This window comes from Heliconius melpomene, chromosome 5, assembly GCF_056956725.1.
Source record: "Heliconius melpomene rosina isolate 202511_hmr_F chromosome 5, ASM5695672v1, whole genome shotgun sequence".
In the NCBI taxonomy this organism is placed as follows: Eukaryota; Metazoa; Arthropoda; class Insecta; order Lepidoptera; family Nymphalidae; genus Heliconius; species Heliconius melpomene.
In genome coordinates this window covers 6,391,860-6,536,038 of record NC_140393.1, presented here as the reverse complement: position 1 = coordinate 6,536,038, position 144,179 = coordinate 6,391,860, and the positions used below count along the sequence as shown (strand labels likewise).

Genomic DNA, 144,179 nt, shown 5'->3' with positions numbered 1-144,179 from the left:
ACTTCAATTCACAAATGGCTGACTTTCAGCAAAATTTGAGTTCTGCGATTCCTGCGGCAAGCCCCACTTCCCACATTGCAGCTCAATTTAGTGCATTCCGATCTTTTGTGTTGAGTGCACTGGAGGGTCTTCAGCTGCAGGTAAATATACTGTCAAAACAGTACGACCTTCTTGACTTGAGGACCAGAAAGAAGATACTGTTGGTGCATGGTGTGCCCGAGGAGAGAAATACAGCTGATTCTGCTATTGCGGTGAAGGTCCTGTCCAAACATCTGAAGTTGCCTGATCTGGAGCTGGGTGACATTAGCAGATGTCAGCGCCTGGGTACCGTAACACCTGATAAGCCAAGACCCATACTTGTGAAATTCCGAGAGTTATCTATGCGAAATCAAATATGGTATGCTAAAACCCATTTGAAAAACACAGGCATTACTTTATCGGAATTCCTCACCAAATCCAGGCACGAGACTTTCATGGCAGCCCGAAAACGTTTTGGCATAAATAAATGTTGGACGAAGGAGGGCTATATCATTGTTATTGGGCCAAATGGGAAGCGCCATACTATTTCCACATGCAGTGAGTTAGACAATATCCACGACGCGGCTGGGGTTCAACCTCTTAAAGCACCTATGGCGAGCTCAAGTGCTGGTGATTCTAAAATAAAGCCAGTTCCTCAGGTTACACGAATGAAGAGGATCGTAAACTCGAAGAAGTAAACAACCTCCTTTAATGCATTAGTTTGTTCAATTAATATTGATAGAATACTTTTAACCTTATATCTAATAACTTATGAGCTAGTATCCTATAAATCACTAATATGTTCACTAAAATATACAATTTACCCACAACTTAAATCATTAATATATCCACTAAACTATATAATTTACCCACAATTTTAAAACGTAATATTAAATGTTGTAATGTTTACTTCTTGATGCTGATATTTTGACAGGCTTATTGACATTTGATCCGTCAATGGCCGGAGCTGTGTGAAACGTTTCTTTTCACGATAACTCCTAGATTACGGACTTTGTTGTATTTATTGTTTTAAATTTTTTACTTTTTATTGTAAGTGATTATTTATCTATTTTATTTTCTTTTACTTTTCTGTAAAAGTGAATGCTGGCAGGCGTGCCTTGCAAGCTTATTAATTTTATTATTATTTTGCTAAGTTTTAATATAATATATTACATAACTAGCTTTATCACGAATATTTTGCTTATTTATTTATTTATTTGGACATAAATATATTATATAGCTCGTATTATTATTATCATTAACATTCTGCATATTCATATATTTTATTTTAATTTTACTTTTATTTATTATACATATTTATTATTTTATTTATTTTTACTTGATTATTATATTTTTGTACTGCACTATGTTCAACAACGCTAATTCAAACAGTGACACCTCCGATAATGATATATTTTGTCAGTCTACATCGTTATCATCAGATTCTAGTTTCCATAGCACTTCCGCGCCGCTAAGCACTGTTTTGGACACGACTTTTGCGAACTCTGCCAAGCACTTCAACGTGGTGCATATCAACGCACAAAGTGTTCCCGCTCATTATCTCGATCTCCTAGCTTCCTTTGATGCCAAAAACGTTCACGCGATCCTAGTTTCCGAAACTTTCCTAAAGCCTTCCTTACCATCCACATCCTATGCTTTACCCGGCTTCCATCTTATTCGTAATGACCGTACAGGGAAAGGCGGTGGTGGAGTTGCTATCTACTTACGCAGCCACATCCCCTTTTCTATTCTCGACAAATCTCCTACACTATACTCAAATACTTCTGAGCATATTTTTATTGAAGTGTTATTTGGCACATTAAAACTATTACTTGGTGTCCTATACAGCCCTTCACTTCATATAAATTATTTTGACACATTTGAAACTTTGCTAGACAGGTATGTTCCAGGTGTTGATCACACCATCATAATGGGAGATTTTAATACTTGTCTAATTAAAAATGACTGGCGTGCTAGTCGATTACAAAATATTATTAAAAGTGCTAATCTTAATCTTCTACCCACTAACGCTACCCACTTCTTTCCTAATACCACTCCGTCACAATTAGACTTAATGATCGTTTCGTCGAATGAGCAAGTCGCTACTTATGGTCAGTTGTGTGCAGAAGCGTTCTCATATCACGACCTTATATATATGAGTTATAAAATTCGTACACCCAAAATTAAACCTACTATAATCATGCGTAGAAGCTTTAAAAACTTTAACAATGAAGCTTTCTTACAAGATCTAAATAATATAGATTGGGAGAGTGTATTAAATGCTCCAACTGTTAATGAAAAAATTATTATATTTAACTCCCTTTTAATTGAGCTTTTTGACTTGCACGCTCCACTTCGACCAATAAAACTCAAGCACCTTCCTGCCCCCTGGCTAACGGAAGATATTAAAGAACTTATGGTAAAACGTAACTCGGCTAAATCGAAGTACAAAAGAAATCCTACTGAGGAAAACCTTAACAGTTTCAAAATACTACGGAACCGATGTAACAAAACTTGCAGGGATGCACAACGCACTTTTATTTATAACTCTATCGAAAATTGCAATTCTGCTAGTGTTTGGAAATTCCTCGACTCAATGGGTATAGGACGCTCACGAAAAACTGCTGCGTTAGGCGATAGAACGGATATCAACGAAATGAATCAGCACTTCGCGAATGTCAACTTATTAAGTCAAGATATTAAAATCAATACTATTAAGTCTATCCCTTCAATTTCTGGTCCTTATCCCTTTCATTTCACTTCTATTTCTCCCGACGAAGTGAAGAAGCATGTTCTTGCCATTAAGTCCGATGCTATTGGCAGTGACCGAATCAGTCGGAAAATGATTCTTTTAACCATGAAGACTGTACTTCCGATCCTGTGCCATATTTTCAACTATTCCCTTTTCTCAAACACTTTCCCTGATATCTGGTGCAAGGCGATAGTTGTTCCTATACCTAAAGTGTCTAGCCCCACTTCCTTTACAGACTATCGCCCGATCTCTATCCTTCCGTTCCTGTCCAAAATACTAGAACGTATAGTCCATGAACAACTCTCCTCCTTCCTTACCAAAAATCATATCTTATCTCCCTTCCAGTCTGGTTTCCGCCCTGGTCACAGCACTGTCACTGCGCTCAATAAGGTCAATGATGATATAAGATATGGAATCGACAATCGACAAGTAACTATTCTCGCTCTCTTAGACTTTTCTAACGCTTTTAATACAGTAGATTTCGAAATCCTCTTAGCTGTTCTAAAGTCTATTAATATTTCATCAGAGGCTATTGAATGGTTTTATTCCTATCTACATGATCGAGAGCAGTACATTCGTTTAAATGAAAAACTGTCATCTGTTTGCCGCCTTAATGCTGGTGTTCCCCAGGGTGGAGTACTTTCTCCTTTACTTTTCTCCATCTTCATAAATTCCGTCACCAAACTTTTATCCTTGCCTTTTCACTTATACGCTGATGACTTACAGATTTATACAACCACGGACGTACAAGACATTGCGAGGGCTATTAGTCTAATTAATTCCAACCTGCTAACAATTAGTACCTGGAGCAAGTCTTACGGTTTATCTATAAATCCTAAAAAGTCTCAAGTGTGTATTCTCGGCAATCCTAGACAACTATCCAAGATCAATTTTCCCACCCTTCCTCCTACAGTCTTCGACACCTGTAATTTGGAATACTGTTGCACTGTCAAAAATTTAGGTATCATGGTGGACAGCAGTCTCTCCTGGGCTCCTCAAGTTTCTAAGTTGAGCCGCAAGTTGTACTGCGCTATAGGTAGGTTAAAAAGATGGAAAAATATTCTGCCAATCAAAACTAAAATAACCCTAGCCCACACACTTTTGCTACCTATCCTAGATTATGCTGACACCTGTTACCTGGATTTATCGCAGCAACTGCTTAACAAGTTGGAACGCCTCCAAAACCTGGTTATTAGATTCATTTTCGGACTGAAGAAGTTCGATCATGTCAGTGAGTATCGTACTCGACTTGGCTGGCTTCCTATTAAAGACCGTCGAAATCTGCACACTCTTTCTCTTCTCTACTCTATCCTGTTCCACCCTGAAACTCCAACCTACCTTAAGCAGCGTTTTTCCTTTCTCGGTTCCAACTCCCGTCTTCCACTAAGTCTCCGCTCCCAAAAAGATAATGTGCTGGAGATACCTTTGTGCCATACTCGTTGTTACAGTGAATCGTTCACGGTACAAGCAGCGAAACTATGGAATGCCCTTCCACGTACTATAAGGCAGTCTAAGTCTATAAGAGCGTTTAAATATAAAGTAAAAAACTATTATCTACAACTGTAGTGTATCATTATTGTATATTTATGAATATTTATGTATATGATTTATTATATTTATGCATTATATGTATTATACTCTATTTTTATATATTTCTAGTATATATATTTATATATATATATATAGTTTTTATTTTCGTGTACTGTCATAATTATTTTTCCCACGCACTATGCCCGCACCCCTCTATCTATTCCTACAATTCGGTTGCCTGGAAGAGATCACTTTTAGTGATAAGGCCGCCTTTTTCACATTTTATTATTTTATAAGCTATTGTTAATTTTAAGTTATGCTATGTATTATGGTGTGAAATAAAGAGTTTTATTATTATTATTATTATTATTATTATTATCTATGAAGGTTATTTATTAACCGGATCCTTTTTTAACATGCATTCTCCTGTTATCAAAAATATTGATATAGTATTTTAATGTTAGAAAATTACTAATACTGAAACCAATTGTTACGCAAACCTCGTTACTTGATAAATAATTAAAAGCTCAAATAAAAAAATATTGGCCATATTATATCTAAAAAAATATATATTAGTTTTTTTTTTTTGGAAAACTTTATAAAGACATAGTTAGTTAAACTGTATCGAAAAAAGCGCAGCCTCTTATATATAATTAAATCAAATCAGTATTGACCGAATGCAAATAAAACCCTGTTATCCGGTGTTTGAACAATGTTCGACGAGAGCCCGCGGCCCCTAATCAAAAAATTGAACTTTCAATAAAGGGAATCATTAATTCTACTTAGGGAGGGCCGAAGGAACCTAACGAACTCCGCAAGAATCCCGGCCTGTTTTGTCGGATAATTATTTGAAAGAAATACTTAGGTGCCCGGGGGATTTTTACAAGACTATTAGGTTCTTAGTAGCTACCAACTTCTTATTTAACTGCCTACAAATCAACTTTATAATCGGATTTTTCAAGGTAAGGTTCGTTTCTTGTGTTTATAACGATGTTTTTTGGTAGGTACTCTAAGATGAACAAAACTTTTAATTGACTGTTTAAACATTAAATTATTACACTGCGTTAATAATATTTGCTAGGTATTTTTAAATAATACTTATTGAATACATAATGAATCGAGCTTTTAAATTAGATTCATAGTATAAATATATAATAGAATATAACTTATTATTCTCTGCTTCACGCTGTAACACGCCCACCGCAGAGTAGACAGACGGAGCCTAATGTTAATACACTATTCCCCATTTTTCACGCGAACTCTAAAGAAAGATTTTATTTCCTCCAGTAGGAATCGAACAAACAATAACTAATAACTACACAAAAAACACTTTCAACGATCTACAAACACAACAAACACAAACAATTTCCATACATCCAACATAAACAATACATATCCCATAAAAACACAAATCCAAGCTCAATCAAAGCAGATCCACGACCACAACAGACGCGGCTCCATACCCCGGATATTGATCCGTTATTTTTCTGAGAAGCTATTAGAGTAATGCAGGCAATCCCCCGGCGAGGCCGGCGAGAATTAATGATGTCCCTTATTGGAAGCACAATTTTTTTGATCTCACCCATCTCCATCTCCATCTCCCTCTATGTCTTTGTCATAGATTATATGATGTTGTATGAGATTTGAATTGTACTAAATTTGTGGTTTTTTTTCTAAACTTTGCGTTTATTTTGGTTTAAGTTTTGCGTGTTTTGTTGGAAAACGAAGATATTAATATTTATGTAGTGTATATCTGATAGGTACCTACTTTTTTTAGCGCTATATCCCGCACACAGCTGGACAGGCAGAGAGAATGTAATGTTAAGAAACGTTTACCGTTGCCGTTTGAGTGGCGGTACTTAAGGTGAAGAAATGATAATATTAATTATTTAATTTCCTCGAATGGGAATCGAACTCACAATCTGTCACATTTACAGTCATACTTTGTGCCCCTGCGCCACAAATGGTCTCAACCTACCCTTTTTTTATTTAAACTAGTTGTATAAATTTTAAGCACTCATTTCCAAATGGCTTTTTTCGCTTTCTTTTTTCGCTTAGAATAAGGCAAGAAAGTCTAAAAAAAAAACAAGAATATCTATAACATCTATACTCTTTGCTTCGCCGATGGCACAGGAAGCCAGCGACAGCGTTGTTTACACGAAGTCGACTCACATTAAAACGAACCCTACCCGCTTCGAGGCATTTCGTCTTTGTCGAACGTTTTATAGCAACTGATTGAGCAAACTTAATACCCCACCTGGTACAACTTCACGGTTATTACGGATAACGTAATGTCTAATTATTCCGCTTCGTGAATTTGAGACATTCCGCGTTGTGTGGCGTAACTCCACGCCGCACTCCTGTCCCGCCTAGAGCCGCCGCCGCTTTAAAATTTAATTAGAATAAAAAAAAAACACTTGTTATTTTGTAACGAAGTTGTAATAACCATTTCCTAGCATAGTTGAGAATTTCCTACAATAATATCTATACTGATATATGTAATAGTATTTATTCGTAAAAGTGTTTTTATTTCTTTAATTATACTTATGTACGATTATTTATACCGAAAAATATATTTATTTCTTTATTTATAAGTTTTTCGTTTGCTGCGTTTACATTTACAAGACAGGTTAAGTTTTTCAATAAATTAAATCCCGTATAATAAAGTTTTTCCGGCTGACATTTATTTTCACAATTTAGATGAATAACACCCCCACAGAATTTTAGATGTATCATCATTAATTATTATTTTTTCGGCTTCTGATGCTTCTTTAATTCATTACCCCGAATGATAATCGAACCCACTGCCATCACACCATCATTATCATGACATCACACCCTCGTGCCTTTAACTCTTCAAGGAATATCTCACAAATACATAATCTAAGTTTAACTTTACCTAAATCCAGTGAAACATATTAATCTCATAGCAAACAATGTAGCGACAAGGCGCCGTACATTTCAATTAGTTGGGATGTCGACATTTCACGCCACTATCTTCGTAATCGGGTTAATTACCTCCCCGGTAATCGAACTCTGGCACCTCCCCCCATGCTTTTTAAATGGAATTAGTATTAAATGCTTTAGTAATCATATTTAATATTGAGTTTGTGTGATTTTTTAATAACAATAATTATATTGATAATAATAAAAATTAAAAAATTAAATCAAATTAAATCAGCTTCATGCTGTATCCCGCACATAGTAAATTAGACAGAAGGAACCTGGGAACCTAATGTTAGGACGCTTCGTTCTTCGCTCTGGCGTCGAGACAAACCTCGGCATTGGATTCCGCACAACACGCAATGCCTCGAGAATCCAGCAGAAATTGGGGAACGGATTGTCCTAACACTAGGTTCCCTCTGCGTACCATGCTACCAGTATGTACGGATTTGATACAAATAACAAACTTTAACACAATTTATTTTAGAAATACCCAAATTAGCTAACACTAATGAACATTTCGGTAGTAAAGTGTTATTTAACCTGCCTCTACTTTTTACCTGTCACAGGATCCCGATTAGGAATGTAAAAAGCGACGTGCCTAGTCGCAGCTAGAAATTGCATGTCCATTTCAATCAATCTCGTTTGTCTACAATTAACGGGACTGCGCTCGCTGGCTGTTCAAAGTTCAACGGGAAAAGTTTTCATGTGCCTATTCTATGATTTAGAACTACAGAAATTATATTGAAGTACAATGATTCTAGGTTTTTTTTGTATGTTATATAGATTTTATTTAATGTGAAATATAGAATGGGTGGGTGGGTTAACCGTATCCACTGAGGCTTTAATAATAAAATTGATTAGAAATTTAGGGGATAAAATTGAACACCTATGCGTACATATAAAAAAAATATTTGTTTGTTTTACGCTACTTATTAAATTTTGTCAGTCGTTGTGCAGGGGTTCAAACTATTGAGTGAGAACGCAACAGTTTTTGGGTTCGATTCCCACTCAAATATTAAATATTATCTTCCACCACTCAACAATGCAATGCCGCCAGAATTCCGCGAAAAATGGAGGGAGGAATGTCTTAACACTATTCTCTGCCTATCCTGCTACATGCGGGATACAGCGTGAAACTAAAAAAAAAGAAAAAAATACACAATAAAGGTAAAATCCAGAATAAGTGCACGCGTTGCATCATGATTGCGATTGCAGGCGGACCCCCGGACGCGGACGCAGTTGACGCACAGTTTTCTGCCCGCGGTTTTCTAATCCGAGACCGAAATTTGTTCACGTTACAGTCGCTGAGAGCGGTTTATTTTATTTACTATGCCAATAGAGTCAACCAATTCTAAAAATATATTTCGTATTTTTTTTTTACTATTATGGCAAATTATTATTTGTTTAGTTTATAAGAAGTATTCTGTCATTAAATCCAGGAAAAATCATATTTCTCAAACACACACAAACACACAAACTTACAATATTAGTACTTTCCACATATTTATGGTTTTTCTGTATGGTTCTTTATACTGAAAAAAAATATGACTCAAAGAAAAAGAAAAAGACAATTTAAATAAAAATTACCAAATTATATATTCAGTTAGAATTTAGTGTGTGTAGCATTCTCTATCTTAAAGAAGAGTGAAAATAGTCAAAAATACAGAACCACGTCGATTTTTAATTTACTAAGTACATTTCAATATTAAATATTGACAAATTTTATCTATAACCCCAATCCTCATAATTAATCTACTAAAAAGTATACATATATATAAACATTTGTCATTCCACTGTCAATTAATACCTCACCATTGAAACCAACGCGTTAGATAAATTTCAGTAACTATATTAGTACAGTTATAAATAAATTCTTTGTAAAATTTAACATCACTTATATACAAATAACTTTTTAAATATATTAAAATATATATTAAAGTATATTAATCCTAATAATATGGAGTGTGTGGAACCACAGCACGTTGCTAGTGTTTTTAAGAAAACAGATAATGGGGATTTTACAGAAAAACCAAAAAAGACTGATAGCTGTACACAGTGTAAATTACTTCGTCGAAAGAAAGGTTTGCCAAATTTAAGTATGTAATGATTAAGTATTTGATAATAACAGTTTCACGCTTTATTCCGTACATAGCAGGCTAGGCAGGGGTAATTTAGGAACATAGTGTTAAGGCACTCTCTTAAGACACTTTCCGCCGAATTCTAGAGGCATGAGTGGTAAGTGGCAGAAATCAACGCCGTGCTTTGCCCATTCCTAGTGAAAAATATGAAAAAAATTAAAAATTTAATTTTCTCGAGACCTATCGCGCTTGCAGTCCACGCTTGTGCCCTTATGCCAGGACAGGCCTCTCTCTATCTTCTCTTTCTTCCTTTTCTTAAAAATAAAAATCTCAAATCATATATTACTGTAACTCTTTTGTATTAACACAGGCAAAAATAATACAAAAACGACTTCACTTATACCAAGAAGCTTTGGTAAAATAATAACTCCAACAGAAAAACCAAAGATAAATAGAAGTAAGTTTTGTAATCAATTTGATTAATAAAATTGTTGTATAATTTAGGAACCTAGTGTTAAGATACTCCATTCCCCACTTTCTGCCAAATTCTGGAGGCAGAGCGAAGAAATGGAAATACAAACGTAAATAAATATTTCACTACCTCGAGTGGGGATCGAACCCACACCCATCGCGTTACAGTCACACCCTTGTGCCGCTGCGCCACGATGGCCTCGATTGATTAAATTGTATTTATTGCAAAGGTTGATGCAAAATATTAGCAGCTTCACTTCTTTTTCAACGTGGAATGGCTTTTCCGTGAAGACAGAGAGATCTCCCCCATTTCTGAAATTTCTGGGAAGGGTCCTAGGGCGAAGAAATAAAAATATTAAATGTTTCATCGATCCTACAACCTTTCGCGCTTAAGTCATACTTTGTGTCCATACGGCACGACTGAATTAATCTGAATATAAATTTAGATGACATAAAATAATTTTTAAATAATATTTTATTAAATACATATATCTCATATTCTAAATAACAAATTTTCAATATTAGCAGGATACACTTCATTTATGGTAATGGATTGGAAAAGGTTTCACAAACTCAACGTAATAAACTCGTTCATGGACGAATTGGAGAGAGACTTTCCGGCTATTTGCACTGTATCCGTTATTGGTAAATCTGTGGAGGGAAGAAATATCAAGGTATTACACAAAAATAAGGAGTACACAAACACTATTCCAATTTCTCCTTATTATATAATATTTTACTTTAAATCAGATGCTGAAGATATCCAACAGCAATGCGAGCAACGCCGCGGTGTGGCTTGATGCGGGCATCCATTCGCGGGAGTGGATCAGCACGGCGGTCGTCACGTACCTGGCCGACTACATTGTGAGAAACTTCAAAAATTTGGCTTCGTCTCTAACTAATAAGGACTGGTAATATTATTTTCTTTTAATAATTTTTAAAGTATTATTTCCAGTTTAAAGAGAGAAGAGAAAAGTTTTTTTTAGTAAATACTGTAAGAGTAGTGATAGTTTATAATATGTCTCGTGGCCGCTTTCTGAACTTTGCATTGTACACCGAGATAAAATATATAAACAAATGTAAGAAAAAAATATTGAATTGAATTCTACAGCTATTTTCGAGACATTGCGTGTTGCGTAACTCAACACCGAACCATTACCTTCATAACATAACGAAGAAATGAAAATATTAATAAATTATAGTTCATACTCCCGAGTGGGTATCGAACCCACAATCGTCGCGTTACAGCCACACGCTGGTTCCCTTGCACCACGAAGGCCTTTTAGGGTCTTTATTAATTTTGATTTTAGGTATATAGTGCCAGTTTTGAATCCCGACGGCTACGAGTACACGCATACGCGGGACCGTATGTGGAGGAAGAACCGAGCGTGTCATGAAGGAGAGTGTGCTGGTGTCGACCTTAATAGAAATTTCAGGTGACTTCATTTTATTAATATTCTTTTATAATTAATCCCAAAAAATATATATAGCCGTCTTAGAGAAGGTACCTGTCTCTATAGCCTATTAAGCAAATTATCAGGAGAGAAAAGAAAGGTCTTTAAAAACTAAGAGTAATATTTATTATCAGAAGGGTTTTACAATTTCGATAATTAATTTATATTCTATACTTCATGAAATATAAAATAAACGTCAATTTTGTATTCTTTTTACACTTTCGAATGGTACCTAAAGGTAACACACACACTAATTATATAGGAAGTCATGTCTTAAACACTTTTATAACATTTATCTTAATTACCATAGAAACCATCAACTGAGGCCGTGGAACAGCGGCACAGCGGTTGACGGAAAATGCGACAGTTATAGGTTCGATTCTGACTCGAGTGAATGAATTATATTAATTTCCTCACTGTTGTAACAACAGAAAGCGTGGCGTTGAGTTCACCACACGACCCAAAATATCTCTAAAATTGAGTGGCGCCTTGGAAACGAAGTGTCTCAACACTAGGTTCTCTCTTCTTACCCTGCTATACGTTGAATTGCTAAGTGGCTGTTATCACTAGCAATACTGTTTTATTCGTAGTTACGCGTGGGGCCATAATGAAGAAGAAGGTTCTTCGGGACAACCCAATAACGCATTTTACAGAGGCACTGCACCATTTTCAGAGCCAGAAGCAACTGCAGTGAGGGTAATATCCTTATTCTATTTTATTTTGTAATCTCTATCTATTTTATATCTAAGATTAAATTTAACGAGAGGCCAGTCCTTGCCGGGGGGGGGACACACTAACGTGTGTCTATAAGCACGACAGGTTGTAGTTTCGATTCCCGTTCGAAGAAATATTTAATATTTTCATTTCTTCGCTCTGATATGGAGGCAAAGCGCGGCGTTGAGTTCCGCCAAATTCAGTGGGGTATAGTGTTTTAACACTAGATTCTTATTACCTATCCTGCTGTCTAAAAAAATAAATTTAATATGTAATTCAATGTTAGACTTAAAGCATCTTAAAAATAAAAGAAAACGTCAAATTAAAATGAATTTCCAAATATTTTTACAGGATACAATACTAGGATCAGTGACGCCATTCAAAGTGTTCCTTTCATTTCATAGCTATTATGAATTGATTATATTTCCGTGGGGTTTCAAAGCGGATCCTTGTCCAGATTACTTACGGTTGCTGGAAGGTGGTGCGGTGATGGCCAGGGTAACATGTCCACGTAAGAATCTAGTAGAATAGTTTTTTTTGGATGTGTATTTAATTTTTTTGCTAATATATGACGCAATTAGGAATTGTGATAGTCGTTGTGGATTCGATTCCCAATCAAGGGAATTTGACATAAATATAAAATGTTCTCTAAATTGAGCAGAAAGTGGAGAACGTTACATAACTCTGTCTTGGTCTACGCCGCAAAACTTCTATTTGGTTCGATTCTCGCTCAGGTAAATTAATATTTATTGTCCTCGCTCTGGTAACAAGACAAAATTCCGGCGTTAAGTTCCGGAAATGAAGTATTACACCAGGTTCCCTTTTTGGTTCACTAGGTTCCATATATTTATCTTAGTCAAAATTATAATAAATTTTATGAGAAAAAAATATGCAGGCTATATATAACAGCAGCGGAGTCATATACAAAGTGGGGACTACTAGAGACTTGACTTACGTCGCATGCGGCACGAGCACAGACTGGAGTTATGCTATAGCAAAAATTCCTTATTCGTACATGATTGAACTAAGGAGTAAGAAATACAGGTTCAGGCTACCAACGGAACAGATCTTGGAGACGTGCAATGAGATATGGGATGCTGTAAGGAGTTTAATGGATTTCGTTGATAAGCCATAGCTAGTCATTGATTAATATATTAGTTTTTATGATTTTTCTTTTTTATGAATCATGGTTGAACTATTTCTTGAAAAATTCGTGAAATGCTCACCTTTCTTGAAATTGTATATTTTGGTTAACTAAAGAAATAAAAATAAAATGTTTAGTTTTAATAGCAAATGTAATTTTTATACGTTATGTAAACTGTTACAGATAAATCTTATCAAGTTGTCGACGATTTGTTTCCGTTTTTATATAATAAAAAATATTATAAAAAATCACATATTTTTATTAAAAAATATGTTACAATTTAAACATTTCTTTTTATCTACAAAGTCCGCTAACGCTTCAACACCGTTGAATATTTCTTTGCAGCAATCCAGTATTTCGTCTCGAGGTAATATAAACTTATGTTCTCTACCTCTCAGCTCTATTAAGTAAGAAAACGGTATTCGAGCTGTTCCATAACTCCAGTCAATGCTGGTACCGGCCGCCGCATACATGAGATCCTTGAAATTTCCAACTTTGTACATGCGACCGTTAGCCTCGTAAATAGCCTATTAAAATATTTTTTTATTTTATATTAAAATGGTCACGTTATATACGTTATATAAGTAATGATTTTAAGAAGAAAACCTCACAGATTTATACGAAATTATTGTAAAAAAAAAGCATTTTTTTAGAAGACATGAAAAGAATTGAATAATATAATTTATCAGCTTCACACTGTATCTCGCACACAGCTGGGTAGGCAGAGGGAACCTAGTGTTAAGACACTCCGTTCCCTACTTTCTGCCGAAAGAAATTGAATAATATCATTTGATGCCAATCTTAGCGTAGGGAAAGATGGAATTTCAATCTGCTCTCCACATTATACTCACCTTCGCCATAGTAGTAGCGCCTTCCAGTAAGTTAACGTAATCAGCACAAGGATCCGCAGTGAAACACCATGGAAACGTTATAACTTCACTATACGCGTGAAATGTTAGGAAAATTTTAAATGGTGTACCGGAATATAAAATAAAATCCTGCAAGGAATTTTTTTAATAAATAATAATTTGAAATTGAAATGTAAAAATTAATATTATCAAATTATACCTTAATTGCTGCACTTTCTGGCTCTGAAAATGGCTCTGACCCTCGATAGTTGTTGTGAGATGGTTCTGCGTGAGAGACTTCGTCAGTTCGTCCCCAATTAAATCTAGTAATGTTTATTATTTTTAATATCATAAAACTTAACTTAGTTTCACGTTCAGTTCAGTCAGAGAGAACAGAGTGCCAAACGTTACAATATCATAAAAAATATATAGAAATTTATAATAGTTGTCATTACCCAAAATTTCTATTAAGATCCACTCCATAAATAATATTTCCAACTCTGGCTCTATTTTTTCGCCACATACGATCAGTAGTGTGCGAGTGATGATATCCATCTGGATTGACTATAGGGAGAAAATACCTGAAATGGACATGAAAAAGAAAATTCTGTAATATCCGAGCTTCAGTTCTTCAGCTTCAGTTTCCCAGTAGCAAGAATGTTAAAGTAAAACATTTTAGTCTAAATGCACTTACCAATCTTTGTTAGTTATACTTTCTGGAAGATTGTCTAAATTTCTCGAAAGTTGATCTGCTATGTAAATTACAACTGAAATAGAGATCCACTCTCGCGCATGTATACCCCCATCAATCCACGCGCCAGTGTTACTAGCATTACTATTAGAAATTCTCAACACCTGGAAAATTTTTGTTATGTTTGATTGTTTTACAAGTACCTACTTAAAATTGCTAAGATGTTATTTTTACGAACCTTTATGTCCCTTCCTTCTACAGTTTGGCCGATAGATGATACTGTACAAGTTGAAGGATATTTCACTTCCAGATTGTCCATAAAATTGTATATTATATCAAGAGGATAAAAGTCTTTCCAATCCGGAACACTTTCTAAAAATAACCACAAACCAAAATAATAAGCATAGTTTATATTTATTTGGATTGCCAAAAGAGCGCGGCTATAGTAAATTCGAACTCAAGCCACATTTAAATGTTAAATATGCTAGAGGCTAGATCTGACGCAGCCTTGATTCTGCACACCTTTCTGACATTGTCTTTAAATGAAAAACAAAGTTACATAGGTCTCTTTAGAGATTACCTACCAGAAATTTCTCAATCAATATATCTGACATGTATTAAGGTAAACCAAAAATAACTACTAAAGAAAAATATTTAGATGTAACATGAAAATTTAAGACCAGAATGTTTATTCGACGATTATAAATCTTTAAGTCGACAGGGTATTTCGTGTTTCGCGTATAACCGCCTTACTTGGAGATCTTGGTCTTGGGCCAAGGATGTTGATGGGGCTTTTATTGCGTGATCCATTTAGTTTGGTGCTTGTAACATCAAAATGAATATCTCTATCTCGTAGAAGCTTCTCCACCTGCATTTTTCGGTCAGCTCCCACCATTACATCCATAGTGCTCGATCGTTTTTTGCTAATGCTGATTGCTGAAAACATATCAGGATTAAATTAAAATTTATCACTAAAATATAAGTCTTCATAACATTTAATTCGTTTACTTACAGCCCTTGTCATGTAAACTCTGTAAGAATATTTTTTGACCTTCTCTTATGCACTTTACGTCCCATATTTGATATTTTATATCTTTTCGAGCCACCGTTTTTATAATCCAGACAGAGATTTGGGAAATGCTTAAATATTGATTTTATTGAAAAAGAATCACGATAGATTTTTTATTAGCTTGGTAACATTTGACATAACTGACTTAAAAACGTAAATGACGTGTCTATTGACACCTAAAAATATAAACGATTTTTTAATGTACCATATAAGTATATTCTATACAACCTTATTCTATAATTATTGAATTCTACCGTACGTTTGTACTTGCAATTGGAAAACTGAACTGTAAACTTTAAAATAAACAATAGGCGTGTAATCAAGACGGCTCAAAGAGCTAAGGCGCTAAGAGCCGCGCCACCCGCTCGATAATTAGATGTAATCAGATATTTTCAGTAAACGCCTCGCCGACCCTCGCTATGCACTCCCCTTTAATGAAACTGAATTACTATGGATTGTATTGTGTATCTCACTTTATACTCACTTTTGTAGTTTTGTTAGTTTTAGTACTTCCATTGGTGGGCTGGAAGAGATTTCTTTTCTCTAACCCGACATTATAAAATATCTTTATTGTTTCTTATGTGTTTATATTACATGTAGAAAATAAAGAGAAATTTCAAAAATATAAATTTCAGCTTCACGGTGTATCTCGCAAAGGGAACCCTAATATTAAGACATGTCATTTCCAAATTTCCGCCGAATTTTTCGAGACATTGCCTGTTCAGTGACAGAACTCAACTAATATTGGCCTTGCGCCTTAACAGCCTTTAAACGACCGGCGCCCGGAAAAATAATATAATCTATATATATAAAATCGAAAGGTCACTCACTCATCACGAAATCTCAGAAACTACATGTGCTAGGAATCTGAAATTTTGCATAGGAGTTACTTCTAGGACGTAGGTGCTCGCTAAGACGGGAATTTGCAATATTCGATTTCTAAGGGGTTGTTTTTGGAATCGAAAGTTTGTATGAAACTTCGTTACTACAAATGCTAGGAGTCACAAATTTTGCATAGACGTCGCTAGGACGTAGCCATGGAGACAGAAATTAATAATAACATAGTTCACGCGGGTGAAACCGCGAGCGGGCCGCTAGTTTAATATAAATTTTAAAAGCTTCCTATAGTAAGAACAGGTCTCATGGTATCCCGCTAACCAGACGGCGGGCGCGGCGGTCCCTGGGCGCCCCCCCCCAAATGTCGCCTCGACTTCGTCTTACACACGTTTATCTTTTTAATTGCGCCTCCAGCCCCCCTCTTGTTACTCGCTTGTTAGATTTATCGAGATCCCTTTTGAGTTCTTTTATTTTTACACTAAAATTGACATTTAGAAGATATTTCCTAATTTATTTGTAATAATTAAATATGTATTGCACTAAGACTAGTCGGATTATTTGATTGTTTGTGAGTATGGATGATTGTTCCAATTTCATACTAAAACTACTGAATGGATTTCGATGAAACTTTATAGTAAGTTAGGTTACATATCAGATACATATCAGAACAAGCTACAATTTATGCCAAGAAATTAAAGTCCGTTTTAATTTTTTACGAGAAATTAAAACTTTCACATTTATAATATTAATTGGACAGGATATCTTCCTATAATAAAAACATAGTTTAAAATATAGATTTCCCTTAACAAACTAATAATGATATCAGTATGTAATGACATTGTAAAAGTGCATTACACTACATCTAGTAGGTACCTAGTAGTGTAGTTATATGGGCGGCAGGGCGGGCGGGCGGCGCACCCCTGCTTTGTTTTTCATTAGAATCTGCTTTCATCCCGTCACGGCCACTTGCCAATTTTACTGTGTTAATTTCGAAACTGTTTTGCTTAAATTTGTCATGTATGATTAATATAAGTGTATATTTAGATGTTATATTATTATAATTATATTTATATGCTACATCCCCCATTTCTTTCATATGGGTCGGCAAAAGGAACCTATTGCTAAGAGTTAAGACACTCCGTTCTCCATGTACCAAATAATTTTCGAGACACTGCATGTTGTGTGGTGGAACTTAGGAACTGGTTAGGAAAATAACATTAACATCATTCACTAAAAAATTAAGTAAACATTACTTAAAATAAATATGAAACATCGATGTCCCGTAACTCCTTTATTTGTTTTTTTTTTAAATAATTTTTATTAAAAAATATACTTTAAGCAAACACGTATATTTCGCATATTCTGTGGTATGGATTAATATTCTGCTAACAGCTTTTGTCATTCAAAATGTCTCTTCTTTAATTTAATTTCAATCTAAATTTTAACAAAATCATAATGTTTTTCAAAATAATTTCACAAGTGTTCATAAGAATGAACACCTCATCCACAAATTCGGATAAAAATATGAAAAATAAAAAGTAAACATGAATTCAAATTAATTAAGAATAAAAATTCTATTGTTCAATAATATTCATCTGAACTAAAAAAAGAAAAAATATAGAATATAATGACGTAAATAAATTATATATATTCGTATATAAATCATAATGAATAAGTACAAGATAGTTCGTGATTTAGAAAAAGCTATAAGCGAGCATGATTTAAAAGAATTAAATACAGATGTTTCAGGTATATAAATTACTTACAAAATTCTTAATATATAAGTAACAGACTTGACTGTAAACGCAATTGTTGTGGGTTCGATCCCCTCTTGAAGAATGGAAAACGCGGCGTTAAGTACCGCCATTTAATGTCTCGATAATTTGTCATTGATTGAGAACCGTGAACTGTACTAAGTACTAGGTTCCTTATGTTACCTTGCTATAGCTTATGAGAAATATGTGAAGCTTTTTTAATATTTTCAGTTTATTCGGAAATAGTAAAAATTGTCATAGAATTAATATTTTATAAATTTAAATATAATTTTCTTCCAGATGACAAAAATGATGAACGTGAACATATGAACTGGAATGAATTCCATCGCTTAGATGTCATTCACTCGTTTTTGGATGAACTTGAATATAACTACCCGTCTATATGTACAGTTGGAGTTATCGGGTCTTCTCTAGAAGGGAGAGATTTAAAGGTTCATATTAGAAAATATATTATATAAATATATGGAATTTAACCATATTCAGTTATTTCGTATATCTTTGTTCAATTGGTTATTGTATTATTGGATTCTATAATCCAATAAGAACTCAAGAACATTTGACTTAAATACAAGAAACCTTCTTGTCATTGTTTCTTAGAACTACTCTTAGAACTTACAATATTATATAAGAAATACGATATGTATGTCTTGTATGAAATTGTATTTGCTTAAAATATTATTTCTATTATTTATTATCCTCTTATTAAAATGACATCAAAATAATGAGCACAAAAGAAATATTTGTTAATTTTCTTAATTATATCTGTGTATATACCTTAGTGCACACAAATTTCAGAAACGGATTACCTAAATGAAAAAAAAAGCATATCCCCATCTTTCACATTCGTGGCTAGTTTTGTTATAAAAACCTCAACTTAGTCTAACTTCAATAATACCTACAGGTACTCAAGGTCTCAAACAGTAACGCCAACAATCCCGCAGTATGGATGGACGCGGGCATCCACGCGCGGGAATGGATCGCGCCCGCCGTAGCCACTTACATACTAGACCACATTGTACGGAACTTCGACTCGCTGCCTTCTAGCATCACTAATAAGGATTGGTAAGGATTATATAGGATTTTATATAGTTAGCATATCTTCTTAGCCTAAGTGTAGAATAACACTTTAAAAGTGTTTCAAAGTCCTAATCCTAGAAAACGTTATTTGTATACAAGTATACTGGCTTTGGTTTGGCTATCCCAATATCTCTGAAAGACAAGAGATGATAAGTAGAGAATGATAAGTTACCACTGTTTCCAAGAGACTGAACCATTTGAAGAAAAAATAGATCCTATCATCATTTATCATGAGCTTCAGAATTACCATCGCCTATTGGCCAAAATAGATTTTAGGCATGGGGAACGTAGTGTCTTATTTGCCAACCCTACTGTGTGCGGGGTACACCGTGAACTAAAGGTAAAAAAATAAACAACTAATTAATATTTTCTGCATTTTACTATTTACACATGTATCTATCTATCTATATTATTTAATTTATTTCAATTATTCAGATAAGCAGAGCTCACATAATAATAATCAGTTCGTGTAATTACAATATTTCAATTTGCAGGTATTTCCATCCGGTCGTTAATCCCGACGGCTATGAATATTCACATACCGTTGACCGTATGTGGCGCAAAAATAGAGCCTGGTATGGCAGACGGTGTGTTGGTGTAGACTTGAACAGGAACTTTAGGTATTAAGTACATAAATGATAATATAATAATCTTCATAAATAATAATTATCTTATAATCATTAACGCTGTCTGTTTTAAAATAATTAATTTGAATCTTTTATACTTTAAAAAGTTTACCATACTAGCTTTAGCTAATTTCTCGTTTCAGCTATGGCTGGGGAGGTAAAGGTTCATCAGACAACCCGACAAACGCTTTCTATAGAGGTCCCAAACCATTTTCTGAGCCCGAATCGTGCGCTATGCGGGTGCGTTTTTTAATATTCTAGATAATTCTTCTTCTTCTTCTTCTTCTTCCTGGCATTACCAGGGTCTGCCTTCCTACTCAACCTACTCCACTTTGCACGATCTTTTGCGTAGAATATTCTAGATAATTATGATTATAAATCCAAAATCATGAAATTGACATCAGTTGCGACACAAGTGAGTGACTTAACCGCAACAGACTCAACACGCAAAGCCTCAAAAAAATTAGCGGAAAGTGGGGAACGGAGTGTCTCAACACTAGCTTCCCCCTGCCTGCTACTACATTCAAGATACAGGGTGAATCTGATTACATAATTACCAAACAAAAGCAAACACAAAAATGATGTATCAGCACAGCACATACACCTGGTATGTAAATCCAACGTCATTTAGCTGTAATGTGCCGTTGATACCGGAATCGTGTCATCGGCGCTGGACGCAGAGATTAAACGGCAAACAGGTTTTAGTCGTAAATCAATTTCAGTGCGACAGTTTTATATCATTCTGTTGCATTTAATTAATGTACCAACTTGCAATTGTTCGCGTTTTACATTCTACGTTCTGTTCCACTTATTATAGTTGTTCGTGTGAACGCGTCTGTGACGTGAACTGTCATGTAAGAGGCATGAAAGGGTTGTAAATAGTCTTCAAGTAAATATAATGATAGGGGCCAGTCGTGGCTCAGGGACTGTAAAACGACTGGTTGTAAGTTCCATTCTCTCGAGGATGAAATATTTAGTAGAATTTTCTTTTCTTCACTCTGATGTTGATGCAACACGCAATGTCTCCAGAATTCGGCGGAAAACGGGAAAAAGAGTATCTTACCACTAGTTCTGTCATAGTTTTCTGTCATATTCTTTTAGGATATCCTAGTTTCTGAGATTCCTTACAAAGTGTACATCACCCTGCACAGTTTCGGACAAATCATTTTATTTCCCTTCGCGTTTAGAGATGACCTATGTCCTGATTACGTACGCTTACTGGAAGGATCTACTGTTATGTCGAAGGTTAAAATTATTCTATTTTGACTAATTTATTATTTATTTGATTATTTAATAAATAAATAAACATTATTAGATAATATCTTAACGTCCTTAGAAAATCTCATAACATGTTATTTTTTTTATTTTCACATTTTACGGCCCGTCGTGGGACAAGAGCGACAAGTTGAGAGTTCGATTACTATTAAATTATATATTTTTTTTTCATTTCCTTGCCCTGCTGCTGAGAAAAAGCGTGACGTTAATCCCACCACTCAATACGCAATGCCTCCATAATTTGGCAGAAAGTGAGAAACGGAAGTATCTTAAGGGGAACAGGTTCCCTGTACCTACACTGCTATATGTGGGATACAGCGTGAAGTTATAAAAAAATATATTTTTATTAACTAATGCTTTACCAATTAAATAAATAATAATTAAGTATAATTTACATATAAATTTAAAAAATCCACTTTATCACACCTAGGCTATTTATGACACCAGCGGCAAAACCTATAAAGTTGGAATTTCAAGAGACGTCATGTACGGGGCTGCCGGTACCAGCAATGACTTCAGCTATGGGCAAGCTGGTATACCATTCTGCTATCTAATAGAACTTAGAAGTAAGCAGCACAAGTTTAAATTGCCAGAAGAAGAAATAGAAGATACTGGTGTTGAAATATTGAATGCTGTTAAAGCATTAATGGAGTTCGTTGATAAATGTGACAAGGTAGAGTAAGTATCTGTTCTCTGTTTTCTTTGACTTTAAGATGCAAAATAGATATTCTCCTCTTTGCGTGTTTTGTATGAATTTTGAGAATTCTTCTCCTAATGTAACCCTATATTTACTAATTTAGAACCATGAGAAATTTCAAATTGGAGGAAGTGTAGCTTCTTCTGTTAATTACTGAGTAACGGGGGAGTTTTATATAATAGATATATTTTATATTAAAAAAGTTGTGTGATTTTTATAATTTCATCGAATAGCTGTAAAAGTTATACATACGAATAAAAATTTCAAAATGATTACAAGAAAACATTGCAATCATTACAATTATCGTACTTTGGCGATAAAATACTTACAAAGATTTTTTTTATTACACAATATATTATTTGAAATATTAAATTTATCTTATATTAGGCTTATCACTCTTTTACTCGTGCCTTAATATTGAAATAACAATGTGAATATAGCAATGTAATTTAAAAAGTATTTACGTCACTGTCACAATATCATTCTTAGTTCAATGCAAGTTTTCAAAATTTTCCGTGTTTGTAAAATATAAAGAAAATTCATAATTTTATAAAATAAAACAAAACAAAATTCATATTTTTATTGATATAACAATACAATATATTTACAAACTAAAATCAAAGTGGCAACCATATACCAGAAATCCCAAGTTTGGGAAATTAGGTTTAGTAATGAAGGACAAAGATATTTTATTAAATCGTTAAATACAGTTGGAGGTAAGTTTTCTTTCTAAGCATAGCATAAAAAAATTTAACTCATATTATGGTACTATTTTTTTCAGCTCACGCTGTTTCTCGCATTAAGCAGGGTAGGCAGAGAAAGAAGACCCTTAAGTCACTCCCCTTCCACTTTCCACCGAAATCTGGAGACGTGATGAGTGGCGCCACGTTTCGCCTCATTACCTATTAAATAATTCATCAAAAGAAATATTCGCAATCCACAACAGTCGAACGTTTGTGCCCCTGCAGCCTAAAATTTATTGTTAAAAAAATGTTCTGTATTTTAAAACCTACTTAGATTTCTAGAAACTGAGCTCATTTCTACTTATTTCTCCAAAAATTACAAACAAATTCAACACAAACCAACTATAATTAATTTGGTAATTCATTCAATAATTTCCATAATATTCTATACATACACAGCAATTAACATCTGGAAAGAAGGACGAAGCACGATGGACATCATGGTGGAGGGCCCCAGGTCCGTGCAGCTGGCTGATATGCTGCAGGAGAGGGAAATACCGTATGCCGTGGCCATAGCCGATATAGGTGTAATTTTAGACAAGCAACAAGGAAATTCGATCAAAAAAACTAAATCTTACGATAATACTGGTAAATAGAACAATTTTTTTTATTATATATAAGACTCTCTGCTCACTACTTTCCAAATTTTCCCAATTTTCGAGACATTGTTTGTTCAATGGCGGAATTCAACGTCACGCTTCGTCTACGTAATAGAGCTTGAAAACGATAATAATTAAAATATTATCCTAGCGCAGTTACACAAGCATATGGCTGTAAATGCGACCAGGGTGGGTTAGAAAAAGGGGAACACTAGGTTCCCTCTTCTCCTACCCTCCATTATGCGGGATACAGCGTGAAATCTCCGAATCCACCATCGCCTTTATTATTTGACACCCAATAACTAAATAATTGTTATCAACAAGTTTTCAATAATAAATTATCAGTTTCTAGAGTCAATCACTTAACCGAATACCATTTTAATGGTTATCAATCAACTAATTGTTACCGGATCGACACTTATACCTGTATAATAATGATACCAATTACAATTAAGTAATAATCGATTATAATCGAATAATAATTGCTTATAAATAATAAATATCGATTTTTTTATATCATTTTCTTCTGGTTTCGATCGTAGCCGCTATGGATTGGAAAAGCTATCATCGTCTCGGGGTTATATACGCCTTCATGGACGACTTGGCGGCGCAGTACCCGTATTTATGTTCAGTTAACGTTATTGGCAAGTCGGTGGAGGGAAGAGATTTACGGGTAACTATTATTATGTGTTAGTTAGTATGGCTGTTTATTGTTAGTGTGGATTTGTTTGTTTCTTTATATTACTTACTTTTCCTATATATGAAGTGAATTAATTATTGTGTTATATTATAATTTTAAAATAAAATTAAATCAGCTTCGAAGGAACCTAGTGTTAAAGACATTCCGTTCCCCATTTTCCGCCGAACTTTGGATGCGTTGCGTGTTAAATAACGAAACTTAACGACGCCCTTTGTCTGGACAACAAAGCGGAGAAATGGAAATCTAAATTTAAATAAATATTTCATTTCCTCGAGTAGTGACCGAACTCACAACTAGTCGCGTTACCAATAACACTTTGTGTCGCTTTGCCACAACGGACCTTCTTTTTCTTGTATTTTAGTACTTATTACTTACCTACTTAGATATGCAACCAACTCAATAATATTTCTATTTTTCGTATATTATTTATTAAAAAAATTGGCAGCTATTTTTTCCTTTACAATTGATTATATAACTGCAATATAGCGTTTTCTTTGACTAGACCGGAAAAACTTACACAATTTAGATTTTTTGTAACTCATTTCTTTAACTAGGTTCTGAAGATATCTAACGGAAACACCGGTAACCCTGGAGTATGGATAGATGCAGCAATTCACCCGCGGGAATGGATCAGCACGGCGGTGGTCACGTATTTGGCAAACCATATTGTTACAACATTTAATGAACAACCTGACAGCGTGACTAATAAAGATTGGTAAAGAAAAAACACCTAATATTTATATTTTTTTCTTTCAGTTATTTTTAAAAAAAATAAACAGGTTTTAGAATAAAGCACTCTCTCACTATTTTTTTTTGAAAACGACGTTGAGTTTCACCGCCAAACAAGCAATACCTTCAGGATTCAGCGGATAGTACGCAACGGAAGTGCCTTAACATTAGGTGCCAAGGTTCCCTCTGCCTACCTTGCTATGCGTGGGATACAAGTTACCACAACTTTTACATACATTTCTAGGTATTTCCTACCAGTACTGAACCCAGACGGCTACGAGTACACGCACACGCACGACCGCATGTGGCGCAAGAATAGGGCGCGCTACGGAGAATGCGTCGGGGTTGACCTTAATAGAAACTTTAGGTTAGACATCTTCATTTACACTTCAATTTTAATATGTCTTCATTGTAATCTTGATTGAGTTCCAATCACGCTGTATCACGCACACAGAAGGGTACGCGGAGGGAACCTATTTAAGATACTCCATTCTCCATTTTCCACCAAATTCCAGGCATTGCCTCTTGAGTGGTTCAACTCGACGCCGCGCTTTGCCTCGCACACCACAGCGAAGACATTGGAAATATTACATATTTCATTTCATCGCGTGGGAATCGAACTCACAACCTGTCGCCTTTACAGTCACACTGTGCACCACGACGATTGGTTACTCTTTCAATTGCGAAATTTTATTTTTTTTAACAACATACTATATGCACAAACCTAAGTAAAAATGAAATTCAGAACCGTCGGGTAATATTCTTCAATAATATTCTGACTTGTCCATCGTAAAAGATGATAGCAAAAAGAAATATTTTATGATTTCAGCTATGGCTGGGGTGAAAAAGGGGAAGAGGGCTCGTCTGAAGATCCGGGTAACATATTCTTCAGAGGTCCAAAACCATTTTCTGAACCGGAAACAGCTGCTGTCAAAGTAATTTAATTATAGTTTTTTTTAAATGAAATTATATAATTTGTTTAATTATAGAAGAAGTTTATCTAAAAAAAAATTATATTGTATAAGTAAACCTTTAAGCCATGTTTGTTTAATTGTTTATCTAATTTGTTACTGAAAATTTCTCCGTTTTCTAAGTTAAGCTAGTGACAGCTGATTCTGTACAGGTACTCTACAACATACAATATTCGATGCTTTTAATTTTCTTAGGGAACTTACTGTTAAATCCGATTCTCATTTTACGCCTAACTCTGGAGGCATTGCATGTTGAGTAGCGAAACTAAACGCCACGTTTAGCCTCATCATCAGAGCGAAGAAGTGAACGAGTGGGAATCGAACCTACAACCTATCGCGTTTACAGTCGTACTTGTGCCCATACGCCTGCAAATTTCATCTTGGATGGACAAAAATATCTTAATCTAGGTTCTCCCAGCCTTACCTACCTTATCATATATTGAAGCTAAAAAAACTGAGAATCTATACTTTTTTACAGCACGCCATTTTAGATTCAGAAACCAATTTCAAAGTGTTTCTATCGTTTCATAGTTACGGTGAAGTTATAATTTTCCCTTGGGGTTACACGGCGGATCCATGTCCGGATTACGTAGAAATGCTAGAAGGAGGCACTGTAATGGCAAAGGTTTGTTTTTCTTTTATTTATTTTTTTAGGGTCTAGGTCCTCTCTATCTCTCTATGCGACATTGTGAACCTATAATTCGTTCTCAATTTTTGATTAAATATATTCCGGTTTTTATATTCTGTAATATAAACATTTCCCAAAGTGGGATTTGCACTCATGGCTTTTGTGCCCCATCACCAATTAAGAATTTATTTATAAAATGATTTTGTTTAATGGATTGGTTATACATTATTTTTCATTTACAAGAGAACTCTAAAAGATCCACTTTTATATTTATTGTCTGTCAACGAGAAGATTCATATATATCTCTATTAAACAGGCTATATTCGAAACTAGCGGTCACACATATAAAGTGGGTAGCACAAAAGACCTCATGTACTTTGCGTCCGGCAACAGCACAGACTGGAGTTACGGGGTTGCCAACATCCCATACTCCTACATGGTGGAACTTAGAGGAAAAACTCATAGATTCTTATTACCTAAAGAACAAATCCTGTCATCAGCTCAAGAAGTTACGAATGGAGTGTTACGGCTTATGGACTTTGTAGATAAGAAGAGTTCCAGTACAGCGTCTTGTGCATGCAGCAATTTATAATATTCGGTGTAATAGTAAGGAAAAATTTTAATGTTTTTAATAAGTGTGCTATTTTGTACTTGCGGTGCTAAACAACGAAAATAAAAAAGTAATTTATATTTTTTACAATTTTTTCTATATCTCTATACCTAAGAGGCCAGTCGTGGCGCAGGAACAATGCCTCCAGAATTCAGTGGGAAGTGGGGAGAAGAGTGTCTTAACACTAGGCACTTACAGGCTACCCCGCTATATGCGGGATACAGCGTGAAGCTGAAAAGGAAACTACCTACTTATATACGATCATATGTTATGTTGTACAATAAATTTAATAAGCCATTATGATTTGCTAAATTCCACCCAGTTTTTAATATACTATTTCAATTTATACAAAATTAATGAAAACGCCCGAACAGCAATAAAAATATACATCGTATATTTTGTTCATTATGAACGTAAAGGCCATACGTTTCGCTGCGGTCACGAATAATATGGATGCAATCCAAAAATGTATCCTCACACCGCGCCATCAAACGAGCTCCAATATGCTGGTTTATTGTTTCACATCACCGGTTGCCAAAACTTTAATTTCGATAATATTTATTTAACATTATATGAATATAACATTTTTAAATTAATAACAAATGTTAAAAATTTCGAATAACTTTATTTACAGACCTTCATTTATTTATAATACAATCAACAATAATGTAAACATTACAATTTGGAATTCACATTCATTTATCTAACGTAAAAACACCTATCGACAATTATCACTATCCGGATTCGTATCAAACTCTGTTCTACGGAACACTACGTCGAAGTTCACACCGGACGGTTATCCAACACTTCCTTAGTTCCATGACAATTTGGCTCCAAGTATCTCTAATAGGGTCGCCACACATCAACCGGTCGTCTTTCGGAAGTTATCAACGATTTGCTGCGAGTCCTGACTCCTTGGTCCGACCACTCTGGTGACGCGGGTCTCTTCTTTGTGGAACTGGATGCAGTGGAACCAGCTTCTTCTCTGTCTCTGTCGGGACTAGAACTTGAATCTTCTTGAGGGGGTGGAGGTCGTAGCCACCAATCATAACCACCATACAACTGAGAGTATAACCAAGCGGGAGGCGTTGGTAAAAGTGGAGAATTCAAAAATAGTTGCGCTGCTAGAGCACTGTGGAAAAGACTAGAAGGCGGTGGCAGTGGCTGTAGAGGTTTTCTCGATCTAACCGAAGTAAATGCCCCCGGACGTTCATCAGGAGGTGGACTACTTGAAGCAGTAACGGATATATCATCATCATCTTGGGGTGAACTTGGTCTTGAAGTGGCCGGACTCGTTGTGCTGTGAGGGTGCATAGTTGTTTGATTTTCTGATGTTAAATCTGTAACAATTTTTGTTATTTATAATTACTGTATTGTTTTTTCATACTTATGTATGTAATTCGTAATTTGTAGTCATTTCATTATTATCTAAGATAACAGTATAAGATTAGAAGAGACTCTTTTGGCTATCTCTTTATCCTCTTTTTTTTCTACTATCTCCAAATATTTACTTATACATATGAACAAAAGCATATAGCACATAACAAAGTAGCCAGAGTGAACCCAGTGTTAAAACACTCCGTTACCATTAAGTCACTTGGACCTCACAATGCCAATTAACCAATAAAATACCTGTCTCGTGACCCGGCGGCGGCACCGCGTGATGCGGGCCGTGCGCTGGCAGCACGTGCGGCGTGAAGTGCGCGTGCGAGGGCAGCAGCGGCGGCGGGTAGTGTCGCGCGAGCGCGCCCCATTCGCCGCCAGGCAGACCCGCTAGCTGATGGGCTATACCTGGAACAATGGAAATTTTAAAGAAAACATATAAAAGGTTTCAATGTCTCCCGAATTCGTCTGCTGTATCCGGAATGAAGCGTAAAGCTGTATTTACTTATATTTTATTTAAAAAACTATAAAAATTTGAACGTAGCAGGATTTGAAGCCGCACCTTTTAGAAACCATCCGAGCGCTCTGACCAATTTTATAGAAAACATACAAAATATATAAAGCATTTTTTATAAGAATATTCAACAATGTTGTATATTATATGATATATTTGATGACCTAATGAGAGCCTAAAGGTATAAGACTCCGCTCCTATGTATCAATTTTCGAGACAATGCATGTTGAGTAATGGAATCTTTTTCTATCGAACGGGGATATGGAAATAATTTAAATATATTTATTTCCCGGAGTAGGAATCGAACTCATAACCATCCCAGTTACAGTCACACTGCGCCACGAGGCCCCTAAGAAGAGATTTTTTACATTTTTCCGTTTCCGTAATTCAATTACATAATTACTAATACAGCAATATGGTATTACTTTGCGAATACTTCAGGCTACGTAGAGGAAAGATAACGCGACCACTAGCGCGGCCTGAACACTGCCGACCGCAACCGCAATGGTCTACGAGCTAGCGTTTACTCTTCAAAAGTCATTCAGATTTTAAGAAGTCATTTGTTTTTTAGTTGATAATATGCTTAAGTGTGGATGTAGATTAGGCTAATAAGTGAAAAATAAGGAAAATCGTATTAAATTGTAGTTTTTCCTATAAAATAAATTTATATTAGTATCTTCTAGTTGTGAGCCCGAGAGGTGGCAAAGGGGCGCCAAGTGTGACTGACATGACAGGATGTGGGTTTGGTTTCCACTCGAGCAAATAAATTATTCAATACCTCCGGCGGAAAATGGACAACGGAGTGTCTTATCACTAGGTTCCCTCTGCCTACCCTGCTGTGTGCCGGATACAGCGTGAGCTAAAAACCATAAACAAAAGAAAGTTATATCTGACAAAATTTAATTTTTATCTACTAAAATTTGATGAGACTAAAACAGTAACCTATTTTCTACTAAAACGGTATACGTAGTAACTTATTTTAATATTCATTAAATGTTAACTGTTAAGCGCTAGAAAGTTCAAATAATGAGTCTCCCTCAAAGCACTCCAATCCGCGCCTTATCTCCGCCGCGGCACTCCTCAATTGTTACCACCTTAATTGATATCGGGTTCAAAATACTCTGGAATTATTTGAGCCGTGAGCGTCTTGCATGGAAATAATTATATTATTAAAGAGAGAGAGAGAGAGAGAGAGAGAAATTGACTTTACTTAAAATGTGGTAAGAAAAAAATCTTAAGACGTTTCTGCTAACAATCGAAAACTTCAATGAATTCTAATATCGCTGTACATTCATCTTTTATGCTACTTCGGTGAAAATGAGAAATATTGATAATTTAAACAATTATACAGCAAAATTATTGTCTAATAATTATAATTTGTATTTCCATTTCACCCTATCAGTTAAAGTATTATTAGAGCCCATATCAGCACAGTAACATCAATCATTAATAACGGTACCAAATTTTTTGTTGTTTTTTACATTTTTACATGTAAATATAAAACAACAACAACAACATATCATAAACACATTAATATAATAGGAAATGTGTTCCAGCGTCATAATTTCCAGTTGACATTTTTAAGCGCATAAATTAACAAAGTTCGCCGGCGCGACCCCGTACATTCGGCTTAACCCTTTAGCACCCACCTTGGGTAATTCCCACCCGCCGTCCCGACCCTTTCAGCAATAGAATAAATTACAGGCCGTTTTATGTCGTTGATACCGTCGCAACGAAAATGTGAAACACATTATTTTGAATCCGACCGCTTAGCCTTTATAGGTAGTAGGTAGTAGCGGTAGGTAGGTAGTGCCTCATAAGTTGAGTGCAATTAGACAAAAGCCGCTTTTTGAGGATTACCGGTTTAATCATGCCTCAAAGCTGAGTAGCTTTTACGATAACGGTTTGAGATATCGAATCTACGAACGGATTGGATGGAATTTTAAAACTGTAAGGGCATGTCGTTAGTCAAATTGCCGTTTTAGATAACGGGAAGCCATGACTTAAGCCTCAAGTTTATTTATTTTACTGAAAATATATTTTTTAAGATATATGTTAATAATATTTTAAATTAAAAGAAATTGAAGGACACTAAAAAGTTCTGTGGTAAATATTCATTTTAGTGAAGTTGGCTTTGAGAAGTAATATGCACTAAATAAAAAAAATGTTTCAAATAAAAAAGAACATTTTAAACAATTAATCACAATTATAGCTAAGTACTTATATCAAAAATCTTAGGCGAGTTACGTGATCTACATAAACATTTTCTTTCTTCTTTCTGTTTGTTTATTATTCATTTACATTTAGTTTCTTCTAATCTATGTTGGATCATATGATGATGTAGAGTTAAAGCCATTCCTCCTAAAAAAACTAAGAACTTGCAGATCCACTACCGTGTTTTTTTAAATATTGCATTCTGCCAAATCCAATAGGATACCTTGACTTCCCAGACTAGAAAAAAAAGGCCCCACGCAGTTTTTAAATCTACAAATACTATGAAAAACAAATACAAATAAATTGACCTATAACACCATTTTTAAACTAAAATAAACCTACTTGTAAATGTTTAAGCATTTTAATCTATTTAAATATACAAATACGCTATGTAAAGTATAAACCTATCTAAATCTAAAACTAAAGGGCATTGTTTCATTTTGTATTCGTTGTTCAAAGTTGCAGAAGAAAGGGTAGCTCCAGACCATTTGCATTCGTTAAAAATGCTGGAATTCTTCGCTTTGTGTTTACTGTGTGTAATCGGCGTGTAGCACACTCACTCCTATACGGTAGTGAATGCTAATTTTGTTAAAATTATTATTTATTTATTATACGATGTCTATACGCTGATATTTATATATTAATACTAATAATATTATTATTAAAATTTATGTAAAACAATTATAATTATATAATCAGTAATTTTTTGCTTAAAAGGAGGAGGAGGATTACGGGAGTGAAAACAAATAAAATGTCCATATAAGAAAATTTAAAGCGATACTGGCAATAATCATCATTAGAACGTACATTATTATGGAAGAAGAAAATTTAAAAATCCACTTCGATTGACATTAAAATCATAAATATATTGTTATTTGTATTGTTGCTTATTGGTACCTATAGTAGTCATGTAAGTCATGGAAGTTCATAAGAACAATCCGGAGATGGTGGTGGTAAAAAGAGGTTTATTGATAGCAATGCATAATGCAAAAGAATTATACCATTGATGTAGTGGTCAACCGTGGATGCTCTGTATTTTTCTACCTCACTAGAAATAAAGAGTGAAATGAAAAAGAAGAAATCATTTATGTACCTAAAAGAAATCATAAATGTTTGAAACTAAATAAATCTTTAAAATCCGAATAAATGAAATTATCTTAACAAAATAACATGTCAAATTCAAAAAAAATATCAAGACCTCTCGTTCGCATCACAGTACGTCCCGAGCGCCTCCGAAGACGTGCCGGTCCGCTACATTACTCCTTTCGAAGGGATTTTTTTTCAGTTTGAAAAATAGCCGCGACGCGAGAGGGTTGAACCAAAACATTTTAATGCCATTTCCTAGATTGCCTCTTGCATTTTTCCTGCCGTTTCCTCCATCGCTAATCCGCGAAGACGATTCAGATTACCCGGATAAAAGTATTATCGTTTTTAGTGTGATTCCGATGTCCCGGGATTAGGGGAATTTTTAACGACTGAGACCCTCGGCGGTGTTTAGAAAGGGTTGGGCAGAACACTTTTAAGTAATTATTTTACATCTCTTCAAGCCGTGTTATTACTTGATGGATTTCCCTTTCTCTATATCGTACGCCGTCCATGTTGTACAGAATATCCCAAATGTAACTTATATAAAGTATTTCTATTTCACATGAGATTCATCTATAGGTACTTATAATAAAATCGTAAGAGGGTCGGTGTCTTTACATGGAAGATATTTAAAAAAAAAAGTTATTGGGCACCTTCATTAACCTTATAGAACCCAAAACAATGTTTTTTTTTCTCTTTTTGTCTGTGCGTTTGTTACACAGAATTTTTTAGTTTGTTAGAATCGACTTAACCGATTTAGATACGGTTTTCACTATCGGATTCTGGCAAGCTTCCGAAAACATATAGGGTATTTTATTACAATCGGTTCATAAACAAAAAAGTTATGTCAATTTAAAATATTTAGTTCGACAAATTTGCTAATTGCCGTAACAGTTATTATATACAACTGTTTTACTGAATTGAGTGAATCTTTAGTTTTCAATTTCTTTATGAATATTTCTTTCAAGCAGGCGTAACCCCGCACGGGTCCACTAGTAATAAATATGTCTGTATAAATAAACATTGATTTAAATATGAATAAAAACCTAACCTACGACAATTCCTTTTATATTATAACTAGATAATTAAGGTCAAATGGTTGTGATGCCAATATAGCTACGTACTATATCAATTACAATTAATAATGTATCGCCGATTATAATTTCTATCTCTATTTGATTTTAATGACAGTTTCCAATACCATAATAATTAGATAATTATTACACCTATAGTAATATTTTAGTTATTTGTATTATTTATATAATTTATTGATATTTTTTTTAGCTTCACGCTGTATGCAGACATAGCAGGTAGTCAGAACAAACTTGATAACTGTTTCTCAAATTCCGTCGAATTTTGGAGCTTTCTGTGTCGAGTTGCAGAGCTCAACGCCGTGCTTTTATCTCGTTAACAGAGCGTTTCCTTGAATGAGAATTGAACCCACAAGCTCTCGCTTTTACAGTCACACGCCTGTCTCTGCGCCATGATGGGCATCCATTGACATATTAAAAACTAATTTGGCCTACTGGTGTATTTAAACTATTTAAATACTTACTTTAACTTTAATATTGTATAATAAATAACGTTACGACACAATATAAAACCATTATATTTTATGTTTAGGGTAAAACCCGGATAGTTGCCACACTTTTTGAAAAAGCTCTTTTATTAGAAATGTATACCACTACAATACCTATTCAAAGTGTATTCTTAAACATAGTATATTAATCTTCTAACTTAGCCAATTTTTTCAAATATAAATATTATTAATTTTGAGTACAGCCTGTTTTAAGTGGCCTCCAAAAAAGAGGATAGTTGCCTACTATGGCGGATACTAGCCTCACGTTAAAAATGGTTCGGGGGATACTTGCCTCTCTATTTTTTTTTCAAATAAAAACAAACTTATATTAATTTAAGTAATCACTTTTTGTTATTGAACACAATCTTTCATTAAGTATTAATCAAAGTCAATATAATTATAAAATTACAACAAAATAGAATCCAAAATAATAATTAAATATTACTATTTATTTTAAAGATAGAACAACAAAAAAAAAAAGAATTAACTTTGGCATAGCATCTATTAAATAAGTATTCAGTCCTAATTATTTACTGAGATCCTTTATTGAGTACTAAATTCTAAGAGAAGTTAAATTATTACCCAAACAATACTTAAAAGTACTAAGGTTTTAAAATTTTAAATTTGAACATGTAATTTTTTAATTTAAAAAAATAATTAAATATTAGTATTTATGTTAAATATTAAAAAATAATTATGGGAATAACTTTGGCATTAGTATTGATTATTACCAGAAGCCAAGGTTTTCAATTTGCCACATCTCATGCAATGGTTTTTGAATGTTGTACAAGTTTCATGCAACCACATTCGACACATCTCACATTGTATCCAATCTGATTTTGATTTAGTTAAATTATAATTTTCAAAACATTCTACACAATAATTATCAACTTTAACTTCGTTGTTGGTATTTTCTTTTATCGAATTTGCTATTTGAATTTGCTATTTTGAATTTCTTAAGGTTCGAGAGGTTATGCCATAAATCCGGGATATTTCGTTGATACTTTTTTGTTTTTTATTTAGATCTTCGAGCGCAAGTACTAAGCTAAGTCGTTGTGGCGCGCCCCCACGCCTGGCTTTCGTTTATACTTGCAAGGCATTTTGCTGTTGATAATTTATTTTATTTAAGATAAACTATAATAAAACCCAATAAAAATATCATCAAGAAAAAAAGGTAAAACCAAATGAAAAAAATAACTAAGAAAAAACCTGTTTGCTCGTTAAAATGTGTAGTTACGGATAGTTGCCCCAGGGCAACAATCCGCAAAAGACAGTAGGGCAGCTATCCTTTTTGATACGGATACTTGCCCTTTTTATTTACAAAATAAATAAAACATATTTAACAACAAAACGTTTATTACAGTGCAATTTAAACTCTAATGCAATCAAAGAAATAATTATTTTACTGAAACCACAATTATTTATAATTATATTTAACGGAGATTACTTGCCAATATAATTCTGACGCTCGTCAAAGTATCGTCGCGGAAGATTTTTACTCACACGGACAAAACTCGTGCACCTACATCGACAGCTGATGCGGCACCGAGTCCTACGCGGGGGACGCTTCTTATTATGATCAAAAAGAAACACTGTCAACACGTCTAACATAGAGCATTTGAAACTGAGGCATGTATCCGTCCGAGGCAACTATCCGGGTTTTACCCTATAATACGTTTTAATCTACAAAAAAAAACACGCTTTTTGGTAAACCATTTTAAAAGCTTATAACTATAAAACCAACTTACTACTAAAGCTTGCAAGTTTTTCTCACACAAGATATACCGTAGGAAGCTCAAAAATAGAGCAATTTATAGCATAGTTTAAGCAAAACCATGGGATGCTAGCGTTAGCCAAGACGGATGCCTCCCGTACATCATAAGGTTAATAAGAGGGCTCGCGAACTAACGACGGCGCTTTGTCAACGCGCCTTAACCCGCCGCCATCTTGCCCGCCATGTTGGATTTCAATCTGCTTAGCACTTAATGAATTTGCCTCTATTGATTTTGTTTTACCCCTTTTTGTTTAGCTTAATTAACCTTTCTGTGTCAAATTGCAAGGTTGGATGTTGAGATTGTTTGTTTTATATTGTCATTAATTATTAGATATGGTTATCATTAATTTTGTGTTTCTAGTTTGTTAATTACTTGGTGATTGGCATAGAAAATGGCAAAGTTTCTAAAGTAGTGAAACTTTAAAACAAAATCAATACACGAATGTGATAGCGCATGAAAAAGATTGAAAAGTTGAATTAAATGACTACTTATACGTCTGTAAAATTGAAAATAGAGTAATTTAAAAGTATCCACGTAAAATTTTAAGCAGATATATAATAATATATTACGAAAATCGTTCACATTTAGAGTTAATCGAGCTCGCGTCATCATCATGTGAATTCATTTCAAAGCGTTTAAAGGCTCGGTAAAAGCGCGAATCACGCTACAAAAGGCTACATGAAGTGGGTGGGACATTTAAAATTTACAAATGCGTAATTATGCACCCGCATTGTCGCGCAGTGGGAGGAAGGGTTATGCCCCTCTTTCTTCCCCCTTTCCCCCCCTCAATCCCGGGCTTCCGGGCCTAATGCTATATTTAATTTTCTCTAAGGCTCCCTCATTAATAATGCGAAGGCTGCGACTTTAAGTGGCGCTCACACGGCGATGTGACGCGGAACTCCTGGATGTACTAAACGTAGAGTTGTTTGTCTCTTGCTCGAGTGTAGTTAGAATTCATTTTCTAAATAACTTTCTGGAGTAAAGATGAAATAGTAGCTAGAGAATATTTTAAACTTTGACGGTTATATTATAAAGTTATATTTTTTATTAGTTGACGTAGAAATTTATAGAATATTCGGAGAAAAATAATAAAATTAAACATTTAATTTCTATAAAAAAAACAACATATACATATAATTTCAGAATAAACTTACTATATAATATCAGTAATTAATTAAATACTGTATGATGTTTTCGTAACTCCATGTCAAGACAGAACTCCGTGCGTAAACGTGAGTGTGGATAATTTATCATGATTTCGGAAGGGTTATTGGTGCAGGGCAGCGGCATATTTATCTGCATGTTTCAAAATATCCCTATACATTATTGTATCACTATAAAATAAAATAGTAAATAACTCTCTGTTTTATTTCAAATTCCTTAGTACACTTGCCCTGAGAGACTATTGTTGGCAGATTTATGACATCATCAAAAAATATGGGAAATTTCATACTTGCTATGCTATTTGTAATTTAAAATGTTGCTAGGCTATAAAATAAAATCAATTAATTTTTTTGTCTATAATATATAATATATTATAGATACTAAAATACAGTTAACAAAAAGGCTTACATTATATATCGAATATACAGCTTAAGCAAAAAATAAAAAATATTCTACAAAAACGAATACAGTCTTAAAACAGCAATCTATTTTTCTAAACTAATTTTCTAAATATCAGTATTTATATGAAACAAAATTAAATTCTAAACAAACTTTAGCCTATGCCATATAATACTTCCATCTTTGCGTAGTACGTAAGAGTAAGGTGTATAATTGAGTTAAGGGCCTCTGACGCCCGCCCTAACGAGGTTTCTGCGTAGCTTCCACTATTCGATACAATGAAGGTGACAACACCCCACACCTATAGATTCTGTTAAGGAAAGTTTAGTCTTGCGTGTAGAAATTTCAAGTAAATTTTGTTGATTATTTACATTTATATAGATATATGGGTATGTAGGAATTTGATTTAAGGTTGTGTTATATTATGTACCTATAGTATAGATAATTGTTTAGATAATCTCAAGAGAAGATGCTAGTTATATCTATTAAAATTTTATAGATAAAACCTTCCTTCCAATAATATTTTAAATGAAATAATTTATTTTACTACGATAATAAAAGGTCTAACAAAAGCTGACTCGAGACCAGTCGCGCAGGGGCACGTTAAAGTGACAGATTCGACACCCAATCGAGGAAATTAAAAACTCAAAACTTCCACTTTCTACGGTCTGGTGTCGAGTCAAAGCATGGCGTTAAGTTCCGCCACTCATCGCGCAATGCTTCCAGAATAATAAAAAATAGAGGACTACAATAGTTATAGTATATAAATAATAATTTATTTATGGTAAAAGTTTAAACTAAAATGATATTTATTTATTTATGCTAATAACTATAAATACCAAGTAAATTATTATTCCACTAATAACTTATAAATCGATTAAAAGCTTATTTTGCTACTAAATTAAAACAGTTTGATATTTTCATTTTAACTATAGATACTTGCTAAGAACCTAATAAACTTATATATAAGGTGCGAAAAGGGGAATGCTAGGCAACGTGGACGCTAGGCGACGAATGGAGTTCAAAATGATACGGATCCCTAATAATGGTTACTTTGATTTTAGATTTTAAATGCAAGCAATCATGTCATCTTTAATCATACTTATTTAATTGAATTTCTATATTTAATTTTAACATAGTAACTTTTTAAGCCATTACAAAGCTCAAACATAAATTTCGTCACACGGCACGTCCTATCTCAAATTCGGGCGGACAGAGAACGGAGTGTTTTCACACTAGGATCTCGTTTGCTATTTGCAAGATATATCGTGAAGATAAAAAAATTGAGCCGGCGACAATCACATTCAACAAGAAACGTAACTATTAATATTATTAACAAAATCCAAACCCAAACAAATCACTAAACAAAAATTATTTACAACGTCTGTTTCTTACAGGTGTCAAAAGAGGGTTAAGGAAGTAGATAATTAATAGCGGCGTCCAACTTTCGGGTCAAATGTCCCCTTTTGAGGCGTCGGGCGAGTGACAGAGGTCGGTGACAATTTAATATCCAACAGAATTCGACTCTCGAGAGGCCTGAGATATTAACTATTTATCGTTATATCATTTTCATATGTTGTATATGATCTCGTGGCGTAGTGGCGTTACGTTTGACTGTAAAAGTGATAGATGTGGGTTCTATTCCCATCTACGTAGTATCTGCTATAAGACAACCAGACGGTGTTGAGTTTTGTCACTCATCGTGCAGTCACATCCTGTACCACTATTTCTAGATGGTCTCAAAAAAAAAATTAAAAGAAAATATATGTTATAAACAATCTTAAGACAACAATAACAAATAGTATTTAAACTTACAATTTTTAAGTAAAAACAACACTTACCTGATAATTTAAACGGTAGTGAACCCATCAGTGGATCTGGAGCGAATCTTGGTCCAAAATGGAAGGGATGGAAGCCGTGGTGTCTCGTCTTAGACCGTGGCTCCCTGGGTCCGTCCACGGTCACCTTTATCGCCTTCTGATACGTCGCGACTTGAGGCGGGGACGTTGCTAGCATTATCGTTAATGTAAACGATTTACCTGTTAATAGAAATAAAAGTTAAACAAGTGTTTTTTTATGTAGAATAAACTTATGTAAGCTATTTTTGTTAATTTAAATAACAAAACAATATAAATTTTGATGCCAGTCGTGGCATGGGGGCGTCTGAATGTAAATATGAAGGTTGGGGGTTCGATTTCCAATCGGTTTCAATTCCAAAAATATAATTTTTTTGCTCTGGTAATAAAATTAAGCAATTATTTTTTCTATACCCAATTTTATAATAAAATAAAATACATGTTATTACTGTATAAAAATATCTAAAGGATATTAAGAGAAAATCAAGAATTCAGGACCTGGAGAATCTGTTGAGATTTGTGGCAAATTGTCACAGTTACGAACGTGCTGGCATTCGCTGTGTTCCTTTTAAATTTACGTCAAATAATAGGATAGAAATTTACGCACGTCTGTAATGCTAAAGCTAATATTATTTTCACTAAGCTAGTATATAATTATAATGACTTCCTAAAATAACTTTGATAAGTAATAGTTAATAATTTATAATATTTTTATATGAATTTTAATATCAATGTCGCTTTAAAAATAGGGAAAATGAAAATTTTACACATGAAACGATTAAAATTAAATTAAACAGCCCGTGGTGTGCTAAGACAAGACCTAGTGCTAAGACACTCCCTTCTTCAGGTTCTGCTTAAGTTTAGAGACATCGCTTGTTGAAAGGTGGATCTCAACACTGGGCCTTATTTTATTACCATACCAAGGAAATGGAAATAATTAATTCCCAAGTACTAATAGAACCTACAACCGTGATGTTAAACAACTGTGCCACAACGTCCTCTAAAACAACCATATAAACGATTCACCAAAACCAACTCTTGTATCATCAGAACACAATCTATACGAAACCCAGCCGATGCGGTGGTATCCTATCACTTAACAAGTGTTTAGAAACTACAAACGACATCAACATAATGTTGACTAACCCTCAAACCTATTGAACATCCATTGCCACTCCAAAACTGCCGAAAACAACACAAACAGTACACAAGCAGTAATGTAGACCACCATATGAATTATGTTCCTAAAATTAAGGCAATAAGTATAGGGAACGGGAACATTGACGCAGTGGAATTGCCATCGTAACACATCCACCGCAGAACAGCCGCAAACACGGCGGCAAGCGTTTGAACAATCGCTGCCATATCGACACATACCTAATGGTGATTCTGGTGAAATTCATGGTCGCAATCTAGGCTTCATAAGCGGTAAACAGATACTGGCTATGCCATTCATTTAGCACGTAAAGTTTGCGGTAATTACATACTATTCATGGTTGATTCGGATTTGGCTTATTGGTTATGGGTTTGTATGTTCAAATATTATTAATTCAAAAACTAGGGTAAGCAAAGGGAACCTAGTGTTATGACACTCTGTTTCCCATTTTCCGCTGCAATTTTCGAAGTATTGGCGTGTTGACTGGCGAAATTTGACGCCGGACTTTAGCCTTGGTGCCAGAGCGAAGAAATGAAAATATAAATTTACATAAATATTTAATTTTCTTAAGTGGGGATCGAACACACAACCTCAGAACCTTCTGCCCCTGTGCCACGACTGGTCTCAATAATTTAAAAATGATATAGAGTATTATGTTATAAGGTGATATATAAGCAATAATTCCAGAATATTCTATTTCCACAGGTCTTATATTTCAATTTTAATAACGAAATACCCACATTTCTAAATACTTCCTTGACTTTGACTAAACTGTCACTTACGAGGTGAATTTGGGTGTACCAATTCACTGTGAATGAAAAAGAAATTGGCAAGCTGCTATGACAAACAAAAGTTAGCATTACATCTGGATGAGAGCCAAAAGCTGAAACAAGTTCCTTTCGGTTCCTTGGCGTACGTGAACGTGCCTTTCGCGTTGTTATACGCACTGATATAACTTACTCCCTAGTAATTATTAATATATGTGTTCTTTGAAAACTTACTAAATACGTTAGTACACATATATGTGTGTGTGTGTGACGCGTCACTTAGGGTTCTGTATCTCAAAAGGATAAAACGGAACCCTTATAGGATTACTTTATTGTCCGTCTTTTCGTCTGTCAAGATCTCTCTCGATTTATCTCGAGATCTCGTGAAGGTATCCGGCTGAAATTAATATAAATATTCAAGACTGGTGTGCCTTGGAACGTAGAAAGTATTCTGAAGATATTAGCATTTCTGTATCGTTTTTGCTGCTTTTTATCCAAAATTTACCACGTAATCAAAACATATAGAATACTTCCCCGGAACCTACAGTTATGACATTTGCTAAGTGTGGCTGTACGTTTACTATATAAATGAAGGAAAAAAATGAAAAAAGGTGAAAATTTATATGTATATTGTAGAAAAAATAATAATTATATTACTTCAGTGTATCAACTTTTATAAGTTTTTTCAATTTGTTATTCCATACAAAAAAAATAGATTTCCCACTTAAAAAAGAATCAAAAAAAAAGCGCAAGGAGAAACGCGTAACGCGTACACTTAATAAATCATCGAAGTTATTCATAAAAAGACTTCCGTCTCCCCGGCGGACATATTGCAGGCTGCACGTGCGACACTTCATAAACTGCGGATATTGATCCCGAGGGGCGCCACTCTCTGCTCTTCATAAAAATATGTATGTTTGCATGTTACATACAATAGCGGGAAATCGAATATGTTTTAAGCAAATATATGGTGGGTGTATTCAATATTTGGATATTAGTGTGTTTATTTTTTTTTTTATTTTAGAATTTATGGTGAAAATTTGGATTGGAATAATATTTAGTTTTTATAAAGTACGAGATAACGTAACGACCATCAGCTACGTCAAGATAGCCAGCCTTAGATATTTAACGTAAAGGCAATGTGATTTTATTTGATGTTTATATATAAAAGAAACTAATTCATAAGTGGTTGTAAAAACTAATAAAAGGTAATTTTATTTACAAAAATAGAACCTTAAACAAATAAATTGTCTAAATTGCATAAAAAGTACAGTTTACATTTGAATTTTTCACTAATTTGATAGTTTCCATGAATTTTAAATATATATTAACTATATTTTATATTTTAAATATATATTAGATATATATTAACTACTAAACAAAAAAAAACACAATTACCTTACAAAAAAAAAACAGAGATTGAAATACAATAGAAAATGCAATTTTCCCGCACAGTTAGATTAAAAATCAGCTTTATAACGTCATAAAGTAGGCGGGGGCGTTAAGATAAGAGTTCTACGGCGGCTAAATAAAAAATGAGCCACAATCGTGATGCTCCACGAAGCTCCTTTGATCTCGGTTTCATGGCTTACTGGGGATTTTCAGCTTAGAGTGAAGCAATTTGGATATAAAATACTCGTTCGTAATGCCCACCGATAGGTTTAGGGACATTAGCGAATTGGCTGCGGGATACTTCCCTCAGGTACCCTCAGGTGTGTAGTCAACGTTACCTTTGTGATATTTGTGTAGGCTAGATTAGTTAATTAATTATTTTGATTGAGTTATATATGTAATTTAATTATTTATATTTCTTTATTTTATGTTAAACTAGCGGCCCGCCCGCGGTTACACCCGCGTGAACTATGTTATTATTAATTTCTGTCTCCATGACTACGTCCTAGTGACGTCTATGCAAAATTTGGGACTTCTAGCATTTGTAGTAACGAAGTTGCATACAAACTTTCGACCCCAAAAACAACCCCTCAGAAGTCGAATATTGCAAATTCCCGTCTTAGCGAGCACCTACGTCCTATAAGTAACTCCTATGCAAAATTTGAGATTCCTAGCACATGTAGTTTCTAAGATTTCGTGATGAGTGAGTGACCTTTCGATTTTATATATATAGATAAGAAATTTTATGATTTGAGCATAAATAGAACAAATAACGAACCCCCAGTAGGTAATAAAAGTACGAACATCTACAAGCGAGACACCGTAAAATTTGAGTTTATTGAAGCGTCTCAAAAGAACAAGAGTGAAGTCAAAAGCGTGTACAATTAAAAAACCTCCCCCGACGCACCTCAAGCCGAGCGGTCAATATTACTTCGAGACCCTCAAATGTTCACCACTCCCCAATGCTAATAATAATAATTAGGAATGAGTGGTTCAATAATTAAAAACGGAAAGGAGAACTTGCAAAAGACGGGCAAAAGAAATCTGACCTTCCCTCTCTTTTATAGAGGACCCTACGTAACGAACCGTCACTCTCTCTCATCACCGCGCTTATGAATTCCTCCCATTTAGCAGCGTCTCGTTTAAATTAATAAAAATTGAAATAAATGCCTTTTTTAATGTGGGGTAAGTTTGCGCTTATAGATAAAGCTTATTTTTAACTTTTTCTTAATTACGACGAAAATAACCTAAAAGAATAATTGTGCATATAACATTTAAGGATATTATTAAGGTCTCTTAGGATGGGGAAAGTGTATCAAACATTTTATGTTAAAACTGGAACTGGATAACTGAACTGAACTTTTAGGCAATTCACAGAAGGAAGTTAGGTAATACAAAAGTAATTTCATAAAATACAGTTTTTCATGAAATTACTTTTATATTACTTAATAAAGCGTAATTTTAAAATATATCAGCTAATTCATATCTCAAATAGCACGCCGCATACCATAATAACAAGGCAAATTTAAAACCATTAGACGTTAGGGTAACCAGGCAGTGCATCAAAGGGGATCTCGAGTTAATGGCGAAAGGTGAGGTGGAGATCTTTTCACGTTGCCATACAAAAATAATATCCCACCCCGGGGTTAGCGTATTGTGCCGTCGCCAACGATGTTTGACTAACAAGCCTCTTGTAGAATGCTGAAACAATAGTCAAGTTTTAAGCTTAGGTGCCTGCTAGGTAACCTGTTATTTTGAGTTAGTTTTCTTTTTCTCATAATAAATAGGTAAACAAGGCAGAATGGAAATATATTTATCACCGTAATGTTACTTGAAATATTTGACAAAATTATAACGTAAGGATAATTTATTAATAAATATTTTTTATTTGTAAGTGAATAAAATCTCCTCACCAGAAATGACACTAACAGAGAAATTAGACACAAAATATTGTCACTTTGTTTTATCTGTCTTACTAAGAGTATATGCTTATATAATTCAAGTCAAGTGAACGTTTTTCCTTATGAGTTAAGAATCCCAACTTTAATTATTCAGCTCTGTTATGGCGTAACATGGACGTAGTTGCATAAAACTATCGTTGCTATCGTTGAATCCTATCATATTTGTTATTATACTATATTTAATAGAAAGTAAACCTGCTAAATTCTATCCTATATGTTTATACGATTCGAAAATATTTAATATTTACTAGTATATAGGAAAGAATACAAATCGATATTCGTAATTCTAAAAAAATTGATTTTTTTGATTGAAAATTGATAATACTTACACGTGTACTTAAAGCTTTTTAAAACGTGCTTCGTATTTCCTAATAATTTGCTTAACAAAGTAATATTTTACTATTGAGATCTTCGTAGCTTCTCGTAAACACATCACGGCGATGAGTATCGCCATTCAACACACAATTTCTCAAAAATTGGGGAACGGTGTGTCTTAAACTAGGTTCCCTGGATTCCCCGGATTATATTATGTCACTAAACTAGACATATATGTATTTTTTTATGAATTATGTAAAGTATTCTGTGCATTTCCATTATTTGTTTACATTTTTTTAAAGAAAATATGAGAAATATTTCAATATAACACCATAGGTATTGGATGTTGAAATATATATTTACATACATTTCTAAACATACACCATACCATACCATACTCTAAATATTTTAAGTCGACGGTTCGAAGGAATTTCAATCAATCGATTAGCAGATGTCCTTGACTACTGACGCAGTAAATTGTTCGCTTATTGCGAGGGAGACATAATAAGGACGAAACGGGTGCTTTTTGTACAAATTAAATAATTTATTTTAAAAAGCAAATCTGCGATATATTCATTAGTTTTTTTATGAATATTATGGTCAATTATAATTTGGAAAATAAAATTAGGAATACTTAAATTATTACACTTATAAAAGCTAGGACAAACAGCAATTTAAGTCAACGAATTATAGATTTAGTATATTTATATCCATTGTGATACTTATCAAAATCTAACAATAAACTTACTTTCGCTTCACTTAAATCATTATTAAAAAAACATTTGGTCGAGATATCTAAAATTAAAGATAACTAAAATTAGAATTCCATCGATATCGTTAATTTTAGACATCAAGACTACGGATCTACGTGTCGTCAGGAATATGAAAAAATATTTTTTCATCGATTTAGCTACCACATTGTAGATACTAAATTGAGAGTAAAAGCAATTAAGATAGCAACGATCACTAAGTTTCTAAATAAAGCTGACACGCTAAAACCGACAAAAAAATCTACGGGGTCCTGTCCTCATTAAATTTTTCGCTTATTAAAAATTCCCCGCGCCCCGTCGCGTCCGTCAGCATTACGCTACTTTTTATCCTGGGTCGAAACAACGGCCGATCTCCCCTTGGTCCTTTGCTCGATAATTTGAGTGAGATTTTCTCGCATTTAAGATAAACAAAGAGAACGCTCACCCTTAATTGGAAAGCAGAACGTTATTCAGGAAGGAACGTGACAAATAGACACCTCTTAACTTCTTTTCCACTTTCCCGTTTAGCTATATTGGTTTTTTGTGCACTCGCTGGCCAAAAGCTTTTGTTTGTTTAAGGAAATGTTAATGAGTCACCCCTGTTTGGTTTAGACTAAGGAAATTCGTTTTGGTTTTCCATTGGTTACGTGCCCTACTTTAGGAAGAATTTTTCGTCTGAAATGCGCGTACAACTGAAATTAAAGATATTTTCCAATAGTAAATATTGGAAAATAACAATTTAACCTACTTGTAATGAATTAGTAGGTTAAAAAACTAAAATCACGGTGTTTTTCAACAGTTGATAAGACAAATGGAATGGGCACAAATTCGATATGTTTACTACGAAACAGTCTAAGATTTCCATCAGCCATCTTCCAATTCCATCATCACACCAACTCTAAAGTACCATAATATTGTATTAATCTAATTTAATTATATAATTGGCAATTTTCATGATGATATAAAAATTCTTAGATTTTATTATATAGTTACTTAGTTACAACTTGACCTAATAAAATAGTATTAATATTCATAAATTTAAAAACAAAATAAATCAACGTATAGCCAGAAAATATGAGAAATAGAGGTAAAACTTGCAAGTTTCCTTCACTGAATTCCTTCCCTTATTTCACTTCGTTAACCCCCTATTTGAATATGAGACGGAGTTTACAGTTTGATGTTCCATTCGACCCCTAAACATGTAAGTTTTATGTGCCTCTGTTTGTTTGAATATTGGATGGGAATAGTTCCGCGGTGCCCCCCCTTCGTATCTGTTCGCGCATATGCTAATAACTTACCTACTTGTTGACAACTTGTGAAATTTTGTGAATGCTCATAATATTAGTTATGTATGCTGTAAACACGATAGGTTGTAGGTTCGATTTCCACTTGAAGAAATCAAATATTTAATATTCCTAATCAGCGAAAGTGGGGAACAGAAATGCCTTAAGGAACGGAATGTCTTAACACTAGATTCCCAACCAACCTTGGTTCCAACCAATTCCTTGGTCTCTAGATTTTAGCTACGAACAGATACGTAGAATTTTTTTTATTTGTTGTTAACAAAAGTTTTTTAACTGGACACAACTATTCTGGGGTGGGCACGTACCACAGGGCCTATTCCTACGCCCATGAAAATAAATTTAAAATCTATTACATAATCAATTAATATGTCCACTACAACGAACACCGTCTTACAAGAATGTGGTTTTGCAAACCAACAAAGGGTTAAACACCGAGTATCGTTTTCATTCGGTAAGAAGATCCGTAATTGCGAAGTTCCATAAGTGCAACGTCCGTCTAAGTACTAGACTTAAGTCGGTTACACCTAAGTGCGTATTAAGTTAAACTGGCGATTAGTTCTGGTCTATCACACACACATATAACAGTTAGGATGTCACGCTGGCGTCACTTTACACACACACTAGAGTAAATAAGTATTAAATACTTTTAAGTAATATTAAAAAATAATGAGCATTTATCTATTTCAGTTCTTTCCCACTTTCCACTGAATTTATTATTTCCTAAAACAAGTAAAAACAATTGAACCCGTGGTGGCGCATGGGAAAAAGGTCGCGACGGTTGGGGGTTCGTTCACCACTCGAGGGAATGAATTGTTATTTATTAATATTTTCATTTCTTCGCTCCGTCATCAAAGCAAAAACCCGACATTGGGTTTCGCCATTCAAAATGCAATGCCATCAGAGTTCAGTGGAAAATTGGGGAACGGAGTATCTTAATACTAGGTTTCTTCTGCCTGTTTCTATTCTGCCGTGTATTTTTTCTTTTATTAGATAGAACCAGAATTTGATTCTCTGAAATCTATTTAATAAAATAAAAGGGCAAATCAAACTTATTCCATGAATAGCTTGATTTGGAAATGCAAAAAAACTAATAGCTAGCAACATTTAAATATAAATATAATACACGCAATGGCCTTTCAACATTAAAATTTATGGCAACACTGTTATCCTTAATGTAGTAGTCTTAACAGATCAATTACCCCCATTGACTTAATATTCAACAAAGAGAAGACCTGTTGAAATATTCAAAAGCAAGAGGCGCTGCTTTGTTTTGAGTACGCACTCAGGGGAGGGCGTTTTTTTTTATGAGTAGACGTCTGCATTATCGTAAACATTCAGATATATGTTTTGAACTAAACCCATGAAATATTGAATGTGTTTTGTGTATGGACTTTTTGTAGGGGATGAGAAAGATTGTATCGTAAATAACTGTATGGATTTGTGAGTAATTTCTATAGAAGAAAGATGATTTTGTTATTATTTTAAATTAAAAATCATTAAAAGTCTATGTTTCTATAGTTAGTAAAAATAACCACCATTAAGCAAGAAACATACAAATCACAAAAAAATAAATATTATCTGTTTTCAGCTTTACGCTGTATTTAGCAGGTAACAGGGTAGGCAAAAGGCGCCTATTGCTAAGACACTTTGCCCCCCCTTCCCTCTCCCCACTTTCCACGCAATTCTAGAGCCATTACGGGTTGAGTGGCGGTACTCAACGCCGCATTAACACTATTTATTAATATTGTTATTTATATTTTAAATATAAGTTAAAACGTTATGAATATAATATGTAAATTATTCCCAATGTAAGTAATTCTTAAGCAAAATAACCCGGTCAATCGCCTTCCGCATAAGTCGATATAGCGCCGTCTAACACTTGAGGTGTTTCTGACCATTGAAACACAATTACTTTATATAAACTACTTAAGTGGCTGTGTTGTGTGTTGTCCTTTATACAATTAAATGCTTTTTAATTTAATTATGTGAATAAAAATAATGTAATAGAGCAATAAGAATGTATGTAATTACATATATATACTTATAATCGATTTTTAGCAGAGAGAACCTAGTGTTAAGACACTCCATTCCCTATGCAAGCTCAATATAACCAAAACACCACAAAGGATTTGTGTTGTTACCAGAGTGGGGAAATGGGGAACAACTTATTCCCCAAAATCAAACCCACTACCCGCGTTTCAGCCAAACGTTGTGCCGCTACACCATAGCGGTTCAAAATCTACTCAGAATAAATATGATAAATTTCTCTGTTTCTCACTCAATGCTTAAAATGTAAAAATTAATTTAAAAATAATTACTCGACTTACCTCTACCACTTCTTCCGACGAACCTCAAATCATTGAACTTGGCGACTTGATTCTTCATAACTGCTGTGCAGTTTCTAAGTTCAGCGGAGCAGTTCTCATCGTTGCCTGCTCTCACCGTGACTAAGGTGCCGTCGCCGACGTCACCGAGGGCGACCACTTTGAACGCAACTGGTAGGGTCTTGTTTGACCGCCAGTGTGGTGGCAGTACTGTGCATACCTGAGATAGAAATACATAGAGTTTTTTATTACTGAAACATAAAATCATCTAAATATAATATTTTACTTAAGAAAATTCGAGTCTAATGAAAAAAACATTAACCAATTCATCCAGAAAAACGACAACTTACCACATGCGGACTTCCGGTTTTAACCAGCTCGCCCGGGTGATCAGCAAGAAGACCTTCCAAAGTCCTCTCTGCAAGTAGTTCAGCCGTTAAAGGCTGACTCGGCAACGCGTTGCCATAACTTGAGGAAGGCGCTTCATGCCCTAGCCCGTTTGTAGTAGAACTCACTTCACTCGATAGATGCATCATCCACAGATTAAAAACATTCAAATACACAGATTATATTCGTATACATATATGACATATAGCTTAAGAAATAAAAAAGTCAAGAACAGTTCACAATATCCGTCACATAGCTACGCGTGGACATCGACGGATGTTACACTCGGATGCACAGCTGGTGAATCCCGCACTTATTTTCTTAATAAAGTTCGCCATATTTCTTTTATCTGAAAAAAAAACATAATTTTAAAGGATAAATAAGTCTCGAAAATAACAAAAAAACATTTTAAATTTATATATTTGTACTATTTTTACAGCACAGAATTTTCAATTTTTTTTCTGAATAATAAAATAAATATTAGATTAGTGCACTATATTATGATTTTTTTATTCGCTTCACGCTCAATCCCGCACATAACAGTTTAGGTAGAGGGAACCTAGTGTAAAGACACTCCGTCCCGCACTTAGGAAGAAATGGAAAAAATAATAAATAATAATTTATTCCCCTGAGTGAGGATTGAACCCACAACCGTCACGTTACAGTCGTGTGACTGTGCCCCTTGTGCCCCTGGACCACGAAGGTCTCAACTACTAAATTGATAAATATTAGAAATATAATAAAATAGGAGTCAAAACTCAAAAATACTATCAGATCACAAAGACGCAAGTCGCTACGCGGCTACGGTATATTGGCAGTCGTAGCATCAAAGCTACAAAGCGAGCGTAGCACGCACAATCAGAGCGAGGGCGAGAACATCCGGACCAAATCAACTGTATGAAATAAAGTATTTCTATTTTGATATAAACTATTTTGTGTAAAGAAATTTTTAAAATGATATTTAAATTTCTTTAACATGTTTTTTTTTCTTTTGATTTTTTTTTGTAATGGAATAAAACTTTCAAATATGACGTTTATTTTAGAACTGCTTGTTTTGGATGTTTTATCATAATAATTGGTAGAACGACAGCAAATTTCGTACGGCACAGTAAAAATAATTGTAATTTTTTATTTCAAAATTTATAGATACTATAACACCATATATAAAATAAGAATATTCCTTAAAAATATTATAAGCTTTTTATTGAGTTATAAAGATAGCTTCGAATAAAAAAAATATCCCCGATATGCACGCTCGGTTAGCCCCCGTGTGAAGTTACAAGACATTTCTGTAACAACCCCTTTGATCTTTTAGAAGCCCTAATCAATTATACTCTCCTCAAAACTATATAATTTTATAGGGAAATTTGTACCCTATAGTATCGTTACACCAATTTATATAAGAAAGTGTAGAATATTTCTTCATATTCTTCATTTATTTTTACATTTAGACTCATTAACTACACTTATTAAAGCTATTACTTTACATTTAAACATATTATTATTTTATATTATTATATTAATAAAACAAATCGGGGCACACTGACTGACCCAACACATGTTAAACACACAACCCTCCAATTCCATCATCATAAGCAGGTAAAATAGAAATTCTATGCGAACCAGTCAGCCAATTACTATAAAATGTATCTTACATACGCCACGTACTCCCCTTCATAGGGTATAGACTGTTAGATGTTTGCGAAACGCGATATGTCGATCGGGATGTTAAACTTAATTTCTACAAGGGTGAACTCTTACCATGTCTTTTTACTGCCTTTACCCGTGTTTACCCTGATTCCCGCTCAATAAAGGCTTGTAATATTTTTGTCAATAATACCGGGTTTGGGTTGTTTGTGTTTTTTGGCAATTGATTTAATGTGTTCTTAGATTAATCGTAGATATTGATTAAATAGAACAATTTTTTGTTGTTAGCTTTAAGCTAAAACCCGCATATAGCTGGGTAGGCAGAGGGAATCTGGGAACCTAGTGTTCACTCCAATCCCCATTTTAATTCTGGAAGGAATTAATTTAATAAGCACAATTTTCTCTATAATTTCAGAACCACTAATTTGAAAAGAAATCTACTATTGATGAACATAAATAACATTATAAAAACAATATTTCATTTTATAATTACTCCCTAGTTTTTTGGCAAAAATAGAAATATTTTCGCTATAAGCCAAATAAAATTACAAAACGCCCTAAAATTACGAAAACAAAACCACTGTAGCATGTAACGCCGAGATTCACAGTGGATTTAGCTCATGAATAGGGCACCAATAAAATCTTAGCTTAAAAACGTAGCATGGGGCGAAGGCCGTAAATAATAAAGCATGTAGGGGCCAAGTGGTGCTCGTTACCCGGCCCTGCACCCTTCCACAAAGCAACCGGGAAATGGGGTAAAGATACATTACATCCATTTCTGTTTTGCTCTCTATTGTCCGATATTACTTTTTGAGTGAGAGATTTTAAAATCTTCAATTACAATTTAGAGCATATCCTGTGTTTTGTTTTTTTGTTTAGGTTCAACTAGCCGACCTGGGCAGCTTCGCCCGCTTGACCTATACGAATATTTATTAAGTATGTTTATGAAATAATTTTCAGTTTAGGGGGGGATCGGTGGCGATTTAAAGATTCTTCCACACAAACTTACAACCCCTTTTTCACCCCGTCTGGGTTAATATTTTTCAAAATCCCTTCTTAGTGATTGTATTATGATGTATTATGAAAATAAACATCCGTCACATCTCCTTTTATATATATATATAGATAAACATAATTTATAATAGAGAAAACGAAAATTCCCAACAGTTTCTGTCTCCGTCTTCTATAAATTGGCTATCACATTATGAAATTTCCCATGAAACTCAAATAACTAGGGAAAGATGGACCAAAATGGAAAGTCAACAAAGCCCTGAAATCAGGATGTCCGAGAGCGTCTTAGCCTATTTGAATATCTCACGCAGGGTCCGGGCGGATATTACATTTGCTAACCTATTTGTAACCGTCGCTAGACGATCATTATCCATGTCCGAAAGGTCTCTTGGGACACCCTCAGGAATTTGTGCTCGTATTGATTCCCTTCGTGTAGAAATGTTATATGCATGGGGCTGGTAATAGATGTTCCTGATGGGCCCAATTGTGAGCGCAGATGAGACGAAAAAGGAAAATTGTTAAAAGTTAATAACTTTCCTTATTTTTAATTTTACATTTTCTTGGCCTGATTGTGTTAAAGAAAGAACGAGCTTGACTAAGCTTAACGATGGAAACATCCATGTTATGATTAGTAATAGTTTTAAATATGAGTCAAAGCGCGGCTTTAAGTTCTGCTATTCAACACCAAACGCTTCCAGAATTTGCCAGAAAATATGCCTTCTAGAATATTTTTAAAAATCATTAATGGTCTCAAAACATTAACTTAGAGAGAATAGTAATCATTATTATCTAGAACCACTAGTCAGTGAGTGCCATTAAAAACGATTAAATCCAAAAATTATTAAAGGCACGGAGACAAAAAAAGAGTACCCCAATAAAAAACAAATGTGCCTCCCCTAAATTTTAATAATGCCGTATAAGTAAACATAAAATACATTTTTACGTATAAAACAAAGGGGCCCCTTGCAATATTGGTGACAATAAACAACGTCACACAATCAAGTACTTAAAAATCGTACGGAATGCGAGCATCGTCACGTATTAAAAACCTTACTGGAGTAATATATGGAAGGGAATATGTGTTTTCTTAATGCAATCTTATATTCTGTTTTAGAAGATTTGTAGATTCCTCCTCCTTTTTATCTATTTAAAAACTATCAATACCGGTCTAGAAGTCATCACATTTGTTTAGCGATGATTTGGTTTTCATAGGAGATTTTTATATTTTTTATATATATTAAAATAGTTTACTTATGTTAACTATTCTGAGCCTAATAATAGAGCTAGGAGTCTAATCATTGATGTATTTAAATGTGATATATGGGGTATATTTCACATTATACATTTTTGGAAACCCAAAGTTTAAAAAGACCCTGGTCACGGGTACATTGACTGTTGGGTAGTCTAATTTCTATGGACTAAAGTTTATTAATCGCAAAAATCAAATACCTTATTATAATACTTATTATAATACTCTCCTGTTCCTAGACTTTGCAAGTTGGTTAATGAGTACAGTGACCTATTTGACATTAATGCTGATTCAACTAGCAAGATTCGAGTAATATTGAACACCAAAAGTCAAACATGCTAAAAATATATTAATTTTAACATTTCTTTAATTTTTTTTTTGTTCTGTGTTGTTTTCTACGCTTAGGAGTTTATTTTCGGTCTAACATAGCAAGATGTATCTACCTGTAAGTGTTTGTTACATTTAGTCTTAGTTCCATGTACTATGTATCTTTTTTGTATGTATTGATGTAAACAAATGTTGGTGGATCAATAAATAAATAAATAAATAAATATATCTTTTCTTACCTTTTATACATTATATGTATCTACATACCAACCTATAAAAGCATTTCAAATATTCTAAGACGATCGAAAGGGCGAAGACTAACGAAAACAACAAGCTGCTTGCAAACATTGCCACCCACTCCCCCGGAATTAACAAGAATTAATGAGTTCCCAGCCCAACGCAAAGTTATTTGACGTGTATTTCAATAAGAAGATGAAATTAGTATAACACTTAAAGCTCTTAATAGATTTTATATCTTTAGACTTGTTTTGTTATTTTAAAAGGATAAATATATAAATAAATATGTTTAGTAATTTAAGTAAGTAATTTAATTGATAGAAGCAAAGCGTAGAAGTGGATGAAGAGGATCTTAGGTTTTGAGAGTAATATTGCTAAATGTCCACCTCAACTCAAAAGCTAAGCTATAACTATTTTTTATTTATCTTATAAAGCCATGTTTTTAATACAGTGTTTTATTTATTGTCGTTCAATATTAAATCTAAATTATTTTATAAATGAAAATATCGTCTTTTTAGATACCAAAAAAACTTTCCATTTGTAAACAATTCCCTTAACATAAGCTTGTATCGTAAAAATGCGAACAGTAAATCTTATTAGTATAACAAATTAGCTTGGTAGTGATATACACTAATAGTAGAACTACATTTTTCACAATATATAATTTGTCTTAAAGATATATGAATTAATAATAGATATTTTTAATGTCTTAAAAAAGAAACGTCAAAATGTTCTTTTTCCATTGTATTTATTCCCGAATCGTGTTTTTTTTAAATCCTATCAATCAATAAATCGAAATTTAATAATCGCAAAAAAAATTTAAGTGTCATACTCTTTATATTCTAGAATTTTTCTTATATGTATTAAAATAATTTACATAAATCCAAAATACATACTCATATAATAATGTGTCATCATTGTCAAAAAGTTGTCACAAAGTGGCATGAGTTAAACGACAATTACGAGGTGCAGGTGGAAGTTAGGGGAGCGTCTAATGGGAGTTCGCACTTACTTTTTAACAACCTCGCCAAGGTTAACGAATAATGACGCCGAATTAATATGGTGGGATTAATATTCATGAGTTTTTGACGTGTGGAATAATTGTGACAGTTATATATATTGAACTATATATATATATAATTTTTTTACATACGTGTCCTATAAAGTTCTGTTCGGTTTTGAAGACAAATAACTTATAGTAGTTTTCTATAGTATGAAAACATAATTATTATTCTCTCTCTAAAGATATAATATAATTATTTTATTTTTACTTAACTATTGTATATTATACCTTACTAATATAAAAAACAAAAGCGCTACGTTTTAAACGAGAAAAACTTTGGTACCCAATTAAACAAAAATTAGAATTATTTATCTTTACCTATTACTGAAAAGTCATAAAGATATTTTTATTAAGCTATCCGCTAAAATGATTTGCCTTCATTTTTAATAAGAATATATGATAACTGTTATTCTTTGTTTATATTCTTATATTTCTTATTATTACGTTTCAGAACTACAGGTAATTATTAATTTCACAAAAGAAAGTATAAATAGAAAACTGTACAAACGGGTTATATTTAGGTTTTATTAAAAGAAATAATGCTCTCTTCAAAAATATATTACACAAACCTAATACCTTTCCAAAAGTACAACTATTGTTACTATAATAACAGTTACTAAAACAAACAAAACTTTAATTAATCTGGTTGAAGAGAGCTTCTCGATGCTATCACAATATGTGCCTATCGCAGATTTAATCGCGGCGTAGTGTGCGCGAGGCTAATGAACCTGCGGTTAGAGAAAACAACACGCATCTCCGCCCGCCCAAGTTTGCGGACTCGCGCTAACTTTTCATTAATTAAATTTATATACATACACATATATTTCCAACGTTTTCCAACTATTATTATTTAACAAAAAAATTAACTTACACAGAATTTTAAGACAATTTTTTTTTATAAAGTTTTAAAAAAAAGTCTCATATCATTTTGGCACAATCACTGCACTTGAGTCCGAACACACAGAAAAAAAAAAAGTTTCCAAGTAACCGCGAGAGGCGCGCGCTCGCCACCGAAACGTGGTCGACATTAAAACCTTAGCGGGAAAGAAACGGTCCCCTTATTACTACGTCTCGAAAGAAATTCGCCCGCACACAGGGGCGAGGAAAGAAGTCCACCCACACAGATGCGCTGTGTCGCTACACGGGGGGTAGGCTTTGTATGTGTGCGTGTACAAATAAGTATTAAAAGAGATAGTTACGTTGAGAGTCACTCGTAAGGACACTATGTGCACTACATGCTGGGGGGTCAGTGGAAAATTTTGGAGATAATGTGGGAAATTTTGTTTTTTTTTTATTGTTTTACTTATTTTTTATATTATTTTGATATTTTTTGAGATAATATATTAAAAAGTATAAAATTACATAATAAACATAAATAACTAGAAAAAAAACAAAAAACACAACTTCAGCTGTAGTTACCTACCGACCATATTGCTATACGAGTATGCCTAGAGGGAAGCCTAGTGTGCCCAGTCCGCTCCTCACTTTCCGCCGAATTCTGGAGGCACTGCGTGTTAAGTAGCTGAACTCAACACCGCGTTTTACATCAATAATAAACCAAGAAATGAAAATATTAAATATTTCATTTCGTCGACTGGAGATAGAACCCATAACGTGTTACCAACGTTTATAGTCACACACTCTTACTCCTGCGTCACGACTGGGCAAATAAATAATTTTAATGAATTATTAATTAATTTCACAGTATGAAACTATATTTTTCTAGATTTTCTACACCTACACCTACACAAATCTATATAAATAAAATATTCGTACATATACTCCTTCCTATTATGATTCCATAACTAAATAAAATGACAAGATTATATTAGACTAGTTTAAATGCTATATAATTAATTAATTTAAAATAATTGAAACAATTTTAATTAGGTACGACAAAATTTTCGAACGACTTTCGTAAATTTAGTCTTATAATAATTTTTCTATTTAATTATTGCTCAACCGATTATAGCAATTGGATTAAATAAACATGATATTCTGTTAATTAATAAATGTTTTTAATATTCTTCCACACTGAGGGTAGAAAAATATTAAAAAAAAATAAAGTAGCGACTTGAACCTGCGCCTCTAGTACGATTTTTACGCCCAAATTTTTAAACATTTTCTAAAATATGAATAAATGCCCATATATTTAATTACTTATGTGTACATTTGTTTCTATATAATAAAAAGTAATTTGAGAATTATTTTCGGATAGAAAAAGAATTATTGTTGTAAATTCTTAAAAAAATATAAATTTATTATTGCTAAAAATTAAGAGAAAAATATCTTATTAATATTGGCGTTAGAAATATTGAGAAAAGTTCAATTTATTTTTATTTTACGGTCTCGATCTTATTTTATTATAAAGTGAAAGATAATAATATAAAAAAATCATGATATGAAGATAGAAAATATAAATTTCTACATAGTACTTAACAAACAGTGAAATCAGTGAAAAATTTAAAAACTTAATACCATGTAAATATACGATAACACTTGAACCATACAGCCGTGTACCTACTAGTGTTATGAAAACGCAAAGATCCTTTAGCGCCTTCAGAAAGCCAACAATGAAAATTTATATCATCGTAAAATTTAAGTGCGGACGTTTAATAAGTGAAGCCTCAAGCCGTCGTATCGTGGACAAAGGGAAACCTCTCTGCCCACACCAGCCTCACCCACACCTGGGACCGCACGCCGCACGTACGCACACCACACAGGCACACCACCACCACCATCAACCCGCCCATCACCAAACACGCCCAACGTCTTGGGTTTTCTTATAAACCACGTTGCGTTCGACGTCTCGCTCGCTCGCGTCAAACTATACCAGGCTTCTCGTTTCAGCGCAATGACGAGCTACACATAAAGCGGTGCCACATTCCCGCCTTTTTTCCCACTCCATTTTGACAGCTCGTGGCTCCATATCTGGCCAGAAAACAAGACGGTGTTCACGGTGTTGTGAAATAAACAGCCTCGCTGAAAAATCATCCCTAAAGACAGCATATCTCTGTCTAAGAAATAATTCGCAAGTTAAATATTATTACTGTACTTTTATGCCTTTAAAGGCTTAAGAATTAACCATTTTCTAATACCTTACTTGCAAACGTCAGTTACAGAATACAGATTATGCTTATAATATTAGTTAGGTAGGCTTAGGTTTATGAGTATTACATTTCAGTAACTGACAGCGCTACAAATTCACACCATAGTTATATGATAGCAATCATGGACTGTATTCTGTACGCTAACGAAGCAATAGCATTTAATATTAAGATGAACATGACCTACATTTGGGTGGCGGTCGGTGTGCGCGTCGTCTTAGCGACTAAGTGGCCGGGCGCGGTGGGCGGGGCCGGCTGCGGCGCCCCGCTATCGGCACACCGAAACACACATTTTTCCCGCCGCAAACCTCGCGCCGAAGGTTAGCCGCGACCCGCAGACCTCGTTGGAAGACAGAGACGTTACATCTTGTCGCACCGCTTACCCGCGCCTGCGCTGTCTTCGAGACGAGCGCGCCAATTTTGACATTTGCTCAATTTTTTCACACGGATGAAGACGTTTGGCTTGATTGAGACAGACTCAGCCGGAGGTCTTTTTGGCAAGCTTAAATGTAATGTTTCTTTTGTTTATAAATTCGCAATTCAGGTATGAAAATAACTTTATAATGTTATACAAAGGAATTAGTTTGACGCTTGAAAAAGCAATTAAGTGTACATATATCTAATAAAATTATTTTACATACAGAAAGGGATTTCTGCCCCAGCTTAGCATAAATAAAAATATTCAATAATTTTTATTAAGTTTCTTTTGAATTTATTTAAAATTTATTTAAATTTCGCCAAAAAACACAGAGTCTATATAAAACACCATATAAAAAAAACAAAAGTGACAAGGAGACGCGTATGAAAACGTACATAATAGTGGCGTACCAAAGATCGTCGTGTGACGGGTCGCCGCAGCGGCGGTCGCGCGGCTAACCTGCAAATTGTCAGCCGCGACCACGTGATTAGCTCGAACTCACCCGAACTCGCCTCTCCTCTCCTCTCCGTATTGCTCAGCCGTTTTGTTTTGATATACCACCCAACCCTGTGGCCAACACTTTGAGGTCAACTATCAACTCTCAAGTAAACGTTCGTTCGACCTTTGTAGTGAGTGCTACGTACTAAACTAGTTATAATTTAAAGGATTTGTGGGATTTTAAGCTGGTTGTTCATTATAAATTTATAATTAGTTTAAATTTAACCTTGAAATTATTTTGTTTTATTTTTTCTATGAGTTCTGTTATGTTTTTATTGCTTTTTTTTTAATTATACAGACAAAGAAAGAGATAATTAGTTATTATAGCTGAATATAAAATTCAATCTCCTTTTTTTCTTATATTAAAAAAAATACTCTCTAATTATATTTTTATTGTTTCCTTTAATATTATATTGCAATTATTTTAAAACTTAATTGCCTTAAAGTCTACGTACCTTACAATTTGTACTAATAAATAGTATTTTTTCTAATTTCATAAATACGAATATAGATAGAGTCACTGAGATAATGAAAATGGTGAGCCTATATTTCGGTTACTTCATAGTGCATACGACACTTGTAAGTGAAAGCGCTAGCTAAACAGGAAACGGGGTGTCTTTATGCGAAAAAAACGTGGACCTGCTCTTTCTTTATCTAAGTGTACTAAATTCCAATCAATTTTAAATATAAATACATATAAAATATACATGAAAATCAAATGGTTACGATACAAGCATTAACTACACGAACGATAACACATTACCAGCAATACCTCCCTCCCACGTGAGAGGTGCGAGGGGGCACGCTGAATAAATAACTTGACACTTGTTCGCAAATAAACAATTTAAAATGTCAAGAAAGGGAAAGGGCAGGCCAACCCTTGCTTTCCTGACATTATGCTTTCTGACAATCAATTTTAGAACTGTTAGCTTAACCATATGGTGCTGATGTAGATATGTTGTTATTAGTAAAAATTATTCCGTAGTATTCCGTATTAAGTAGGGTAGGCAGAGGGAACCAAATGTTAAGACACTCTGTTCTCCACTTTCTGTCGAATTCTGGAGGTATTGTCTGTTGAGTGGCGGAACTCCACGTCGCGCTTTGCCTCAACACCAGACCCGAGAAACAAAAATATTAATTATTTCATTTCTAGTAGAAATTGAAACTACAACCGGTCTTAAAATTACACTAGGCTTTTTGTGTCGTACCTGCTACATGTGGGATAAAACGTGGAGCTGAAAAAAATATCGTGTAATATATTTCAAGTGTATTTTTATATTAATTTCATAATAAACCTAACCTAATCCATAATTCTTTAGATATACATAGTTTTTCTTACTTTTTTGGGTCTAATTTTGACAACAGAGCAAGATGATGACGAAAAATGGAGAAGGCAGTCACACCAGGTTGTTTTTGTCTATTATGTTATATGGGAATAAGATTGAAGCAGTTTCTTTTTAAGTATTTGTTCCTTCTATTCCCATGAAAAGTTACCAAAATAAATATTATATGTGCAATATTGTACTAAAATATTTACTTAATTACAATCTAAAGCGAAATACTCCCACAGCGACTGTCTGTAGTCTATTTCCAATACAAATACAATTATCAAATTAAGCTTTTTTCCATAAAATATTTTCCAATCGCGTCGTAATTATAAGTTAGCCACAACAAACATAAAAATAATACTAATTGCCTCCATAACGTTCAATAAGTGCGTGTTTCAGCAAGTTCACTGAGCTAGTTATAATCGAGCGCTGTGCCGTTGCAGCTGTGTCTGAGAAATGAGTAGTGCTGGGGGGTGATGTCGATATGCTGGATATTCTAGATTTACTTGAATAGAATAAATAATGTAGTAATTAATTTGTAGAATTTTTATGTCTTTTATAATATATTTACATATGAACAATATTTATTTTTAGGGTTCCGTACCTTTGAAGAAAAAAAAAAAGATCCCTTATACCTTATAAGATCACTTTGTTGTCCGTCTGTCTGTCTGTACTTTAATCACAGGAATGCTTGAACATATCGGGTTAAAATTTAAACCATATAAATATATACACAATTTCCTGAAAAAAAACGTATTTCTATTAAAAAAAAAATCAAATAAAAAATTCGACACTGTAAAAGAAATCAAAATTAATAGGTTACTTCCGGTTGACCTAGAACTATGAAACTTGGCAGCCAGCATCTACAGGTAGTACTAGTTCAGGAAAAAATCTGGAAACTATACATTACGTGGTTAAATCCTAAAAAATAATAGCCTTAAAAGGGAGGCAAAATTTGGTATACCTAAATAAAGCCGCTACTTCAAGTGAGGTATCAGATGAAATGGCTCTGGCTAAGCTCAGCTTGAATTTCAGAATTATTAATGACACATTTAACGTTTTGGATTTGGTGTTTTAATCTTCTATTATTTCCATAATTACGATAAAACGTAATCATTTATTGAAATCTCAGATAAGAGAAAGTATTTTTATCGTTCAGTATACACAGATTGTATAATATTTATAACAAATGACTTAACAAAAATTATTATAAACATTTAAATGTTTGTAAATATCGATATCAATATTAAAATACAACACTAAACGAAAACCCTTCCGTTGCTCACCATATGCCGGCTTTGAACGCACCCTTAAATTACAGAACTTCCCGCTCATAATAGAGAGATATGCCTTTAATATCTGCCTGAAACTGCTTTTGTGCTGTTTACTTTTTGCTTCCGACCTTATATTAGAAATTGTGCTGCATTCCGTTCTTGGTCTTGAGCTACGGATATTAGCATGCATCCGCATTTATTTAGAAGTTAATCAACACCTGAGACGTGGAGTTCGTTGAATATAATTTTAATTTGTTCCCCTTTATTACCTTGATTAATATTAGTTTTTTAGCTTCATGGTATAAAGCCGCAGGAGTAGGGCAGTGGGAACCTAATGTTTAGACACTTCGTTCCTCAATTTCCCCCGAATTCTGGAGGCATTGCTGTTGAGTGGAGGAACTCAATAAAGCAATTTGCCTCTACACCAGATCGAAGAAATGAAAATATTAAATATTTAATTTCTTCCAGTGGAAATCGAACCCACAATCTATTGGTAAGTCACACACACCCACATCTACCAGAGGGGGGAAATGAAAATAATTAAAATATAATTTTGCTAAAATTTATAAGAAAAAAACAATAAGGGAACTATAAACTAATAACAAATTACTGTAGCCGTTACAACTTTTTACTATCCCTGTCTCTTCCAAATGGACACATAAAACGGACGGATCGAATGATTGTTCCCTTAAAATTGACCCTCGAAAGGCACAATTTCAATCACAATTCCGAGCCATATCCTGGAACGCACCTGCTGACTCCGGACACGTGCCCCGCTAAGAATCTACTTAACGTAAGTGACCCCACTTACCGAATCCCAACTGTGCCATCGGAGACACTCCTATAGCTGGCAATTTCACGTGAACTAGACGCCATCTGCGACCGACGCCAAAAAATAACATTCCCGAAAACATTTGCGAAAGAAAGGAATATTAGTCTCTATGGGGCCGTAATCGAAGCCAATCGGGCTCACCGAACGCCCCGACATGACACTTTTTATATTTATATCTTACAATATCGTAAAAATATATTATTATTAAGTACTTGTACACCTTCAGATTTAACTATATGGGATTTTAACTCCGTATATGTTAAAATATCGATATTTGTTATAGATACTAAAGGTAAAATAAATTGAAACTAAAAATCATTTTGTTAGCTTCACGCTGCATCCCGCATACAGAAAAGTAGGCAAAAGGAAACCCAGTATTGAAACACTCCGTTCCCCACGTACCGTCCAATATCGAAATATTTTGAATGACTCTTGTTGCCAGAGTGAAATCGAACCCAGAACCGTCGCATCAAACGCGTCAACGCTGTTCCACGACGACTTCAACTAAAAAACATATACGCACACCCTGTATAATTTCATTCTAAGCAAAATATGATTGTTAGTACAATAATAGGTGTAGGAAATACAATCATATGGCCATTATAAATATACGGGGTGCTGTGGAGGGTGCTTTACAATATTCAGTATTAAACGAGATTAGATTTTGGAAGATGACAAGCGAGAGGTGTCATGAACAACGCACCCGCGTCGTAAATGTACCAACCGCTGTGTTTTTTCTAAAAACATTATTATATAATATTTTTGTTTAGATTTGTTTTTTTATATGTATGGAAAATGTCTGAACGTAAAATATTCAATTTTTGTTAAAAATATAATATATATTTCCTATTTTTTATTTCTATGAAATATCTATTTTTCAGTGTTTGAATGTTTTTCTTTATTTTTATTGTAACTTCCATAATTATAGATCCACGAACAACATTTGTAGGTAGGAATAAGTGCTGATTACATATTAATTTCAGCTTGATTAGTTCAAGCAAGGAAATGAAAGGATTAAATATTTCATCTCCACGAATTGGAATCGAACCCACAATCTGTCGCTTTTACAGTACATCACGACTTAGTATTCTCATTATAGAGACTGCCCCAAATGTCCATTCACCTTTTAATATAACGACTTGACGAAGGCTACAGATACCGCAGTCAACGTGGCTAAATACTGGTAAAATATGATCTAAATTTTCCAAACATTGACACAGAAGAAGAAGAAACTGATATAGTTCATAATATACGAGTAAGTGCTAAGCTTTTTTATTATTGTCGCTATGATGGATTAATCCAACGCCAAACTACTTTTAGCCAATGATACTTACTACGGTCTCTACATACCTCTTTCGCCTCGTCAACTGTCATCAACCTCTTCATGCTCTTCGGGAGTCCTCATGCTTTTACGTGACCTTAACCTTTGATGTGTTTTTTACTTGACTTTAGCCAATGATGAACCCGTAACTTAACACTATGATATTTTTAAGTATATTAAAACGCATACAGACATGGGTACATATTATATTCGTATTTAGATTTGACTTTGCTCAAAGAAATTGGTCATGTCGCTTACGTCGACATAACAATCAGGCGGATATTGCTTGTTAAACTATAGAGTCTATTGCAGTATACAAGTCCTTACTTTACTTTATTGATAGAAAATTTATATAGTCTAATTTTAAAATAATATTATTCCTATCTTAGATAATTTAAACATATTTTTCAGAAAACAATGGTATCAATTCGTATAAGTGATAAAGTGGGATATAGAAACTTTGCTTCTCCTTTCTAAAAAGACATTAATCTCCATTTTATTGTATTAATTATATCTATCTATGTTTATAATGCCTCAGAGTAGGTAAGTTGGCGGAAGTATACCGTTATTTAGGACATCTAAACATTCAATACCAGCTTATGGCATTAAAGCAGAAAACAGCTTAAAAAATATTCTAAAAATAATACCTATTAAAATAATATAGGTACATCCAATTTTATTTAATAGTAGATACTTTGAAGAATAGACTTTTGTCTTTTGTTGTCTTTTGTTGTTTTAATCCACCATGCACTCATATCATAGATATATGCAGGCATATTTAATCCGCTTGGAAATATCTATCAGTTTCCCGCACACAGCAGGTAAGGCAGAGAGATCCTCGTGTTAACACACTCCGTTCCCCACTGGACATGGAAATATCTAAAAAGTAAATAATAAAATGGAACTAACAAAATCGACAACAACAATTAAGTATATCACAATTCGTAAACATAAAATTTGTATCGCGGAGGAGCGGGCCAATTTCTCCCGTCATTTCCCCCCGAATTTTTTCAATACTCGTTCGGGATCATTTAACATTTTTATGTGTAATCTTCCTCGGTGGCGATAAGACAAGGAGATTTTTGCACTCTTCTGTTCTCATTTTATCGGCGACGTTTTACGGCTTAGTTTCAACAGATTAAATCTAAAGTGTGGGGCTTCATACGTCCTTTATTGCTTTCTAGTCTGGTTTGTATGAAATTATTATATTTATATGTAATGATAAAATATTTTCTGCTATATAAAAATATAAAAAATTGTCAAATTTAAGTATTTTTTTTAATAGTTAAGTACATTAAGAACAGCAACTGCAATGTATGACAAATGTACTTACAAATTACATTACATTCTCTAGACACAGACAGACATTTTACGATCTAGATTAAACAAAAGTCTTAATTAAATCTTACCAATCTAAGTTTCGCTAGTAAACAGCTATTAACATTTTTGCTCCTATATCAGTTTTAAAAATTTGCAGCAAATATCTGGTAATTAAATAGGCCATTAAGACAGGGTCTAAAAAATAATTAATTAATTCAAATTAAACCATTACAATATTGTTATAATAATTTATATAAAATGTGCACAGCTTAAAACATAAATATATAGTTTAAAATACATTTCTAAACAAACAAATAATAATTCAATCCCCCGAGTTAGAATCGAACCCACTCGCATCGCTTACAATCACACGCTTATACCCCTGCTCCACTATGTCCTCAACAAATTCATATTATAACCAATTTTTAGAACAACTGTAAAATTTTACTATCTACATAGATTCACAAAGATTAATGAAACGTATAAAACACAGAGTCTATGAAGCGAGAGGCACATCAAAATCGTCTCTTTAAATTATGCAACATTTATATGGAAATACAGACATCACCCCCGCCCGCCTCTGCTCCTTAAAAATACATTTCGAGTTATTTTTTGCGTCGGTTTGACGCTGTTTGCAATTTGATTGCTTTTTCATGTAGATCTCTCATCACTTGTCTAGAAAGTGTTGTTATAATAACGTATTCTAAGTTTTTTTTCTTATTTGCTTTATCCCAGAGCACGTAAACATGGAGAAAGTAGTGTCAAGACACTCAGTTCTCGGCAATCCACCCAAAATTTGAAGCTATACATAGATATATACGCTAGGTCTACAGAGGTTCCCTGCAGACCAGAGCAAGGCAATGAAAATATTAAATATTTGATTACTTCGAGTGGGAATCGAACCTGTGGCGTTTACAGTCGCACGCTTTTGACCCTGGCGCAGGGCCTCATGGATCTAGTACCCCACTAATAATTCAGAAACTACTAATAACTACTACAAAATGAACGCAACAGTTTAATTTATAATATTAATTTATAGGATTTACGTGGACATTAGAGAAATGCTCTATGTTCCATATAACATTTGACATTTCGGTTTATTTTGAAACGATAATCAAAATATTACTGTTAATTTACATTTCCCTTAAATGTTCACGTTTTAAAATTTGAAATAAATTTCATCGAAACCAATCGTGGCGTAGGGACATAAGCGTGCGACTCTAAACGTGACATATTATGGGTTCGATTCCCACACGAGAAAATAAAGTATTTAATATTTTCATTTCCTCTATCTTCGTAAACAGGCAAAGCGCGAGCTTGAGCTCCATCACTCAACACGTAAAGAATTCGACGGAAAGTAGGCAATGGAAGTATCATAACGGGAACGGCATGTTTTAATTTTAACACTAGGTTCCCAGGCTTTCTCTGCCTACCCGCTTTGTGTAAAGATGGACTTTCTTGTAACACTGGTCTCTGTAACACTGGTGTCTGTCTCTTAGAAACATGAAAACCTACAAAAAAATAGATAAAAATAAAACTATTTGATTGTAAACTAAAAGTGTGTTATAATCGCGTGTAAACTGCAGCGGTGGAGCAGATTCGGGTAAACATTTACTTTGGTGATTGCTATGATGTTTATATTGTGACGGCGTTGACTGAACACGGTTGTAGCTGAGTTAGTGGTTATATGGCTAGGTTTGTTTTTTTTTCACTCTGTTAATACTGTAATAAATGTCTTTCTTCCCAGTCTGAGCAGGGTAAGTAGAGGGAACGTAGCGTTAAGAAATTCTGTTTCCCATTTTCCGCCGAATTCTGTAGACATAGCGTGTTGAGCCGTTTCGATATCAGAGCGAAGAAAGGTATATTAAATACTTCATTTCCTCGTGGCAACGAAAATATCTTTTTTATATTAAGCTTTAGTCAAGATTGAAAAATAAGATTTTTATAATATTGGTGACTTATTTTTAAGCAAATCTTAAAAATAAATAAATAATAATAGATATCATTCTCATATGCTGTTTTCTGTGTTATAATAAAAAAAAAAAACAATTTTATATTAAAAAACGTTATTTCAGAATGTAACCTTTTTGAATACAAAACAAAAAATTGAAACCATCTTCTCTAAAAGACAAAAAAAAATTAACCTTAAAGTAAACGCAAAAGGTACAGGTTTCCAGAACATATTCATTTTAGGTGCGATCGCCATTTATGCTAGGCTAACCTTATATCCCTCGAAGAATGGTTGGTAAATTTTCAATACTCACTTTATTAGGGGTGAGAGCGGAAGGAGGGTGAACGAAACGGCCTTTATTAGATTTTCTAGAAACGTGAGTATATAGCCAATTGCATAGGCTGCGACCGACACCTTGATATTGAAAAATTTTAAGTTCAATTTATAAGCTACTCAGAAAATAAATAAAAGTACCTACATGCAAGCATTTTAATAAGATTGTTACTATATTTTTATTGATTTCCAAATTACTATAAGAAGACATGTTTGTGAACATTTGGTAGTGATTATTTATTTCTATTTATGACTTTAAATGTTTATCATCATCATATGAGTCTTCTGATGCCCACTGTTGGACATAGGTCTCCCCCAAGGATTTCCACGCATCGGTTCTGCGCTGCCTGTCGGTCCTTCTGGTGACCTGCCCACCGAGTATCATTCAGTTCCGTTCCGCTCCAACGGCCATCGGTTCTCCGCGCTATTTGTCCAGTCCACTGCCACTTTAGCTGAGTAATTCTTCGTGCAATGCCAGTAGCCTTTCTCTTACAGGAGATTTCCTTTTTTTATTATCGTAAATTTAAGAAACATTTTCTTAATAACTAAGATTATAATAAGTACATATACACCTTCCTCTAACAATTTGTATGCAAATATCATCTCAAAATAATAAGAAAAAAATCCTTTCAATAAAATTTTCAATTATGCTGAAAAGCCTTTTATACAAAATATTATTCAACGCCATCTTTGAAACGAACATAAAAACAACAATAAAATAACGCAAGAATATTGTAAAAGGTTAAAGAATTCTTCGGTAGATGACCTAGCGATACATTAGCTTATGGGGAAAATAAAAAATGTTATTTTCTTGAGATTTATAATTATAATTTTATTAATTTAGTAACGTTTTCATACTGTATTTGATATTTTTATATTACTAAATAGAAACTAAAAAGATCTAATAACTAAGTTGCAAGATGTTAGTTGTATAATCTGTGCATTTATACACTGCAAACAATTCATAATTAATTGTCAAAACTCAAAAGTACAATTTATAGGTTATTATGATGTGTCAATTCTAGAAGCTAGCTTATGCATCATGTAAATAGTACAAAAGTTAATTTTTACAATATTAAAATGAGATGATATATACTGAATTCTCAAAATTATAAATAATAAAAATGTCGGTTGTAATTGAAACCACTCTTGGGGACATTACTGTTGATTTGTATTTAGATCAACGACCTGTAACATGTTTAAACTTCTTGAAGCTATGCAAAATGAAATACTATAATTTTAATTTATTTCACACAATACGTAGCGGATTTATTGCACAAACAGGAGATCCTACGGGAGAAGGCTCAGGCGGACAATCAATATGGGGAATTTTGGAAGGACCAGACAAAAGATTCTTTTCAGGGGAGAAAATGCCTAAAATCCGGCATACAGATGCAGGGTTATTGTCAATGGTTTGTACCGATGATATGATGGTAGGGTCACAATTTTTTATAACTCTTGCCCCAGATCTTGATTCCCTAGATGGAACTCACTGTGTCATAGGAGAAGTTACCGAAGGCCAAGAAGTATTGACAAAGTTAAATGAAGTCATATGCGATGACAACCATCGTCCATACAGAGATGTAAGGATTACACATACTGTAGTTTTAGAAGACCCTTTCAGTGATCCACAAGGATTAAGAGCTCCGTCTAGATCCCCATCTCCAAATCCAGAGCGCTTAAAAGGTGGACGCATCGCCCCCGATGAAGAAATCGACGAGACACAAGGTAAATCTGCAGCAGAAATTCAAGAAATGATAGAGGAAAAGGAAGCAAAAGCTCGTGCTACGATTTTAGAAATTGTTGGCGATCTGCCCGATGCTGAAATTGCTCCCCCTGAAAACGTTTTATTTGTATGTAAACTTAATCCTGTTACAAGTGATGAGGATCTGGAAATTATTTTTAGCAGATTTGGTAAAATAGTAAGTTGTGAAGTAATAAGAGATAAAAAGACTGCAAACTCTTTACAATATGCATTCATAGAATTTGAGAATAAGAAGTCGTGTGAAGATGCTTATTTCAAGATGGACAATGTCTTAATAGATGATAGGCGTATTCATGTTGACTTTTCTCAATCAGTATCTAAAATGAGATGGCTGGGAAAAGGAAGAGGTGTACAGTATTTTGATGATGATTCTAAGCATTCAAACTTTAAAACTGATGATACAGATAAAAAACAGAGGAGGGACGACAGACATAAATATGATAATCATTCTAGTAACAGGTCGCAAGATTATAGGAATGAAAGGGATAAAGAACAAAGGCGTGAAACATCTAAAAGACATGATGATTACAAAAGAGCAGAGCAAAGAGAAAGAAGCAGATCAAGGCAAGTTGATTCTTATGATAGACATGGACAAAAGAGGTTGAGAGAAGAACATTCCAGGGACAATAAAAAACGTACTGAAAATGGTAGTTCTTCACAACATGATAGACACAATTCTAGATATGATAGATCAAAATATTCTCCAATAAGAAATAGGAAAGATGCCTCTCCTGCACATTCCAATAATCATGTGTCGTCTGAGCATAAACAAAATTCCAATAGGAGACATGAAAAATATACAAATACTAGCCAAAAAGCACAATTAGATGAAAACAAGATTAGTCATAAAAAGTGTGACAGTCAAAGAAGTAAAGAATCAAGACATCAAAGCAGGAAAGATGAAGATATAGAAGAACCAAAGACACCATCACCTACCCTTAAAAGAAAAAGGGAAAAAAGTGTTAATAAGAAAGAAAGTAAAACAGAGAAAAAAAAATTAAGTAAAACTAGTAAGAGGAAGAAAAAACTAAGACAATCTACATCATCTTCTGATAGTTCTTCAGATAATAGTTCTGGCAGCGAATCTAGCTCATCAAGCGAAAGTGATAGAAAAAAGAAGAAATCAAGAAAGAAGAAAAAAAGATATTCCACATCAAGCACAAGTAGCGACTCTACCACATCAAGTTCAAGTAGCTCAGATACTAGTAGCTCTTCCTCTAGTTCTGACAGTGAACGTCATAAAAAGAAATACAAGACTAGCAAAAAGAAAGGGAATAGAAAAAGTAAGAAAAAGTGATACTTAGTATTGTATTATAAAATCTTGATTACAATAAAAATCTTTAAAAACATGTTTTTTATTTCCTTTGTCAATCTGTCATAGTACTAATTATTGTTGTATACTTTATTTTGTTATAAAAAATACACAATTTTTATAATAAATATTTGTAAACTTAGGAAAATAATATTGAATTATAACTGATAAATATAATTAGGTTTTATAAATAAAACTAATATAATATGTAGTTGCTTGCTTCTGAGATTAATTAATTTCAAATGGAACTATAAATGTTCTCTTTAACTTGCAGTTTGAATTGGAAATCTGGAGGCGTTGAGTGATCGAGTGGGAATCGAACCCACAGCCCGTCGCTTTTAAAGTTACACTTTGTGCCTCTACGACTAGCCTCAACTGGATTTCAATGTTTTGATACAAATTAGAATTAATTTTACAATAAAAAATGCTAAAATTGTAAATTATACCGTAGTATGGTAATATTTTGTTATCGTCACGCCTTTAATATGGTATGCAGAAAGAATCAAGTGTAAAAGATAAAGTTTTTACTTTTCCTATTTAATTATGGCCGTTATATTACCTACTAGACGCCGTTGTGGCGCAGTAGTACAACTATTTGACTGTAAACGCAACGGTTGTAGGTTCGATTCCCGTTTAGTGAAATTAATTCTTATTTATTAACATTTTCATTTTGTTCGTTCTAATAAGAAGGCAAAGCGCGGCGTTGAGTTCCACCACTTAACATAATACCTCCAGAATTCGGCGGTGAATGGGAAACGGAATCTTAACACTAGGTTCCCTACACATGATGTCCCTAAAAAAAGACATCCAAATTAGCTAAAAGGAAATAATAAAACATGTCAATATTCGAAATGGTATCACCTGATAGCAGGATGTCGCTGGCGGGAACATTCTATTGGGTGAGTTGGCTTTTGTATGTGAATTGAATTGGAAGTGGCGAGAAGATGACCCTTGTTAACTTATTGTATACCTTTATATGTAGGTATGATGAACGTATGAAGCGTTTTGCGAATCGTTATATAAGATTATTTATTCGGTCTTCTTCTTCTTTCTTTCTTTCTTCGATGTTTTTAAAAAAATCTAACCATAGATTTAAGCTTCGTTCGCCTAGGCTATATAGAATTATAGCCTATATAGGATTATCTGGAAATCTAAAACTTGCAGTTTATAATTAGTAGAATATTTATATTTAAGTGAAAAGAACATTTTAGATTCCTATATAGTAGGCCAGGGTGGTGGCAGTCTTGGTGACAATAAACACGATAGGTTGTAGATTCGATGCCACTTGAAGAAATGAAATATTTAATATTTTCATTTCTTCGCTTTAATGTCCATGCAGGCTTGGCGTTGAATTCCACCACTCAATACATAAGGCATCCAGAATTCGGCGGAAAGTGAAGTGCGGAGTGTCTTAACACTAGGTTCCCTCTGTTTACCCTACTGTATACGGGATGCAGCGTGAATCTAAAAAAAATATCCTGACAGTAAGGATCGAACCCACGATCATTGGGTTTACATTCATATGTACATAAATAGATATCCTCAATGCCTATTCAAATTGTATATTATAGTTAGATAAACACTTATTATTTGACTTTTATTTCTTTTTAATTTCATTCTCTATATTTGTGCATCAATAGCATGTTTTTATTCACCAAATCAAAATTGAAATAAGCACAATCATTGTTTAAAAACGGCGATATGTAATCGCATCTAATCTTATTATTAAATCAGCAATAAATATCATATTAATTCATATAATCTTATAAACGTGAAAGCTTGTTACTATGCATGTTTGTTCCAATTTCACGCAAAATCTACTAAACGGATTTAGATGAACACAAACTATAGTTTATGCAAAGATTATGTATAATATCGCTATAATAAAACGGTAAATTTAAGCGGGCGAAGCCGCGTGTGGATCGCTAGTGTTATATAAAGTTATTAAACAATATCTTGGCAACTTTATCAATATGAGCATAAACAATTTAGGATTTTCATTCTTATTTATATAGGAAAGATTAATTTATTATTATAGTAAGAAGAAATGTTAAGTAGGTTCGCTATTCTGCTTAATGTAGCGTAATTAATAAATGTCGACGCCAAGTGCTGCCTCTCTCGTCTACCAAACAATAAGATGTAGGTATCTGGTATATTTATGGTGCGCCTGCTTTAGTTCTGAAGATATGGACGTCATTGAATCCGAGCAACCAGGGCCGTACTGTGATCTGGGAACTATAAATTTAATATGAATGCTATGTACCTTACTAAATATTTATAAGGGTAATTTTATGTTAAATCACTATTAAGAATATAGGTACTTTTATTTTTTAGAGAATTACTATGCGAAAAACGCTATTGAAATTAAATATTTGCTTATACAGTACCCTTAATACAACCCTGCCGTGTCCACTGCGCATGTCGCGGGCGTATCGACAGGAGCCTCGCTCTCCTCTCCAGTCGGCCCCGGTATACGGCACTTGTCCTCCGAGAGTGCTCCTCACACCGTCGACAATACTGCTAATAAAACATAAAAATTTATTACATTTATTATAATTCCGGAAATATGTTATTTACATCGCTCACCGCGGTCTTCGCGGTCTTCATCCTGAGCAACGCGCAACCCACTCCGAATACAAAAGGTAATGTAGATCAGGCATTCTGGTTGAGGCTTGTCGTTCAACATGATGTTTGTATTGTTTGGATGGGTCTTATCGATCTGGGAGGGCCGGCTCGTTCTATATTTAGCAACAGGTGGACCCGTGCGCCGGACTTATGCGTAGTTCTTTTTATTTTTAAATTATGACCTTTTGCTTAACTAAAAATAGATTTTGAATAGTTACATATATTTCATCATGCCCCAATTAATCAGTGAGAAATTTTAAAAATAGCTTTTGATTTGATGAAAGACATTTTGTTGTTTAAAGCTATTCCTTTGCAACGACCCACGTCTTTTAAATTGACTGGCCAGACAATATGCTGTTACATCTTTTGCCTATTCTATATTTCTACATAAGCCTATCAGCATGGATGGTAACATCGACTGTTTAAAAGCATTGTTTAGTTAGCTTACGCTGATCCTGCATATAGCAGGGTGTTAAGAATTAAATCACTCCGTTACCCGAATATGTGAGGTGTTGCGTGGCTCAACGCCTTTATCTTGTTACCAGAGCGATAAAATAAAAATGTAATAAATAATAATTCATTCCACCAAGTGGGAATCAAACCCACAACCGTCGCGTTTACAGTCACACGCTTCTGCCACTGTGCCTTGACGGCCTCAAAATTTTCAAACGAGATTTTCTGTCGTTTGAAAGCAAATTCAAACGAGACTTTCATTAAATTTATTCTGTGTCTGATATTTCTATATATCTAGGTACCTAGTTATCTACCGAAATAATATTGATTTATATCTACGTAGGTACCTAATGCTCAGATAATGGCTATGCTTTTACCTGAGCCAATACTTTTCTATTAATTACAACAATATTGAATTTAATATTCCAAATTAAGAAATTTAACCTAATCGTTTCTAACACCGAAACTTTATTAAATATAACCTGATAACTAACCAGTTAAGTGCATAATAACAAAAAAAAAACAATTTTTAGATGGCGGTCCCATAGCGGAGCTCCCTGAGAACTGGGACCAAACTAAAGATGACACACAATCTTTATTTTTAAATAAGAGCGATAAGAATGATCTAGAACCTTACCCATTAGCTCTCAGTGAAGAAGGTAAGTCTTAGTAAAGAAAAAATTATAACTTATTATCTATTCAACAATTTTAATATCAAGTGATATTTTTAATAAATTAATAAATTACGTTTTAATTTTTTTTTGTATAATTTTTTTGATATTATTACAAATTAAATTAGAATAAGTTATTGCTTATAGGCAATTCAGAAGGATTTGAGCATAACGGTGAACTGGACAACCTCATCATGCGGCCTGAGTTATACGGTGAGCCTCCGGCCATGGAGGGTCTCGCTGCTGGCTACGAATCAAGACGCCGAAAGCGTGGCAGTGGTAAAGTAGGAGGAGCGGGTGCAGCTACAAAAGTTGCAACTAAATCAGGTTCAGGGAAGAAAAATCTTAAGTAAGTTGTCGAAAAAATACAATTCGATAAAGACAACACTTGTCAAAAAGTCTTCATAGTCTTAATCTCATTTGATTTTCACAGAGCAAATGAGGCGCCAATGCCTATTGATTCCATAACTCAAGAACATGATAACAATCGCCGAAAACGTGGCAGCAGCACTAAAGTGAGTGGAGCAGCTGCTTCTGCAAAACAAGCGACAAAAAATTCTGGTGGAAACAAAAAGAATTTCAGGTAATAATACCTACAAATTACTCACCATTAATCTTTTTTTTTTCGAAGGAAGTACCAATAAATATATTCATTTATCTACAGGCCTATTTCTGAACGTCGCAAGAGAGACTCTGGTCTTAGCGCCGCAGACGTCAGGGCTCTTCTCAATTTTTGGGAAGCACAAGAGCGTAGGAAGCAAGAGTGGAACGCAAACCAAAGGGCAGATTACTTCGGCCGCGTTAACACGCTGGATGAAGAACCTGAAGACGACAACGAAGTATGGTATAACGAACCCGTGCTACTAGAGCCACGCGAGAGAGACTATCCTCATCGTTCATACTTCTCCGAACAAAATCGTGTACCAATTCCTTTAAATGACATGTACCCCGACACAAATGAATTGTTACAAAGGTATGAAGAAGCTCTTCGTAAACGCATGTATGTGAAAAAGATGAAGCGATTTATGGTAACAAGGAAACGATCTGATGGTCACCAGAACAATTATAGAACCCGCGATGATCTATACACACTAGCAGAACTGTTGCGTTCGGGGCCCCGTGTCCAGGAACAGGATATTCCTCTATACCGCCGACTGATACTTTAAATATTTTCTTCAAATCTTAATGTCCATTTAATCATTATGTAGGACACTCTTTAAATATTAAATAAAAGTTCGTTAATTTTAAACTTGGCTGAATACGCGCACACCCCTTGTCTGTTTGATGAAAGAGAAAAAAAAATTTGAAGCGAGATATTGATAGCATATATTTCGCATACCTTAGAACATAGAAAATTAATAGTTTTAGTAAACATAGTATACAAATTCTATGTAACATGGCCTAATAAAATAGAAATTCTATATGTAATTTCAATCAGTCTCTAGTTACAAATTTTGTATTTATACTACCTCTGTTAACTGCATATCTTTATTATGATTTTTCATAGCGAAATTCTTAACTCATATATAAATATAAGTATTAGTTTATTTGTTTTTAAATAAATATTTCTACAAAATTACATATAACATAACATACTTATTATTGAAGTAAAACTTCACATTTTATTGCGCAAAATGCCTAGAATTAGATTTATGTGTAAATGGTATAACTTGATGTATTAAATTAGCATTATCTTACAAATGTTGTTTAATTTTTACCCTATATTATATTTTTTATATTTTTGTAATTAAATGATTCAAAATTAAAATAAAAAACATGTAAATAGAGAAATGACGTAGTAATCGATTATTTATAGGTAAATATTTGGTTATTATTACTACTTGCATATTTTATCATTCTAAAAATAATACTTACGGAAAGCAATTGCAATTATTTTGTGATAACAGAAGATAAGAACTTTTGATTAACAATAAACATAAGTTAATAGAATAAAAAAAGAAAAAGCAGGTTTAGTAGCTTTTTTTGTGGGGCGGCAATTTTTTATTCCATTATTTTGGCGCTACCTCATAAAAATTTAAAAAATCTCTGTGATGGTTAACATATGTGATATGATAACAGTATGTGACACATTTTGCCGAAATTTTGTTCTTCTCAATTGTCATCTGTAAGTTCAAAGGCAGGCAGGCAGGCAGGAAGGCAGACTTCCATACATATCACTACGCCAATAAAGAGAAGTTTTCCACCCCTCAAGTAGTACTTGACTTGGTGACACAATTTGTTATTCTTTAACAAACAAGGGGTAACATTTTCTAAAATTTATTTACGTCTTTTCACTATCACCTACCTTTTTGAGCCAGTTCTGCTGTGAACTAGATGTATGATATCGTCATTTTAATTTGCATATCACAAATACATAATTTCAATTTTATCGTTTTAAATCTTATGTGAGTATCGATTATATGGCGAATACCTAAGCACTTGAACGAAATGAGTACGAGAATGAAAACAACATGAAGCTACGTATATACAGTACATATCTATCTATTTCAAATAAATATAAATACTTTATCCCAGGTTTCCTCTGTCTACCCTGTCTGCCATATACGGAACACTGCGTGAAATTGTAGAGAGAGAGAGAGAGAGAAAGAGAGAGAGAGATATTACTAGATGTGTAACACAGCTTAATAATAGTAAGTACCCACTTAATACATAAAAGAGACTATAGATGCGATTATTATCTACATTAGTATATATATTGCACGTTATTAATCTGTTATCTTATCGAAAAAATAATGTAAATCATCAAAATCCTATTTAGAAAATCCACATTTATCATCGTAGGTAATATTTGATAATATTATTGTGCATAAGAGGACTAACAAAAATATATAAATATCAATCAATCAATCAAATCAGCCTTTTCGAGTCCACTGTCCATAATGTCCAGACATAGGCCTCTCCCAGGGTCCGCCAAAGCTCCCGATCCTCCGCCTTCCGCATCCAGTCGAAGCCAGCAACCTCCTTCAGGTCGTCGGTCCATCCATATAAATATATCTGTTATGAATAATGTTGACTTTATTATATATTTAAGTAATTTCTTATATCGCATGATAAATTTAATACCCAACACTTAAAGCAAATGAACGTGCGCACATGCACGTTTTTGATTCTTAAGATAATTAGAAATAAAACTGGTTAAATCCTAATCGGACTTGCCCGCTTTCGTATCAATATAAGGATTGTAGGTCAGCGTGAAGATTATCTTATAAAAATTGGCAAATTTAACTTTGCGTGCACTTGCACTCATCTATACTAATATAATAAAGCGGAAGAGTTTGTTTGTTTGTTTGTTTGAACGCTAAGATCTCTGGATCTACTGGTCCGATTTACTTTGTTTTTGTTTTGTATGAAAGCTGCATTCTTCAGAAGTGCTATAGGCTATATAATATTACATTACACATAAATACTAATATATTTTAAAGTACTTTCTAATTTGACATGCAATTTATTCTGCCATGTTAATAACAACCGTCGCGTCGCTACGCAACCGTTACCGCGACATTTTGATATTCATCCTTATGAAAATAAATATTATAGTCACTTTTAGCATTTTATCTAGATTGAATTATATTTTACTGTATAACATACTAATAAATAATTAAGGAGATGTCACTGATTCGAAATGACCTAGCCTACGGGCGGCACAATATGACCGACGCGAAAATATTCTTATACTTCAAGCAGGCGTAGCCGCATCCGGGCCCACTAGTTTTGTATAAAATGAACTGCAAATTTGAGTTTGTAATTATTTTGTTCTATGCAATTTAAATTTTTGGAACTTTTCCTTTAGCTTCATTGTAACTTCCTACTACTTGTAGGTTCACAATGGTCAGTACCTTATAGGTTTTGATTACGCAGCGAATTTCATATAAAATACAGCAAAATCGACGCATAAATGATAGTTTCTGCTTCATATCCTGAAAGTGATCATATAGGGGTTCTGTTTTTACCCTTTGATGAGTTTTATTTTATGTATGAAACCCTAATTAGTAATAACTTATTTTCAAAACATGATTTCTAATCAATTGTAATTTGTAAGAGATCCCATTCAATTTTTTTTTCAATATATAATTAGTTAAAGCCTCTGAAATATGTTAGTTCATACTGAATTTTCCGTTAGTATTTATTACTTATAAAATACCTCTTTGGGTAAAATATTCTTATAATATATAAATATAGATATTATTGTCAATGTCAATATGATCATATTATAAATACTAATAGTATAATCGAACCAATATCATAAGATAAAGTACAATTAGAAATTATATTATGAAAAAAGGAAGTGATACTAGGTTAAGCAGAATTGTAGAAAATACATCACTTCAAGAAACTCCTGGGACAAGTGGCAGATCACAAAACCCTGAAGATGGCCCAATACCCTCGGAATCGACGTATGAGTTTATTTTATGGTTGTTTAGCTACTATAAAATGTTTGTGACTCGCTTAATCAAAGATTTATATTCATCAATATTGACTTATTTCACTAAAGAACCTGAGTTACCAGAACATATTTTAAATTTAGTGGACGCTCACAAACAGTTGCAAGCTGATCGTCAATCTACTTCAATTAACAGTTATAATTTAATTATACATGGGGAAGGAAAAGTAGGGGAACAATTAATTAAAAACACTAATAATATAGGAGGACCATATATTGTAAAATACTGATCTTGGTGATAGTGTGCAAAATTTTAAGATTAAATTTTTTCCAGTTTCGATGATATCAATTTGCAATCGTCAAGCGGCAAAACTTTTGCAAAATCACAAAAAATAGATAGGGAGCAAATGTTGACAATAGTGGAGTCAAATTGTATTACCAATGCTAGCTCCAAAGAAATTTTAATAAACAGAGATAAGAGTGACAAAAATAAAGAAAATTTCAGAGGGATAAATGACAGAAATACAAAACTAAATGTTTATCTGGACGAACGTTATTCTTGCAAAGATCACATTTTAGCGTGTTCTCCTTTTCGCCATCAAAATAGTGAAAATACCATGTATATTGATGAAGAAAACGAAGAAGATGAATCCATTGTTATATCTTACCTCAAGAATAGAGATACTCTGTCTAATCCAGAAAAAACATTGACTATAGTAAGAAATAAATCATCTATGCTTGAAAAAGTACCGAAAATGGAATCCATACCAGAAGATGAATCGTTCTCTTAATTTTCCAGTCCAAAATAGCAAACAATTCCATGGCTAAAGAAATATATAATAAGGATAAACATTCAGTGCTTTTACTTTTTTGCTTTGCCAACATGTTGGCTCTCAGGTTCTCTTAACCTATGGTCAATTCGTCACTCTCGTGCTTTTTTACCGCGCAAAGAGTCGCAGGGTGCTGTGCCCTAACCATAATTTTAACCTAAATTTTAGAATAGACGCTAGCTGCTAGAGTAATTATAAAAATATTTTATTAAACATACAATACGTTTCAAAGTTTTCGTTTAATTACGAAGTATTAAAGATTACATAAATTGACTTCTTTAAATTATTTTCCCTTAAATTTCTCTCTAATCTTTATTACTTATATCAATTAATTATTATCATAATGAATAAATAGATTAATAAAAAAGCCATTTTTTTCTACATTTTTAATTCCTATACAGTTTTTATAGTCAAAGAAGTATATATTTTCACAAGTCGCTCCGATTCTCATTTTTCACCCATTGCTGAATAACAGTACCAGAACCTAGAAAATCTAGTCGGTATTATATTATGTTGTTATAAATGTAACCGGGTTCATATTCATCCATTATTTCTACAAATAAGAATATGTACCAATTACTTATGTATTATATAATTAAACAATGTCGATATTAAGCCAGGCGTGGCGCGGGAGCACAAGCGTGTGACTGTAAACCCACCAAATCAGGTTCGATTCCCAATTGAAGAAAATAAATATTGTATATTTTAATTCCTTTACTATGGCTACGAGGAAAAACGCAGTGTTAGTTCCTCCACTTAAGGCAATTCTGTAGGCCGCCAGGAAAATCGGGGAGCGGAGTCTCGTACTCTAGGTTCCCTCTGCCAACTCTGCTACATACGGAACCAGCGTGAACCTAAAGAAAAAATAATATTCGTAGGAATGCTTATAATTTTTAAATCACCGTTACTAACTTACTTTGTTGTTATATCATTTAAAATTGATATAATTCTTAATTTTCTATGCTCTTTCCATTTAATAACATTTTATTTTTATTACATACAGAATTTTCAGAAGAATCCTGGGAAAGTATTCTATCCAACACTGATTCTGTTCCTCGATTGTCCCACACGGGCTCTATTATATCCCAGACCTCAAGCGATAATCTAAATTCGACTTTAAGAGAGGCAATAGAATTTCTTCACCAGGACAAGGAGTTTCTTGTGGCGGCCGAACTCGGAAGTGACAGATTACTTGAAATTTATATTAGGTAAAACCACAGTGACGTACAATACATATTGTATTTACCTACCATTTACCTTTCGAGCTCAATCTTGACAGCCACAGCACTAAATGCGTCGTCCCTTACTATCTTCATTCAATCAAATCACTGGCGTCATGCATATTTTTTATATATATTTAGTTCAGTTTTGTTAAATTCACTGTAATAACAAAAGTATGCATTCTTAGTTCCACCGGCTCTTATAAATAACAATTTTTTCGTCGCTTTTGTTATATAATCGAATATTTCAGAGGAGGAACAAACATTCAACAAGTTGATCACCTCGGTCGAAATGCATTACATTTATGCGTATGCACTGGGAACATTCGAGCTATTAAATTGCTTTTGGAGTCTGGAGTCGACCCAAACGTAAAGGATAATGTTGGAATGACGCCATTGTCACTTTCCTTAATGAGAAGGTAATGCTATATGGAATTTGCCATTTCATTTAAAAAACTAGTCTGACCAGCCAAGATTCGGCGGAAATTGGGGAACGGAACCGTTTTAAAGATATCGGAGTGTCGTAACACTAAGTTCTCAGGTTCCCTCTGCCTACCTTTAACCGGGACCCAGATATGAATAATGTTTCACAAGTCATTACTCTTTTACTTCACAGGCCTTCTTTAATAATTGCAAACCTGCTCTTTGATCACGGAGCAACTATATTACCCCGGACTAATTCATTAGACAGTGGATTATTTATTCGTTAGTTATATTATATTATTACATTGTAGTACCTAATTTGATATTGAACAAAGAATTAAATAAGACAAGATATACCTACGACAGAACAGCTTCTTATAATATATTCTTTTACTTTCTACTATTTAAAAGCTAACGTTTAAAGAAATTCGAACCATCAAAAGTCCAGATTTATATTAAATTAAAAGCCAAAAATAATATTAAATTCAGAAGTTACAGTCGGACAGACAACAATACTCATTTTATCTTTTATAGAATTTGTCATGATGTGTACGCCGACCATTGAAGAAGAAAATATTCTAAAACTTCTTGTAGAAAAGGGAGCAATTATAAACGATCCTAGCGCTCCGGGAAAAAGACAAGCACTACACTTTGCAGCAATGAGTAATAACTGCAGATTAATTCGCTTACTCATAAGTCTAGGCGCTGATGTGAACATGAAAAATCACAGAAATGAAACCCCGAAAGAAACAGCCAGTACCTTCAGATGTAAAGAAGCTTACAACCTCTTTTGCAAACTAGAAGAAATGAAAGAAAATACAAAAAAGTCAACTGTTACTTTTAATGTAATTGAAGAAGAATAAAACAAAGTTATTTGTTACAATAATTTTCTAGAAATATGACATTTTGAAATTGTTTCTGTTTTGGTTTCGTATAAATAGGTAATGGTTATTTTCAAATCTCAGACAGACTCTTCAATTTTATTTATATGTAACGTGTAAAAAAACATCTATTAACTTTCAAAATTTTCCTAATATGATTAGTTCTATAAATATGAGGTAAACTTACATTGGATAATCCTAAATCTTGAAATCTCACATAAAATAACTTTTTTGGCAAGTAACAATTTTTCGCAACAAGAAAATTCAAATTGATATAACTTTTTTATTTATGAATCAATTGTAATAAATAAATACTTAATGCTAAGCCAAGTTTGCCAGAATCCAATACTGGAAACTGCATTTAAATCGGTTAAGCCGTTTCTGATATGTATCTTCTATGTATATACCAATCAGCTTAGATTTTATTGTAAGTATAGATACAGCAGCAGGAAATTAAGAGGAAATGTAAAATGTGTAACATACAAGTGGATGGTAAATGAAGTGAGCTGGAGACAAAAATACCTAATTTATTATAATTGTAATTTTTAGAATTATAAAATATACAGTACAGTAATCTTTTTGAAGTTGTAAATTATTAATAAAATTAAAATAAAGTAGGTATTCACTGGCAACACTAAATGTGACATTTATTCTTCAGTTTCAAAGATGGCGGCCTTGTCGCAGTTGCTATTCTTTGCTAAACAATAACCAGAAAATTGATATAACCACCTATTTTTATCACTATTCTTAGAATTTGGTGCTAAATATATAATTAATAATAGTTATTTATTAAGTTAATTATTTTGATAATGTGATATTAAGTGAACCCATGGCTTCCAATGTGCAAGATTCGCCTGTATTTCAGCAGCCGTTCGTTGAGGAGATAGACTATAATGAAATTCAGGAATTAACGGTATTTAAATTACTATATGTATGTTTACCACTTCCATAATAGATTAAAATCTGAAATCATATTATTTTGCGAACAGGTAGTAGGTAAAGGAGCGTTTGGTGTGGTGTGGAAAGGCTTATGGCGGAATAAATTCGTAGCGATAAAACACATAAATTCAGAAGCTGAGAGGCGCGAATTTGCTATCGAAGTGCGACAGTTATCGCGTGTGTGTCATCCTAATATCGTAAGCCTATATGGAGCATGTACGAAAGGCGCCCAAGTATGTCTTGTTATGGAGTATGCTGAAGGAGGTTCATTATACAATGTGCTGCATAATCGCCCTAAGCCCAAATACAGTGCAGCTCATGCTATGAGCTGGGCTCGACAATGTGCTGAGGTACGGTAACATCCTATGGTTTTAAAGCTTACAACTAAACGATTAGATGAAAATAAACACAAATGTTATTGTTTATTTCTAAGTGATGTTATGAGAAATTATGTATACTAATTATAGTATAATAACATATTTTTTATATCAGATTTATATAAATTTACAGCTCTTATGCTAATCCTGTTATAGTATTAATTATCTTTAATTTAATTTTCAGGGTGTAGCCTACCTCCATGCTATGAAGCCAAAACCACTTATACACAGAGACTTGAAACCCCCAAACTTACTATTAGTAGCTGGTGGACAAAAATTAAAAATATGTGACTTTGGTACAGCAGCTGATAAAGCAACATATATGACTAATAATAAAGGAAGTGCGGCATGGATGGCACCAGAGGTAAATATGTTTTTAGCTTCAAACTGTATCCCAGATATATAATATGATAGAGTAAGGAGAAATAATGCTGTGTTGATGTATCAAATAAAAAATAGAGAATGAAGCATACTTATTCTCCGTTTTCCACCCAATTTAAACATTTTCTATTCAGTTGTGGAACTCAATTCTATTTCTTCACTTTGTCTTGACAGAGCATGGAAGTGAAGTAACAAATTCCCTTAGTCTCTCAGTTGGGATATATTATGTATGTAACGTAAATAAAACACTTGAGTTCATAATAAATATTGTATTGGCTAGGTAGCCTGACACACTAAACTTGTCATATATAATTCTAACTTACCCACTTGAATTTACTTTATTATTTAACAAAGCAAATAAGTACCTTCATTTAAAATCTACATAACATCTTTGACAATTCCTTACTTTATATAGACAGGATAAAACCCACAATTATCACATTTACAATCAATTACTTTCCTACTACCACACATTGGCCTCTAAATAATATTTAAACAATTCTTATTAGTCATTCATCTATATGTACCAAATAATGTTTTTGGTTATGTTACAGTAATATTCCAATTGTATAACTAAACTTGTGAATCAGTAGATAATAATTTAGATTCAATTAGTACATATAAATCTTGAGTTCTTAACCATTTATCTTGTCTCTTTTGTTATCTTTTAATATTGTTTTGTATTGTTGTTTTTTTATATAAATGTTCAATTTCAATTTTTTTATATATATATAATTTTGTATTTATTGTTATTTTGTTAAAATGATTTGTTGTGAAGCCAAATGCAGCAAACGCAAAGCAAACGCTGCTTTCAACCGCCTATGCATATGTGAAAGAATTTCACATAATATGAATAACTCTTACTATGTAATAATCACTAGAAAATGTTAAATAAATAAATAATCACAATATTAATAATATGTACTAAGTTTTAAATGTTCATTATTGCGTTGGCCAGTCACATCCATGTGCCTATGTTTTTAAATTTACATATTACTGTAATATATTTTGGAAACTATTTTTTTATAAACAATCCCAAATAACTTCTACTCCCAACTATAATAGATTAATAATAAGTGTTGAGGCTGTAGAGGCAGGTAATGGTGTCATAATTTAGATTCTCACTCAGAGAAAATTTTTTCAAGAAATATTTTCTTTTTCACATTCTGGTAGCAAGATAAACTCTAGTATTGAGTTGCACCACTTATGCAAAAAGCAATGTCTCAAATTTAGGCAGAGAGTTGAGAACAAAAACTTAACATGTTGTGTTTTCTCTCCTTAATCGAAATTTAATGTACAAGTTTTTTTCTTCTGTTAGATTGTTAACAATGGAGTGAAGAAAGTAAAAGTTTTTAAACAATGTTTTAATATTTCAGGTTTTTGAAGGTTCTTCATATACAGAAAAATGTGATGTATTTTCATGGGGCATCATATTATGGGAAGTACTTTCTAGAAGAAAACCATTTGAAGAAGGGGGATCTGCATTTAGAATTATGTGGGCAGTACATACGGGTATGCAATTAAATTCAAATTTTATTTAATAACATTTTTTGCAAGGTGTTATGTCGTGCATATTTTTTTTGTTCTTTTATTTTTTTGGGTCTTTTGTGATTTTGTGAATGTTTACGGGACTGTTCACGGGAATGGGACTGGAAAAGTCCCCAAAAGCTTATTCCTGTAGCCTTCATTTTAGTTTGTGTGAACTTTAAAATGAAAACTAAATAATTTAAAGATGTGTTCAGAGTTCTCTTTCATACTATTCAAGGTATTATCGATATAGCTGGTTATATGCAGAATTTCAGCAATCTACTCGTACTCTCGTTAGTTGTGCTTTGTATGACATTCACTATGTGTAAGTTGTTAATGGAAGAACAAATGAAAACAGCTTTATGCTTTTAACCATATAGCAGAGTAGAGTAGAAGGAAAGTGTTAAGGCACTGTTCTCAGTATCTTGCCCTACTTTCGAGATATTGCCTCTTGAGTGGCTGAGTTCAACACCGTGCTTTGGCTGCCAGAGCAGAGAAATGTGAATAATTTAAACATAATCAATACTCCAAAAAACTATTATTATTATATAATATAATTATAATAATTTCTGAATCTGAACCAGTAGTTACTGAGATGAGCACATTTAACAAAACATTTTTTTCCTTTATAATATTAGTATAGATTTCAATTCTCCAGAACTAATTTTCTTCACATAAATGATCTGTCAATGTCTGATTCACCATTTTGACTCATTTGTATCTTTATAAGGAAATGTGAACATTGGTTCATGCCTAAAATTTATAAGATATAGTCATGTACTAATTACTTATTTAGTCATTTTGTGTTTAGTGTTACTGATTTAAAGAGGCTTCCTTAAATCGGTTTTGTTTTGTTTTTGTTTAAATGTAAAGGTAAATAAATATAATATATTAAATTTAATATAATAATATCTTAAATTTTAACCTTTTAGATTTTTTTTATATAGATATTAAAGATAAAGATACAAATAAAACATAATATTTGCCACAAATTTAATAAATATGTGAATCAGAACAAAACAAATATACTTATAATTTTAATACACTTTTGCTTAGTAAACATTTATTTGTAAAAATTTTAACAGCCTTAATCCTTCAACAAATACATATGTATATGGAATTTTGAAAAAATACATCAATTTATATTTTATTAAAACTATAAGATTAAGAAGTGAATATGGAATATCTTATTACTTTTTTATCTTTCCACTATATTCATAGGAACCCAACACCTGCCATGCTTTGTATGCTGGAAACATCCAGATCCCTCAAGTGGAAATCGAACCTGCTTCTGCACAATGACAGCTTCTTATCTTATAAATAATAATAATTTAAATATTTGTTGCTATATCCATTTCAGGTCAGAGGCCAAATTTAATAGAAGGATGTCCAGAACCAATTGAAGAGCTGATGACTCAATGCTGGCATAAAGTACCGGCAGAGAGACCCAGTATGGCCAAGGTAACTATTTATTTATATTTATGTCTATATAATGTTTTAGATACTTTTTTTAACTTAACAATGCATCTCATCACAATCCTTTCATCACTTTCCGCCCAGTTTTTGAGACATACACTATTGAAATAAAACATACACTAAATTTTAAAAGAAGTTTATTAAAATACAATAGTGAAGACTGGGTTTAAATCGGCTAAGCCATTTCTGAGATTAGCGCACAAACGCACAGACAAAAATTTACTTAATTACCGTAGACGACTGTTAAAGGCAAATTAATATTTTTAATTTAATTTACCAGGTAGTAGAAATAATGGCTGCACTATGCGAGTTCTTTCCTGGCGCTGATACGCCTATCAACTATGACGACCTAGAAATAGATGACTCAGAAAACTTGGACGAGGATTACGGCCCTTACACGCAGGATAGCTTTGAAACAGAAAGTATCGTGCAAACACACAACCCCATACATTATCCTCATGAAACTGCTTCAAATCCTGTCGTTTATAGGAATCCTGAGACCATATCTAACATATCGCCTAGGCCTAGAAGTTTCGTTGAAGCCCAAGTAAGCAAATTACAAAACCTAATGGCGGAAGCTCAACCTAGAATGCAAGCAATGGACGCGGATCCACACAGAGCTGTTAAAATACCACAACAATTCAAAAGAGATTTAGAACCAGGCAGATCTAACCTGACTCCCAATCATATAAGCGAAGCTAGCACTCCAGATACACTGCAAGTGTTAAGAAGTCCAGCAATATTCAGTGAAAGTTCCTCCCCAAGGGGAATATCACCTCTAGCTAATTACAATATAGGTAATATGAATCCTCGACACATAGATATAGAACAGTATTGGAACAGAGAGAATGATAAGTCACCAAGAACAGCGTCACTAAGTACGACAAATTCGACGAGAAAAGAGGATTTTAATCAGAATTATTGTGATAGATTAAGTGCGGGAAATAGTCCAATGATACCGATAAAAGAGTATAACGGCAATAGTCAGGTTACGCCTGTAGATGCGAGATTTACAACGCCTTTGCAAATTGAAGTTGATCCTGTAAGTTGATGTTGCTTTGTTTTTATTTTGTGTGTTTAGTGGCCATCTAAAATATATGTTACATGAATTTCATAATTTTGTGACCCCTTGCGTCATTGTCATAGCTGGTCATATTTGTTTAGACTTAGCCTTTTGACTGTAGCCGATATCTAAATGGCTCAGTAATTTTTTATTACTTCCCTGGTCTGGTAAGACATACTGCGGCGCTGAGTTCCGAAATAAGTTCTCTAGTTTCTTAGTATCTTCACACTGAGTTCCCTCTGCCCCTATCCTGCTATATGCGTGAAACTAAAAAAATGCGCTTAAATGATAATAAATTGAATTAATTTTTATGTTATAGACTTTAGATTTATAAATAAAATACTGAGTATGTTTTTCATTTATAAAAACATTAAGTATTTTCTTACCAAATCAATAACATGATGAGAAGCAGTTAGTTTTATATTTCTCGACACCAAGTAGTAAATTTTCAATACATAAAAGCTTTAACCGTTTCCAGAACATGTGGGAGTTTAAAGATTTGAGAGATTCACTCAATTTTGATGACTACATGGACATACGGAGTTCCGACTTCCACGTGCCTGTTGGTGAGTCATACATGCCATTTGTAAACAGTGTTTTTGTCAGCAAAAACACTGTTTACAAATTTCATTTCATTTTAAATGAAACCACAGTTTTAGCTACTCTATAAAAGCCTAATACAATTAAAAATTATAAAAAATGGAAAAAAAATCTGAACAAAATACTTAAATAAAAAAGTTATCGTTGTAAAATAAAACGCTATTTGTTAAGGACGACGCGCACACACATTAACCTATCAAAGGGACATCGCCGCACACGCCTCATTCTAGTCGTAGGTATTGGCGATAAAGTCCAAAGTTGCTTAACCTTTAGTAGTAGTGTTTACGTTATTGGTATCTGTGCGCGAATAATCACATGAAATACAAATATGGATAAACGTGAAATGAAAAAAAATCCCACGTCTTTAGGTATCGGTTCTCTGTAATATGCTGTTCCCGTAAAAGGAGAGCTGACGATTCCACCCTGACTAGTTTTATTTGCGACTTTGCCCGCTTTGTCATATGGAAATAAGTATAGTACAGTTGACTAGTCGTGACCATTCTTAAGTTGGGTGTAGGAATGACTTGCACAGTTTTGGTTTTTTTATTTTTTTATTCAAACCAGTGGTTTTCATCTTTATAATATTAAAGTATAGAGGAAGACAAATAATTAATAGAAATATATTTGTTGTAAGAATATTACGATAAATATTTTTTTTTTAAAAATAATATTAATTATTGTGCCACTACACCACCACTACTCATAGTATCAAGTGCTTATAATAACTTCATTTAAACTATTTATTTTGGAAAATTTAATTAAATTTCTAAGAAACACAAACATGGCCCATAAACAGGCGCCTCATAATAAATTATATTATTCATATTTCACAAATATAAATGTAACATTTTATTACACGTCGTTATGAATTAAGAGCAATGCTTTCGTGATTGTTTTATTGCTTAATGTTGGCCAGTTTATTATATTTATCTTCGTCTTATGTTGAAAATACTATATGATTAACATAATAATTGCTAAATTAAAAAAGTTTTCTTAAATAAAAAAGAAACTTAAAGAATATATTGTGTTTCTTTCAAAATTGCCGAATATTTATCTTTAAAGTTATGTGTAAATAAAATCGTTATAGTTAAACAAATTATCATTAATTTGCAGTTATATATTTAAAAAATCTAATTTAAAAAAAAAACTTAAAGAATATTTTGCGTTTTTTCCCCCAATATTATGAGTAGCCAATGAAAGATTAATTTTAATTTTTAAAAATTTTAAATAAGACTTTCTAATTTATTTTTTTCAAATAAAGTGTAATCGATATAAATTCATGTTTACCGACGCAGTCTAGTCTATACTTAAACCATGCATCATGCGCGAGCAACGATGTAAACGTCCTGTGCCAGGACTCGTTGACTCACTTGCTACGTATTTAACATTTATTTTATCTTTTTTATCTATATGAAAGATGTGTATTTATTTGTGTTTCATTAACTGTATATAGTCTCTGTTTGTACATTGTAATAATCATAGGTTAGATAATCTGAGAGCATTTGTATTGAATTCTGTTTCATAATGCCTCTTTTTGATCAAACGGAAAGCCTTGTTATTAGGTTTCTTCAGTGTGCTATAGGCGGCAAACTATATATAAGGTATATTAAAAAATATATAATTTTAATGTTTATAACCATTTTAATTATCGTCTAGGATTTCTTTTCATATACATACATGTATTTATCATATTGATATAATAATTATATTTACAATTATATTTAGTAGTTATAAAATAAACCTTCGTACTGTAATATAATCCGAAAATAACATATTACAATTCTATATTCGTATACCAAAGAATATATAACAGTTATTATAAATAAATAATCGACAAGTGTGGCCATTATGACTAACCAGATCGTATCTTAGTTGGCACGTCTATGGAATATGACATGGCCGTGTATCTTTTGGCATTGTTCAATACAATACTATATTGTCCTACGTAAGACCAGGTAATCGTTTAATTATAGCATTAAAATTTATACCTCTCATATATGTATATGTATGTTATAAGATGGCTTATGATATATAGAGGCCAGTCGTGGTGCAGGGGCGCAAGCGTGAATGTAAACGCGAGAGATCGTGGGTTCGATTAACACTCGAGGAAGTGAAATATTTATTTAATGCCTTCAGAATTCGACAGAAAGTGGGGACCGAATTTGACTTACCTTACCGAATTTGACTCCCTCTGCCTTCCCTTCTATATGCGGAATACAGCGTGAAGCTGAAAAAATGATATATATGTAATGGCCGTATTTTACGCCGTTTAGAACTGAATCACATACGCACGATATGATGGCCGTAAATTGTATGTTTAATAAAAAATCTTATATTAGCCGGTTACTCAAATATATGCGATATGGCAACGTTGTTGTTTCTATTTGTGGTTTCAGAATAATTATATTATTAGCTAAGATTATTTTATTATAATATTTTTCTACATAATTTTAAAATATTGTCATCATGTATTCCACAAAATAAATGATAAATAGGCATATAAAATAAAGTAATATTTTTGTATAATAAACTTGACTAATATAATGATCTAATCATTATTATCTCTACTCTCTTGTCCAATCTCATTCTATTTTAGTATTTGGATGGTGCTCTATAATAATATAATTATAATTACTATCAAAAATCATTTAGTTTCACATTAAAATTCATATACAGTCTGTAGCGGCTAGACAACACGGGACCATGTTGTCTTATTTCTCACGTTTTATTAAGACAGTTTCGTAGAGACGGCAATTCGTCGAAACATCTGAAGTAATGGCTCGCCATTTGATAACAAATAACCCTGCAAAATATCATACGTTACTCACGCATGTTCTGTCCTATTTAACTTAATTTTCTTCAACTTCCTCCATCATTCAGTGCCAAAAATTGGACATTAATATTGTCCGTCACAATAAAAACCTAAATGTGCTACCGGTGTTCGCAGCTATTCCCAGCGATTTTTCTAATTTCGTGACACAGGAAAAACTTGTAAAAATATAATTTTGCCAATAAATTTCGCCTGACCCATTTTCTTCGCTTTTATTAATACAAATGAATGAACAAGTTCAATTTCTTGGCTGAGCGCTGAATCAAGGGAGGCTATTTTGGGTGCGCATTATACAGTTTGTCCATAATAGACGAAAACGTTACAGCGCTACATTTTGGGTGCATTTATAAATCCGTTTTATTCCGAACGCCGTTCGGTCCAGATGTGGCTCGGGACGGTCCCGCCGTGACTCATGGTTCTCGGAAGAGGCGCGTCTATTTTAGACTGTGTCCGCTTACCTTCTAGGAACCAACTATGGGACCAACGACCGATCGCAACACTGAAGTATTGTTAGATCGCGAACGCGGGTTCCTTCTGCTACCACCCAGTTCCTTGATATATTCTCGCTAAAACGTATTTTATGATTGGCTACAGAGAATTCCTGAAACTACGAGATTATCGATTCTTAGATTTTCAAATTATACGCCAATATTGGAAATGAATACAAATTTTCTCAAAATATACTACATTTTTTTTTCTGAGAGCCAAAAGTAATGCGTTGTTAATGTCAGTTTCAGTTTGTGTACGCACATATGGTTTGACGGATCCTGTTTATACGTCGTTTCCGGAACACGCAAATCACTCAAAATGTTAATGGAAAGATAATATTAAAAACTATTTCATTTTTCATAAAACTGTAAATCATATTTTTATTTCATAACCTGAAGTTGTCAAGTTAAATTTTCATATAGTGTTTCCCATTAGCGTGTCTTGCGACGCGTGCCCTGCTGAATCAGGCCTCGGACGTCAATGCGGTAAGAGCAGCATCGCGGTAAAGTAAATAACTCGTAATATTTTCATGGGTGCCGCCGCGGCGGGCTTCTTGGCCGTTATGCGTTGCTCAAATAAACAAATGTGCTGATTTTTATATAGATAAACTGCCTCTTTAGAACTGCTCGCTTGCTGCCCGCTCTATCTATTCGCTGTAACAATTAATTATATTTTATGAATCGAGGAGTTTGTGTATAATTTACATTATTCCAATTTATTTATTGCAGTTGAACTTGAATCTTGGGTGTGCAAAAGCACTTTTTTTTAGAAAACGGTCTGACTCACTTATCCGTCTATTTGCGTTGCACGTGTGTTTTTTTTTTTCGCTAATTTTCTTTTATTTTTAAAAGACGCACCCGCCGTTGCGCAAACGTCACGCAGAATTAGTCACGTTAAGTCCACCTATTGTTAAATCGAGCCGGCACATTTGTATTTGTCGGATGTCAACAGAAACGCATAGTGCGTGCACGCGTGAATCAGCTCGATACAATTAATCTAATTTAAGGTTATCGGGGAGGCATGGGACGGGCTCGTCGTCGCACAGTCTCGCGCAGCCGTCGCGAGCCGGCGCATCGCCCGTTGCAATTGCGATGCAATCGCGCGGACACTTGAAAACTTGTTAAAACTAAATACATCCTTATAACTGATTGTGAATTTAATGTTTTTTCTCTAGAATATTTTAACTTTTTGAGAAATTAAGTGTCGGCATTACAAGCCGTAAGAACTAAGAAAAGTATCTTATTTTTTGTGTGTGTTATACTGATGGTAAACTGTGATCAAATGCGTGTACTGTCAAAAAAGTTGTATACTCTATGATTTAGGCGGGTGAGATGCCGCAAACAGACTGTTCTGTTAAAGTTTCAATAACAGTGCAACCTAACCGTAACAAGTTACAAGTCTTCGTTGACGTTTTCATGAGTAAGTAATGCTTAAAAATCTAAGAAGTATATAATTAGCTATTAATTTGTTTTATATATAACAACATATTTATAAGTATTTACTAATAATTTTATTAATATTTTTTATGTAAATTTCATTGGTTACTTTCTTTATTTCTTCATTGATTTTCTAGATAGTACAGTAGGTACTATCCTAGAAAATCAATGTATAGTACGGCGTATAAATAAACGTGAAGTTGAAAAAATGAAAATTATTTTTTTAAAAATTAATAGTTTTATATATATAGTAGTAATTTCATTTTAAAATAATTATGGACTCAAAAAAATCATAATTATAGTTTTTAAAAATGCCACTAATGTCTTCAGAATTCGGCGTAAAACGAAGAACGGAGTCTTCTTACTCTTCTTAGTCTTCTCTGCCTACCCTGCTATGTGCAGGATACAGTGTGAAGCTAAAAAAATATTTTTTTCAATAAACTTATATACTATAATAGAACGTAATAATCGCTAGGACCGTCACGTGAATCGCCTTCAATCCCAGCAAACGATAACCGAGAGAAAATAATAGGCTGTCAAAAGGTATTGCCAAATTTTCTTAGCAAGTGGCTATCAAGCGTCGAGTGACGATTTCGTCGGGCGGGTGAATCACTTTTATTTAATTATTTAATGAGCAGGGTCGTTGCGACGTACGTAGTAAACAGCTAATAAAAGTTACCTCAGAATCGGGAAAAAAACTGACTCCCAAGGTCACTCACATTGGTTTGATAGCTTTGATATGATATCTTGGAATTAGTATATCTTTATTTTTACCGATATGTATAAAAATACAAAAATAAATATTCTTTTGAAAAAATATAAAACTCAATTCCTGGATTCACCTATGAAATTCGCATATGGCAACACTCACTCGGCCGCTATCCAAAATTACGGCCGCTCTAAATTTATTCCCAATGTTAACTCTTTTGTTGTACGGATATCTCCGACGACGTAACAACTTCTTTGAAGATCTTAAAATAACCATGTATACGTGCGTTTATCAGATAGACCCTTTGGAGTGAAAGACTTGTTTGTTTATCATTTAACCCTGTTTACGTTGTACTCATAAACCCGACTAGAATTCATAACAGTTAAGTCCTATCCCTATCCCGATTAGTAATCCTGAAAATATTCCCCAAGCGGACATCAAAACAATAAGAATATGGAAAATAAATGAGGAGTGGTGAGACATTTTGCAGACGGCGCTTAACGTGATTCAGTCTGGAATACGATTGCCTTTATAGCTTTGATGGTGGTGCGCGTGCGGGCCGTTGGCATCCCGATGCGATATGACTAACCCGCTATACATACAATCAAAATATGTGACAAGTTTATTTCTATTTGAAACAACACTCGATTTATCCCATCGCAAAGTTAAACATCTGCTGATTTTTTTTTGACGACATAAGTAGGTCGGGGCTCGCTTGTGCGTCACTGGCCGCGGCTAACTTACGTTTACGCAAAAACGTTACTCCTATGACCTCGACTCGGAAGTGTATCTCGGTAAATTGTAATTTTGTCGACGCCATCGTTATGTTATTATATAATGAGAGTGTTTCTTTTTAGTAATTATTTATCTAGTTCTTTAAAATACGTTAATTTAGGTAAAAATTGTATAAATTAAAGCATATTAGTTTATAGAAATTCCAATAAAATTTTATCTTATAATGGCAGTGAATGATATATCCATCGAAATAAGTCAATAAATTTGTGACAATCTATGGCCCTGCAAGTTTTTGATAATCATTTTCTGGGGTTGGATGTAGATTCCAAGTGTTTCAGTATGAGGAATAAATAATTGACGGAATGTTTGAGGAAAAAAAGGAAAATGATTTCTTGTTTAGCTCCAGTAGTAAATTATTTATTATCTATTTTCATTTAATCACTTACTATTATCATATAATAATTATAAAGCGACTTCAATATTACCCCCACTCAATCAAAGAAAAAGCAAGTAAGCGTTATCATTTTAAAGTGTTTTTTAAGTGTTTCTGTATCACTTAGGAATGAATAATACTTATAAAAAAGTATAAATCTTACTCGATCTTATTTGGACACAGTGCTGCAATAATTTACTGATGGTTAAATCTTACCACTTCTAATATTATACTCGCTATACTAGAAATGGTACATAGCTTATTATTCCGCTTCTAAAATTGTAAATTAATATTAATCTCCTAGATTTTTCCCTATAATTTTTAAAATATTTAGGTGTTGTTATGAACAAATTTCAATATTGATATTCAGCAATTGCAATCGAGCTACTAAATATAATATAGTCCAAATGCAAGCTGTCGATCCCGCGAAATGTAACATTGTTTCACACTGTTTACTAATATGTGTGTTTAATTGAAATACAATGTTGTTGCACTCTGGTGTGGGCGGTTGTCGGTGTCAGAGGTAGGATGCAGAGTGAAGCAAACGTCCGAATTTGACGTTTTAATATTTATAATTTATATGTAGCTTTATATAATTTTTTAGAACGGCGTTAAGTTCCGCCATTCATGCGCAATGTCTCTAAAGAGTGCAGATCGTCGTACACTAGGCTCCCTATGCCCAACCTGCCACATGCGAGATACAACGTAAAGCTGAAGAAAAGAAATTTAGGGTTATTATTTTTGCTAGGTAAATAAATAATTAATAAGACTAATTAAATTTTATATAAAGTAGTAGTAGTAGTAGTTTATATGCTTATATTTGTCATCAAGAAATGATCAAATTATTATACTTTTGCGATCGACCGCCCATATTCCATCTCTTTCATGCCCTTCTTAGGTCACTTGGATCCAAAATCTTCATCTTCGTCATATTTATAAATATTGCAATATGTAAATTTTAATTTGCCTTTCATTGGCATACTAATGAAAATATGATAAATAAGACTTTTATTATATCTACTCATAAAATGATGCACGTTGTGGACCCGTTCAGTGTATTATTGGTGTATATTAATACAATGTCAATGATATCGCAGGATGCCACCTTGAGAACAAACATGTTAAATGTAACGTGACTCATTAAATCACTTCCAGAAATATAATATTGCCACTCACTGAACTTAGAAATATATAGTGGAACATATTTTTAGATTCAAGTAATATGTTATACTTGTAAGTGTTCACTTGTGTTGTGACATTTCTCTTTTTGTCCTTAATCATGCATACTCTATGCTCTCTTACTCTTACTCTTAGACAGAGAGGCCATTCGTGGTGCAGGAGCACAAAGTGTGACTGTAAACGTGATAGATTGAGGATTCCATTTGCACTCGAGGAAGTGAAATATTTAATGTTGCCATTATATGTTCTGATGTCAATGAGAAGCCCGACATTGAATTTCGCCGCTCAACACGCAATGCTGACAATCGGGAACGTAGTGTCTCAACACTAGGTTCCCTCTGCCTGGCCCTTCAGTGTGCGGGGATGCAACGTGACGCTAAAAAATTATAGTTCAATGTTCTTTTTACCTATAAATTATGATGACATCTTAGGAGGGTTATTTATTATTACTTGCTGATTATAAAATTATTAAGATCAATGAATGCGTTAATGGGTCTAAAATATATGGACTTAGTATATTTCTTTTTAATTTTTTTTTGCGGTGCAGAAAACGTATAATAATAGGACTATTGACAGAAAACAAATTAAACACAACCGATTCCACTCGACCGCTTCAATCACTTATCGCCCAATTTGTAAATGAAAAATGGAGTGATAGTAGAAGCAACAGGAAGCTATACAGAAGTGATTGGCAAAGGTATCGTTGTGAAACAGCTCTGGTTGAGTCATACGTGTATTTTAGAGATGTGCTCCCGTGCCGCGTGGCCGCTGCGAACACACTACCTCGTGAATTATACTCTTAATTGCAATCTATTGTTCTAAATTGCTATTAGTGGGCCAGTAAAAAATCTAATGATTTCTTACGGTTCTCACAATGATTCTTTTAACTGTAAAATTATTGTAATTTAACTTTAATCATTCGAAGTTTTAATTACACCTAAATGCATAAAAATTGATTCCAGCTTGATATATCGTGAAATAATTAATACTTTATTGTTATAACTTATTGTTTAATTTTCTTATTATTAAAGTGGACTTATATTTAATTAATCTTTAAACTTGAACACTACATTACTTACATAAATTAGTATCATTTTATATAAATAATACAATTTTTTGTTATTAACAATTGATTTAAACAAATAGTCCTATTTTAAAGATTTAATGTATATTCAATTCGTCACTTTTTAAATATAAACTTTATTGATAACCTGCTCTTGACTTTTTGATTCAAATAAAGTGCTGACTGCGCCTCAATTGAGCTACTAGCATATTAAAGGTGTATACTGCATATATCGTGCACAGCTTAGCAGTAAATTTTGATTGCCACTCAGTATGACCATTTAATTCATCGACGTAACTAGGAAATGTATGATCTCAACCATTCTTTGATGTGATCTGGATACAATCACGCAGGAATATAGCACATTAACAGCGACTGGCCCAGATCTAATTTCCCCTAGAAGTTGGCACGAAATTGTAAACTGCCCTCTTTACAATGGACGCTAAATACCGAGCACTGTTTAGCCTGACACTTAGCAGTTCTTTGCTTTAATGGCCTATATATTACTTAGGTCAAGTCTTCGAGCTTGATTCTTTATGAATTACTTGAGGCTACCAGTGTTTAACAGATTTAAAAAAACTTTTGAATTATAAATTAAAATATTATGTTTGCTTCAGCTTTTATTTTGATTCATTCAAAGAAATCGTAAAATATATTAAATTGGGATAAATGATTGTCTTGTATAAAGATAAAACTTCTGTCATCTTTGAGGAAATAAATAATAACGAAATCGTCGCACATCGTGTTGTAAACTTGCATTCTCTTTTAGCACCAAATAAATCAGCGTGATTGTCTCATCGCTGAGTTCAGCCTCGCCGTACGTATTATTGTCCTTTATTTATTTTTTATTTTTATAATTGTACACAAGGACGCCTAAATTCGGGCGGCAGATATTTCCGGATCACATGAATCTGTCTCGAATGAATCAGACTTTTTTTAAAAGTTGGATGTACGATGTAATTCTTGTCACCCGTTTAACGTGATTCGAACATTAAAAGTTTGGACATTCTGTGGATTTTTGGCACTCCACTTTTAAGTAAATAAGACGGCACTTCAATTTCTCCTGTCTAATTATACCTGTCGCGATAAAAAAGACCGAATCTTGTTTATCTATTATTAGGTTTTTTTTTGGAAATTTCTAATGCAATCTGTCAACGTCCGGATTAACCACTGTGACATTTCCCTGCTTCAGAAGTCTTTAAATACACGCGATAAAAAACTGTCACCCCATGGCCAATTCCCGTAGGATGTCAAGCTCTGACGCAATCCGAAAAGTCTGCATCCCGTCGCGACGCCAAATCTAAAACATATTAATGCCACCGATCAAAGAGCTTTTACTAACCCTTAGATTTACGACATCACTATATCGATACCAGCAAGCATCTGCTCATCGTATAACATTTTCAGTCGATTTCCAAACTCACAATCTATTATCAATTTGGTTACATCATGTAAGTTTTATGATTTACAAAAAAAATATGTATGTGTCATCCGAAATAAGGCGTATTACTTATATAAATGTTATAGATTATACTCTATAAAAAGAAGATCTCTTGCAATAATTCGACTCACGTGATTATCTCGACGTAATCTATTCTTAAAGTATTGGACTGGTCCGACGTTAATAAGAACATGAGTGCAGTGATTTATCGGTGTAATATAAATAACGGTACCAAATTGCACCTCGTTATTGTTTAGAGTGCACCCCCCTTGCCAAATTTGACTTCATTGTCATTTTTAAGCCTATTAACGTTTGAGAGGTTGACACCTAAGCCATTTCATCATGAATGACGTTTTATTCACGTAGTTGGCACTCGTCTATTTGTTTGCGTTTGATCGTCCTAAATAGATTAGTGAATTTAAAAAAAAATTTGCTTCTCAGGATAGGAGATTTCTTTATTATTCTTTATTTTTATTTTCTTTATTTTCTCAGGATTTCTCAGATAGTCTAGTGTTAAGACACTCTGCTCCCCACTTACCACCGATTTCTGAAGGCATTACGTGATAAGAGGCGGAAATCAACTTTGAGCTTTTGCCTCGACACCAGAGTGAAGTAACGAAAATGTTCCTCCAGTGTAGACCGAATCTGTCGCGCCTACATAATCAGCTACAGGCTTGTGCCTCTACACCACTGGCCTCAACTGGACCAGACTAGATTTCAAATGTTATATTTTTTAATTTAATTAATCTAACTAATAACGGCCAGGCAAAGTCAGATATTAAAGTTAAAAACGACAGAACGAAACGTTTAAACGATTACACAAACCACTGCCCGTATTAGTCACAATACTCTAACGTGCGTCCGTCCGGAGACGATCTATCAGCAGGTACGCGAGACTACGCCCCAGCGCTGTCAACGGAGCGCGCGTGCGCGTTAATTATCACGCCCGTATCGTAATTATATATTGTGCACCCTGTTTAATGATGTTGTGACGTAGTTATGTTACTATAAGAGTAGTTTTATAATACTTTAGCTCAATTAAGTGTAGCAGCTTCACGCTTTTTTCCCCATAGCATAGAACGGTTTCCCACTTCGTAATTTTTTTGGGACACTGCGTGTTGAGTGGAGGAACTTGACAAATGCCTGCAGAAATGTAAGCGTTTCAAATTATGTGACATTGTGAGAAGATAACACGTTTTGTTTAGGAAATGTAAATAAAATATTCACATTAATAAAATGCTTATAATAATATAATTTTAAAAATAAATGGAACAAACGATGCATGAAATTTTAAGAAAGAAACACCTGTACTGAAGAAGCGAAAACAATAATATTTTGGAAGACAGCCTGAACATTCACACAATACATATTATTTGACAGTAACAGTATTGTAGTTTACGTCGGAAGTAAATTATTTTTGCGCACTGCACTTTTGGCTCTATGGCGAGAAGTGGCCAAAAGTAAACGTATGAATTGGAAATAGGGCCGTCTGCGATGCCACAATCATCTGAACAGTAAATTATGCCTGCGTAATAGGAACACGCGCCTTACAACCCGGCTTTCAGCCAATACTATAAAGTTGATGTAATGATGATGGCGAGCAACGAGGTTTTAAATATTCACGTAGTAGAAGAGTTATTTATTAATACAAGTCTTTTTGTAAGTAAACATTGGAGTGCCCAAAAGTCGTGCTGTTTTTCAGCCACCAGGTCTATTCCATGGTGGTATCTATAGGGCAAGGGAGACGTGGGCGGGGGTCGTCGACCCAGTGCAGAGAGCGGTACGCGCCCTGCCAGAGAAAACGGCAGAAAACCTGCCGAAGGGCGGCAGCACGTTATCCGCATTTAGCTCTCGCTCGCGGCGCTGAGTCACCAGCCCGCGAATAGCGGCGGTTTGTTTGTTGCACCGCGCTCCCGGCTCTCCCGAGTATTTCGAGAGGCAGTCCTCGCCGCTCGGCCGCCGCGCTCGCACGCCATGCCCCCGCTGCCCGCGCGCCCCTCGCGCCTGCACAGCCGCGAGGCCGGCGTCCTCACGCTCAGGGACACGGTCAGCTGTAGTTGGATATTTTACAGTGAGTGTCGTCTGTCGTCGTCATCTACACACTGAGTTCAGTTCAGCTCGCCGTTGGTTCACGTTTTTACGTTCCTCTAAATACTCAAAGTTTTTGTAAATTTCCAATCCAATTAGGTCCATCCAGAAACGTCTTAATGTTCTTATAATAAGATGTGTTTATCATAATATCCATATTGTTTATTGTTATTTATTGTACATAGTAGGTTGCCAGTATTGTTAATGGTGCTGCAAGTGTTTAAGTTGAATTGTGCATTATAGTCACAGCCAAACCTCGTTCATCTTACTGCTGCCATCTATTTGCGGGAGAAGGAATCGTATACTGAAAGCTGAAATCTAGGTGAAACGTCTTACATCAGCAACCCGAAGTAAATTTAACTCTTTGACGTATTAACCCTAGCGTAAATTGTACTTTTAATTATTTTATGTCCAAACATAACATGTCGCGTTTGTTTAATATACGATCTGATAGCTAACTAGTTATTTGCGAAATAGCAATACTACTTCTACTATAATAGCAATATACTTAAAACGTAAAGTTTCCTTGTTCTAATGACATGAAGCTATCATCCACGTGCACATATAATAAGTAATCTGTAACCGTAATTAGTGTTGGTGTTTATCGGATGGACGCCAAGAGTTGGTTTGGATTTATGTGAATATTGCCTTCACTGCAAGTTCCGAGTTGTAAATCATGCACATGAATATGTTTCTTATTGTTTGTTTACAGAATCATTGAACCAAATACTGCACCTAAATTAAGATTTAATTTAGGTTATAAGAATGTATTTAAAAAAATCGCTTTATCATAAATATTTGAAATGATTTCGCCAATTACGTGTTGGGTTGCGGAAAATTGTTAATTTAAAAACATTCTACCATACTTTAAATCCATGGTCCTGCTCTTCCCCTTTGCCTTTCTACTCTTATATTTTTTTCTACTCACGTCATTCCTGGCCGTCACGTCAAGAAAACAAGTTGCTTGAAACACTGAGTTTCTACCCTGTCATGTAGAAAGTAAGAGAAAGAAAGTCAATTATGTTATACTAATTACTATGAGAAAGAATATTTCTGCCAATAGTTTCTTTGATAAGTACACAAAACAAATAAGGATGGAATGAATTTCAATATGGGTGATTTTTTGCAATCTTGCCTAATTATTAAAAAAATGTTACTAGGTTATTATGTAACCATTACAGAACTGTAAGATATAAGTACTAATACTGAGTAACAGAGCTCAAACATGATTGCACTTCTTTTTGATAATGTGGTTAATGAAGTGTCTAGATTGTTGATTCTCCCTTATAAATATTTAGTAATAATTAAATTCGCAATAGCTAAGATATTGTTTACCATATTATGACATAACAGGAACATATTTTTGTCTGCGTCCCGACTTCAGGCGGAAAATGGAGATTTAAACATCTTGCATATATAGCATAGCATAAAAAGTACACAAACAACTAAAAAAGAGCTGATAATCTTTATACGGCAGAACATATTTTCACCTTTCAAACAAAAAAAACTAAATCAAAATCTGGAAGCTACTATGCTACAGACAGAAATACAGACCCAAATACCCTTCTGTTTTTGTGTCAAAAATGTAAAGCTTCATACTGTACAATATTATATTAATTTCTCAACAAGTATTTTTTATTAAAGGTAACAGTAGCGGGTCAACCCCCGCGGAGGGCGGCGCGCCCCCGCCCACAGAACCCGACCCTGACCTGGACTCCATGCACATGATGCTCGACCCTCACTTGAGGCCAATATCTCCGGACCTTAATAATGAAGAGTCGAAACGAATATTTGAAGAACATAAGCAATTGGCACAGGAGTATCTCAAAGTAAGTCATGTAAAATAGTGCCTTTTATTATTATTAAACTAATTTAACCTTTTGTTAAGTGTCATTTGAGTGCCGTTCTATGGTTAGGCGACGGAAGCTTTTCTGCTTAAAAAAAAACAACAAAAAATAAACCATAATTTCAAACTTTATCACATGTGTAGCCCAAAACAACTATAAACTGTTAATGTTGTATACTTTTATAACATTAATGATACTAATAAACTAATTTCCTTTCTCACATTAAATAAGAAACATTAAATTAAGCAAATCTTCATCAGCACCATAGTATTGTCGTGATGGTCTATTTATAGAGGTATTGCAAGCGTGTTGTTTTTGCCTTCAACACGTGCTGTATACTTTGTATCCGAGACCGGCTCCTACCAAATAGTCTAGCTACAATATTGTAAAATATTGCCATGTCATGTTTTTCTTTATATGTTTTGGCTAATTTTATGTCGGTATTAAAGCTTGGAAGTGTAGCTTTCTGTGGCCGGTATATCTTCTTCTCTCTCTCTCTCTCTCCCATGATTTTTATATATTTTATTTTCGTGCTGTAGAATATTAATTTCTAATAAAAGCATTTTTTGTAACATGATTGCAATAATTATGTATTATTTTGTGGATTTTGTATTCATTAGTGAGAATATTTAATTACTCCTGAATCACCATGTACTCACATATGTAGACTGTTGGGTCGTAATGATAGATACGTTGATTAATATTATGAATTACTTCTAAACTTCTAATCACAAGAAAAAGAGAAAAATATATTTTCTGTCAATTTAACAATGCCTTCATATAATGCTATAACACTGTATACTTATATAGAATTAAATTTTCACTATTGGTCACGTTTCAGATACAAACTGAGCTGGCTTACTTGAGTAAGCACAAGTCCGAGCTAGAGGAGCAGATGGACGACGATGAACTCCGACAGAAGAGAGAAATTATACAACTTGAGAAAGAAAAGGTACAAATAAAGTATTAGCATTAGCAGTAATGAATTGACGCAGTCGAGAAATGTCTGACTGTAATCGTAACGGTTATGGGTCTGATCACCACTATGGTGAATGATAGTTGAATTATTTCCATTTCTTCGCTTTGGTAGATAAAACGCTGCTATGCATTTTTCATTGCTAGCTGTGGCTTCGTGCATTATGCTGGAGGCAGATCATACATTAGGCTGCTTAGTTGCGTGCAAATGAAAATAACTCTTTTTCTCTTATTAACTTATAGAAAAGTTCTAGAACCTAGAACCGTGCTAACTTGGAACAAATATTCATTCATTATTTGATAACCTTTTTGTTCGGCTGAATATATCTTATATATTATTTGCCTTCCGTGCTACATGCGGGATACAGCCAAAAGCCAAAAATATATAAAAATATGAACTATTATACTTAATTTCCAGGACTCGTTAATCAAACTGTACTGCACGCTAAAGAAGCAATGCGCACGAGCAGACGGCGACTGGCTTCTCGCGCCCGACGCGCCGCACGAGTGACGTCACTACTGACACTATGTGAGGGCCACTACTAAAGACAAGGCATTTAATATATGCTTGCACGTGGGAGGGGTCACCCCTGAATGTGTACCAACAAAAAAATAAGCCTGAAAATTAAGAAAAAAACCTTTACAAAAAAGATCATTACAAAACTAATAAACTAATGTCAAGCCATGTTTTCATTGTCTTCATTATTGATGACAATGGTGGTTGTTTTTACTATTGAATTAAGTTGGGTTTTGTGTTTCTAGTCAAACTGAACAGGGATACATTGTGCATTTCTTTATTTAAGGTATTCCCTACGTTTACTTTGTTTTGAGGCCGTCGTTGCAAATAGATACATTTACTTAAATTAACTAAATCTTCATTTCAGACCATGTTGCTCATTTGGTGCAATAACGACATATTTACGAAACGCAATCAAAGTTTTAAAATAATCTTTATCCATACATTGACATAATTATACCACTTAGATATTTTAAATAAAGCAATATGCAAATTTTCCACTTATAGACTATAATATCCATATATATCAATTTTATAGTTAAAGAGTGATACAGATAAACGTTTTTTTTTTAATTTATTTCCCTATGAAAATATAAATTGCTTACAATTGATTTTTTTTAAATATTTTGTTTTCAAATTAATATATTTAATTATTTTAAACCAACTGTAACTGACGGCCTTAAATATCGTAAAAATTGAAGTAAAATTGAACAAATGTAGTGCAGTGCGAAGGACTTGTTTTAGTAGTATGTACATTGATCTCAAGTCAGACGAGCCTTGGGGACTTTACAGGAACTTTTTTTTATTCTATTCTATGCTGTTACGTCCATTTTCTGTTTTTGTATGCTTATTGTTTGACGTCACTGCCTAGCTCGTGTATGGATCTTCCATACAATATTTTTGTTCCGTTTGTAACTAATCTATAGTGGTAGAGAAACGACTTTTAACATGTACTTCTTTTATTTTCATGAAAGGCACGTTTTAGTGCCATTTTGTGGGATTTTTTTATTTTGTTTAAAACATTATAGGGCATTTTTATAAAAAGAAATCAATTTGTATTTAAATATGTGTGTATGCTATATTGGATTATATTTATTTAGGGTAGTGATTAGTGTTAAGTATTGTTAAGTTTAATAAATAGATACAAAACTATTTTGTTTTTTAATCATCTTCCGCCTCTAGCACGCTATAGTTTTTCGTGACAAAATGGACACCACTGAGCCACTGGCAAAAAATATTTACCTTTATAAAATATATCTTTATCTATTTATTTTATTTTTACTAGTAAAAGTAAATTTATAGTAAAACTATTATTTAGCCCTTTGTGAATTCAGAGTATTTAAAGAAACAGCTTTGTTTTAAAGAAGTTCTATACTATCCTTGTAATATTACTCATTAAAAATGTAATAGCCACTCGCACACCAAAATCTAATAAACAAAATAAATAAATATTATCACAGGATAGAATTAAATTAAAAACAAGATATCAGTCATTATATTTATTTTCAATTTATAAGTATTTTTCAATATATCTGTCTATTGGAATGATGAATGTGTCACATATAATACAAAATTAAACAAATTGAATTTGGCACCTACTCATTTTCAAAATTGTATAAAATAATATATACGAGATTCTGTTCTTAACAAATAAATGCTTTTTCGATGAGAACACCGACTGGACGAAAGTTTATATAAACTATTTACAATTACGAAAGAAAATGGATAAACCGGCTCTTACACATTCAACTGTTTTACAATTAACATTAGTAACACAATATTTGTATAGTTTTTGTGATGAAACATAACATGCCAATTAGTCTAAAATAGTCATTAATTAAATTATATTCATTTTATCATCTAAAAATATCTATTGATATGGTAGAAATATTAAATATCATTAAAATAAATAAAAAAAAATATGCCAATTCCGATATAAAATAAAATCACTAATTTGTTATAATTTAAAAATAAATAATTCGTCGCTGAACGGACAAAGGCCTCTTGTTTGAAATACTACTAATGTATACAATAAAATAAAATGTTTTAAAAATAAAGCATCCTGTATCACTGAGGTTATGAGAACAATAAATACATAGAGGTGTACTGATATAAACAATAAACAAGTTATTAATTTCAGCATAGTGTGTATAAAGCTCAAAATATAAAAATAGTTATAATAATATACAACGAAGTTGAAGTCTGTCCTATACACCTCAGGGTTACAATAACGCTTTATACAATATATCCATATAAAATAACGTACATCTATATATTTTCGTTGTGAGGGCTTGAAGTATTTAATAAAATTCAAATATGTCCTCAATATAAAAGCTTCAAGTGAATTTCAATTAAAATTATATCCATCAAACTACTACTATTCTACAGACGATATGCACTAAAATATATTATCAATTACTTGGTTCTTATCTGTAATATTAAAAATGACACGAGCTTATATTTTGAGACATTCATAAATTTAAGGCAACAGACGAAATGGAAATTATCGTTAAAACTGCGTGTTTACCATATCAAAGGGAAGGAACATACATAGTTAACATATCGTGAGTTTTATATGAGAAAATATTGAATTATTATAAATATTTTGTCACAGTTTTAACAATAATTCTTAAATTATTACTCAACTCCCCACTCGCAAACAAACAACAGTGTCTGAGCCGCAAGCAGCATAAATTCTTAATACAGAATTATATTAAATTTTAAAACTGGCAACATTATTTATTAAGTTGGCGATAACAATTATATAGCAATATGGGAGATAATATAGAGCTCGGATGTGTAATAGACATATAATATGTAACTAGTAATATGCAACTAAACCTATTTAACAATATTAATATAAGAATCTATAAAGTGTGTGTGAAAAAGGCAGTAGAAGAATTTCAGTTGTATAAAGAAATAAAAACTAGCACCGCCACAAATTACTAAATTTGAGCTATTAACATTTTGCTTAGACTGTTTATTGATTGAAAAAAAAAACTGTTTTAAAAAATTATGTACGAAAGTATAATTTATCTATTTGAATATTTAATAATGTGGCCAAAGTAGCAAAAGTTTAAGTAGCCGCTTTTAATTTCCTATTGCGGAAAAAGAAAATACAGAACTATATATTGTCTGTGGATTGACATTACATATGTACATTATTTTATAACACAGTTATTGATTTTATTTATGAAAATCATATAATATATACAGATCTACGCTAAAGCTACATAATTTGCGCGGCTTCGTATATAAGTGAGCATTCATATAAATAATCTCAACAAGCGAACGGTCATGGAGGGGAGTATTGCTATCAATTTACAACCGACAGTTCTAAAAGATTGAATCATTCAATATTTTCATAGAAAGTAACAGAAATAATCATTTTCGTCATAAATATAAATATGTAGGTAAGAAAATATCTAGATACTTGATTGGAGCAAAGTTTACACATACATTACAAAATAATCTCACAAGAGGGTTTATGAAACCAGTAATTTGTTAAAATCTTAATACAGCCCTATAATATGTCATATGGTGAGATTTGACAGATTATAAATGTGCTAAATATATGCAAGTTTAAGCAATTTTAAAATTATAAACAATTTACATAGTAGCAATTTTTTTTCTGAGTAATAAGGAAAATAATTTTCAGGGAAATATATATTGCGAATTGCACAAACATAAATAAATATTAACTTTTATCAATTAAAGATCATTTCTTTTAAGTTACATATCAAATTAGACATTAAATATATATTTCTATAAATTTAAAATTTTACATTACCATGTACTCACAACAATATGTATATCCCACTAGTAGGCCTTATAAATACTAAAAGATAGTAAAAAATATTATAATCTCAGTTCAATTCTTTAAGAAAGAGGTTATACGATATAATAGTCCCAATATATTTTAAAACTGGCGAGTATCTGTCAAATCTCCCCAAAACACAGGACATAGGGTAAACCTCAGTATTGCCCACTTATAGTGTTTGCTCCACTTAAGAAAAAAATCATAAATCATTTACTGTGCATCATTTAAATTCGGTTATAATTCTAAAACTAGATGGTTGTTATTTTTTAAGCAAAATTAGAATTGACATATTGGCAACACTTATAAGGAGTTACTTTAGAATAGAAATTTATTATATATTTCACTATTTTTGCAGGAATGCGACTAAATCATAGTAATAAGTTTTTAAGGTATTAGATATACTAGGTTTACCCTAATACATTAATTATACATTCAAAAACCTACGCTAAGTAAACTCCGAAAGACCAAACAAAATACACGACACAAGTTCGAGTTTGAGCAACGAGTGACTAAATTATATATAAGATAAGATGTATTGTCAACGATTCACAGGACCGTGTCGATAGTCTAATTAGAATAATGATATAAAATATCAGATATAGGAATAAGAAGTAAAACATTTTATCTAACGACAGAGGAAGACGTTTATGGTCTATCGTTGTCGAACCTGTAACAAAAAATAAGTTATGAGTATTATTTTTTTATTTAAAATTTGAAGTAAAAATATAAGTTCCTTAATAATTTATAGTATTTTATCTTTGTATAATATGATGAAGCTCTTAAGTAAGGATATAATTGTTTACGTACAAATGGACGAATAACTCAATATCACACTAACTGATTTCAATTATTCTTTTTTTATTGGAAAAGATACATTTCAATAGTTTAATGACAGTTTGGTTAGGTTACGATTATGGCAAAATTGGTCTTTTTTGTTAAAAATTATAATAATTTATTTTCTTTATAAAAGTGAAACTTAATGACTCGCTTACTTCTCCGCAGCGTTAAACGCCTTGCTAGCTGCGCTGGCGGCGCGCCTGCCACTTGAAGTCGACCTGCATGAGCCACTGCTGCCCGCGCGAGCGGTCGCAGGCGCGCAGCAGCGGCTTCCACACGTCCGCCGCCTCCGGCTTGTCGAGGCACATGCCCGTGTTCGTGTGTTTTATTGTGCGCGTCTACAATACATAGAAACTATATAAGAAATATTCTTTATTGCACTTTAAACATATAAGAATACACAAAATTAAAAGGTTTTTTTTATAGTTTGAAACCGATGACCATTTTATTCAATAAAATGGTCATCGGTTTCGATGAATATAAACGATAGAATTATCGTTTAATGTGCAAAATAAATTATGTTCTGTGTAGCACAACACTACAATACTAATTAAAAGTATATTTATTAAATTCCGAAATATATCAAATTAGAAGAACTCATCTTTTTTTTAAACTTCTATAACTAGTTCAAAGCAAGGTAAACAATATGACATGTATGAATTGAATAAAATTGGAATTCCAATACAGAAGATCTATTTTGGCTTCCCAGGTCCGACTTAAATGCACTGCTTGAAAAATACCTTGTCGATAACATAAAACAAAACATTTGGTACCTTAATTAAGCATGTTATCCGGTCTCTAGTAGAATAAGCAAGTGCAAATGTACCTTGGTGTCGTAGGTCCACTCCTGGTTGCCGCGCATGCCGTGACAGCGTATCAGCTTGATGGGTCCGCGCGGGTGCGCCGCGTCCAGGCAGTTGTCGTCCGACATTATTTGTTTACGCTTTGTGTACGCGAACACCTGGAGGAAACAAATATTTTTATACGAGGTATAAAATCCTCCGGGGGATCAAATACTTTAGCTCATAATAATATTTTTTTCTAGTTTATCCACAATATATGTGTGTTAGCGCCATAACAAACAATCTCTAAAATAGACAAAAGCAAGGATTATTTTAATTCTATTATAAGGCTATTATATAAATAATAAATTGCGACATTTTAGAAAATGTGTAATAACCTGATTTCCACCCATCCCATGGCAATATCCCATGCCGAGCGGCTGTCCCGCCTTCCCGCCGAGCGTGTCGAGACAGTTGGACGTTTCCGCGTTACGAATCTGAAAGTTATAAAAAATATAATCATATTTTAAATATAATAATTAACAGATTCATTACTAATCCTATATACATACTGTACTAATTGTATTTACGTTGGGATTTTATATGTTACATACAATAAAGCTATAATCATAAAAGCGGTTGTGGTCTAGGTTCCCAGGTTCCCTCTGCCTACCCAGCAATGTGCGGGTTACAGCGTGAAGCTAAAATTGATCAAAATTGTACGTATAAATATCAACAAAATAACGTTAGAATAAACTTACTTCTCCAAGATAATAATAATCCAGGGGCATCTGGCTCTCAGGATATATGTTCTCTAGATACCATCTGAAGCTTTTGCACTTTAGTCGTTCCCGCAGAGCTCTGCGCTCGCTGACGTCACCGACGGGCACATTTAATGCTCCTGTTCACGTTAAAATTATTAAATTGTTTAAAATAAATTCAAAATATTATATTAAATTAATGTTTAAGAAAATAAAAGTAGTTCTAGGCAAAAAATATTCGTAAACTTTCATATTCTACATTTACGAACGTTTAATTAAAATTTGTCAAAAAATACTTTTATTACCACAATAAAGAAAAAAAATGGATTTTGCCCAATAAATAATTAATAATATGAAAGTGTTAATATAAATGATATTATGATACTAGTAGTTATTGCGGCGGCATTTATAAGAAGCTGTTCAGCCCAATAGCATGAATAAAACACGTCACGTTAAAAAAAATGTTAGAACACCTTTGTTATTTAGTTAATATAAAAATAATATAAAACATACGTGCGAATATATAATTTTATATAAATAAGCCACTGTTTTTCTCTCTACCTTCACTACTTTCCATCTTAGGAGAATTATTAAAAAAAAGATATATTAATTAATTATTATTAACGAGTAAAAGCGCGACAAAAACAATGGTTTTCATTAGTGTTAAAACGCATAATGTCAATTGGAGGGCTGTATTAAAAAGTAAATATATTTTTATGTGCTATAATACAGTAAACTAGGTATGTAAACCATAAACTGATTTTTCAATCATAAAGTAAAATTAGAAAAGCAATATATTTAATCCTAAAATCGATCATTCGCGATATATTTTACTGTTAAAATTACATAATTAATATAAGATAGTTGTTTTAATGAGTTATTTCATAAAAAGTATTTCATTTATAATCTATAGACGATTTTATATTTGCTATTCAGATGTCAAACTTTTCTTTTTATTCTGCAGGTTTTTTTTTCATAAGATTACTCGCGACTGTTTCCGCTTCAAACGACCCGCGCGCCATTGACGGTTGACGATTAATTTTGGTTAATGTCTAATAAAATAGAGAATTCATCTCTTACTTACAATTTTATATAAGAAGGATCTCTCAAAAAAGAAAAACAAATTCAATTAAAATAAAAACTTGTAACAGCCCTCTAACTAACATAACACGCTCAATCACGCAACATCAAACACCTGGGTTAATATTGTAGTAGAAATGTTTCCAGTCGTCCAGCCACACCTCCGCGAGGCGGGCGTTGTTGTGGTTGACCACGCGGCCGGTCCCGCCCGGGAACGAGTACGGCGTGGTCTTGCGGAACACGTGCCCCACGTGGGAACACGGCGATATCTCGAGAGTGCCCCCGCACATCCATACCTGCCCCCGCCGTTATATTATTGCAACGGCAATTCGGCTTTTTGTTTACGGATATAATAGGGTAGGCAGAGGGAACCTAATTACCCTCACAGTATGGTTATAATAGTATAACGGATGTATGGTTGAAATGAGTCATTATATAAATATATTAAGATGTGAAAGAAAAATATTTTTTGTATCACTTTCTACAAAAGGTATTCGCTTCGAGGACAAAATTGGGCATACTTTAATTTTATATGGAATAGTCACTACTTTTTCTACACTTATAAAGCGATTATTTTTATAAGAATATTTCTTTCATATTATTCAATTCATAAAATACATAAATTTAACATACACGTGATACAATTTTACGCACGAACGATAGGAAAAATAACCAATTTAAAAAAATATTATTTCAAGAACTATAAATGAATTTGTGTAATGAAAATTGTCTTTACACAAATTCTATTTCTTTCTGTTTCTATTTCTTTTCGTTTTAGTTATAGTATTTATAACTATTTAACAGAATATATGAAGAATGTCAAATTTTAAAAATAATGATTGCCAATAAAAACTCTATTTGTTAGCCTTACCAAGGCCCGTATTAATACATCGCTCTCAAGTCTGAGATCGATCTTAAGTTGCCGTTTTCATAAATTATATATCTATGAACAAACTATGAACTTACTGAACCGATCAACTAGTTTTCTCAACCAAGAAAACCAGAAACGTCATTTACTTCCATACAATTTTATAGCATACAATAAACTTTTTAAATATCTGATATAAATAAATATCCGCATTTATCTTTAAGCCATATTGCCGTTGCAATTACTGTTACCCGAGTTATTTGTGGAACATTCACTACTGATAGCTGTTTATTACGCCTATGTTATAATTCATTAATAATACTTCAAAATATAATATTAGTTAAGCAAATGTTACACATAAATAAGATTTTACACAAATTATAAATAACATAAAATATAATAAATAGATATCAGTATAAAAATTAAGATATATCAGTAACAGGAAATCCCCAAAACGTCTTGAAATAAAATGTTAATATTATAATTATAATGATAATAACAATGAATAAAAACAAAATAAGTAATAACAGTTTAAAAGATCGACACAGCCATTTACTACTACAGTTGTGTAAATAATACCTAAATCTAATACAAATATAAATAATTAAAATATAAGAATAATAGAGAAATATAGGGTCATAGTTATAAATGGCAGTATCGAAAATAATATTAGATATTTAATTATTTATTTAAACTTATATAGATGGACGTGTACCAACATACGTGTGGGAATAAACATAAATACAACAATATCGACAACAATCCACAAAAATCCCATTATTCTATTAAGCCATGATATAAAAGTCATGGCAGATATATTTTTATATAACAAAACCTATATATAACCTATACTGTAAATACGGAATATATAATGTATATTATTTAATGAACAAAATAAATATAATAAATATTAATTTATTTTTAATTCTCAAATATCCCGAGATACGTAAGAGATGACGTGAAATTTGCACAATTGTTTTTGAGTTCGATGGTTAATTTCCATGACAAAGTTGTAATTACAAATAAAATGAAACCCATTATTCTTGAATAAACATATTTGTATAGAACAAGAAACTGTAATTAACAATCAGCACAATAGTCGTTTAACTTAATAGGCCTGTTTTGTGATATTTGAAAATATTGACGATATAACTGTTATAATCACACTGTATCACACACAGAGCAGGGTAGGCAGAGGGAACCTAGTGTCGAGACACTCTGTTCCCCATTTACCGCCGAATACCGAAAATATAACTGTTATAAAGTACATTAATATATCTGCCATGGCTGTAATTAAAAAAGAATTGCTGTGGGCAATAAACACACCATATAATAATCAAATCAATAATCGACCAAACTTCATTGCTTCTGCATTGAGAAGAAGCTAAGTGAACTGAAAATTATTAGGCAAAATAAAAGGAAAAGAAAAAAAATAAGCACAACTAAAACGAAGGCAATATTCTAAAATTTAAAAAAAAAACACAGAAACAACAGAAAACACAGATAAATAAATATAATTTAGTAGTGGCATGCGTAAGCGTTACGATTTTAGCCCGACCTCTGAGGCTTTCAGAGTCAGAGGCCGGACTGGCCTCGACAGAAAGACATTAAAAAAAAGGCATATGCAGCCGCAATGGTTAATGTCTGTTAGAAAGCCGACTCATGTTAATGACACGCTCACAAGATGAGGTTAAAGGTTATCCCAAGCCACAACAATACTTTATTAAAACTTCGCGAGTACTAACATTTTGCAATTGGTTCGAATTTAAATATTATAGTAAAAATAAAAACACGATAATTCTTTATAAGATAAACGCTATTTCCAAGACAGTCACCTAAAACGGGAGGTTTAATTAGAAACGTTATCATTTTATTAGGTCCGCATTAATTATTTGTGTACACAGTTGCTAGCTAATAAAAATTGTGAATGACATCAATGAAACACGTGACAAGGAAACTTTCAGATAACATTTTCAGATCCGTATCCGTAGATCTAAAAAATAGCCTAGGCACATCACTACTGTTAAATTCCACATGAGATTCAATTCATTCATACTAATGCAATCTTTTAAATAGGCTTGACTTGTTAGCGTTGTTTTTACAATTTTTACTGTAGCAGCAAACTTAGAAAAAAAATACAAAATTTTATCATAGACACGTGTACACAGACTTATCTATAAAAAAAAGACTTATCAACCTCAACCAACAAAAACAAAACCGCGAAACCAATGCAAAACATTACTATCCCGCAACAGGGTGTCGAACCTGGATTCATGGCGTAATAGAACTCTCCCCACTCGTCCATCCACACCTCGGCGACGCGCGCCGCGTTGTGCAGCACCACGTTCTGCACGCCGCCGGGGAACGAGTACGGGGACTTGTCGCGGAACACGTGCCCCACGTGCGAGCACGGGACTATCTCCAACCGACCGCCGCACTGCCATACCTTTGCACCCCCAAGGGTTTATTATTGAACCCCAATTCATATTCTAAATCATTTTGATATATCTGCTTCGAGCAACCTTTGTCTATGCTAAGTTTATTACTGTTAATTTTAAAAGTAATAAAATGAGCTTTTATTAAGCACACTAAGGCTTGCTATAAATATCAAAAATATATTTCAATGCTAAAAATAAATCTATACATTCTTAAACCATCTTACTTTTACAATATGGATGAAAAGTCTGCTACCAAGTGGATTTGCTACAAAAATGCACATGAAAAACGAATTACATTTTCACAAAAACAAAACAATATAAATAAATAAATAAAATATTATTCCTATATCCATATAATAAGTATACGATACCCGGAAGCTCATCTCCAAATTTTCTCCACCCCATATGTCCATCCCCTGGTCGTAGGAACCGATCTTGTAGAAGTAATCCTTGTCGATAGCGAACAGCCCGCCGGCCATTGTTGGTGTGCGCAAAGGAGCCGTGCGGTCTCCGCCACGACGGGACATTTCGCGTTCAGGTACCCGGTACCTGGCAAAGAAATAGCAGTTTAAAATTGAACTTCAGATCGCTTAGTTGATATAAATCTGTAATTTAGAAGATATGCTTAGTAATATGGTACCTGGCCTAGTTGTTGTAAAATAATCATGTCAAATATAAATTTGATTTTTTTCTGCTATCTGGTTTAATAAAGTGAGAGGTAAATTATTACGGCAAATAGTAGGCATTTTTAATTTAAACCTATTACAGAATTTATCTTTTGTCATTATATTCCAATTACATATAATGTTGTACTGTCAACATAGATACTATGATAGCTTGATTTCGTATAAGTTAGATTATAATATTTTTCTAATATCTAATTTATATATAACTAAAATACTTATCAAGCTCTTGTATCTACAAATATGAACATGTTTTCATATCACTGGCCGAGATGCTATTAGTAGATTTTGTAGTTATCTTTCTAAAAGGTTTGATGTTATGAATCAACTACGAAAATTAGTTATTTATTTTAACCTTCAGGATATCATTATTGAATAATATTGTAGGTAATACATAAATTATTTCGAATTGATATAAAATCATAAGACTTTTAGTCCATCACTCTTTTAACATAAGAATTATTGTTTTAGTTTGAATGTGTACCTAATTTTTTTTTAAAAATTGTACATATTAATATCTTAGTAAACGTAACTGACAATATAAGTACAACAGAGAGTAAGAAATAACAAAAATCACACAAACACTAAATAACAGGAAAAAGTTTTAAAAATCTAGTCACATACACTCCGATTTCTATTTGTATAAATATTTTTTTCCCTTTTGACGTAATCTTAAATAATCTACTAATACCTAGAGATCTTTCATATGCTTTAATATATTTAACATAATTCATCCATAAAACTAAAATAAATATTTTTTGCTTTAAACAGTCCAGTGGTATAGTTCTTTAAAAATTACAATCCATCCAATAACAAAAAAGTGTACACTCTTTTAACTGCTTTATAAACATTTATATCCTGCACATAGCAGGTTAGGCATAGGACCTGGGAACCTGAGAACCTGGGAACATAGTATTGAGATACTTCGTTCTCATTACGACACTTCCATTCTCTACTTTTCGTCAAATTCTGGCGGTATTCCATGTTAAGTGGCGGAGCTAAACGTCGCGCTTTGCCTCGTTCCTACATTTCTCATGAAAATTTGTTTTAATATAATAATTTAAAAAAACTAAACTAAATATAAAATAAAAATGTAAATAGGTTTACATTATTAAAAAACAATTAAAAAGCAATTATTATGTTGTGACTCTTAGTATTTTAAGTTAATAGCAATTTCAATGACATCATTTTAACATTACAGTACCTATCTATTGATTCAATGTGATAGCGAGGTTTTCTAACTAAATAGATATCTTAGTGTAGAATCGCGATAATAAATTAATTAATATATATAAATTATTATTACTGTTTTATAATAAAATAATACGTCACCCGTAAAAATGTACATGTAGACATAATGGCGATGTCTTATCTAGCGGTTGTACAAATTTACTCAAATAATAATGATAAAGGCAGTCGTGGCCAGTGCAACAGCGTCTGACTGGCTGTTGACGATAGAGTTTAGAATAGAACCCACTACCTTCAGGTTTTTGGTTGAATCCCCAATAGAGAATCATTCATTTTTTGTATTTTTTTCAAGAGCCACGCTCAGTTTGGCCATTAAACGAATTATATCTCGAAAATCTGACAGAAATTGGGGAAAGAAGCGTTAAGCTCTTAACTCGGTTTCCTGCGGGAAAACGCGTGAAGCTATTTTTTTTATAATCATAGCAAACAAAAACAACAATTGTTTACAACACGCATAGTCTCCGTATACATACGTATAAGTCTAGAAATATTAGATACTTGTAAAATAATCTGCTTTTGCATCCGTTACAGTTCAACAATAGAATCTATAATGATAAATGCGTAGGTAATTAAAAATAAACGTCACTACAAAGTTAGAATAAACATTCTAAAAATAATAATATTTACGTAGGTATAAGTATATAAGATTTGTTTTAATTTGTTGTCTTATCACTGTAATGAAATTATAAATATCTGTAATGTTGCTGGAGCTAATTGTATTTTAATTATTAAAATAATTATTAATAATTAGGATATAATGAGTCTCTATGCGAAGTTTAATATAGGTTGTAATAAAGAACTAGGCAGCCTGCATATCTACGGTCTCTACGTATAAATGGACATGTCAAAATATAAGTACCCATATAGAGAAAATAAAAAGAAAATTCGTCTTGCTTTTAAAATTTTGAAATAAAATTATAAATATAATATATACGTATAGTATATTACTACTATTATTTATGTTTATAATTTTATTTATTTAATTATTCGGTTCTCCCGTAAACCTTCTCATAACTTCTTCGACATGTTCTTTCTTCAACATATCATATATGTATATAATATTAAAAATGTATTTATTCACCCACCATTATATTTAGAAAGGAAAGGAAAGGAATTGTCTATGTTTATAGTCTACGTTAACAATTATGGACATTAAGAGTAGAATTATAAAACAGACAAACATAATAAAATTTAGATATAATACTCGTCATTACCATATCAATGAACTATATCATTTACATATTTGTAAGTAGGTAAATATTTAAATACCTACATAACAGATAAAATACGTATCGACTTTGATTTTTTTAAATTTAATTATCTGTAATGTAATCTTAATTTACTTATCTAAAACACTGTTGTAATAGATATGTGAAAACAAAACCAAGAGCGATCGTTCACGACGATAAATGTATTATCGAAAAATCACTTCAAACAACTCTGTATTTACCTTTAATCCGATAAATTTTCTGAGAAAATCGGTGTTTTGCTTTTAAAAATTAAAAGATAACAATTAATGCGTCAATAATTGTTATCAGAAAAGATGTGTAAATCGATACTATGGATGTTATTTTGACAATTCATTTTGTAAAAAGTACCTAATAATATTATACCGACGATGTCGATGGACCGACGAAATAGATAGAGGTTGGCGGGAAGCGGATGGGTCCGAAGAGCTGAGGATCGAGTGTGGTGGCGAGAATTGGAGAAGGCCTATGTCCAGCAGTCGACAAAAGATGGCTGCTGATGATGATGATGAATATTATAAAGCATGTGTACAATTATCTTATAAAAAAAAGTATTATAAATTATAATCACACTCTCGATTTCTTCACATTCTCTTTTGTTATTCAATTCAATTCCTCAATGAGTATAGTATAATTAAATATTTATGCGTTTATTTTATTCAATTTAATATGAAAACAGATAAAATTTTCAAATGTATAGTATGAGTTAGTAATTGTGGGAGAGGACAGATAATAAATAAAATCTAATATTAGCGTAGTTACGTCATCTCCCATTAATGTTATAGATCAAAAAAAGAAATGAAAGTAACCATAAGATTTTAAAGTATTATATCTAACAGTTAATTGATATATCTATCTATATAGAAGTATTGACAGTAATTTTAGTTAAGTGTTAGATAGGTTAAATCCTGATTAAATATATGTAGTGTCTACCGGTTAACTGGACCAAGAGTCAGACGCAAAAGGTATTATTGCTTCAAACGGTTCTCAAAGCGAGGAAGTTCACCGTTTTAACTACCGTCCTTACCGTTTAAGTATCTATTTTGAAATATATATTTAAAAGTGACATAAACATTTATAATAAGAGATTATAAAATAATTATTATTATTTTTGATACGAAACAAATCATTTAAATTAAATATGTGTTTTTATTTTTTTTAATGTATATAGGTATACTATGTATGTGAAAATCAAATCAAATCACGCTGTATCCCGCACACAGCAGGATAAGCAGAGGGAACCTAGTATTAAAACACTCCGTTCCCCACTTTCCGCCGTATTTTGAAGACATTGCGTGTTAAGTGGCGGATATGTATGTTTTTTGTACATATGTATGTTTTTTGTACATATGTATGTTTTTTGTACATATGTGTGTATTTTATACATATTCGTATTAGATTTCATTTCTAAACAGTTCAACTTGACCTGCATGTATGCCGAGAACAATAGACGGCAAACAAAACAATCTCGTGCCCACTTCACTTGAATTAGGCACTGTAAAGCCATACAGCTTTTCGTTTTTAATAATTTTTACTATTCCTTACAAAAATCGGAAAAAAAATGTATGTGAAAATAATCGTTCGTATAAATTTGCTGTAAAATAAATCATAATTGACCTAAACGCTTTTTTTAAATATTTTAAACATAAATCAATAGAGCTTACAATGCTAGAAACATTATATAAAATATTACGGCGAAATTTAAATAAGCTCCTACAGGTACTATCGAAACTATAGGAATATATATTTTTTAAAGAGGTATGATGATTAATAAAATGAGGAGCGGAGTGTTTAACACTATGTTCCCTCAGCCTATCCTGCTGTGTGCGGGATACAGCGTGAAGTTGATTTATTTTATGGTAATTAAAAAGTATTATTCCCTTGACGCTAGCTGTACTTGGACTACATAACAAGATGAGAGAACAATGGTGGAGGGATTTATGCAAGCAGAACAATCTTAGCCAGAATCATTCAACCTTAGTGGATATACCATAACTAAATAAAATATTATAGTAATATATAAACAAGTCTCTCTTATAGAATATGAAATTTTTTATTGTATTTAAATATTCTTTTTTTTAACTTCACGCTGAATCCCGCACATAGCAGTGTAGGCAGAGGGAACTTAGTGTTAAGACACTCCGTTCCCCACTTTCTGCCGAATTCTGGAGGCATTGCGTGTTGAGGGGCAGAACCAGGGGCGGGGCGTACACCAAAGCGAAGAAATAGAAATATAAACGTAAATGTTTCAAATACACATGTAATTTTAAAATGGTAAATACAAATACACATATCGCATAGATAAAGGTATGCAGTAACATGCTTCCAAAGTTACGCCACTATGGCAACAGCTCATTAACATTAAGTTTGTAGAGGCATCAGTCACACGCTTACTCACTACTCTAAACGCAAGAGGTTATGTGTTCGATTCCCATTTGAAGAAATGAAACATTTAATATTTTTTGTAATGAGCTGATTTCAATAAAACTAAGACTAAATGTTAAGGGAAGTTTGCCAAAATACAATAGTGGTAAGGTTAGACGTTTCCGAGATTAGTGTACCCAAAAGCACAGACAAGCCCACAAGCAGACAAAATTAAAAAAAAATAATTCTTTTGCGTTTTGTAACTTTGATAAATGCCTCCGCTAATAAAAATTCTCATGCATCTTCCATGTACAGACATCGATCAGTTACAATTTTATTATATGTATACTCGTATAGGCAATGCAATAACAATATAATAAACAATTCTATTCAATAGTCCTAAAAAATTGGCATGTATAATGTTTTAAACACGAATTCAAAACTAATAGCATGTATGTAAATATTATTACGTAAAAAAACACATTTCCCTGTCATTATATCTACAGCATAAAACCATTCACCCACGAATAGTAATTAAAAACTTAATACAATGAGATTGCCGCCATTGTGGTACCATTGGGATCTTACCAACTACAATAATTAATAATCATTAATGGGTTCAAATCTACTTTGAATTACAATACGAAGTGATGAACACACGTTTAATATTATTGCACAATAGTTTAGAGATTGTTGAATAAATTATAGGGCGTAGAAAGTAGGGGGGCCGAAACCGTGCCCACGCCCAAAATTTTACTAACTTTGCCCCGAAAAATAAAAAAAACAACATTTGCACGAACATATTATTTTCTAAATGCCTAACTATATAAAAAACAAAACGTTATACATTATTAAATTATATTAACGTCATATAAACCTGCTAAAAAAATATAATATCAATGCACTTACCATCTAAAATTCAATTTCCAATTGAATCCACCCCACGTCATGTCAGAAGCTTGTATGTATTCGAAGGTGGTGTCCGATATGACGTCGATGATCGGACACACCACTGTGCTCCTGTCTTCTACTATCCTCGCTAGTAACGGTTCCAGCCATCCCTCTGGTAAATACAAATTAATGTTAATATCATTCGAATAGTATTAAAATAAATTAAATAAATGATATAAAAGAAAATATCAGTAAAGTGTACAAAAGTATATCACAGAAAATAATTATTACAAGTTTGTACTCACAGGAGCACAAACGACTGTAACCGCGATAAGTTGTGGGTTCGATTCCTACTCCAGCAAATGAAATATTTTATAATAGTTCATTGCTTGCATTTGCTTGAAATATTAATATGGCAAAATATACCTAAAAACCTATATTTATGTTTTATGTAGCTATAATTGCTATAACTACTTATTATAAAAAATCTAGAGACCCTTTAACCAGCTATGTTTTGAAATAGGAAACCAAGTACATATTGCATAAACATACATATAAACAATGGCAGATATCCTGATGTAAAATATTATACCTATATCCTAGTTTAGATGAAAAGTGAATGGTGCCTTCACTACTAAATATCGTAGAAACAAAAGTCTTTCTCTAACTTACAAAATTATTAAGACTAAAACTAAAATAGATAGATACTTAAAATAGATCTACAAAGATATCTAACTATTCTCTTATCAATATAATATAATGAACTTGAATATAATAACATTGAAGGTAATATAAGATATACAAAAAAATGGAAAACGAACAGGAAATTCACGGCCGATAAGCGTCACGCCCCTCTATAACATAATATCTAGTTCCTACGACCTAACTGTAGCCTAAGTTTTATTATTCTATAATTTTCTGAAATCAAACCTAACAGCAATAAATTTTAACAGCGATTTCAAGCCAAGTTATATAACAATTGAACGCTATGATTGCTAGTTCTCTTCCCAATCGTGGCAATGTTTTCTATTTAAAACAATTTCTATAATAATATAGCTTGGGTCCACGAAAAATAAAGAGCTGATTGTCTTATCAATAAGCTATCTTTATCTAAAGCGAATGTGTCGCTATTTAATAAAAAAACAAATCCCTAGACCTTCTACATATGTATTTTTAGCGTTTCAACTAACTAAAATGTAAATAAAAAGCAAAAAAAGTATTTAAAAAAAACAGCACAATAACAGTTATCAAGATAAACAAAGTAAATCTTACCAGTACATTCACAGTGTGCGTCCAAAAACGTGATAACGTCGCCTTTCACATGTTTAGCGCCCAGGAGTCTGGCGCGAATGAGTCCCGAACGATTCTCCGTACGGAAGAGGCGGGTCGGGACCGGAAGTGACTTTATATACTCCTCTAGCTTTTTGCCTAGGTGTTCTATATCGAAAAATAACGCAAAATTATATTTAAATAATATACCACCGAAAAAATATAGTAAAATCAATCGATTATTCGATACAAAGTTTAATTTAATCATTCATATGTTATAATGTTAACCAAATAAGTTCACGGTGTTTTGCGTAATATTTATTCAATTGAAAAAATCAACATGTTTTCGATCATGCGAATTATTATAATTATATTTTTTTCTTTATTTGTATTCCGTACGTAGAAGGGTCGATCGAGGGTGTCTAATGTTAAGTGTTAAGATACTCCGCTCTCTTCTTTTCATCAAATGCAGAAAACATCGCGTGTTGAGTGGCGGAACTCACCTTGACATCAAAGTGCACAAATGACAATATTAAATATTTCCTCGAATGGGAATCGAACCCACATCCTGTCGCGTTTACAATCACACGTCTGCGCCGCGACTACCCTCAATTTCAATAATAACGACATTATAAAATTACACTTAATAAAAAAATGAAATCATAAGTATAAGTAATATATCTAAAAAGCATATAAACATAATACAAGAACAAGTACAATATATATATATATATATGTTTTATATTCAAACCCCAACGTATTGCAGTCACTGACCCAGAAATTCGCAAAGGTCAAGATACTTCTATTCTACATACATTTTAAAAGACGTCTAACCTCAATTTGCGCTTAAGAGTGTGCCGTGTTTTATGTTAGAATATTTTTTTCACATACTGAAGATTAATAAAACATTGCAAATATGTAAATAAATATTTTTTTTCAGTTATAATTTAGAGTGTTAATAATAATAAACGCTTGAATAAGATAGTGTTAAATTAATGTCATACTGTTAACTCGTTAATAATAATTAATATTTGTTATAATCTAATCGTCTCTTAAAAGAAAACGAAAATAAATAATTTATATTACTCATAATGATTTTTTTTTTATTTGAGAAGAACATCTGGAAAATAATTAATTTATTCGTACCTTTTCCATATATTTGGAAATATGTTATCACAATGTAAAAAATATAAAAAATAAAGCCACAAAACTACAGAAAGCCAAAATATTGCGAAAAAAGTCTTTTTACATTTTATCTTTTTAAGAAATTATATTGATTATGTTTCCAATTCTTAAAAAATACAATCATTTTAATAAATTTATATAGCGAAAATAAAAAAATATATATTATTTTACAAAATTACCTGAAACAAAACAACAAAACCACAATACCTTTTTCACTAGCGTCGTCCACAAGAATGATCTCCTTCAACAGCGGTCGAGGCGAGCGGTTTATAGTACTCCATATTGTTCGGATCAACGTTGTCCACGCTTCATTGTGGAACACTATGACTACGCTGGTCGTTGGTAGCAGCTCTGGGTAGTGTTTCTCTTTACATCTAATGTGGGGAAATATTTATGTATATTTTTGGAATTATATATTTTGGAATATTAACTAAACGAATACTTAAAAAGTAAGGAACGGAAATGTCCTAATGGAAACGTGTCTTAGCACTAGGTTCCCAAGTTCCCTCTAACTACCCTGCTGTGTACGTAATATAGAGGAGCTAAAAAACAAATAATTTAAAGTTTTCAGTAATTTTCGGCAATATATAATTTTAAGCATTTTTAAACTTAGGTACATTTTCGAGTAGGTACATACGTACTGATATAATTTTAAGAAGATTTAGAGTTACGTTTAAAAACTTGCTGGTTTTAAGTTTCACCACTAAAAAACTTATATTGGACTAACAATTTAGTACTTATATAAATAAAAAAACTTTCTGTAATTAAAACTTTAATTTTAAATAAATTAAAAGTAACCTAATTACTTTTAATTTAAGAGAAAAAGAAAGATATTCTAAGTAAAATTCTTATGGTCATCGTAGATAAGTTGTACCTACTCGACATAAGACGACTTGACCTAAACGGCTCGCAAATGCATTTCTATATAATTTAACGCATGTTCTCCACTGCAAGCGATGCTATTTTATTATTAGCTGTGTATAGCAATGTATTTCGTAAATAATTACGACAGTGTTTAAGTATTTTTTTTATTTCCTAGTCTGGTAAGACAAAATACGGTAATATCTCGAAAGATAAACGAAAATTAGAAAATCAGATTTCTTAGCAGTAGGCGTTATCTGCTTTTCCCATTAAATAATGAAGATGCGAGAAGATAAAAGTAACGAAAGTAACATATAAATTTAAGTATTATTAACTCATGAAACTTCTCACATGAAATCATCCAATTGAACGCATATAAAACATAAAATTCGCGGTTAATTATTGCTATTTGATAGTTCCAACTAATTTCAACATTATAAAATAAAATAATCTAAATATACTTCACACCATTACAAATAAAGCGAGTAAATAAATAATGCGCATGGAAATATTCTACATATGGCGTGTAATTTAAATGGATTTACAAACGCGCCCATGATTTGTTTTAAATAAAATATGTTTTTATTACCAACGTAAAGTTTTTATATACAATTGGTTACACAGGTGTAATTGCTTATTTAAAAACTGAATAGGAATATTACATTATAAGGTGTTACTACTTAGTAGCATATAAAAATATTATTGTTAATAAACAACAACTTATTAAAAATGCAATAAAATATATGAGTTAAAAGCCAATTAACTATTAATGTATGAAACTATTATCACAGCCGTTTATGTGTCTAAACAAATGATACGATAAATTAGCGATTCATTCGCGGCTTCGCCCGCTTGTACTACACAATTAATAATTTTCTCATCTGAATTACTTTCGTTATTTAATAACATTTTCTAATATAAAACACAACATTTGAGTTTGACATAATATTTTAATTTATGAATCAATTCAAATAAGACTTACAAAATACAACAGTAAAAACTACTTTAAATTGATTAAACCGTTTCTAAAATAAGCATGAACAAACACACACAAAAACAGACAAAAATTTTAAATAACTTACTTTTCAAATCTAACATCCGTGAGGGACCTATTAAGTGAGATCATGTCGCTTGCCAACAAATTGAACTGATTCTCTTGGAACTTGTCCAACATAAGCTTCTCTTGTTCTATTGGAATGTTTACCGCTTTACCTGAAATTTTATATTGTTGTAGAATCTTTTGTACAGTAAAAAAAATATCTTTTACAAATAAATCTTTTCCTATAAATAGCAGGATAGGCATTAGGAACCTAGTGTCTTAGCACTTTTTTCACCATAACCAACTGAATTACGAGATTGTATGTTTAATCTTAATAATAATAATGTCCACAATAGCTTCTCATAATTTTTCATAAAGTAAACAATTGCATCCATTTTGTATAAATATATAATGTTGTATTCAAATACTTAGATACAATTACATCATTGGAATAAATATTTATAAAAAAATATATATTTAATAAATAATCAATAGACTTAGCTTTAGCCTGCACTTGCTTGTTTGTAATATAATTTCAAATTTACTAGTTTAAGAACCTGAGAAATGAAAGCAAAAGCCTTGTCACAATGACTCACTGAGTTAACACTGTAGGCTGTTCATTTTATATTTAAATTATATAACCAGTCAACAGATAAGGTGCATGTTGAGTATGAAATCAAATATTTGTCTTTAAAATAATAATGTCAAGTGCATTTTCAAATCATTTTAAGATATCAATTATGTACAAAACATTAATTATCATATAAATATATTAAATGAAATTAGTATAAGCATTATTACCATATATATTAATTAAAATAAATGCTAAATGCTTATTTAAATTTGAGACAAACAACTTACCCATTTCGCCAGGAGAGTCTCCATCTGGCTTAACAGGTGGCACAGTTAACCATCTTTTTAACCTAGACTTAGGGTATGGGGGCAAAAAGAGTCCATCATCCCCTAAATCATGATGTAATTCATTCTCTTCTATATTAGTATCTTCATCATTTATATCCTTTTGTAGTGCAGCAGCTATTGCCGCTTTTTTGCCTCTAAACTCCATATTATTCTAGGTAAAACGTAAACAATAAGTAATAAAAGAGATAATGATGCAGTAAGCAGAAATTATAAATGATTTAAAATTGTTACACATAATAAAATTGAAGAGGAAGCATAAGGTATAATTATTCTTGAACTTACTTGTACAACATATTCATTATTCTCATTCTTATTTTTATTGCAACCATCTCCAAAACATTCAGAATAAAAAGCCAATAAAGCCACATCAACCATCAACCACACAAGAGATGTCAGTAGGATTATGCGGCATGTGTGGATCCTTATTTTGCTTCTTAACATTTTAAGTAAATAATAAAACGCCAAGTATAGTTTTTCTAATGCCACATGTCAATTTAACACACGATTGCCTACTTTAAGTAGACCTGTAACAACAAAGGTATAAAAGAAATTTATTAAATGCTACCCACTTAAATTATATATTTGAATAGATATTTTCATTGTACTTTTATAATGCATAGAATATCAATATTAGTCGCATTTTATTCACAAATAAAAGAAATGGGCTCCCGGACCCTTATTTAAAATTTATGAACTGACATCATAATAATTTTCAATTCTTATAGGCGCCACTTTAGTAAATATAAATTAAATTCAGCAAGCAGAGCAAACTCACGCGATATGTATTTAAAATAATTCGGTAATTATTCGATTAAATTAACATTTGGGCTAGCTACCGACAATCTCCAAACGTATACGCACGTATACCTACTATACGTCAAACTTTCTAGTTTCTATCAAGATTCCAGAGTGCCGTGTCCTCAATAAATCGGATACGCTTTTTTAATATTTGATTATAATTAAGATTCATATTAAAAAAAAATAATTGTTTATTTGTTTTATAAATAATTAATGAGCTTATAATTTGATAGAAATAAAAATAAGTAAAAAATATTTTTAATATACGAAGTCATTTTTAGTATCATAACATTTTTCATTTGATAACACGCTTACACGCTTGCCAAGACTTGCCAAGCGTCCACTTGCGTAGACGGATTGTACGCGTATTGTATAAGACTAGGAATTGTATAGGGTCCAGGTTCAGCCTCATATGGAGTACTGCTCTCGTCTATGGGCTGGTATACCCCGGTATCAGCTTGACCCATTTGATCGCGTACAAAAAAATAAGTAAATTCACTCATTCATCGTGAGTTTCTTTTTGATCACGATTCCCAGGTACATGACTTCGGTCTTCCATTTCACCTGCTAATTCTCAAGGATCAAGGGAAGAGGGCTTCGTTTCAGCGATCAAAACGTTACGGCTTGCCTCAGTGGAGACATTAAAAATTAGATTCAGTGTCTGTTGGAATTTGTAAGCGACGTGGACGAGTTTCACCGAAGTTGTTACCAGGGCTTTATTATCGGTGTATAACGCTAGGGTTGCTCCATTGATTGTCGGTCACTTGTGTAGATAAAGTACAAAACAGGGGACAATGTGGTTCTCTAAGCTACTCCTATATATGGTATTCGAGCGTTTATGAAGGAAGCATGCGAACGATTGCAGAGGTTCGGAAAGCTTGTAAGCGTACCATGACTTGAAATTCAACTATTGACAAAGCCATAAACAAAGTATATAATATGTATATACCTTGGAGTTTCGATTAACATATGTATGACATTGACATTAATATTGCAAATTGCAAGTGTCAACAATCGACAACGAAACGAAGATGCACAAATAAATCTATTTTTACAGTAAAGTACCAGAGTTAAGACAGCTGTGTACTTAATTTTTTTTATCATATACAAAATATATTTAAAAATATCTACAACCTTAATAATCTAACTATAAAAACAACATTTTATGCTAAAACTTCGATATCGTTAATTGGGTTGAGGTTTTTGTAATGTATTAATAATTGAAAAATTAATTTGTGATGAATCGGACTAAGCGTAATAATTCAGAAATGGTGAAAAATACTGAGTGTGTTACTGAGACTGAAATGACTTCAGACGTGTATCGGCTTATAACGAACGAGGAAAAACCACCAGATATCAAAAATGAAAAAGAAAATTCCTGGATTGACGCAGTGCAAATGTTCGCTTCATTTTTACTTGCTGGATTTGGAATGGTGGCTGCCAGTTTACTTTTAGATATTGTGCAACATTGGCAAGTTTTTGAACAAGTATCTGAAGTTTATATTTTAGTACCAGCTCTTTTAGGCTTAAAAGGAAATCTTGAAATGACATTAGCGTCACGGCTCTCTACTCATGCCCACTTAGGACATCTCGCCACAAGTTTATACTCATTAGTTGTTGGTAATCTTTGTCTCATACAATGCCAAGCTATTCTTGTTGGATTTTTAGCTGCTATGGCAGCAGTTGCAATGGGTTGGATACCAAAAGGAGATTTTGACATTCATCATGCCATGTTACTTTGTGCCTCTAGTGTACTTACAGCTTCATTTGCAAGTTTTGTTCTTGGTTTAATAATGATTGGTGTGATTGTGGTTTCTAAAAAAATAAATATAAATCCTGATAACGTAGCAACACCTATAGCTGCTAGTCTTGGAGATTTGACAACTTTGGCACTATTGTCTTGGATAGCATCATTGTTGTATAAATCACTTGGCACACACCTACTTCTTCCATCTATAATTATAATTGTTGGGGCGATACTCGTGCCAGTATGTGGATATGTGGCTTGGAAAAATAACTTTACTAGACAAGCATTGGATGAAGGGTGGGTGCCTGTAGTTTCGGCCATGGTGATAAGTAGTGCTGGTGGACTTATATTAGACTATACTGTATCAAATTATAAAGGTATTGCTGTTTTTCAATTAGTAATAAATGGCATTGGAGGTAATATGGTAGCTGTTCATGCATCAAGATTATCAACAATGTTGCACACTGGCAAACAACAGGGGGCTGTTATAAGCAATACTACAAAATTATTATTATTGATGGTCATACCTGGCCAACTTATATTTGTTTATACAATAGGTTATCTAAAAGCTGGTCACACATCTTTGACACCTATCTTTATTTTAATTTACATGGCTGCTGCATTATTACAAGTATTTCTTCTTTTAACTATTAGTCATTATTTGGTTGTGTGGATGTGGAAATTAGGATTAGACCCTGACAATTCCGCTATTCCATACTTAACTGCCTTGGGAGACTTACTAGGAACTGCATTATTGGGAGTAGCTTTCCATATTCTTTATGCAATAGGTGACAAAGATAGTGACTTAGGGGACTGAATTAAGTTTTAAACAGTAAGATAAAGTTTGTTAATTTTGAAATTTCTTAAGTTATTTTTAGTAAAGTTTATTGTACTTAAACCTTGCTATTTAAATATTTATAAAATGTTTTTATTATATTTTGATCATAATAAATAGTACTTATACCTGTATACAATTCCCAGGGATTTCCTGCAATGGGAAAAACCTGTTCTTTTATGATGATGTAATTAATATTTGTCATAACATTAGAATCTAATGTTATTAAATAAACTTACTATAGCAATAGTATTCTATATTGGTGCTAAAACATATTTGCATATCGCAAGATTATATTTTTAATAAATTTTCAAACTGTGTACTTATATTAAATTATTTATACAAGACATCAATTTTTTATTTTGAAATCAAAATGTTTTATAACATTAAATATTTCGTTATGTTTTATATCACAGATAATTACCATTACATAGATTATTTTTATTTTTTTATTGATATGAGTAACCTGAGAGATACTGATAATTGGCAAAACCCACCAGACACATTTATGTATATCATATATGATATTAATTCAATTCAACAGTTTAAATCAATTGAGATAGTGTTCATTACAGGATTTATCAAGGCTATCGTGGCACAGCATTGTGAACATGACAGTTGTGATTTTGTTTTCCACTCAGGGCAGTCAGTCATTTTCATTTCCTTGTTTTGGTGATAAGACAAGGCATGGTATTGAGTTCCATCACTTGGCATGCAGTCTCAAAAATTAGAAAGAATGTGAGGGTGTCTTTAGTACATAAGTTCTCTCTGTCTACCCACTTTATACAGTTATTTAAGGAAATAATATATATGTAATTAGTACATATCTGATAATTTTTTTGCATTACGCTGTATCACAAAGCAGTGTGGGCAGAGAGGACCTAGTACAAAGACACTCCGTTCACATTAAGACAATTCCATTCTCAAAGCATTTACGTTGAGTGGCAGAATTTAACACCAAATTGCCTTGTCGCGAGGAAATGGAAATATTAAATATTTCATTGAGGGTAGGAATCGAACCCACAGCAGTAACTTTCAGCAGTTACTAATTACAGTTGAAAGTAAAAAATATCAAAATAAATTTCGTAAAATGGCAAATATAACAGGAGTTAAGATTTAAAAATCATAAATTTAATTATTTTTGATTGGAAATGTCATAATTTCAAACTATAAATTATTTTAACCCATATTGCATTACTACTCACAATGCATTAGTAGTTTATAAAATTTTATATTCTAATACTCTTTGATGATGGAAGTCAAGTTAATTTAATGTTCACATTGTTCTAATTATAAAACTAATTTCATTATTTTTTTTAAAGCTTAACTTAATTTGCAAAGCAAATTTTTTATCAAATAGAAAAAACAACATTCCTAAAAGTTCTTATATGATTATTTCTTAATGTTTATCTTTGTTATTTAAAAATAAAAAATAATAATAATACTAATTACTAATCAAGAATTATGAAATAAAACAAAATTATATGGAGTTTTTTTTTATTATTGCCTTATTCTAAGATGTTTACTTGACTTCACGTAACCTTCTGACAGCAGATCTGCAGGATGAAGCAGCAGTAGTAGAGAATACCCAAGCTCCACCAGCTACAGTCCTCTTACAACGCTTGCATGACCAGATGCCGACACAGCTACGTTTCATGGCATCCTGAAAAGTAATATTAGCAAATAATTATTTATTTTAAAGTAATTATATTTTTGGATTATAATTTTTCGTAAATCTAACCAAATAGTCTTTTGTTAAATCAGATAGTCTCATTGGATCACTATACCCCTAATAATAATCTTAGTTAAGGAAATAAAATATATTTGACACAAAAAGCATTTTATTTTATATACAATATAATTATTATTATTTTATTCTACAAAATGTAGATTTTTTTATTAATGCCACTGTATTAAAATGGAAATCTACATTTGTAGAATTAAATTTTATTAAAAAAAAAAAAGAGTTGCTTCTTATAAAAATATCAGATGTTATTTAAAGAATTTTGAAGTAAAAAGTCAATTAAATAACCTCTACTGGTTATATAAAATGACTTGCTTATGCCTAATGGTAATCATAATATTGAATATTCATATTCAGGCAATGTTTACATATACTTATCGGGGTAAATTATTGTATTGATAAAACATTTTGATATTGTCAAACCTTTGGATAAGTTTCTGTGAAGCCACCTTAGAGAATATTGATAGTTAATAAAAAAGATGATAATACATATCTAAATTCATAATTAAAGTTCAGAAACTTATCAAATTGTGCACACAATTTGTTAATTTCGTAAATGTTTACAACTATATGCACATACATGTAGTCTAGTCTAGTCACTTCCACAAGTCACATCTGAAACTAACCTTTCCACAGAAGGAGCAAGTGTATTTGGCGTGTTGGGTTACTTCCATCTTTTTGACCATTTTACGTAGTGAGGCACCATAACGTGTGCCATATTTTCCAGTAATTCCAACCTTCTTAGTACGTTTGGCCTGAAAACATTTGCATAAAACTGAGACATACAACACAAAAACACCGGGAAAGGAACACACTAATCACCAAAATATATTTTTAATATTTTTGAGCACAGCTTTAAAACACTATTTGATCATTTTTTAAAACCTAAATACCTAAGATGTTGTAAATATTTAGAAATTAAATTCTCACCATTTTTAATATAACCTGCCTAACACAACAGTTGACAGAAAAGAGAAGTATTTGACAATTGTAAACTGTCCCTATGACAATTCAGTACAGATTCAAAATATTTTTCCTGGAGTATATTGACATAGTAAATATAAAAAAATAAATATAATTATACTGTATTTTGATGGATGTTTCGTCCAGGAAAAAAATTGGATTTTGTTTTATGAACTTTATGGTTCGTTAAATAACATTAAATATCTTGTTTTTCTATTTAATCTATATTTAAATTATATTTGGTTAGAATTGTTAAAATCACAATCATTACAATTATATTTTTTTTCATACGCTTCAATTTGTTCTAATATGAATTTTGCATTAGACCACTTGAGCTACACGTTTATTTATTTAATAGACTGAAATATGTTGGGGTTCTAATTAATGTATGCTTTTAAGTTAGAAGTTCTAATATCTATATCAACAATAATATCATATATCAACAATGAAAATAATTATAGTGTATGTATACGGAAAGTTTTACATTTACATATACATTTAATGAATTAGTTTGTCTTTAGTTTTATAAGTAGTATTTTGTACATTATACTGATTTATCATAAATATATTAAATATTGACTATCTATTCTCCACAATTAATATGTCATTTGTCAATGTCATTAACATTTCTATTTCAACGACCTACAAGTCGGTAAAGGTCGATCCTTTTGGTTTTACAAAAACCGTCCCTAATATCTGGACGGCCCTATTATAAATAAACATTTAGAAATGCTGCGAACGATTTTAGTACGAAACCAAGTTTTAAACGATAGCTTGAAAAAAGCTATTCGGAATAACATTTCAAGATGTTTAAGTACAGAGTTGGCCAAAAGGAAACAGCCTAATAAGTAAGTTAACTCTTATTAGTTTATCATTTTATTATAATTATGACTCGATTTATAAAATTTTTATTCCCCTTCGTGTCATGTAATTTATATATTCACTAAAAGGCCTTATAGCTAGCGGCTAGAATTGCATAACCAAAACGTCAATCAGGAGCGATTGACACCGCAAAACATGTGTAGTACGATCTTTCTCATAAAGTGTTGGTAAATGTTTATTTTTATTATTATTTATGATAAATGAATATCTAGCCTGAGTGTTAATTATATTTTAACGTTAAAATATTCTTATGTAAGAAAATAAATAGATATAAAAACATGTATAATATGTACATAGTCACAAAAAAAAGTTATTTTTCAGACTCTTCACATCACCACAAAAAAGTATTCTAATTGCACAACAATGGAATGTTCAAACAAGATATTATTCAAGTCTCCCTTCCCATACAATGGTAAATCTACCAGCACTATCACCAACTATGGAGAATGGCTCCATAGTCAGTTGGGAAAAGAAAGAAGGAGATAAATTAAATGAAGGTAGAATATTATTACTTATATTTCATCTTATTCTTAAATTATTTTTAGAATTGTATATTTTGAAGTAACACTATGATTTTATGTTTTATATCTGTTTATCTTATCTATAGTTGATTTATGTAAATATTTCAGAACATTTTCTTTTTTATGGCCATTATGGCACATTGGGACAATGTCTGAATGTAAACAATGGTATGGGGTTCAATCTCCACTGAAAGCATATTTTTATGTTATGTTATTTATGTTCTGGTAAAAACATAGAATGTTTCCACCACTCAACAATTAATTTCTTCAATTACACTGGTCTGTGGAATAAAGTATAAAGATGCATTTTTTATTTTTCAACAATATCTTCAAATTCTTACTTTCTTTTTTCTTACTCTTAATGTCCTAACAACAGTCACTAATTAGGATATGAATTATAAGTCATTTACAAACCTAATTTGTCTTAGTTGGAATATTATGCTAGAGCTACTATATTTATCCATAATTTTAAACAGAAATATTAATTTACATATTGCTACTTCTAGGTGATTTACTATGTGAAATTGAGACTGATAAGGCAACAATGGGCTTTGAGACTCCTGAAGAGGGCTATCTTGCGAAAATTATAATTCCAGCTGGAACTAAAGGTGTTCCAGTTGGAAAATTACTTTGTGTCATTGTTGAAAATGAAGCAGATGTTGCAGCATTTAAAGATTTCAAGGATGACTGTAAGTTTTACAATAGTGTTTACCATTTATACTAAAATTAAACATTATCTTGCATGATAATAAAGTTATAATGGTTGTTTTGTTTAAATTAATGTAATAATTTAGCTTTTCATTAATACGCCTTACATTGAGTATAATATAAGCGGCATTCATAAAAATAATAAGACATCAAACTATGTTTTATTATTATACATAGATTATAAAAGTAATAAAATATAAACAATTGATAGTTTATAAAATATCAAAAATAATATAATTTGATTAATATTTTTAACTGCATCCCTTAAAATATTTTTAACATACAGTGTAAACTCCATGTAACGTCACTCGATTTAACGACAAACTCTCTAAAGCGTCGAAATCAATTGGCTTTGGTTGGTTTAGTTTGTATTCCATACAATGATACACTCTACATAGCATCACACCCACTCTCAATAACGACAACAATTGAGTAATAAAAAGTACCTTTTAAGTTGCTAAAATTAGTAAAAACTGCGCATCTGTGTACGTTCTTTTGTCGCTTTATTATCCTAGCCCGCAATAAACCTTTACTGTCGGCATCATGCATACGGAATTTTCTAAGAAATTCGTTCTTTTGTTTACAAATTGGGATTGCTTGCACGTGTAGACTGTAATTGTTAACGATGACTAATAAGTAGGAGTCATCGATTATCTATACGTTATCATATTCTTAGTTGCTCACAAACTTTCAAACTGTAAACATGGCTAGTAAAAGAAAATCACTGTGTATTGACGAAAAAGTTTTACTGATACGCGCTATAGAAACGGGAGAGAAGATAAGTGATGTTGGCAAACGCTTTGGATTTAGTCGCTCTACCGTGTCCACAATATGGAAAAATAAAGAAAAAATTCTCCAAGCTGAGAGCGAGGGAAAATCTTCCAAAAAATTAAAGAAACCTAAATACGAAGATTTGGATGAAGCTATACTATCATGGTTTCACCGACAACGCCAGAATAATATGCCTATCTCGGGGCCACTTGTGAAAGCTAAGGCGGAGAATTTTGCTGAAGAACTTGGTTTAACTTCTTTCAAAGCATCAGAAGGATGGCTCGGAAAATTCAAGCAACGTCATCATATCAACTATGGTAAAATAAGTGGCGAAGCACGAAGTGTTGATACGAATGTGACTCATGATTGGATTACTAGAGTGTGGTCAAAATTCATAGAAAAATTCTTCTTTTTCTAATTCTGATTTTTCTTCTCTCCATTTAACGACCACTCTCTATAACGCCATAAAATGCACAGTCCCTTCAGTGTCGTTATATAGAGTTTACACTGTATTTGTTATTTTAAGCATGTACTCTTATATAATTTGGTGTGTACTAACCTAACATTTTATCAATATTTTTACAACAGCTTCAGGAGCTGCTGCACCAGCACCATCAAAACCAAAAGGTTATTTTTACAATTTTTTTTAGGTTTACTTCTAAATTGTTGGGACATTGTGTGTTGATTGGTAGAACTCATTAACATGATTTGATTTGCTTATCAAGGAAGTGAAATTAACTTATTCCCCTTAGTGGGAATCAAACACACAACCATCTAGTTTAAAATCAAATGCTGTGTTTTTAAAAATTATAAAGAGACAATTTTTACTTTATAATTTTTATTTATTAACTCCATAATGTACTACATATTATTTGTTTAAGTCTTAATATAATCATATTGTATACATTTCAACCATACTAAGGAGGCATAATAGTAAGGAAATACCTGAGGGAAAATCACTTTGAAACATAGTTGAATTCAAATCATCTTGTGGAGTAGTGGGTCTATGATAATAAATAAATCATTCATCAACAGTACATGTAATAATATAATTTAATACCTGATACAATTACTAAAATTACATTAATTTAACATTAACAGGTGAAAAACGTAAATATACAACAATTGTACAACATAACACATAACATTTCGTCTATTTTAGAACTAAGGGAAATTCCACTCTATAGGAGATCAGTAAATCTAAATGACAACAAGAAAAAAGTTTTTATATTGTAGGGAGATTTGAACCCGCACTTCCTGGACGGTTTCCAAGAGTCGCAGATTAAAATCTCGTCACATTAAAATTTTTATACATTTTCTATAAGTATTTCTCTTTTCTAAATGTTTCTTTCCCTAAATTACACTTTAAAAATGTTAATGTTTTGCAAAATTGTCTTACATTAATCAATGAAAATAAAGATACAAGTGAATTTAATAAAGACATGTCAATAAAACAGCCGCAGCTGCCCCACCACCAGCCGCCGCTCCTTCAGCCCCAGCAGCTCCAGCACCTTCAGCCCCAGCGCCAGCAGCTCCTGCCCCGGCTCCTGCTGCACCTGCCCCAGACCAGGGTAGAGTGTACGCGAGCCCCATGGCCAGACGACTGGCCGAACTGAAGAATATAAGGCTGGGTGGTAAGAATTGTGTGATATTTTATATATTCCAATTTTCGAAACATTGCCTGTTAAGCGAAGGAACTCAACGCTGCGTTTGGTCTTCTTACCAGAGCTATTGTACTGACAATCATCGTGTTTACAGCCATTATGGTTTATAAAACATAATTGCTAATAAATTGACTTTTGTAATAATATGTAATTTTTGTATTGTTTGTTCTGGTCATATATTAATACTAGCTGATGTATTTGCTATGTAAAATTGTATATGAATCAGAAACTAATAATAAATTCCATAAATTTAGTAATATAAGCAGAAAGTCCTATTTTGTTGGAATCCCATCAATATAATTTATCTTAAAAACCAGTGGAAACCTAATGTTAAGATACTCCGTTCCTTACTCCAACCCGCTCAATTTTCAACGCATTGCGTGTTAGATGGGGGAACTTAATGCCGCACTTTGTTTTTATATCTTAAGCGAGGAAAGGAATAAAATGATTAATTTCCACAAGTCGGGTCGAGTCAAATATTAAAAATTCTTATGTCCACAATAAAAAAAACATATATCACGAGCCCCAAATCATAACTTAACAGGGCAGGGCTCAGGCCTATATGGATCTATTAAGAGTGGGGATGTTCCTGCAGCCGCTGCCCCCGCGGCGATCAGCCCCGCTGCCCCAGCACCAGCTCCAGGAGCTTCCTACGTCGACATACCTCTCAGTGGAATGAGGGAAACCATTGCCAAGAGGCTTTCAGCTGCAAAGCAGACTATACCACATTATCAATTATCTGTGACGGTCAATGTGGAAAAGCTATTGTCTATGCGCAAGGAGGTTAATGAAAGATTGGCAAAGGAGAAATCTGATGTGAAGGTTAGTTCAATTTGTTCTTGTTGTTTTTTTATATTCACACTGTATCGTGCTTGTAACAAACAGGGTAGGCAGACGTAATGGCGGAATTCAACGCCGTACTTTGTCTTTTTACCAGAGCGAAGCTATATAATTGATATCCATCCACTATCGTCGCGTTTACAGTTAGACACTCGGCAACTGCTTAAGGAATCTTTGATTTTTTTTAGTTTTACGCAAAGGAAAACTGCGAACCTACTGTTAAGACACTCCGTTCCCGTTAATATACTTGCGTTCCCCACTTTCCGGCAAATTCTGGACGTATTGCACGTTGAGTAGTGGGACTCAACGCCGTGCATTACCTCGTTACCTGTTGCGTTTACAGTATAAATCTCTTTTTAACAATAAATTCTATCTAATGAGTAATACATACATATGCAATTCTACAGGTATCTGTGAACGACTTCATCCTGAAGGCGGTGGCGGCGGCCTGCAAGCGCGTGCCAGCTGTCAACTCGCACTGGATGGAATCATTTATTAGACAGTAAGTAGATGTTTTTGTTATTGAAATAAAAAATATTAATTTATTCTAGGGTTTTATGAAATCTAAGAAAATAGACATTTTACGAAATATTCTCTATGTTCAAAATAAGATGTTTTAAAATATTTATGAGATGGTGGTGCTAAGGTGTTTTGTCATAGTGTAGGGAATTTTCGTGGTCGGAGGCCGTACTGCGGCGTAGCAGCGAAATTAATAATAAATTGCGTGCTATTATTCATATAGTAACAATCATGGGTTCGATTCATACTCAGAAATAAATTACATATTTTAATAACAGTGCGTTTTAACGCTATATTCACTCTGCGTGTCCTGCCTTATGGCAGAATAAGCGTAAAACCAAAAATATCCTATCTTCCAAAGGTTTTCCAACGTGGACGTCAGTGTAGCAGTAGCAACACCAACCGGATTGATAACACCTATCATATTCAATGCTGATTCTCGTGGGATACTAGATATTTCAAATAATATGAAGGAACTGGCCAACAAGGCCAAGGACGGACGCCTCCAGCCCCAGGAGTACCAGGGTGGCACTGTCACTGTTTCCAATCTGGGAATGTTTGGTGAGTTATTAATGCATAGTTTTAATATATTCCAAAATACAGAACGGGAATTTATTTTTTAGAAATAATAAATACTTTTTTGATTTTCAATTGACATTGTACATATAAAGTTTGGTTTCATATACAAAGAGTTACTAAAACACTTAGAACTTTGAATATTTTATTCTAATTCATGTTTCATTTAGAATCTTGATATAGTTATCAAAAAATCTCATGTCTCTCAAGTGTTATCATTCCTTATCAAATCTTTATGCGATTACATTATATAATCTTTCATTTATAAATAGAAATTACATACAAGGCATCCTATTAATTTTATATGTTTAATATTATGTTAACCATACAGCGCGACACGACGGTTTTGGATTCGACTCCCACTAAATAAAATAAAAAAAAATCTTATTTCTCGCTCTGATAACAAGACAAATCGCGGCGTTGAATTACGGTATTCAACACGAAGTCTCGAGAATTGTGCGGAAAATAAAAAACTAAGAGTTCCTTAATAGAAGGTTTCCTCTGCATACCCTGCTATATGAAGGATGCAGCTTAAAAAAGTAGTTGCTTTTACAATTATAAATAAAAACGTATATTTTATTATACACAGGTATCACAATGTTCAACGCCATCATCAACCCGCCTCAGTCCCTCATCCTAGCGTGCGGAGGCGTACAGGACCTCGTCATTCCTGATAAGAATGAACCTCAAGGGTATGTTGTATTTACTATTATTATAATAGTTAAACTGAAATATTAAATTGATTATTAGGTTCTTCCCGTGTCTTTAACTCAGTATCAAATTATAATAACAATGATTTGTGTCACATTCCAAATGCCCGAAGTGCATTCCCTCTATAACATTATTAAAAAAAAAATTCAAGTCAGTTCAATTTCAATTACTCGAAACGTTTGGTGGTCTATGAGGCTCAGTGTTTTAATACTAGCTTCACTCTGCTTACTATTTTATATGCGGAATACAGCATGAAGATAAAAAAATATTTAATAAATAATTTCAAATCTATACCTTTCTTTTTAGATTCCGTTTAGCAAAATTCATAACATTCACCGCATCAGCTGACCACAGAGTGATAGACGGCGCGGTCGGCGCGCAATGGATGAAAGTACTAAAAGAAAACTTGGAAGATCCAGCCAATATCATACTGTAAACACTATCACAAACACTAACACTGTTTATGATGAATTAACGACTCAAACTATAATATAATTATTAATAGTATATGTATTATTATGAATTTTGAGCTATTGAGTCATAATCAAAATGGCTGCGGTACAAGAAATAATGTATAACTTATTATGTTATATACAATTGGTATTTCTATGTATTATAATAATATTGTTGTTTGAGAGTTGTTAATTTAACATGAATAGTTTTATAATTTGATTATAGTTTGCTGTACGTAAGGGTTGAGAAGCACTGCCCAGTTATAATAAATAGTTATTACAATAAATGATAATGAAAACATATGAAGCTTCAACTTTGGTCAGCGAATAATAATGAAATTAAGATGGCTGCCATATCCTTCGATTTTCTGATATTAATTTGTACAATTTTCAATCAATTCATATGCATCGTGTAGTTGTAAGAGCACATTTGTAAAGAAATTTTATATATTAAGTTTATAGTGACGTTTTTATAGATCTTTTCGAAGGATGTGCAGTGTGATTTGAGGGGTTATTTATTTATATAGATTGTAATACTTAAGACAGTTGAAACGTTAGTATTAAAAGAAATTGTTATTTTACCTCAGATTCGAATGCTAGTTGTCATAATGAAATTAAGAATTTCATTTTGCTACTGCATTACCTTTATAATATTTTATCATTTTATTTATTGTGTAAAATCGGGTATCAAATTTGTTAAAACATTTTTGTTATTTTCCTTTATATAGTTTTTTTGGAGTAGAAATCTATTTGTATTCATATTTATTTTGATTTTAATCATTTTTATGTGAATCACTGGCTATATTTCGATGTAAATAAATGAATCTTAGAACGATTTGTTACCATCTAAACTTGGGTAAATGATTATACGGACGTTAGTAAATATATATTATTTATAAATAAATAAATAATTTTATTTTTTGTTTTTTTTTATCTGGTAAAATAATTGTTTATTTATGAAAAATGGTTCCAGCTTTTTATATATATATATACGAGTATAAGTCGTAGAACACTGGTTTGGAGTTCGATTTCCATGTGCGTGTCTAAGGACTTACTCTGTTTTATTTTGAATTTGGAATGATAAAGAGAGGCGGGCTTAATTATCCAGAATTACAATTTAGCATAAAATGGCCAAAAATTTAAGCAACGTATCTATTTACCATCTTACTACTAGCTCTTTAGAATGTAGGATATGCAAAAATATAAAAAATATTTTAAAATAATCGAGTACCTAAGTCGTACTGTGAATATATATAATTTTTCTCCAGTTTTCTTAATTAATACTGTTTTATGGGTCATGGCCGAAAATATTTGTTACAGTTGCGTGCGAAAAAACAGGGCGGCGACATCACGAAACGCCTGTCACGCTTCAGAAGTGAACTAATTGTGTTATTTATTTTATGGGTAATTAAATTTGCATAATATTAAGAGTTTTTTAGTGAAGTAAAAGTAATTTATTTGCAGAATTGAATAATTTGAAACCAGAGTAAAGTTAGTTTTTTACGTATCCTTTATAAATGTTTTAGCGATTAGTAAAAGGTTGCTATTTTTCGTGATGAGGCTCCGCAAATTTTTTCAATTTTTTTGATATTAGATGTTGGGTGAAGGAACTCAACGCCGTGTTATGTTTTTGTTACCCAAAAAGAATAAATTTGTATTCCTCCAAGTGAGAATCGAACTCGCTTCGCTTTTACGCTGTGCCACTGCGCCACGATGGCAAGACGAAATTTATTTAGTGTAAACAAGAAGTTTCTGCGAAAATTGCAAAAGCTCAGTGCAAGCTTTGATCTATTTAAAGTGTAAACGGAGAATGTGTGTAATTTACATGACATACTCGTATATATATAGCATGAAAGAGTATAAGCAGAGGAAGCCTAGTGTATGTAAAGATACTCTGTTCACCACTCTTCGTCCAATTTTCGGAATAATGCGTATTGGGTTACGAAATCCAATACTGGGTGATGTTCTATAGCGAGGAAATAGAATGAATTCCTTCAAATGTGGATCGAACCTCACTCAACGTTACTAGAGTCAAACTGTTGGACTGGGCCTCATAATAAGCAAAAATATAAATTGTCCCCATAGTATATAGTAGTAAGTAGTTTATTTAAATAATAGTTATAATGAATAAGGCATTTTTTTTTATTTAGAGTCTTATTAAACAACCAAAATGGCCCAAAACAGTATTGATAAAGACTCAGAACTTGAATCAGCTAAGCCCGTAAAGGAAATCCCTGTTATCCACGACGAGGGTGCGTTCAAACATGAAACTGGTGACACTTACGAAGGTTTCTTCGAAGCTAAGAAAAAGGACAAGAGTGTTAAAATGCATGGTAAAAAATATTATTTTACTTATACATGTAATAAATACTGAAACTGTTAGTTAACGAATTTAAGTAATCGTAAAGCAAAGTATATTTTCAAGTAAGTTTTATTAAGATTTTATGATAATTTTAATAATTAAATAAAATAATATAATTATTATACCTATGACTTTGCCTTTGTGTAAATATAACTAACACTCTCGAGTCTGTCTCAAAACTGCGTAGAAAAGCGTGGGTAACAGAGTGTCTTACCATTAGGTTCCCTCTACGTACCCTGTTTTTGTAGGATATAACAAATAACTAAGAAAAATAAATATACTAGTTAATCCTAGCATCAAGTGTTGATATATAAAGTGAACTTTAAACAGCCCGATACTAAATTTGAGAACCATTCGACCATCACAAAACGTTTTTGTCTTTCATCATGGAACTTAATGGAGTGTACCGCCGTCCATTCCAGATCTCATGCTTGACGTCACGCTCCGATTACTTGAAACGATCTTTTATTTCCTATTAAAAGTACTGTTTTAAAAATATGCTATGTAATAGTCGCACTATATATTATAACTATATATGAGGCCAGTCGCGTAGCACGGGTTGTGAACGCGAGAGATTGTGGGTTCGATATCTACTCGAGGAAATGAAATGTTTATCTAATATTTACATTTCTTCATCTGCGTGTTAAGGTAAAGCGCGACGAGCTCCTTCAGAATTTAGCAGGAAATGGGGAGAAACATCAAATTCCCTCTGCCTACTCTGCTCTGTGCGGGATATAGCATGGGCCTACCAGACTTGGAACCTAACGAAACTGTAAAGACACTGTTCTCTTTAAGATATTTCCCTTCTCCATTATCCACCGAATTTAATAACATAGAAGAAGTTTCTTACTATTGGCGTACATGTCAAACGAGTAACGATCTCAATTAAGATTTACACGTTGTAATTATGTGCGCTCCACTCCAACGTCAAAAGCGTTTGTTTTTTTTCCTCTTTCTCCATCATCACACATTGTGTGACGATACGTTTAAATTAAGATAGAGTGTTTCTTTAACGATGACAAGAATAATGGCTTACTCAATCATAATGACATTAGTCTTTGTTAGGACCAGGTGTTTATACTACAGCAGAAGGGGACGTCTACACTGGAACCTGGGACACAGACCGTCTTGGAGTTGATAATGTGATTATTTCTTATGCAGACGGCTCGAAGTATGAAGGTCTGTTCAAAGAGTGGTCTTATAGTGGTGCCGGAAAGTATACGTACCCAGATGATACCGTCCTTATGGCCAATTTTAGTGAGAACACACCAGTTCAAGTTTTAACTCTGATTGACCCCAATGGCCACACTTGGCTTGGCACAGCTGACCAAGGCTTTGGGTGGTTCGACCCTCTCAATCATTTCTATGACATGCTAGAGAGATGTAGAGAAAGTAAGATGAAACGATTTCGGTCGTCGATTATGCCAGCAAAGGTTAAATCTACTATTTCAGATATCAAAAGACGCAAAAGTATTGTGAAATAATTTCATTAATTTAGTTTGAATTAAATTATAATATAATGCTTCACTAATATAAAAGATTAATTTTTTGATTGGCCTTAAAAAATATATCTAATATAAAAGCTTTTTTATTAATATTAAAGTAAAATATTACCTTGAGCAGGCACTAGATATACGAATAATATTATTAAAAAAAATCTATAATACAATATTTAATTGAACCTAAATTCAATAGTGTAAATTACTTAAGACCAATTTTTAACGTTTCTATCTAAGAATGTACTAATGTGAAGATTTCATTCATAGCATAAACAACGTCTGGTGCATATTGAAATTTTAAAATCACGTGGCTATCTTGATAAAATAACGGTAAGCAAGTTCTTTGGCCCCATACTATTTAACACACTTCTAACGTGACAGGA

The 144,179-nt window shown here is 32.9% G+C and overlaps 15 protein-coding genes across 24 annotated transcripts in view; 11 read left to right on the top strand and 4 right to left on the bottom strand.

Moving 5' to 3' along the window:
- The window catches only part of LOC146539091 (uncharacterized), a 756-nt gene extending 40 nt beyond the window's left edge, over positions 1 to 716 (top strand). The window contains exon 1 of the mRNA XM_085185949.1: positions 1 to 716. This exon is cut by the window's left edge and continues 40 nt beyond it. Within this exon, the coding sequence (XP_085042075.1) occupies positions 1 to 716 (716 nt within the window).
- An 8,487-nt stretch (positions 717 to 9,203) lies between these two features.
- LOC146539090 (carboxypeptidase B-like) lies at positions 9,204 to 13,098 on the top strand. Its single transcript, XM_085185947.1, has 8 exons — positions 9,204 to 9,342; positions 9,695 to 9,781; positions 10,324 to 10,469; positions 10,546 to 10,706; positions 11,106 to 11,231; positions 11,840 to 11,945; positions 12,315 to 12,461; positions 12,859 to 13,098. The coding sequence occupies exons 1-8, from the start codon at positions 9,204 to 9,206 to the stop codon at positions 13,096 to 13,098; spliced, it is 1,152 nt and encodes a 383-aa protein (XP_085042073.1).
- Positions 13,099 to 13,355: 257 nt separating this feature from the next.
- Positions 13,356 to 15,565, bottom strand: LOC146539089 (carboxypeptidase B-like). The gene is made up of 7 exons (XM_085185945.1): positions 15,400 to 15,565; positions 14,885 to 15,018; positions 14,650 to 14,810; positions 14,411 to 14,536; positions 14,176 to 14,278; positions 13,959 to 14,105; positions 13,356 to 13,634 (listed from the first exon to the last, which is right to left on the bottom strand). The coding sequence occupies exons 1-7, from the start codon at positions 15,548 to 15,550 to the stop codon at positions 13,356 to 13,358; spliced, it is 1,101 nt and encodes a 366-aa protein (XP_085042071.1). The 5' UTR covers positions 15,551 to 15,565.
- Positions 15,566 to 18,219: 2,654 nt separating this feature from the next.
- Positions 18,220 to 21,987, top strand: LOC146539088 (carboxypeptidase B-like). Its single transcript, XM_085185944.1, has 7 exons — positions 18,220 to 18,301; positions 18,607 to 18,758; positions 19,229 to 19,389; positions 19,899 to 20,024; positions 20,174 to 20,270; positions 21,132 to 21,275; positions 21,736 to 21,987. The coding sequence occupies exons 1-7, from the start codon at positions 18,220 to 18,222 to the stop codon at positions 21,985 to 21,987; spliced, it is 1,014 nt and encodes a 337-aa protein (XP_085042070.1).
- A 972-nt stretch (positions 21,988 to 22,959) lies between these two features.
- LOC146539087 (carboxypeptidase B-like) lies at positions 22,960 to 27,039 on the top strand. Its single transcript, XM_085185369.1, has 7 exons — positions 22,960 to 23,333; positions 23,887 to 24,017; positions 24,599 to 24,759; positions 25,018 to 25,140; positions 25,603 to 25,708; positions 26,223 to 26,369; positions 26,689 to 27,039. Exons 1-7 carry the CDS (start codon positions 23,177 to 23,179, stop codon positions 26,962 to 26,964), a joined length of 1,101 nt encoding a protein of 366 aa, XP_085041495.1. The 5' UTR covers positions 22,960 to 23,176; the 3' UTR covers positions 26,965 to 27,039.
- Positions 27,040 to 27,587: 548 nt separating this feature from the next.
- On the bottom strand, positions 27,588 to 58,333 carry RunxB (RUNX family transcription factor Runt related B). 2 transcript variants are annotated; one of them, XM_085186003.1, is made up of 6 exons: positions 58,136 to 58,333; positions 49,271 to 49,656; positions 48,924 to 49,140; positions 38,938 to 39,135; positions 28,615 to 28,773; positions 27,588 to 28,322 (listed from the first exon to the last, which is right to left on the bottom strand). In XM_085186003.1, the coding sequence occupies exons 2-6, from the start codon at positions 49,454 to 49,456 to the stop codon at positions 27,826 to 27,828; spliced, it is 1,257 nt and encodes a 418-aa protein (XP_085042129.1). In that variant the 5' UTR covers positions 49,457 to 49,656; positions 58,136 to 58,333; the 3' UTR covers positions 27,588 to 27,825. The 2 variants fall into 2 exon arrangements, with proteins under 2 accessions (XP_085042129.1, XP_085042128.1); XM_085186002.1 differs by lacking the exon at positions 58,136 to 58,333 and adding an exon at positions 55,713 to 55,898.
- Positions 58,334 to 68,202: 9,869 nt separating this feature from the next.
- Positions 68,203 to 70,337, top strand: LOC146539085 (uncharacterized). The gene has a single exon (XM_085186000.1). The coding sequence runs from the start codon at positions 68,348 to 68,350 to the stop codon at positions 70,283 to 70,285; it is 1,938 nt and encodes a 645-aa protein (XP_085042126.1). The 5' UTR covers positions 68,203 to 68,347; the 3' UTR covers positions 70,286 to 70,337.
- A 2,378-nt stretch (positions 70,338 to 72,715) lies between these two features.
- Positions 72,716 to 75,750, top strand: LOC146539084 (putative neuropeptide precursor protein). The gene is made up of 5 exons (XM_085185999.1): positions 72,716 to 72,942; positions 73,912 to 74,037; positions 74,197 to 74,398; positions 74,483 to 74,632; positions 74,714 to 75,750. The coding sequence occupies exons 1-5, from the start codon at positions 72,867 to 72,869 to the stop codon at positions 75,213 to 75,215; spliced, it is 1,056 nt and encodes a 351-aa protein (XP_085042125.1). The 5' UTR covers positions 72,716 to 72,866; the 3' UTR covers positions 75,216 to 75,750.
- A 4,413-nt stretch (positions 75,751 to 80,163) lies between these two features.
- LOC146539083 (L-asparaginase-like) lies at positions 80,164 to 81,787 on the top strand. Its single transcript, XM_085185914.1, has 4 exons — positions 80,164 to 80,489; positions 80,753 to 80,920; positions 81,118 to 81,206; positions 81,459 to 81,787. The coding sequence occupies exons 1-4, from the start codon at positions 80,242 to 80,244 to the stop codon at positions 81,785 to 81,787; spliced, it is 834 nt and encodes a 277-aa protein (XP_085042040.1). The 5' UTR covers positions 80,164 to 80,241.
- Positions 81,788 to 82,449: 662 nt separating this feature from the next.
- On the top strand, positions 82,450 to 105,062 carry LOC146539082 (mitogen-activated protein kinase kinase kinase 7-like). Its single transcript, XM_085186036.1, has 10 exons — positions 82,450 to 82,718; positions 82,795 to 83,094; positions 83,306 to 83,485; positions 84,879 to 85,014; positions 86,390 to 86,490; positions 86,786 to 87,547; positions 88,047 to 88,134; positions 102,216 to 102,400; positions 103,260 to 103,370; positions 103,812 to 105,062. The coding sequence occupies exons 1-10, from the start codon at positions 82,635 to 82,637 to the stop codon at positions 103,902 to 103,904; spliced, it is 2,040 nt and encodes a 679-aa protein (XP_085042162.1). The 5' UTR covers positions 82,450 to 82,634; the 3' UTR covers positions 103,905 to 105,062.
- Positions 105,063 to 105,394: 332 nt separating this feature from the next.
- Pgant5 (polypeptide N-acetylgalactosaminyltransferase 5) lies at positions 105,395 to 127,100 on the bottom strand. 5 transcript variants are annotated; one of them, XM_085186037.1, is made up of 14 exons: positions 126,980 to 127,100; positions 126,487 to 126,728; positions 126,145 to 126,355; positions 125,327 to 125,456; positions 123,591 to 123,757; positions 122,202 to 122,366; positions 120,948 to 121,101; positions 114,868 to 115,045; positions 114,324 to 114,504; positions 110,111 to 110,250; positions 109,748 to 109,846; positions 109,394 to 109,528; positions 108,723 to 108,905; positions 105,395 to 108,397 (listed from the first exon to the last, which is right to left on the bottom strand). In XM_085186037.1, exons 2-13 carry the CDS (start codon positions 126,643 to 126,645, stop codon positions 108,747 to 108,749), a joined length of 1,878 nt encoding a protein of 625 aa, XP_085042163.1. In that variant the 5' UTR covers positions 126,646 to 126,728; positions 126,980 to 127,100; the 3' UTR covers positions 105,395 to 108,397; positions 108,723 to 108,746. The 5 variants fall into 5 exon arrangements, with proteins under 5 accessions (XP_085042163.1, XP_085042167.1, XP_085042164.1 ...); XM_085186041.1 differs by lacking the exon at positions 114,324 to 114,504 and adding an exon at positions 111,306 to 111,486; XM_085186038.1 differs by lacking the exon at positions 126,980 to 127,100 and adding an exon at positions 126,810 to 126,946.
- An 890-nt stretch (positions 127,101 to 127,990) lies between these two features.
- LOC146539080 (solute carrier family 41 member 1-like) lies at positions 127,991 to 129,931 on the top strand. Its single transcript, XM_085186034.1, has one exon. It carries the CDS (start codon positions 128,241 to 128,243, stop codon positions 129,564 to 129,566), a length of 1,326 nt encoding a protein of 441 aa, XP_085042160.1. The 5' UTR covers positions 127,991 to 128,240; the 3' UTR covers positions 129,567 to 129,931.
- A 1,133-nt stretch (positions 129,932 to 131,064) lies between these two features.
- On the bottom strand, positions 131,065 to 132,414 carry RpL37A (ribosomal protein L37A). Its single transcript, XM_085186035.1, has 3 exons — positions 132,259 to 132,414; positions 131,955 to 132,083; positions 131,065 to 131,247 (listed from the first exon to the last, which is right to left on the bottom strand). Exons 1-3 carry the CDS (start codon positions 132,259 to 132,261, stop codon positions 131,107 to 131,109), a joined length of 273 nt encoding a protein of 90 aa, XP_085042161.1. The 5' UTR covers positions 132,262 to 132,414; the 3' UTR covers positions 131,065 to 131,106.
- A 387-nt stretch (positions 132,415 to 132,801) lies between these two features.
- On the top strand, positions 132,802 to 140,851 carry muc (dihydrolipoamide S-acetyltransferase muc). 5 transcript variants are annotated; one of them, XM_085185489.1, is made up of 10 exons: positions 132,802 to 133,139; positions 133,495 to 133,670; positions 134,201 to 134,383; positions 135,762 to 135,800; positions 136,631 to 136,807; positions 137,433 to 137,659; positions 138,085 to 138,179; positions 138,558 to 138,757; positions 139,362 to 139,464; positions 139,790 to 140,851. In XM_085185489.1, exons 1-10 carry the CDS (start codon positions 133,021 to 133,023, stop codon positions 139,917 to 139,919), a joined length of 1,449 nt encoding a protein of 482 aa, XP_085041615.1. In that variant the 5' UTR covers positions 132,802 to 133,020; the 3' UTR covers positions 139,920 to 140,851. The 5 variants fall into 5 exon arrangements, with proteins under 5 accessions (XP_085041615.1, XP_085041612.1, XP_085041616.1 ...); XM_085185486.1 differs by having other exon boundaries at positions 132,911 to 133,139; positions 137,382 to 137,659; XM_085185490.1 differs by lacking the exon at positions 135,762 to 135,800 and having other exon boundaries at positions 132,911 to 133,139.
- Positions 140,852 to 141,235: 384 nt separating this feature from the next.
- On the top strand, positions 141,236 to 143,868 carry LOC146539077 (uncharacterized). Its single transcript, XM_085185492.1, has 3 exons — positions 141,236 to 141,339; positions 142,086 to 142,268; positions 143,363 to 143,868. The coding sequence occupies exons 2-3, from the start codon at positions 142,106 to 142,108 to the stop codon at positions 143,779 to 143,781; spliced, it is 582 nt and encodes a 193-aa protein (XP_085041618.1). The 5' UTR covers positions 141,236 to 141,339; positions 142,086 to 142,105; the 3' UTR covers positions 143,782 to 143,868.
- Positions 143,869 to 144,179: the final 311 nt, after the last annotated feature.

Excerpts from the sequence above, each read along its gene's own strand:
- RpL37A (XM_085186035.1), bottom strand. Across the intron at positions 131,248-131,954 it reads CTTGCTCCTTCTGTGGAAAG|GATGCCATGAAACGTAGCTG; the intron begins GTTAGTTTCAGA and ends ATTACTTTTCAG.
- LOC146539080 (XM_085186034.1), top strand. The coding sequence starts at position 128,241 with ATGAATCGGACTAAGCGTAATAATTCAGAAATGGTGAAAAATACTGAG.
- LOC146539077 (XM_085185492.1), top strand. The coding sequence starts at position 142,106 with ATGGCCCAAAACAGTATTGATAAAGACTCAGAACTTGAATCAGCTAAG. Across the intron at positions 142,269-143,362 it reads CAAGAGTGTTAAAATGCATG|GACCAGGTGTTTATACTACA; the intron begins GTAAAAAATATT and ends AGTCTTTGTTAG.
- Pgant5 (XM_085186037.1), bottom strand. The coding sequence starts at position 126,645 with ATGTTAAGAAGCAAAATAAGGATCCACACATGCCGCATAATCCTACTG. Across the intron at positions 125,457-126,144 it reads AGACTCTCCTGGCGAAATGG|GTAAAGCGGTAAACATTCCA; the intron begins GTAAGTTGTTTG and ends ATAAAATTTCAG. Across the intron at positions 121,102-122,201 it reads CGCACACTGTGAATGTACTG|AGGGATGGCTGGAACCGTTA; the intron begins GTAAGATTTACT and ends TGTATTTACCAG.
- muc (XM_085185486.1), top strand. The coding sequence starts at position 133,021 with ATGCTGCGAACGATTTTAGTACGAAACCAAGTTTTAAACGATAGCTTG. Across the intron at positions 133,140-133,494 it reads AAAAGGAAACAGCCTAATAA|ACTCTTCACATCACCACAAA; the intron begins GTAAGTTAACTC and ends GTTATTTTTCAG. Across the intron at positions 137,660-138,084 it reads AGGAGAAATCTGATGTGAAG|GTATCTGTGAACGACTTCAT; the intron begins GTTAGTTCAATT and ends GCAATTCTACAG.
- LOC146539088 (XM_085185944.1), top strand. The coding sequence starts at position 18,220 with ATGAATAAGTACAAGATAGTTCGTGATTTAGAAAAAGCTATAAGCGAG. Across the intron at positions 18,759-19,228 it reads TAGAAGGGAGAGATTTAAAG|GTACTCAAGGTCTCAAACAG; the intron begins GTTCATATTAGA and ends TAATACCTACAG. Across the intron at positions 20,025-20,173 it reads GACTTGAACAGGAACTTTAG|CTATGGCTGGGGAGGTAAAG; the intron begins GTATTAAGTACA and ends TTCTCGTTTCAG.
- LOC146539084 (XM_085185999.1), top strand. The coding sequence starts at position 72,867 with ATGTTATTTACATCGCTCACCGCGGTCTTCGCGGTCTTCATCCTGAGC. Across the intron at positions 74,038-74,196 it reads ATTAGCTCTCAGTGAAGAAG|GCAATTCAGAAGGATTTGAG; the intron begins GTAAGTCTTAGT and ends TATTGCTTATAG. Across the intron at positions 74,399-74,482 it reads TCAGGGAAGAAAAATCTTAA|AGCAAATGAGGCGCCAATGC; the intron begins GTAAGTTGTCGA and ends TGATTTTCACAG.
- LOC146539090 (XM_085185947.1), top strand. The coding sequence starts at position 9,204 with ATGGAGTGTGTGGAACCACAGCACGTTGCTAGTGTTTTTAAGAAAACA. Across the intron at positions 10,707-11,105 it reads TCTCTAACTAATAAGGACTG|GTATATAGTGCCAGTTTTGA; the intron begins GTAATATTATTT and ends TTTTGATTTTAG. Across the intron at positions 12,462-12,858 it reads GTGGTGCGGTGATGGCCAGG|GCTATATATAACAGCAGCGG; the intron begins GTAACATGTCCA and ends AAAAATATGCAG.
- LOC146539082 (XM_085186036.1), top strand. The coding sequence starts at position 82,635 with ATGGCTTCCAATGTGCAAGATTCGCCTGTATTTCAGCAGCCGTTCGTT. Across the intron at positions 82,719-82,794 it reads ATGAAATTCAGGAATTAACG|GTAGTAGGTAAAGGAGCGTT; the intron begins GTATTTAAATTA and ends TTTTGCGAACAG. Across the intron at positions 86,491-86,785 it reads AGAGACCCAGTATGGCCAAG|GTAGTAGAAATAATGGCTGC; the intron begins GTAACTATTTAT and ends TTAATTTACCAG.
- LOC146539083 (XM_085185914.1), top strand. The coding sequence starts at position 80,242 with ATGCTCTTTCCATTTAATAACATTTTATTTTTATTACATACAGAATTT. Across the intron at positions 80,490-80,752 it reads TTACTTGAAATTTATATTAG|AGGAGGAACAAACATTCAAC; the intron begins GTAAAACCACAG and ends CGAATATTTCAG. Across the intron at positions 80,921-81,117 it reads TCACTTTCCTTAATGAGAAG|GCCTTCTTTAATAATTGCAA; the intron begins GTAATGCTATAT and ends TTTACTTCACAG.
- LOC146539085 (XM_085186000.1), top strand. The coding sequence starts at position 68,348 with ATGTCGGTTGTAATTGAAACCACTCTTGGGGACATTACTGTTGATTTG.
- LOC146539089 (XM_085185945.1), bottom strand. The coding sequence starts at position 15,550 with ATGGATGTAATGGTGGGAGCTGACCGAAAAATGCAGGTGGAGAAGCTT. Across the intron at positions 15,019-15,399 it reads CCCAAGACCAAGATCTCCAA|AAAGTGTTCCGGATTGGAAA; the intron begins GTAAGGCGGTTA and ends GGTTATTTTTAG. Across the intron at positions 14,811-14,884 it reads TAGAAGGAAGGGACATAAAG|GTGTTGAGAATTTCTAATAG; the intron begins GTTCGTAAAAAT and ends AAAATTTTCCAG.
- LOC146539087 (XM_085185369.1), top strand. The coding sequence starts at position 23,177 with ATGGACATCATGGTGGAGGGCCCCAGGTCCGTGCAGCTGGCTGATATG. Across the intron at positions 25,141-25,602 it reads GACCTTAATAGAAACTTTAG|CTATGGCTGGGGTGAAAAAG; the intron begins GTTAGACATCTT and ends TTATGATTTCAG. Across the intron at positions 26,370-26,688 it reads GAGGCACTGTAATGGCAAAG|GCTATATTCGAAACTAGCGG; the intron begins GTTTGTTTTTCT and ends TCTATTAAACAG.
- RunxB (XM_085186003.1), bottom strand. The coding sequence starts at position 49,456 with ATGATGCATCTATCGAGTGAAGTGAGTTCTACTACAAACGGGCTAGGG. Across the intron at positions 49,141-49,270 it reads AAACCGGAAGTCCGCATGTG|GTATGCACAGTACTGCCACC; the intron begins GTAAGTTGTCGT and ends TTTCTATCTCAG. Across the intron at positions 28,323-28,614 it reads GCCGCCGGGTCACGAGACAG|ATTTAACATCAGAAAATCAA; the intron begins GTATTTTATTGG and ends AAATTGTTACAG.